The 141,555-nt window shown below is 34.5% G+C and overlaps 19 protein-coding genes and 1 non-coding gene across 24 annotated transcripts; 12 read left to right on the forward strand and 8 right to left on the reverse strand.

Annotated features, from left to right (window-relative positions):
• The first annotated feature begins 1,673 nt into the window (after positions 1-1,673).
• LOC108208340 (two-pore potassium channel 5) lies at positions 1,674-4,502 on the forward strand. 2 transcript variants are annotated; one of them, XR_010288814.1, is made up of 3 exons: positions 1,674-2,895; positions 3,345-3,410; positions 4,097-4,231. XR_010288814.1 is itself a non-coding variant. In XM_017378864.2 (2 exons), exons 1-2 carry the CDS (start codon positions 1,889-1,891, stop codon positions 4,242-4,244), a joined length of 1,155 nt encoding a protein of 384 aa, XP_017234353.1. In that variant the 5' UTR covers positions 1,683-1,888; the 3' UTR covers positions 4,245-4,502. The 2 variants fall into 2 exon arrangements, 1 of the variants encoding a protein (XP_017234353.1); XM_017378864.2 differs by lacking the exon at positions 3,345-3,410 and having other exon boundaries at positions 1,683-2,895; positions 4,097-4,502.
• A 2,354-nt stretch (positions 4,503-6,856) lies between these two features.
• LOC108205705 (uncharacterized) lies at positions 6,857-10,015 on the forward strand. The gene is made up of 3 exons (XM_017375731.2): positions 6,857-7,052; positions 7,306-7,675; positions 7,872-10,015. The coding sequence occupies exons 2-3, from the start codon at positions 7,329-7,331 to the stop codon at positions 9,790-9,792; spliced, it is 2,268 nt and encodes a 755-aa protein (XP_017231220.1). The 5' UTR covers positions 6,857-7,052; positions 7,306-7,328; the 3' UTR covers positions 9,793-10,015.
• An 11,627-nt stretch (positions 10,016-21,642) lies between these two features.
• Positions 21,643-23,999, reverse strand: LOC108208191 (UDP-glycosyltransferase 76B1). Its single transcript, XM_017378693.2, has 2 exons — positions 23,407-23,999; positions 21,643-22,608 (listed from the first exon to the last, which is right to left on the reverse strand). The coding sequence occupies exons 1-2, from the start codon at positions 23,882-23,884 to the stop codon at positions 21,731-21,733; spliced, it is 1,356 nt and encodes a 451-aa protein (XP_017234182.2). The 5' UTR covers positions 23,885-23,999; the 3' UTR covers positions 21,643-21,730.
• A 2,506-nt stretch (positions 24,000-26,505) lies between these two features.
• LOC135150162 (protein FAR1-RELATED SEQUENCE 5-like) lies at positions 26,506-28,701 on the forward strand. Its single transcript, XM_064086301.1, has 3 exons — positions 26,506-27,474; positions 27,565-27,829; positions 28,043-28,701. The coding sequence occupies exons 1-3, from the start codon at positions 26,540-26,542 to the stop codon at positions 28,613-28,615; spliced, it is 1,773 nt and encodes a 590-aa protein (XP_063942371.1). The 5' UTR covers positions 26,506-26,539; the 3' UTR covers positions 28,616-28,701.
• Positions 28,702-28,982: 281 nt separating this feature from the next.
• Positions 28,983-29,378, forward strand: LOC135150509 (uncharacterized). Its single transcript, XM_064086848.1, has one exon. It carries the CDS (start codon positions 28,983-28,985, stop codon positions 29,376-29,378), a length of 396 nt encoding a protein of 131 aa, XP_063942918.1.
• Positions 29,379-37,356: 7,978 nt separating this feature from the next.
• Positions 37,357-38,882, forward strand: LOC108207399 (UDP-glycosyltransferase 91A1). The gene is given in 4 exon segments (XM_064086302.1): positions 37,357-37,523; positions 37,525-37,912; positions 37,915-38,601; positions 38,604-38,882. Coding segments are annotated over 4 exon segments (1,389 nt in total). The 5' UTR covers positions 37,357-37,454; the 3' UTR covers positions 38,849-38,882.
• Positions 38,883-39,961: 1,079 nt separating this feature from the next.
• Positions 39,962-51,322, reverse strand: LOC108207018 (uncharacterized). The gene is made up of 3 exons (XM_017377482.2): positions 50,960-51,322; positions 40,848-42,438; positions 39,962-40,760 (listed from the first exon to the last, which is right to left on the reverse strand). Exons 1-3 carry the CDS (start codon positions 51,228-51,230, stop codon positions 40,574-40,576), a joined length of 2,049 nt encoding a protein of 682 aa, XP_017232971.1. The 5' UTR covers positions 51,231-51,322; the 3' UTR covers positions 39,962-40,573.
• Positions 51,323-56,907: 5,585 nt separating this feature from the next.
• On the forward strand, positions 56,908-59,794 carry LOC108208117 ((+)-neomenthol dehydrogenase). The gene is made up of 5 exons (XM_017378603.2): positions 56,908-57,049; positions 57,138-57,393; positions 57,635-57,709; positions 58,025-58,198; positions 59,143-59,794. The coding sequence occupies exons 1-5, from the start codon at positions 57,015-57,017 to the stop codon at positions 59,518-59,520; spliced, it is 918 nt and encodes a 305-aa protein (XP_017234092.1). The 5' UTR covers positions 56,908-57,014; the 3' UTR covers positions 59,521-59,794.
• A 594-nt stretch (positions 59,795-60,388) lies between these two features.
• Positions 60,389-68,438, reverse strand: LOC108207400 (pleiotropic drug resistance protein 3-like). The gene is made up of 24 exons (XM_064087186.1): positions 68,195-68,438; positions 67,939-68,062; positions 67,710-67,795; positions 67,527-67,611; positions 67,164-67,323; positions 67,008-67,084; positions 66,855-66,908; positions 66,670-66,760; positions 66,143-66,444; positions 65,738-66,016; positions 65,351-65,664; positions 65,112-65,272; positions 64,923-65,026; positions 64,698-64,851; positions 64,426-64,566; positions 64,233-64,303; positions 63,818-64,150; positions 63,242-63,532; positions 62,973-63,056; positions 62,485-62,618; positions 61,882-62,109; positions 61,357-61,528; positions 60,973-61,227; positions 60,389-60,709 (listed from the first exon to the last, which is right to left on the reverse strand). The coding sequence occupies exons 1-24, from the start codon at positions 68,419-68,421 to the stop codon at positions 60,443-60,445; spliced, it is 4,194 nt and encodes a 1,397-aa protein (XP_063943256.1). The 5' UTR covers positions 68,422-68,438; the 3' UTR covers positions 60,389-60,442.
• A 6,591-nt stretch (positions 68,439-75,029) lies between these two features.
• Positions 75,030-75,102, reverse strand: TRNAF-GAA (transfer RNA phenylalanine (anticodon GAA)). The gene has a single exon. It is a non-coding gene; the product is annotated as a tRNA-Phe (tRNA).
• Positions 75,103-75,193: 91 nt separating this feature from the next.
• LOC108206641 (autophagy-related protein 8i) lies at positions 75,194-78,042 on the forward strand. Its single transcript, XM_017377013.2, has 5 exons — positions 75,194-75,380; positions 75,490-75,545; positions 76,455-76,507; positions 77,515-77,633; positions 77,753-78,042. The coding sequence occupies exons 1-5, from the start codon at positions 75,338-75,340 to the stop codon at positions 77,854-77,856; spliced, it is 375 nt and encodes a 124-aa protein (XP_017232502.1). The 5' UTR covers positions 75,194-75,337; the 3' UTR covers positions 77,857-78,042.
• Positions 78,043-85,114: 7,072 nt separating this feature from the next.
• Positions 85,115-90,294, reverse strand: LOC108209324 (E3 ubiquitin-protein ligase HEL2). Its single transcript, XM_017380164.2, has 7 exons — positions 89,912-90,294; positions 89,199-89,501; positions 88,058-88,266; positions 87,885-87,933; positions 87,698-87,787; positions 87,473-87,535; positions 85,115-87,308 (listed from the first exon to the last, which is right to left on the reverse strand). Exons 1-7 carry the CDS (start codon positions 90,077-90,079, stop codon positions 85,494-85,496), a joined length of 2,697 nt encoding a protein of 898 aa, XP_017235653.2. The 5' UTR covers positions 90,080-90,294; the 3' UTR covers positions 85,115-85,493.
• A 10,737-nt stretch (positions 90,295-101,031) lies between these two features.
• Positions 101,032-103,366, reverse strand: LOC108208148 (DNA-directed RNA polymerase V subunit 7-like). 2 transcript variants are annotated; one of them, XM_064087187.1, is made up of 2 exons: positions 103,211-103,366; positions 101,032-101,741 (listed from the first exon to the last, which is right to left on the reverse strand). In XM_064087187.1, the coding sequence occupies exon 2, from the start codon at positions 101,727-101,729 to the stop codon at positions 101,202-101,204; it is 528 nt and encodes a 175-aa protein (XP_063943257.1). In that variant the 5' UTR covers positions 101,730-101,741; positions 103,211-103,366; the 3' UTR covers positions 101,032-101,201. The 2 variants fall into 2 exon arrangements, with proteins under 2 accessions (XP_063943257.1, XP_017234133.1); XM_017378644.2 differs by having other exon boundaries at positions 103,159-103,365.
• Positions 103,367-105,539: 2,173 nt separating this feature from the next.
• Positions 105,540-109,692, reverse strand: LOC108206620 (uncharacterized). 2 transcript variants are annotated; one of them, XM_064087188.1, is made up of 9 exons: positions 109,270-109,692; positions 108,626-108,659; positions 108,314-108,514; positions 107,240-107,320; positions 106,744-106,809; positions 106,530-106,624; positions 106,379-106,426; positions 106,194-106,301; positions 105,540-105,621 (listed from the first exon to the last, which is right to left on the reverse strand). In XM_064087188.1, the coding sequence occupies exons 1-9, from the start codon at positions 109,554-109,556 to the stop codon at positions 105,573-105,575; spliced, it is 969 nt and encodes a 322-aa protein (XP_063943258.1). In that variant the 5' UTR covers positions 109,557-109,692; the 3' UTR covers positions 105,540-105,572. The 2 variants fall into 2 exon arrangements, with proteins under 2 accessions (XP_063943258.1, XP_017232470.1); XM_017376981.2 differs by lacking the exon at positions 105,540-105,621 and adding an exon at positions 105,629-105,978 and having other exon boundaries at positions 109,270-109,691.
• A 4,352-nt stretch (positions 109,693-114,044) lies between these two features.
• On the forward strand, positions 114,045-118,354 carry LOC108209683 (shaggy-related protein kinase alpha). The gene is made up of 13 exons (XM_017380725.2): positions 114,045-114,358; positions 115,279-115,473; positions 115,572-115,664; positions 115,754-115,813; positions 115,931-116,203; positions 116,371-116,445; positions 116,680-116,736; positions 116,833-116,973; positions 117,065-117,115; positions 117,356-117,451; positions 117,531-117,614; positions 117,843-117,945; positions 118,034-118,354. The coding sequence occupies exons 2-13, from the start codon at positions 115,360-115,362 to the stop codon at positions 118,120-118,122; spliced, it is 1,236 nt and encodes a 411-aa protein (XP_017236214.1). The 5' UTR covers positions 114,045-114,358; positions 115,279-115,359; the 3' UTR covers positions 118,123-118,354.
• Positions 118,355-120,352: 1,998 nt separating this feature from the next.
• LOC108208113 (17.3 kDa class II heat shock protein-like) lies at positions 120,353-121,271 on the reverse strand. The gene has a single exon (XM_017378599.2). It carries the CDS (start codon positions 121,042-121,044, stop codon positions 120,583-120,585), a length of 462 nt encoding a protein of 153 aa, XP_017234088.1. The 5' UTR covers positions 121,045-121,271; the 3' UTR covers positions 120,353-120,582.
• A 4,573-nt stretch (positions 121,272-125,844) lies between these two features.
• Positions 125,845-129,523, forward strand: LOC108205793 (ADP-ribosylation factor). The gene is made up of 7 exons (XM_017375865.2): positions 125,845-125,990; positions 126,655-126,813; positions 127,754-127,824; positions 128,635-128,754; positions 128,923-129,041; positions 129,125-129,206; positions 129,315-129,523. The coding sequence occupies exons 2-7, from the start codon at positions 126,666-126,668 to the stop codon at positions 129,318-129,320; spliced, it is 546 nt and encodes a 181-aa protein (XP_017231354.1). The 5' UTR covers positions 125,845-125,990; positions 126,655-126,665; the 3' UTR covers positions 129,321-129,523.
• A 2,031-nt stretch (positions 129,524-131,554) lies between these two features.
• On the forward strand, positions 131,555-133,901 carry LOC108206875 (probable pectinesterase 53). Of its 2 annotated transcripts, none has more exons than XM_017377305.2 (5): positions 131,555-131,949; positions 132,134-132,326; positions 132,799-133,002; positions 133,082-133,317; positions 133,617-133,758. In XM_017377305.2, exons 1-5 carry the CDS (start codon positions 131,615-131,617, stop codon positions 133,675-133,677), a joined length of 1,029 nt encoding a protein of 342 aa, XP_017232794.1. In that variant the 5' UTR covers positions 131,555-131,614; the 3' UTR covers positions 133,678-133,758. The 2 variants fall into 2 exon arrangements, with proteins under 2 accessions (XP_017232794.1, XP_017232793.1); XM_017377304.2 differs by having other exon boundaries at positions 131,561-131,949; positions 133,628-133,901.
• Positions 133,902-134,218: 317 nt separating this feature from the next.
• On the forward strand, positions 134,219-135,561 carry LOC108206876 (uncharacterized). Its single transcript, XM_017377306.2, has one exon. It carries the CDS (start codon positions 134,470-134,472, stop codon positions 135,424-135,426), a length of 957 nt encoding a protein of 318 aa, XP_017232795.1. The 5' UTR covers positions 134,219-134,469; the 3' UTR covers positions 135,427-135,561.
• Positions 135,562-136,531: 970 nt separating this feature from the next.
• Positions 136,532-136,957, forward strand: LOC108208479 (17.3 kDa class II heat shock protein-like). Its single transcript, XM_017379013.2, has one exon. The coding sequence runs from the start codon at positions 136,532-136,534 to the stop codon at positions 136,955-136,957; it is 426 nt and encodes a 141-aa protein (XP_017234502.1).
• Positions 136,958-141,555: the final 4,598 nt, after the last annotated feature.

Here is a 141,555-nt window from a genome sequence, read left to right on the forward strand (position 1 = left end):
CACACCATAAAAAATTTGAATTTATATTAGGCTTTGACAAAGATACTGAGTATCCAAAATTTGTTTCCAATTTTTTTTTCAAATTTATGTTGACAATATATGATTGGTTACACTTATACTAATAAATAATGGAACTCTTTATATATACGCAAACCATCCGATTAAAATCCACACATAATCATTTGGAAAAAAAATAGAGGTAATTTTGACATCCCTCCCACTAGCATTTGACTTTAACATGTACACGATTGAGACTTTATTGGAAGCAATAATGGGTTTTCATTTTTGAACATTCCTGGATAACTTTGTTTTGTGACATATCAGTTGAGACTTGAGTCTGTGCTCAGTTATTTGGACTCATTGATATAACACATTTTTATTCAAGAAATATTTTTACGTAAATCATATTTCATCAGTTATTAATTAAAAAGTTAATAATAAGTGGTCAATTTGAAAAATATTTCTTTTTCATCTTTAATGAATAATTTTTTCCGGGAAAAATGTCACTTTCGAAAAAATTCTCTTCCTCCGGATTTTACTTTTTAGGGAACAAATGAACCTAGAGAAATATTTACAAAATTTAGAGGGGGTATTCATTTGAGATTTTATAGATTTATTCTTAATTGATGAATCTGTGGGTATTTAACTCGGATTTTAGAAAATGTATCAGAATTTTGGGGTATTCAATTAAAATTTCAAATTATGTTATAAAATCTGGTGTTATTCAATCAGGATTTTAAATTATATTTTAAAATCTAATGATATTCAATTGAGATTGTTTAAAATTTGATGGTATTCAAATACTGATGAATTTTTTTTGACTTCATAAAATTATGGATTTGTAAGATTGTTCAGTGTATTTTGAGTTTTTTGAAATTCCATCAAAATCTATGAGATTTTAAAGTATTGTGCATAAATACTAATAAATTTCATCAATTTTGGGACATTTTATCAAGAGTCTGTAAAAATCAAAATCGGATACAATTCATTAAAATTCATAACAAAAAATGATCAATTAAAATCTCAATTCATTATACCTTCATCAGGTTCTGAGCATTTGTTTGACTCCTAAAATTATATTCTGAAATATAAACAAATGCTAGAAAATGGCAATAATAATTTAAAAAATATGATTTCATAATTACTTAAAATAAGAAAGTGAATTAAAAATGAAAATTAAATAAATTAATAAATCATTTGGAAAAGAAGTAGTATCTCGCAACAAAAAATGCTATTTTCTATAGTTTCTGTGTTCAGCGTTTGGAAATGCTTTTTCCTATAGCTTCTGTCTTTATAATTAAAAGATAGGTCTATCTATGTTGTGCATATTTTTTATGTAAAGAAAATATATTCAGATTTCTGAATTTATTTTAAATATTCAATAGAGGGAATTATAATATAAATTTGATTCTAAACATTGTGTATGTTATAAAATTTTAACATAAAATAATAAATTATTAACATATTAATAAATTATGAATTAACTTGACGCAAGGATATTAATTTATCAAGAAACAACTTCAATAATACTTCAACAGTATCTGTATCAAACATTTGTAGTTTTTGGTGGCAAGTACAGGAAGCGCAAGGCAACCCCCATTCCCACTACGTAGTATCAAAAGGGCAGCCCCATTCCCCACTACATGTCTTCAAATATTTCAACTCAGTCTTCACCGTTCATCTGTCTCTCTTGACACAGATAACTCCTATATTTCCTCACTCAGACTGTGCTGAATAATTACATTCCACACCCCACCTTTCATCCTCAATCTTTACATCTCATCATCCATACCCCATACATACCACCTCTAAGCTACTAACATCTTTCACAAGTGGGCTCTCTCTCTCTCTCTCTCTCTCTCCCCCCCTCTCTCTCTCTCTCGTTAAAATGGAAGAACCATCATTTCTTAGTCCACAACAACTTAAACAAACTCTTCTTAACTACAATCAAGACTACACTCTTAACACTACTAATCACAATATTAATCAAGAAATTCAATACCCTCCTTCCCCTTGTTCTTCTGATGATGATTTCAACTCAAACCCCATCACAATTCCCCTGTTTTTTAATCCTTCCAAGACTCGAAAAACACTTCACCGCTGCAGGAGTTCCCCTGCAATGACTGTTATGCATGACACCAAGAAAAGTGTGGCAAAACCTGTGCCAAATTCAGGTTCTTTAGTTAGACAAGCTACCCTTTTGCTCATTGTGTATTTGATCTTGGGAATTTTGATTTATGCGTTTAATCGTGATCATTTTTCGGGTATCGAGACTAATCCCTTTATTGATGCTATATATTTCTGTATAGTTACTATGTGTACAATTGGTTATGGTGATATTGCACCTTCTTCTGCTGCTGCTAAGATATTTGCTTGTTTGTTTGTGCTTGTGGGGTTTGGTTTTATTGATATCTTGTTATCCGGGGTTGTGAATTATGTTCTTGATTTGCAAGAAAACATGATTTTAACGGGCATTGAAGAGAATTCAGTAGAGGGGTTTTCGGTTAAGAATTATATTTATGATAAGGCTAAAGGGAGGATGAGAATCAGGTTGAAGGTTGGTTTGGCTATCGGTGTGGTTTTCTTGTGTATTGGACTTGGGAGTGTGGTTTTGTACTATACGGAGGAGTTGAGTGTGATTGATTCCTTTTATTTGGCTGTGATGTCCGTTACTACTGTTGGGTATGGCGATAGAGCTTTTAAGACTCCACAAGGAAGGTTGTTTGCATCGTTTTGGCTTTTGTTTTCAACGTTGGCCGTGGCTAGGGCATTTTTGTATTTGGCAGAGGCAAGGATTGATAAGAGGCATAGGAGGATAGCAAAATGGGTGTTGCACAGGGAAATCACTGTCGAGGATTTGGTTGCTGCTGACCTCAATCACAATGGCTTCATAAGGTATTTTGCTATCTTTTAGCTTGTGCTCCATAGTGATTTCAAGGTTAAGGAAATAATATATACTTTTGTTGTAGTTAAACTCTTTTTTAGTATTGTTACAAATAGCTTTAAGTTACGATCTTCATGGGGTGTGTTTACTATGTGAATATGTCTCTTTAGCTTGCTTGTACGTTATCCAGTGATTTCGAGTAGATTAATTGATATTTCTTTGTTCAAGTTTCAATCTTTATTGAAATTGTTACAAACAACTTAGTAATGACTATTAACATTAGGTCCAGTGTATTTGGGCACCTTGAGTAGCATAAGAAGGGGTTGGAAAGAGCATATTATGGAATTCAGCATTAATTACATAACCAGGGTTAACGATAGTTATAAGTTGCGATGTTTGATGAACTTGGTCTCCAAAAAGGCTAGTACTTTAAGCATCAGTCTTTCGCTTTATGACGCAGGTAGGCAATGAGAGCTATCATATAACGGATAAGCTTCAAATGCAGATGTCATAATGTACTAGATGGGTAAATGACGGACTAGTAATTAGTTCTTTCTGTTTCTATGACGTGTTATTTCAAGTTTATCGACAAGCATGCGACTTTTGGATAACGCTATTTGAGGTGTTTCATGAATTCTGTTCCTCAGAGAGAAAAGAACCTTTTCTTTTTTTGCCCTTTCATATATGTGATTGTGTAGACGCACAATGGTAATGATATTATTTAACTTTAAAACCATAATTTGTTATTTTTTTATTGCTATGATGCTAATACTGATTTAATATTTATATTCTTTGGTTAGCACTTAGCTGTCTAGATATTCATATTTAATATAATGTGGAGTTGTTGGCATTTGCTCGGTCCTGTCTGCTGTATCGATGACCCTATATTACTTGTTCCTTTCTAATTATTGCAATTTGTATTTCTACAATACCCATGGTAGGTCAAGCCCGAGCATGCCACATATATACACACACTAGTCATATTTCTCTTCACATGTTCCTTGTTAAGCAAGCAACTAAAAGATTATCGTATAATATTTTTCATCAATATGATTCTCATGTCTCCTTTCTTTTTTTGTTTTTCTAAGTCTAACCTTGTTTAGATGTTTGCTATTTTTTGTAATGCCAAGTCTCCTTCGCCCCTGTTCTATTTCAAATTTCTTTTTCAGATTTTAAATGTTGAATTAAAGTTTTTGTTTCCCTTTGTTGCAGCAAATCAGAATATGTTGTATACAAACTTAAAGAGATGGGAAAGATTGGAGAGAAAGACATACTGCAGATATGCGATCAATTTAACAAGCTTGATCGCAAAAATTCTGGAAAGCTAACACTGCATGATCTGCTGGGGCGTAGATTGTAGCATTAGGGGATCAATTAGGGATGGAAGAACGCGTATCTGTAGAAGCAGAGAAGGAGTCTTATTCTGCAGGGGATGTACATACCTAGGACTATAGAAGGTTGCAAAAATTCTTAACACAAATCCATTAGTTAGATACTGAATATTTTGGAGTAGTATGGGGTATATATTAAATTGTTATGAAAGGAAATCCTTGTAACCCGTGTAACCAGATTTATCCCTATATCGGTGGGATTGAAATGTAATCTAAATTTACAAGAATGCAAGTGATTTAATAGTTAAACAACGACTCGGTTAAAAAGAAATTCACCAATTCAGTTAAATCGGTCTATAAATTTACAACATAAGTCATAAAAATTAAATCCGTAATCCAACCAATTTGTTATACTTCGATTTCAATTGGTATAATAAATACTTAACGATTTCAATCGGTTTAATAAATATTTAGATAGTTTGGTTAGTTAAGTGAATATCCATCAAGCTACTTCGGTCTCCACGTGTTTGTGTCGGATGGAAAATCGTTATAATGTCAATCGAAGATAGAAGCAGTTGTGTATACTGGATACAAATTTTTTTGTGTAAGGTGAAGATAAAAAAAATTAGCTATCATGTCCATATAAGTATATTGGATGCAAAATCTTTTTAATGCCAAGTGAAAATAATTAACGTTGAGTGAAGATAAAAGAATTAGCTGTCATGCAGATGTATCGGATTGTAAAATCCTTTTAATACCGAGTGGAAACAAAAGAATACCAACAGTGTGTTTAACGGACGCAAAACTCTTTTAATATCAAGCGAAAAGGTTGCAAAACTCTTTTGATATCAGGTGAAAATAAAAAAATTATCAGGTGCTCAGCATGGTACACACTCAATAATGTCCTATTGTCTTGTCCCAACCATATATTTTTTTTCCCTGATGTTCCTTCCAACTCTATCATGCATTGGGCCACCAATAGTAGGCATATTTATTAATTTTTCAATATATAAGCTTAGTTATTAAAAGGAGAGTATTAATTTGATTATTCTAGTATTTTACATTATTATATATCAAAATAAAAACTATTTTTGTTTATTTTCCCTACATTTGAATTAAAAAAATATATATGATTAGTAAAATATTGAACTTATTAGTGGACATAACTAAATTTACCGAAATTGAGTATGTAATCAGTATCTTATGGTACGAAATTCGCTTTTATCTTTTGTCCTGTTAATATTATCGTCGGAAGACATTTTCGACGACATCTGTTTTTTTAACTCATTTTATCAATTATCTAAATTAAAATTCAAATCCACATAGGAGATATCTGATCTTCTAATAATTCCAAGAAATACTTTTTGGATGATTGACTATGACAAAATTGACAGATCCAAATGTACTCCTATAAGTAAAAAGATTTCGAATATATATACAGGTTGTACTTGAAAGATTGTAAATTTATTGACAAGTCCCTTACAAATATATTAATTTCTAGTGACAATATATCATGTTCCTATATATATCATTCGCTAATACATGATCAATTAATAATTAGATCAAAATATATTCGACATCATCTCGTTTCCAATACTTACAGAAGTATCTCGGACGATGTCATAATCTTTTTGACATATAACATGTGTTGAACTACGTACTTCAACAAGTCTACGCATGGGATATGCAGCAATTTTGAATTTCGTACAATAGTAACCACAACTCCCTTCCAGGCCCGTAACAAGAAATAATATATTATATTAAAGAGAGTCCTTCACGTAAATTATTTTGAATGGGTAGATCAATCATTTGTTTTTGGGATCCGACATTAATTCTCTCATACCTACTAATTGATGTACTTGAGACTCATTTCGTCTAACTCCTAAAAAAACATTATATATACTGAATTAAAAGGGTCAGTCATCCTAAATTATCCTAAATTAGGAAATTTCACTTGTAGCATACCATGTCATAATGAATTGACGTAATTTTTCTATCGCGTATACATTCTCAGAATGATGGTATTTCTCAAAATGAAATTTTATTTCTCAACATCTTGAACCAATCATCTCTTGGATGGGATTGTTAAAGATTATCTCTTGGATTGGATGGGATTGTTAAGTGATATTTTAAATTTCTGCTTCTATGCAAATATTTATATACATATTCTTTATGTTATTGATTATATCGTTTAACGATTTCTTCTATTTTTTGATTTTTCTTTTCTTTTTAAATTATCTTTTTTTATTTTTGAACTAGTTCGCATGATTTATAATTTATTTTTTTCAATAAAAAATTCGTAATGTTTGACGAGTATTCGTGCCTATACAAGATAACATATATGGATTATTTAATACAACATTGAACATATACGATGATAATTAAATATCATTTATAATAATATTATATTCTCGATTTTGTGTCTAATCAAGAGATTATCTTCGATGAAATCTTTCAAGAATCAAACTTATCAAGTAATTTTGACCCTCTCCTAAATAAAAAAAAATATTATCTAAATTTTCGAGGAGATCTTGCATATTCTTTAAACTAATTATTTACTATTTTTGATGAATTTTTCGTTATTACATTGTTGTACGAGATGACACACTTTTTAAGTGAAGAAGAAAGAAAGAAACAAGCGTCGTCGTTTAGGTTGCTCCAACTGGAACCGGGTCGACCCACTTGGCTCTCTCGCTGTCTCGCAAAATCAAATACCCAATTTCACCGCTAACCCCTCCACACACACACAACTTATAATCAGGGTTTCACTCGCTCCCAAAATATTTAATCCACTTCACTAATAGCTCTATACATTCAACATCTCGATTCAATCTGAGGTCAGTACATCATTTTTTATATCTTTCTATTTCTTTACTCTTTTTTTCCCATAATTCATCATATTTTTTCTTAAAATTTGACCGTGTATGTAACATCCATGATACAGATCTCATCTTTTTATTGTTTAGAGTAAGCCCATTTTGTAATAGATTAATTCTGGTACTGTGAAGTTTTTTTTTGTTTAATTACTTGGATAATGCATTGTTAATTATTTCGGAGAAATTAGCTTTTTATTGTTGGTGTTTTTGCTAGGGTTTGATTGTAATGTGGATAGAATGAAGAAGGGAAAGCAAATTCTTATCTGTCAGTCTGGCGGGAAGCTTGTGACGGCGGATGATGGTTCCTTGTCCTACAAGGGTGGAGAGGCTCATGCTATTGGTGTCGATAATGAGATGCCTTTTGATGAATTGAAGTCTGAGATTGCGGATATGTGGAGATATGATCCTTGTTTTATTGTGATTAAGTATTTTCTCCCCAACAACAATAAGCACCTTATTACAGTCTCTAGTGACAAGGATGTAAAAAGAATGCTTGATTTTTATGAGGATTCCACAACAGTGGATGTTTATGTCTTCACTGCTGATGATATCATCGTTGAAGTGCCGGATGCGCCTGTCAGTAGGTATTTAACTTATCTTTTAACTAGTTATTTGCTGCTCAGTTTATGTAGAAAGTAGTCGTTGTGTTATGTGTATGACTAATGCCTATGTAGTTTACAAGTTCTTTATGCCGTTGCAAGTTAACTCTGATGGTACATGTGTTACTGTGAATTATCTAAAATGAAAAATGTCTGTGTGTGCTTAATTCCACTTTTGCAGATCCATCGTGACAACAATGCTCGAGCCTGTTACCCCTGTTGATCCTGGCAGCTCTGATGAATTTGTCATTCCTCTTGGTGAAGAAAACTGTATTGATCTCGAGCATCCTCCCAATCCGGAGCCTTTACTAATTGGTGATACTCAAACTGAGAAGCCGATGGAGCATGGGCAGTTTAAACACTTAAGATTATGGAAAAACTGTATCACTGGTATTGAACAACAATTTAATAGTGTTAATGATCTCCGCGATGCTTTACGCAAATACGCTATAGCACGTGGTTTTACATGCAAGTACAAGAACAATGATTGTAGACGGGTTAGTGCTAAGTGTAAAGCTGAGGGCTGTCCTTGGAGGGTTTTTGCTTCAAGATTGGGTACCACAAAGATGTTTATAATTCGGAAGTTTAATGAAACCCACACTTGTGGAGCTGGTACGAGCACAGGTGGTCGACCTCATGCCTCGAAGAAGTTGCTGGTAAGCATTATGAAGGACATCTTACGAGATTCTCCTACCAGCAAGCCATTGGAAATTGCTGAGGAGATCCAACAGGATTTTGGGATTGAACTGCAGTATTCACAGGCATGGCGTGGGATGGAAACTGCCAGGAAAGAGCTTCAGGGTACATTTAAAGATTCATACCATCATTTGCCTTGGTTCTGTGAGAAGATTGTAGAGACAAATCCTGGTAGTGTAGCCACTCTAATTACAAGAGAGGATATGAGCTTTCATCGTCTTTTTATTGCATTTAAAGCTTCATTGACTGGTTTCTGTAATGGTTGTCGCCCTCTCATCTTCCTTGATACCAAGACGGTGAAATCAAATTATAATTCTGAGCTTCTGACCGCTACGTCATTGGATGGAAATGATGGTATTTTTCCCGTCGCTTTCGCCATAGTAGATAAAGTAAATGCTGATAACTGGAATTGGTTTATAGAGCAAATTAACACTGCTCTTGCAGTGTCCCAACCAATAACGTTTGTTGCAGATAGAAAGATGGGGTTGAGTTGGTCTCTTTCCCATGTATTTAAAAATTCTTTCCAAGCTTATTGTCTGCATTATCTTACGGAAGATTTGAAGATGGAATTGAAAGGATCTCATAGTCAGGAAGTTATCCACATGGTTCTTGCGTGCTTCTTTGATGCTGCCTACGCAGCAACCGCTGATACATACAGGGTGTGTGTGGAAAATATCAAAAATATATCACCAGAGGCATATGAATGGATATTGAAAAGTGAGCCTAGATACTGGGCAAATGCACTTTTTGAAGGTTCGCGTTATAACAATCTCACGTGCAACATTACAAAATCGTTCTACGATTGGGTGTCCGACCTTCCCATCTTACCAATTACAGAGATTATTGATGGCATTCGACGTAGGATGATGGAGCTGATCTATACACGTCGGATAGATTCAGGTCAGTGGTTGGATAAACTAACTCCAACAATAGGAAATAAACTACGAGTAGAAATTGCAAAAGCACAAGAAGTTCACGTGGTAGAGTCTACTGTTGGGACATTTAAGGTTTCTGACGATCTTGGCGTAATTAGCATTTTGAACCTTGATCTCTGGGATTGTAGTTGTGGAATGTGGCAAGTCACTGGCATTCCATGCTTACATGCTGTTGCAGCAGTTGAATACAGTAATGGCGACATTTTTGATTATTGTTCCAAATACTTTACAACTGAAACTTTCCGGTTAATCTATATGGATTCTATAAATCCACTTCCAACAGCCAACATGCCCGTCCATAAAGATTCTTTCCCTGTAAAAGTACACCCGCCCGTGGTATCCCCTCCTCCACCAAGTATACCCAAGAGGAGAAGAATCCGTTCAAGAGGGGTTGTTAAGAGGCCACTACATTGTAGCAGGTGCAAAGGGATTGGACACAATAGAGCAACCTGTCCATTAATGCCAACCTAGTAGTATGCATTGTTTTCCTATCGTACTTGGGGCAAGTTGCCGAGAGCTACTGGTTAGGAATCATGGGGTGAATTTAGGTAAGAATTCAGGGTGAATATTGCTGGCAGATTTTACATCGTGTTTAATTACTGTTTAAAAAGTTTTCTCAATGTTTTTACTTTTTAGAGGAGGTTGATGTGCAGAACTTATGGAACAGGAACATGAAAACTGCTTCTGTTGTTTCTCCCTGGTCTTTAAAATTTTAGTTGTTTGAAATCTTGAAGTGCATTAAAGTACTGTTTGTAAAAATGTCCGAAACAGAGTTTGAAACAGTGACTGAAGAAGCGGTTAAAACAATAGTATCAAGTAAGATCATGTTACGTTTCTTTAAATCAAACTGCCAAGTGCCATCTAACTGAACAGGGAACTCATCTCCTCTGTAAGTACAATTTGAGTTGTAATGAGATGCTCTTGCAAGACGACGAGCTAACCCATTCATTTGTTTAACAAAATTAACTGAGCAATCGCCCATCTCAGCCAATAGCATTTCACACATTGTCAACTCAAAGTTTAGCAAAAGGATATTGGTCAATGCCAGGGAGCTGTTAGCGGTTAACTTGCATATACATTTTGGACCGTTAGAACTATAACAAAATTTTAATATGTCTAAAAAGCTAGACATGTTAAATAATATGTTATAATCCTAATCGTCGGTCCAAAATCTATGTGCCAGTTTACAACTTCCTGGCATGTGATTGTCTCGGACCCGTACCCTTAACAAAATTAAGTGTGCATTTACCTCTTTCGACCAATAGCATTTTACACATTATTAACCCGAAGTTTAAGAGTGTGCATTTACCACCCTCGACCAATAGCATTTTACACATTATTAATCCAAAGTTTAAGTGCGTACATGCAATCCATTTTAAGTAAACAGTCGCTCAATCAACCGATCGTGTTCAAACTCATAATTCGCCCGAAGCACGAATGTTTGAAATCCATTTTAAATGAGATTCCTCGTAGTTAGGGTGGTAAGATGATCCAGACGAAACATGACATTACTCTACTTAGATATCGGATCATTCTATATTTATTGTAATATCATTTTACTCGGATATAAGCTGATTTATGATATTTGACTTCTAGATTCACAACAAATATGCGCTAATATAGTTTTTTTTTCTTTCTAAAGAGGCAAGTTGTGATCTACAGGATATTATCCACTACCATTATGTATCATTTTTTTTAACTATAAAAATAATTATCATTTAATCTAAAATAAATATAATATTATAAAAATATAATAATCACATATTAAAACTTATATATATATATAATTTATTATGTATATATGATGATAATTAATGCATAATTACGGTGAATAAATAATATATTGCAAAAAATTTTTTTGACAAATATTATGCATTTGATTAAAAAGCTAGACTCAGCCGGGACAAAAAACCCCAAACTGACAATACAAGCTTGTTAATAAACAAATAACGAACTAAATAGATAGCCATTTTGTTTACAGATTAAACTAAAAAAAATTACAATTACTTCTGGAAAAGTCCAACCTACACTATCCTTGAAGTTAGTAGCATCATAGTTGACATTCACACAAATAATTTTAACGATAATCTAATATTAGAATTATTAGTTGTACCAACCGAAATGGAAGGGACAAATGCCCATATAATACGAACAGTCTTCCACTGAGCTTTTGTGATTTCCAACATCAACCCATCCTTGATGCGGGCTTTCCAGATCACCAATGAAATCATTCTTAAAGAGACGAAATGAGAAAACCGAAACCATTTCAAAAGGTGAACAATCAAACACCAAAAAACTGGGTACAATCCTCACAATTGAGGAATGATTCTTGACGAAAAATAAGAATCATGATGATTGGAACATATAAAAGAAGATAAAGATGATTATTTTATGAAACTTTAAACTAAAATAAAATATTCAATTTTATTTAAAGGTTAATAATTTTTTGACATTTTCTTTACTTACTAATATAATGGATTAAAAGTATACTATATATATGAGTTTGAATCGAATACGAATTATTAATCATATTCTATTCTGGTTCAGTTATGTTCACTCTTACACATCAATATCATATTCAAGAACTTTCATGCAAACGAAGAGAATAATATTTCGGATATTAACATTCCCTAGTAAAAGACATAAAGAAAAATATGGCCCTAAAGGCTATATTAATCGATAAGGATGAAAATGACGAAGAGTTAAATGAAGAATTTCAAAATCTTAAATAAAGTGAATAACTTTATTAACGAGACAACTCTATCATGTATCTCAAAATAAAGCTCAAAGGTATGGAAAGGCTTCATAGAATGAATAATCAACAAAGAGTATTTAACTATAATAGAAGGTCTAATTATTCCAAAAAATAAGAGGAATTTTTCTACTACGGGATATAATAAAGTTAAAGTCAATCAAAGTCCAATTGTCTACAATAATGCCAATAATAATAATATTTACACTCCTCCAAAATCTATGGAACAAACTCCGGAGGATGCACAAGTTGTGTATATTGAGTGTAAGCAACATGGTACTTTAAACGAGAATGTCCTAAACATTCTAAAGGCAAGATTCTCATAGCCTTATATGGTTGGGATCTAAGTGAAGATGAAGAGGCGGATTCACAAGCAAATGAAGAAGTGGTCAATCTATATTTAATGACGCTTGAAGATAAATCTTCATCAACAGAAATCTCCAGTTCAAATCAAGGGGTTGCTCTCCTTCACTTGTTCTACATAATACACATTTCCTCAACATCTCTAGCTTAAATATATTAGACATGTGTAACAATTATTTGATTGATTTATTAGTCGATATGAATAGACAAAAAAATGTTGTCACTCGACGATTCCTTTCGATGTGGTATGAAAAAGAAAGACCGATGATATATACAAAACTCAATTAAAAGAGTTTTCTCTAATAAAGGAATCAAACCTCCAAAAAGTGAAGGAAATTACAACTTTTTGTGACCAAAATAATTCCTTAAAAATTGAAATAACAAGAACAAAGATGTTATTACGAAGTTAGGAATCGAGAATATTCTTTTAATTCTAACAGACTGGAAAATTAATGGAATACGAGAAGCAACAACTAAAAGAAATTTAATTTAAGTTTCAAGTTGATTTATTAAATTTGGAAATTGAAACAGAGTCATTGACTCGAGAAAAGTCAACTTTGGAATTTTGGAATGATAATCTCGATATGGTTCATGCACGAAAGAAAGATAAAATATTTAAGTTAGAGACTCAAATGCTAAAGAATGAATATTCAAAGATCTTTGTTCAAGTCATAGATCATGAAACGATCCTTAACAACAAGAGTAAATATCTTGAGTAAAGAAAAAGAAGATCTTGAGAATATTATTTAAAGAATGAGATGTTATATAAGATGGTACATTCATAGATATCATATAAACGTGAAGGATTAGGACATGATAAAAATGCTTAACTTAAGAAGTTTGTACAAGGCAATAAACAAATTACTAATTTTGCACATGCCTCACATATATTTAAATGTTCATATTGCAATAAAGATGGACACATAGTTCAGTTGGGTCATGTTCAAGAGAGAACCATTAGAGAGAGAACCCATAGAACCCTTACCTTATTTCTAGTTTTAGTTAAAGTTCTGCAGCAGAACTTAAGTATTAGTTAGGGTTCTGCAGTAGAACTTCACATGTAAAAAATGTCAATATCTATGTATTGTATTTTAAAATTATTTTTGAACACACACAACGATGAAAAACATGAAAAAAAAAACATGTATTTAGATTTAGTACCTAAAAATCTATTTTAAAATTTAGGGTTCTGCAACAAAACCTTAGTGGTTCTCTGGTTCTATTTTAAGGACTGGTTCTCTCTTGAGCGCGACCCTAGTTGAATATTGTAAAATCAAGTATGTTGGAATTAAGGTGAATCATATATGGGTTCGTAAGAAACAAAACCATATCCAAAATTTGACTAATATGGACCATATACTGATGCTTTTAACACTAAAAACAACAAAAGAATAGTTACGATCAACATCACGTTACGTATCAAACTAAAATCACAAAGTATAACGCATAGGTCAACCATTTAAAAATCATTATATAGTCAACAATTCTATCCTCAAAATATCATGTATTATATAAATAATAAAAATAACATGTATCAAGGTGGAAACTCACAAAAATATAATCTCTCGGAAAACACAAGATATTATAACAACATGAACTATACTAGAATAATGAATCTAGAAATTAATATGTCTTCTCATGTTTATACCATACATAGTTTGTATCATGTCAAATGTTTTTGGCGATACATTAACTTAAGAACCTTCAAGACAAAAGAGTACCCGTAAACATAATGGATTTGTTTTGTAAGTGTGACTTGTTGCTAAACAAGACATGTGATATCTTGATAGTGATCATCGAAGACATATGATCGCTAATAAATCTATTTTGGATGACATTAAAAAGGAGACTGTTGAAAGTATCACGTTTGGAGATTGTAACAAGGATAATATCGACATTGGTATTTTTTTTGTTTTGCTAAATAAAATTATATTAAAGAAAAGGGGAGAACAAATCTAGGGGCATACCCCGCGACAATAACGGAGATGAATCCCCAAACAGCAAAGCCTACTAAAACCTTAGCAGGTTACAAATCAAGGCTAGCACTAGCACTAGATCTCTAAACAACCAACTATAGCTAATAGATAAAAGTTAGGAGTGACTGATCTGCTTTCAGCTTGGCCTGAAAAGCATTACAAGAGAAAAGTCTGCTTATGACATTTTCCTTAATCAAATGGATGAGCAAATTGACAGAGTTATATTTTCCGGGGTTATGCAGTCTAAAGTTCCTTTCGGACCATATGTGAAAGAAGGCCGCTGAAATAAACAGAGAAGCCACCTTGGTTCTGGTAGAATCAGCTTGAGATAAAAACCATCGGCCATTGCAGATATGTTGTGAAATTTGGTAGTAACTTGGATTTTTCTGAAGTCGTGTGAACACTTTCAGATTGAAGTTATTTGTGGTTCACCAAATAATTCAATCGGATAAAGTCAGAAATTCTGCAAGAAGAGAGAATGTGTATTGTTGTGTATTTCAAATGAACCATTTTCTTGAAATGATCAATGCAACATCAATATATAGATGTCAATAGATGTGTCTTTTTGATAATAAACACATCTTAATCCAAATAGATTTGTCTAATGGCAATAGAAACATCTTATCCCAATAGATGTGTCCAATGTCAATGGACAAATCTAATGCCAATAGACACTTCTTTTCCAATAGATGTGTCTAATGCCAATGAACATGCCTCATAAGCACTAATAATCATAATAAACTCGAACTAAGCATACACTCCGTACTCTCCTGACTTGTTCGATATAATATTATGATTACATTGATCAACTAGTTAATTCAATTACACTAAAATAACCAACAATCCTCCCCCATTTTAGTGTAATCCATAATCAACTAAACAAAATCACAACAAATAACAAAGTTATGCATAAATGAAATATCATGACGATTGAATTTCACATTAGTATATTACACATTTCAAATATTCGAATATCAAGGTATCACGATGGATTGAACCTCTACTATTCATAATGAATACATGAAGATAATATACACATAACTTTACATTCTCAAAGTTTCTTACTTGACACTATATTTTACTAGCCTTGTGTCCCAATCCTTCTTAAGCATATCAAAGCCAAGTCCAAACTTCTTGAAGCGGCTAAACTTCATGCTCAAATAGGTAGTTCTTTTATTCTCACACCTGCATATGCGATTTTTCAAAAGAACTATTAAGAAGATAGACTTCAACCTCCTCAACTTGCAGGTCTGAACACATAACTTGGGATGATGCTTTAATGTGTTCCAATCTCTAGATGTTAAGTTTCCACATTGAATTCAACACCTGATGTAATCTTAGGTGAGAATTGGGTTTCTCAACATGAGAGACTTTTAAATGGACTTTAATCCCATCCCCATAGCCGACTTGTGCACAAGATCTCTACTCAATCCTTTGGTAAGATGATCGGCTAAATTATGTTGAGTTCTTATAAACTCCACTGATATAACACCGTGATTGATAAGCTCACGAATCATACTATGTCTAACACCTATGTGTCTAGATGTTCCTTTGAACACTTGTCTATAAGCATTAGACAAGGCAGATTGGCTATCACACCTTATTGATATGGGTGATATAGGTTTTGGCCACAATGGAATTTCATATATCAGATTTCTTAGCCATTCAGCTTCTTTACCAGCAGCTGATAATGCCACAAATTCAGATTCCATTGTTGAGTCGGTAATGCAACTCTGTTTCTTTGATGACCAAGAGATAGCACCTCCCCTAAGGAGGAATACCCATCCACTTGTGGAAGAATGATCTTCCTCATTGGAAATCCAACTTGCATCTGAATGACCTTCAATAACCGAAGGAAATCCAGTATACGTCAAACCATAATCCATGGTTCCTTTCAAGTACTTGAATACTCGGCTTAAGGCTTGCCAATGATGAGAACTTGGTTTGCTAGTATACCTACTAAGCTTTCCAACAGCATAGGCAATATCTGGCCTAGTGCTTATCATGGCATACATAAGACTACCAATAGCCCTTGAGTACTCAAGTTGAGATACTGAAACACCTTTATTTGGTAGGAGTTTAATACTAGGATCAAGAGGAGTGCTAACTGGAGAACAATCCTTAAAATTAAATCTTTTCAAAATCTTCTCAATATAATGAGATTGAGAAATTGAAATACCATTATTCTCACGCTTGATCCTTATACCAAGAATCACTTCAGCCTCCCCCATGTCTTTCATATCAAAATTCGATGACAAGAACTTCTTGGTTTTATCCACTTGATTTTGGTCTGTACCAAAAATCAACATGTCATCCACATATAAACAAATTATAACTCCTTTACCAGAAGAATCAAATTTGCTATATACACACTTGTCTGCTTGGTTAATAACATAACCATTAGACAAGACCACTTTATCAAATTTATCGTGCCAATCCTTAGGTGCTTGCTTTAGACCATAAATTGATTTCTTCAATTTACACACCTTGTTCTCACAACCAGGCACAACAAACCCTTCAGGTTGTTTCATATAAATCTCTTCATCTAATTCACCATTCAAGAATGCAGTTTTTACATCCATTTGATGAATGACAAGGTTGTGTATAGCAGCAAGTGCTATTAACAACCTAATAGTTGAAGTCCTAGCAACAGGAGCATAAGTATCAAAATAATCAATCCCTTCCTTTTGTCTAAAGCCTTGGATTACCAATCTGGCTTTAAACTTATCTATCGAACCGTCCACCTTTATTTTCCTTTTGAAGATCCATCTATTCCCCAATGCTTTACAGCCAGGGGGCAAATCACTCAATTCCCATGTATTATTATTCATGATAGAATCCATTTCATCCTAGATAGCTTCCTTCCAAAATGCAACATCTCTCGATGTCATAGCTTCGGTAAAAGTTTTTGGATCCTCCTCAATAATAAAACAATATTGGTATTGATCTTTAATTTCATCTCTAGAACCCTCAACTAGATAAAGATGAAATTCATCTCCAAAAGACTTTGCTTTTCTAGCTCTAGTGCTTCTCCTTGGTTCAGACGGTTGATGAACATCTTCAGTAGAAATTGAGTTCCTACTAGAAGAAGATTGAAGCATGTCCCTCGGTCTAGGTACAGATGTAAATCTGTTTTCATCAAAGATAGCATCTCTTGACTCGATAATCGAGTTCACAGGCACATAGCCATTAGATTCTAACACATAGAATCTATATGCGATGGAATGCTCCGCATAACCAACAAAGATACAATCTATACCTCGTTCACCCAAGTTTCTTCTTTTGGGTTCAGTGAGTCTTACAACTGCTCTACATCCCCAAACTCTCAGAAAACTCAATTTTGGTGACTCTTTATACCAGAGTTCATAAGGAGTAATTTTATTCCTCTTACTAGGAATTCGATTCAATAAATAACAGGCTGTCAACATAGCCTCACCCCAAAAACCCTCACTCAAACCCGAGTAGGACAACAAGGAATTAACCATTTCTTTCAAAGTCCTATTTTTTCTTTCTGCCACACCATTTTGTTGTGGTGTATAAGGAGCCGTGGTTTGATGTATTATACCAGTAGATTGAAAATATACCGGATCATAATACTCACCTCCTCTATCAGTACGTAGATTTTTAATCAAGGTACCATGATGATGTAGCTCTACTTCTTCTTTATATATTTTAAAGAAGTCAAGAGCTTCATCTTTCGCATGCAACAAATATACATAACAATATCTAGAAGCATCATCAATAAAAGTAACTACATACTTTTTACTTCCTAATGATGGTGTAGAATGAAAATCACACAAATCACTGTGTATCAATTCTAATACATCAGACACCCTATTAGAAACTTTAAAGGGCTTTCTAGTTATCTTTGTTAACATGCATGTTTTACATTTTTCATTGTTTAAATCAACAGCAGGTATAAGGCTCATTTTAGACATATCCTTTATTCTTTTATAATGTACATGTCCTAGTCTAGCATGCCATAATTCTGATTTATGCAAATTTATGCTAGTACTAGTAGAAGCCATGCAAGAAGATTCATCATTAAATGGAGTATTTACATTCAACATAAACATGCCATTACATAAGTAACCAAAGCCAACGAAAGTGCCATGTTTTGACAAGATATACTTGTCACTTTCATAAACTTGCTTATATCCACAATTATTTAATACAACACCAGACAAGAGATTCTTTCGAATCCCAGGAACATACAACACATTATTTAAATATATACATTTTCCAGAAGTAAACACTAGCTTAACATTTCCTAGCCCTTTGATCGGTTCAGTTGCAACATTTCCCATCTTTAAGATAGATCCATCTTCAATTGGTTGAAATTCTGTGTACCAACGAAGATCTTTACATACATGACTTGTTGCTCCAGAATCAATCCACCAAGCAACATTATCATCCTGCACATAAAATGCATCAGATATCAATGATACATAATTCTGACCAGAATTACAATTTTTGATCAAAATCTGACCTTGTTGCTTTTCTGGATCCTTGGATCCACTTGGACCAGCATTAAGCCTTTCTTGCTTACTTTTACCAACCCGACAATCCTTCTTGAAATGTCCAGGTTTGCCACACTTCCAACATGCAATCTTAGGCCTCTTGTTGGAAAAGTTGTTGTTGTTTCCTTTGAATTTCCGTTTGTCACCCTTGTTGTTTTTAGGATTCTTATAACATCCACCATCTTCAACCATATTCACAGAAGAGTTGCCGACTTGGTTCTTGCCCTTAGGATTATTCTCATTTTCTTGAGTCCTCAAAGCCTCTTCAATTCGGAAGTGACTTCCAAGTTCAACCAATGTCATATCTTCTTTATTATGTTTCAAGGTGTGTTTAAAATCCTTCCATGATGGTGGCAGTTTGTCAATAACACCATAAACAGAGATAGATTCATCCATCTTCAAATTGTGTTGAACAAACTGTCCCAGAATCCTTAACAATTCATTGTATTGTTCCATCACCGGTCTAGAATCGACCATTTTATAGTTCATAAAATTACTGACAAGAAACTTCTTACTAGAAGCATCTTCTGCCATGTACTTGGATTCAAGAGAATCCCACAATTCTTTCGCTGACTCAACATTTTGATATACATCGAAGAGGGAATCAGACATACCGTTTAGGATGTGACCGCGACAGATGTAGTCATCGTTTTCCCATTTGCAGCGTTGCCTTGTTTGTTCAATAGTTTCATTCTCAATCTCTTCGGGCATGGGAGTACTTAGAACATACACAACCTTTAGCGTGGTCAACAAAAAATGCATCTTCTTTTGCCATCTTCGAAAATCTTGACCCTCAAACTTGTCCAATTTTGCAAACTTACTTGTCATGTCTTTTGCAGATTCTCCGTTCGTCATCTTCAGAATAAAATAACTTCAATCTTTGTTGTGAAATTTGGTAGTAACTTGGATTTTTCTGAAGTCGTGTGAACACTTTCAGATTGAAGTTATTTGTGGTTCACCAAATAATTCAATCGGATAAAGTCAGAAATTCTGCAAGAAGAGAGAATGTGTATTGTTGTGTATTTCAAATGAACCATTTTCTTGAAATGATCAATGCAACATCAATATATAGATGTCAATAGATGTGTCTTTTTGATAATAAACACATCTTAATCCAAATAGATTTGTCTAATGGCAATAGAAACATCTTATCCCAATAGATGTGTCCAATGTCAATGGACAAATCTAATGCCAATAGACACTTCTTTTCCAATAGATGTGTCTAATGCCAATGAACATGCCTCATAAGCACTAATAATCATAATAAACTCGAACTAAGCATACACTCCGTACTCTCCTGACTTGTTCGATATAATATTATGATTACATTGATCAACTAGTTAATTCAATTACACTAAAATAACCAACAAGATATCCTCCCAATTAGTACTGACAGAAGCAGGACAAGAATCTAGAATTTGTCTAGAATAGACGCAGTTACAAAACAGGTGGGCATGATTCTCGTCAAAGCTTTGGCATAGTAAGCATTGAGCAGTAGTACGCATATGAAACAATATCATCCTATCCTTGGTTAGCAAGCGCTCCTTGATAGTGAGCCAAGCATTAAAAGCGTATTTTGGGGGGTTGAAGTTGTGCCATACGAAAGAGAACCATGGAGGCTTTAATCTATGATTGTACAGATCCGCATATATTGAGGCAATTTTGACAGACCCAGTGTGCCCATTGTTCCAAGTGATACAATCACTCCCCGTAATGAGGATAGTGGAACATTCCTGTCTCAAATCTCTAACCCGAGGGTGATTACTATCACCCAAACACCATTGATTATTATCTTGAACACAACTGAGCCGAGTCATGCCATCAATCTCAAGGGCCGAGAGAATAGAATCATCATATTTGGACCTTACCGTAGAGTTGTGCAGCCAAGGGTCATGCCAAAATAAAAAAGCAGAGTTACAACCAGGGGAATACCTTATAAATTGCTTTGCCAAATCTCTGCTGTTAAGGATCCTCCGCCAAGACCAGGAACATTTATAAGGAGTTGATAGCGACCAGAACCCCTTCTTTTTTAAGTCATGCCTATATAGCCACTCGATCCACAACGATTCCTCCTTGTTAATAATTCTCCAAAGTTGAAAAAGAATTGCAGCGTTGCTCCAAACCTTAATGCTCTTAATCCCAATACCACCCTCCTCCTTCGGATAGCAGCAATCCGCCCAAGCCACTTTAAACACACACCTACTAATGAGGTTTCCAGCCCACAAGTACCGAGCCAGGATGCTCTGGATCGCTTTGATGGCATTATTAGGAAGAAAAACACAGCGAGCCCAGAAGCTTTGAATAGCAAAGAGAATGGAGTTGATAAGCTGGAGCCTACCAGCTTGTCCAATAAACTTAGAAGTCCATATACTGATACGCTTGCAAATTCTAGAAATCAGAGGTTGGCAATCTCTCAAGGTGAGGTTTCTTGAAACAAGAGGGACCGGTCTTGCCCCCTTGCGACTTCATAATGCCCGCGTCATTGGAATATCGATGCAAAATGTGCCTGTGAATGTACAGAGTGTAGCATCACATATTAACGGGTGAGCCAAGTACTTTGATTCAGCATCAAGAACTATGAATCTTCAGAATGATGCGATTTTTTTGCCTCAGATCCCAGGCATTTCAACATGTATCATTTAATTAAAATTCATATTGCTGCATTGTGTTTTTGCTTGGACAAAACTGACAAATCAACAATAAAGCACAGTACCAAAAAATGTCTGCATATTATTACACAATACAAAAAAGGTCTGCATATTATGATGATGGAGGGAGCTAGAAAAGCTTAAACAATTTTAGAATGACAAGATGAAACTAACTAAGCTTTCTAATGATCTGTATGATGATCCACCTTCCGTTAAACAAGTGTTTGCCTTTTCCTTCAAAGAAGATATTCTCATTTTCATCTCTATCCCTTCTTTGTCAACCATCACTCTCCTTATTGCCCTTGTTATCTCCTCTCTCTCGATCCCATTCTCCAATACTAATCCCACTTTCCAGACAGCCTCTATATACCTTGCATTTGTTTGCTGATCTCCAAAGGAAGGGGAACAAATCATGGGAACTCCTTCACAAATACTCTCCAACGTTGAATTCCATCCGCAATGACTCCAAAAACATGCTGTGGCAGGATGAGCCAACACCTCTTGTTGTGGAGCCCATTTTACAATATGAGCCCTTTCACTTACTGCCTCAAGAAGCTCATCAGGAAAGGGCTCTAACCACTCTGAGCCACGAATGGCTCCAGGTCTAACCACCCACAAGAATTTTTGCTTACTATTGGCCAAGCCCCAAGCCATTTCAAAGAATTCAGTCTTATCAATAGCTGCAAGGCTCCCAAAACTGACATACAAGACAGACAGTGGTGCTTGCATGTCCAACCAAGAAAGTGCAGTCTGGTCTTGTGCGATTAAGCTACTTGCTGAGGCTGTAAAGTATTTGTGAAATGGACCGATTGTGAAATTGGGGATGGGAAATTCTTGTTGAATATTAGGAAGCACAGATTGTTCAAGTTCTTCAAAGGAGTTCCAAATGAGTCCTGAAGCTGCCTTGGTTCCTGACATTAGTCCAGAGAGCATCACATCCAAAGCCTCTCCCTCGATCTTAAAGGTCAATGAAACATCTTTTACTTTGAGTGGTGGAGCCTCTAGAACTGGTGCTTCTGATTCAGAATCTGTAATCAAAATTGACAAACCAAAGTAGATCAGCCATGCACTTAAGTACCTTAATAGTTGTTAAGTACCATTATATTTGTTGATAGAATTCAAAATTAAATGAAAAAATCTTTTTTTATTACAGGTCTTTCATCCTCCTGTTTTTAATATGCTATACATAAATTTAAGACCCATAAAAATTATTAATCATATCTATTTTTCCCAACTACAACAACTTAACATGTCCAACTAATTGGGGCATAATAACTCAAATCATATTTGATCACTGCTCATCTCATGCATCTCCCCACATCTTTGATTTTATAGCAGTAGTTATCTTGAGATGACATACAACTGCATTGTGAGCCACCACAAAACTGATTATTGTTTTGCAGACTGCAGCCACCTAATTTTTACATCTGCGGATTTATATATCGTACTCATCCTGAGATGATATATCATGCATTGTAAGCCGCCCACAACAAGTTATTTTCTGCAGACAATCAACTTATACTTATCCTGTCATTTTAGGAGCTACTTTGCTATTTTTTTGTAGCATGCATTTGATTTATGAAAGAGAGATAGTTATACTCACATAAAATGTTATTTACAAGCAAAAAAAAAACATGCTTGAAATCAGATTTTTTTCTTATGTTTGTGTGGTTAGGGAAACCAAGTACCCAAAAATAATTGTCCAAGTAAAAGTTAAGATAATAATGAAAGTGAGAAAAATATATACTATATATGAAAATAAAAGGGATAATTCTTAGTTTCCAGAGAAAATTTAAACGTATATATTGCTAAGTAGTAATGCGCACCTTCCATGGAGAGGTATCCTTTTTGAAGCAGAAGTGGGAAGGCATGGAAAACATGAAATGAACTTAGACTACTCGTCCTCAAAACAATTCTGGGGAGCTTAAGTAAATCCGCGACAGCTTGAGTAAAGTACAAAGTAGCATCTGAAATCAAGCAGCGTATAGGATCCTCTGCAGAAGAATTTGATAACAGCCTTTTAACGCAGTCAAGAAAAGGATCAAACCAGACCTTGTTCATGAGGTTAAGTAGTAATATGATATCCTTGACATTTCCTAGCAAGCTAGTGCAACCAGCAAGACTTTCCTCGGAGAAGGACTGGAAAGTGAAGTGAGGGTAACTGGATTTGTTTGGAGAGTTGAAGGAAGTGTGTATGATCGTAATGTTGAAGCCCTTGGAGTGGAGGATGTTTGCAAGCTGAAGCATGGGGTTTATGTGGCCTTGGAAGGGCAATGGAAATAGTAATAACCGCCCTTTCTCCATCTTCCTATCTTCACAATTTCTTCTTCTCTCAATCGTTTCTATATCTTAACTTCTGTTGATAATGAAGATAAAGGTTGTCGCAATTTATAAGAGCACGTTTGGTGGACGACCTGTAGGAAAAATATTTTTTAAGTCGCACGCTTGCATGATGTTACTAGTTCTGACTTTTCTGTTCTGATACTTCTTGAGATGAGCTAAAGTCGAACTGGGTGTACCTAAGCTATCCAATCGCGCTCTATTAGTTCTTACTTAAAACTTATGTCCAAGTTATAATTGAAAAGAAGATCAAATCTGCATAGAACTAATGAGCAACTCATTTAAAGGTAAAAAGAATAGGCTCTGATTTACGCATAAAACTACCTCAATTCAAAAACGTTCAGAAACAAGGCATAGAGTTTAACATCAATATCGTACGTTGTATGCATTTAAATGCACAAGTTTATGAAACACACCTCGGGGATTCGTGGGCAAAATTTGTCCACAGGGGTTATGGAAAGTTGGTTAGATCTGTTATTAATTACACGTAGCAGCTATGGAGGAGCCCAACTCAGTGTCTTCACTGATTGAACATCACATGGCCAGTTGAGGAGCTAGTTGAATGCCTTGTTCAACTTGCTCACTGAAGCTTTCAAATGTTTGTAATGGAAATGCAATTCATGTCGATTTTTAAGGTCCAGTCCACCTCAAAATTACAGCAATGATCGAGAACTACTTCCCGTTCAAGCCACGAATTACTCCAGGTCGAACAATTCGTCATTTTTAGAAGTTGTCTGAGGGCATTTAGTCAGCAGAAGTTGCATGTATTTCTTTTGAAGCTAAGATTAGAGGCAAATGAATACACTTTCTGGGGATATCACAAGTTTCTCTTCATATGATACAAAACTGTATCTAAGAGCATCTCCAATGGGAGGTGCCAAGAGGGGTGCCAATGCCATGTGGCATGACATGGACCGGCACTCTCCTTGGCACCCCCATTGGAGATGTTGGAGTGCTATTGGGGTGCCAGGTGAGTTGGCTTTGAGGTGCCAAAAGTTGTCAACCCATAAAGTAGGGTGCCAACTTCATTTGTGGTCCCAATAATACATAAAATATAGATTTGTGGTCCCAATAATATATAAAATATTATTTTCTTATTAATAAAGTTGGCATTTTGGAGTGTCAACTATTGGAGGAGTGTGAATATAAAAAATAATATTTTGAGTGATGTGTCAAAATTAACCATTAGAGATGCTCTAAAGAAACTTATAAAATATGAGAGCTGAATTCAGTACCAGTTGAGTTTGTATAAATTTTGTACTTCTCATTGCCCAAAATGTAAAAACAAATGGGTTGTCGCTAATTATTTCTCTTCAACCAGAATTGGTTTCTTGGAGTCTCAAAATATTGGAGTCGTTGGAGTCCACAAGTGGACCGTTGGATATAGAAAACAATGGATTGCCGAGATTAAAACATGCAGGATATTTAATAATTAAAAACTGAAAATGTGGGATATACTCGATGATAAATGTCTATAATATTTTATAATTATATAAAAATTTATACAAATATATTATTTTATGAGTACATATGTAAATGCACAAACTATAATTCACACTTTATGAGGTTATAAAATAATATATATATATATATATATATATATAAATAGGAATAGGATCAAATAAAAACTTTTTTAAGTTACAAACTTACAAACTTTTTTGGGCCATCAGATTAGATTTGATCCTAGGGCTGGGGCTGACTTAAAATTTTATAATAGAGGGGTAACTTAGTCAATTTACGTTTAAACAGTTATAACCTATATAAACTAAAAAATTAACAGAAGCGTATTATTGTTTGTTGGAAATTTTTGCCGGCTAGAGAGAGAAGACGCATCGGAGAGAGACGACGGCGAGTTTCTGAGCTGGAGAGAGAACAACGCGGTTTTCGACTACAGATTTACGCATACTTGAAGGTAAATTACTGTTTTTTTTACATAAATTTGTTGTTTAGTTGTTTTCTTCAGCTCGAGATATACGATTTGATGTGTTTTACTTGTTTTATTGTTTTTTCTTTGACGCCTGTACTGTATTCGTCGGGATTAGGTTGTTTGGAGGTGTTTTGTGGTGTTCGATTGAATATTATAATAAAAAATTTGTTTTTTTAGGTGGAGATTTGGTTATTACTCTGTTCGATTGTTCTTCTTTTATGCGATTGTGCTATGGACTTGAATTCAGGTACGACATGATTTTCTTTGAGTTTAGTTTGTTGATTCTTTTTTTAATCTGAATGTTTGTTGTTTCGTTGAATGTATGATTAACTTTTCTTGAACGAGTTGTATATGAATCAATTATTATATGTAATTATAAAGTGTTTGTTGAATATTAGTATGAATTCTGTTGAACGATATGTATATGACTTAAATATGTTGAATTCTGGTTGTATTTATGTTGAACTTTGTTTACGTGCATCTGTTGAATATAATGACTTATAAGTGTACTTATAAGTATGAATTATAATTGTATTTAATTTGTTGACTGTAATTATAAGTGTTTGTTGAATATAAGTATCAATTTTGTATGATTACTCTTACTTGAGTACTTTTTGGGATTTGAACAAGATATTTATTGAATCTTTGTTTTCTTTATGTTGAACTTTGTTTATGTGTAACTGTTGAATATAATGTTTTGGGATTTTCAGTTTAGTTCTATAACTTTTTCAGGTTTTGGTGATAAAATTGCTCAAAACTTTGATGCTAATACATTGCCTATGGATGTTGTGGCTATAGAAGATGATGATTTGTCTTTGGGAGAAGTTGATGATTTGTCTTCGCGTAAATATGTATCTCCAGGTTCTACAACGTATTGGTTGCCTTGTATGGTTGATAGTAAACCTAATGTTGGAAAATCATTTAGGAGTATAGATGAGGCTGCGCATTTTTATGTTGATTATGGTCGTTCTTGTGGATTTGATATTAGGCGTGGTAGTGAGAAGCGATATCGAGATGGACGTATTCAATCGAAACGTTTTCACTGTTCACGAGAAGGCTTTTATTCTAAAAATGGTGAGAAGAATGATGATGGCTCATTTTGTTCAAAACAAAAGAGGAAAAGTATGTTTACTAGATGTGGATGTCCTGCTATGATTGTGGTGAAACATACGAAGGGTTCAATATATGAGATTACTTTGTTTATTGAACAACATAATCATAGGTTTGCTAGTGCTGATGGTAAGAAGTTTTTGAAGGCAAACCGGTCAATGACTGTTGCACATCAAAATTTTGCATTTGATTGTTCAAAAGTCAGAATAGGTCCTGCTCGTGCGTTTGGTTTAATGAAAGAGTTTGTTGGAGGGTATGACCAGATTGGGGCAACAGTTGTTGATTTTAAAAATTGGAATAGAGACTTGAAGAACATAATTGGGAATGCAGATGCACAAGTAATATTGAATAAATTTCAATCTTTGAAGGATTCTTCTAATGGCAGATTCTACTATGAACATGATGTGGATGAGTCTGGAAAATTGACAAAGTTATTTTGGGCAGATTGTGTTGGTCGTAGAAACTATGATGTGTTTGGTGATGTTATTTCAGTAGATGCCACATTTAGTACTAACAAGTAAGAAATTTATGTTATTTTCTAAAGTATTTTGTGTATAGCTTATTCTCTTTTTTCTTCAATTCTTAATAAACATATATTTGTTTTCAGGTATAACATGGTTTTTGTTCCAATCTGTGGTGTTGACAATCATAGAAAGTGTGTAACTTTTGGTGCTGGTCTACTTTCAAAAGAAGATATAGCTCATTACAAATGGATTTTTCAAGCTTTACTAAATTGTATGGGGCGACATCCATTATGCATATTGACTGATCAATGTGCTGCAATGAAACAAGCAATTGCTGATGTGTTTGATAAAGAAAAGACAAGGCATCGTCTTTGTATGTGGCACATCATGAAAAAATTTCCATCCAAGGTATCTTCTGTTGAACCTCCATAACATTTGTGTTGAATATATGTATTTGTGTTGAATATATGTTTTATTGGTGTTGAATACATGTCTTAGGGGTGTTGAATATATTGATTTGTGTTGAATATGTGTTTTAGTAGTGTTGAATATATCTATTTTTTATGTTGAGAAATTTGTATGCCTGATATTTGTTAGTTTTTTTTTAAAATGTATTTTTAGGTTGGTGTGGTATTGGCAATGGATGGTGGATTTTTATCAAAGCTTAAACCTTTTGTATGGGGTGAAAATTTGGATATATCTGAGTTTGAAGCTGGTTGGAAATCTTTGATGGATGAGTTTAAGATGACTGACAATGAGTGGTTGTGTGATATGTATATATGCCGACATTTATGGATTCCAGCATATTTCAAAGAAGATCCTTTATTAGGAATATTACGGACAACATCTTGGTCAGAAAGTGCAAATTCATTTTTTAGTCATTATCATCAACCTGGTGATACTCTATCTCAGTTTTATCTACGTTTTGAGACTGCAATGGATAAGCAACGTAATATCAATTCAGACTTGAATCATAAGTCTAATGTTGCGTTCCCAAGTACTGATACAGAACTATTTTTGGAGAAGGATGCTGCAGAGTTATACACACGTGAAATATTTTATAAATTCCAGAAACAAGTACGAGATGCTTGTTTCCATTTGGTAATAAAGGATATGAGTGGTGTTGAAGTAAAGAAGTTTGTTTTACATGATCTTAAAGCTGCTAAAGAATTTCAGGTATTTCTGAAGTACTAGTAGATTGCATTTGATTATTATTTAATGCCTTTTTTAGTGTAATTTATTTTTTATGTTTGCATGTATTGTATATTTCGTATACAATGTCTTAGGGGTGTTGAATATATGTTTTAGGGTTGTTGAATACATGTCGTAGGGGTGTTGTATATATTTATTTTTGTTGAATATATGTTTTAGTAGTGTTGAATATATTTTAGCTTGTGTTGAAATACAATTCAATTTGTGTTGAATATATGTTTTAGTAGTGTTGAATATATGTAATTTATTTTTCATGTTTGTATGTATTTTATATTTGATATTAAATCACTTATATTTGGTACAGGTTTTGCACATTTTGGAAAATCATAAACTTGAGTGTTCTTGTAGGATGTTTGAAAGAATTGGTTTACCATGCAGTCATTTGATTCTTGCATTAAAACAAGTTCCTGTGCACAAGCTGCCAAGGCATCTTGTTCTGAATAGATGGATGAAAAATGCTGAGAAAAATGCAACAAGATTTGTTTCAAGCACATCAAGTGATGATAAAGAGAAATTTAGTGTTATTGTGAATGATATTTGGTTTGATTTCAATTCGTGTATGGGGTTGGCTGGTGACAATAAAGAAGCACTTGATTTGATTCAAAGTTGTCTAAAAGATGTAAAACAGAAGTTACGTGGTTGGAAATTTGAAGGGAAGCTAGTTGTGGGAAACAAGAAAGATGTTGTTGAAAAGTTTATTGGATCAGAGATTCCAGTTAACATTGAAGTCAAGCCTCCAAATTAATGTCGGAACAAAGGGTGTGGAACAAAGAGAATTAAGAGTGCTGCTGAAAAATCAACTATACTTTCTGGTAAACTAAAGAGGATTTGCAGGTATTGCAAGACAGAAGTTTATCATGACTTTAGGAATTTTCCTATAAGAAAAATGCAAAATTTGGTTGAGAATTCTGCTGGGAAGAAGAAACAAAAACAAAGTACAGACAACAGTGAAAGTGGCATGGGTGACAATTTTGAACTCTAGTTTTTGTATAGTTGAATATTTGTTATTTTGAAGTTTTGTTTTGTTGAATTCTTATATAAATAATGTTGAACACATATACTTTCATTCTTGAATTTCTATATAAATAATGTTGAACACATATATTTTCATTCTTGAATTTGTATATAAATAATGTTGAACTAAAACAAATTAAAATAGAGAATAAAATGGATCCAATCTCTACATAATAAAAAATCTTAAGGGTTTGGTTGGGGGTATAGAAAGATGTCATTTTTTATTTCAATTTATAACCCTAATCACACACTTACGAGATATTGTTTGGGGTTTTATTTGGGATATAGAATAACTCATGAATTCAACCGTCTTTGTACCCATGTTCAACACAGATAAATGTTGAACATGGATTCATGGGCTGTTGAACTGGGGAAGAATAGTACATATAAAATACATTGATACTAAAGAAACAATTATATACAGATCAATTAGCATTCATGCAATTACATATCTGTTTCTTGGTGACCAAGGAATTATGTATTATGCAAAATGCACATAATAGCAAAATATTTACAAGCAAAACATTTAAAAGTCTGATCAAATTGTGCTTAGGCACGTCTTTGTCTTTTTGCAGGAGCTTTAGTATCCTTTTCCTTTTTTTCTTTAGCTTTCTGCTTCTCCAATTCAGCTTTTTTCACATGTTCTTCAAAAATCTGATACTCCACATGATGCTTCTGTTTGTTGCATTCATGCAATAGAATCTGGTGTGCATATCTTGTCCTCAGGACATCTAGCTGTTGGTCTTGGACTTTTCCCTCAACAGCGAGTCCACAATCCCAATTTTTTGAAACACCCTGGTAGTGCTCCATGTGTCTCATGACAAAAAGACCACAATCAATATGATTGTGCTCAGTTCTCCACTTCATTTCCAATCTAACAGGCACAAGAGAATCTATGTCCTTCGCCTTTGAATGATTTTTTAAAATCATGTATCTTACAAGGAAGTTTCTCTGTTAAAAAGCATACATTAATTGAGAGAATTCCATGTCAAATTCAAGTCAAAAAAGAATATGATCATTTTAATAAAGTAGTAATTACTTACAATATTTTGAGGTATTTGCTGGTACTTTGCATCGAAATCTGGCTGCAGAGCACTACTATCAATAACCTCAAAACTTGGTTTTTTAATGTTGAAACATAAGAGGTAGTGATGGTCGGAAACTGTCATGCTGAAGAAAATCTGTTGGAAAATATTAAAACAGTAAAATTAATAAAAATAGAGTATATAATGAATGCTGTGTCTAAAAATCAAAAACTCAAAACAGTAAAAACAATGATAAATGTTGAACATGGGTTAATGGGCTGTTGAACTAGTTGAATACAGTGATATTTAACAAAGAATTATATTAAAACATTTAAATTAATTAAAGTAGAGAATATTAAGGATCCAATCTCTACATAATGAAAAATCATAAGGGTTTGGTTGGGGGTATAGAAAGATGTCATTTTTTATTTCAATTTCTAACTCTTATCACATACTTACGAGATAGTGTTTCGGGTTTGATTTGGAGTATAGAAATAACTCATGTTCAACCCCTTTTGTAGCCATGTTCAACACTGTTAAATTTCTGATCAGTAGAAGATAAAAACAATAACTCAAAAGGGTTTGGTTGGGGGTATAGAAAGACCTCATTTGTTATTTTAATTTTCAACCTTAAGTCACATATTTATGAGATACGGTTTAGGGTTGGGTTGGGGTATAGAAATAACCAATGTTCAACCTCCTTTGCACCCATGTTCAACACAGAAAAATGTTGAACATGGGTTATTGGGCTGTTGAAGTAGTTGAATACAGTGATATTAAATACATAATTATATACAGATAATTAGTCATTCATGCAGCAACATTAAAATAAGTTAAAATTATAGTTATCATATATATAATATCACTGAATAATGAAGTAAATATTTTACCAAGTCAACATCGTTGAATTTGATGTGATCATAAGCAGCCAGAACATCATCAAAATCTCTTACAAACTTTTTGAAATGTTGCTCTTCCTCCTCTGAATTTGAATGTCTCAAAACATAGACCTACAAGTAATCATAAAATGTTATTCACATGGTATAATGATATATTTTACTTTTTAAATTCTATTGACAATTCACTTACAGTCACATGATGAGGAACAAATAGTCTCAGAGGTGATTGTTCTGCTTTATACATTTCATTCATATTCAGAATGTGGCAGAAAGCATCAACAACTTGTGCTGTCACCAACTGTTTCGGCTGGAAAGAAATGCAATTTGAATTGTCCAGAATTGCGTTTGCAGTGTCAAAGTAAAGGAAACTGTTGCAACACAAATATGATTAAATATTATCCATATACTCAACATAAAATGATACAATATTCAACAAAAATCTTAATTTGACTGGAGGTTAAAAGAAACTTACTATCCTTCTGGATCAATTGTCAGAAGCCAATCTTTCAACTTTTGCTCTTCTTTGTTAATCTTTGTGCTGATTCTTGTTAACCTTATCTTCCAGGGAGATTTCAACACTTCAGCTGCATGTATTATTCTTTTCCCCTTGTCCACATGTGCAGCTTCTTCTTCTGATTTTCGCTGTCTTTCAAGCTCTGCTTCCTTTTCAACTTGAGTCAATCCTAAAGAAAAACTAGGAAGGACTTCTCCAGAGCTTTGCACATTTGGTTGGGCAGTTGTTTTTATTGTCAGCTTCTGTGGAGGAGGAACAGTTGAAGATACTACATTCATCCTTCTTGATGTGTTGAATATAATCTTTACTTTCTTTCCATCCTATTGATCATTATAACATTCAGTTAATCACTATAGAAGTAACCCATGTTCAACCTCCTTTGGACACATGTTCAACACAGACGAATGTTGAACATGGGTTAATCGGCTGTTGAACTAAAACAAATTTAATATACTAAAACAGTAAAATTAATTAAAATAGAGAATAAAATGGATCCAATCTCTACATAACAAAAACTCTTAAGGGTTTGGTTGGGGGTATAGAAAGATGTCATTTTTTATTTCAATTTATAACCCTAATCACACACTTACGAGATAATGTTTGGGGTTGAGTTGGTTTATAGAAATAAACTATGTTCAACCTGGATTGAACCCAAGTTCAACACAGACAAAAGTTGAACATGGGTTATTGGGCAGTTGAACTAGTTGAATAAAGTGATATTAAACCCACGACTATATTATATTAAAAATTCCTAATAGTTTACCTTTTTAACAAGCTGTGCTGCTTTACGTGAACTGACGTCAAGAGCTTCTGGTGCTGCTTGTTCTTCAACTGCTTCTTCTTCATCAGCTCCGTGTTCAGCAACAGGCATCTCAGTATCACTGGTGCGTTCATCGTGAAGCCCAGATACAGCCTCCGTTGCTATCCCAACAACATTTACGTTGCTTGCCATTTCTTGGGCCCTGATTTTTTCTTGGTAATCCTTTTCAGCAGCATCAAGCATTCTGATCACCTCACTTCCCATTGATGACTGCACCGGAGAAACAGTGTTCTCAACTGGTTTTTCTTGCTCAATTTCTTTTGATGACTGAACCGGAGAAACAGTCTTTTCAACTGGTTTTTCTTGCTCAATTTCTTTTGATGACTGAACCGGAGAAACAGTCTTTTCAACAGGTCTTTCTTTCTCAATTTCTTTTTGCACTCCATCAGCTCCTTTTTCTGATTCAACTTCTCTTTCTTCCTCAACTTCCTGAATATTTCTTTCCTTTTCTACTTGTCTTTCTTCCTCAGCTTGTTTTTCTGCTTGAACTTCTCTTTCTTCAAAACCGGATTGCCCAATGGTTCAAAATTATATTGAGAAGCTCCCTCAGTTTCTTTTTCTTGCTGCCTTGATTGATTTTCAAATTGGTCAGCCTCACTACAGACAAAAACTTGGGCAGCTTCAACCCTCGTCAGAAACTCTTCATTATTATTTACAGTGTTGTAATCAATACAACTTTTCAAACATTTGTTGAATTGTCTGTTTGCAGCATCAAATTGCTTTCGACTTTCAACCAAGATAAAAGCCAAATTCTCTAATTCAACAATCATTTGTTCCTGTAAAAAACAATATCATATATTCAACAACATTGATATATATATTCAACAAAATATTGAAACTTAAAGAAATAACCTAACAAATTCAACAAATTTTAATTTTAGATTCAACAAAATATTTCAACTAAAAAAAAACAATCTAACATATTCAACAGAATTGATATACAGATTCAACATCATATTTCAACGAAAAGAAACAAACTAATATATTCAACAAAATATTGCAAGTCAAAAAAACAAAGTCATATATTTACTTACTCTCTTTCTTTCTTCATCAAGATTTCTATCAACTTCTTGTGTCTGTTCAGTGCTTTCATCTGCAGACCTGATTCTTCCTTTTCCAAATAAATTTTCAGAAGTTTCCTTCCTTTCTCTTGCTCTCAAATCTTTATCTGACCAAGCTGTGAATCTTGGTATGGTGCGGACAACTTCAGTTTCAATTTTAATCCACACTCTATCCACATAGAACAACTACATATAACATAAAAAAATATGTTATAATGACAATATATATTTTTGAACATGTTCAACACAATTCAAAAAGAAATTCAACATATTGAACATTGGAAACAAGAATTCAACAGATTTTAATATTAGATTCAACAAAATATTAGATTCAACAAAATATTAGATTCAACAAATTGCAATATTAGATTCAACAAAATATAGATAATATATACTTACAATGAGGAAAACCAGAGGTCCGCAAAAGTAGTTGTTGCTGGATCCTTTGCCCATTCCTTTTTACAATTTTTTAAACTCTGCAAAAGATAAGAACACCAATTGTAGACACTGCAGCGATTGATATCTCCTTTAAATCGAACGAGTCGCTGATCAACAAGCCCGTTCGACACTGTTTGAATGAGAGTGTTCCCCATTAAAACCAGAAAGTTTGTCTTAAAATGATCATCAGCAGTGCCTTTCTTAATCTCACTGACAAGATCACTTGTCCTAACATGACTTTTTCCAAACTGTGCTCTAAAAGGTTTCTCTTTTTCTGCCTGTGAATCTTCATCTGTCTCAAGTTCAACAGGAAGAGTGCCCTTTGGTAATCCTAGAACCAGATGTACATCTTCTTCAGTAATTGGAATTTCACCACATTCCAAATTTAGGACACATTTGTCCTCATCAAACGATTTGAGCAGTTGAAATCCCAGTCTATGTGGAAGCTCCTTAATTGAAAAATTAAGGAGCTCATGAAATCCTGTTGCTCTTATCCATTGTATTTGTTCTGCAGATAGTTGATTTAAAACTTCACAGAATTTTGAAGGTGAATTTCTTGTTCTTGTTCTGTTGGAGAAATCCCTTGCAGAACTTGCCTTTGGTATGTCTTCTTCGTCATCTTCATCATCTTCATCTTCATCTTCATCTTGCCTCTGCTTTCCCTTTTGCCTTTCTTTTGCCTTAGCTTTCCCTTTTTCCTTTCTTTTTTTTGCACCAGTACTTGACTCTGTTTTTCCCTTTTTTTTTAAAATCTTATCTCTCATTGTAGAAATGAGCTGATCTTCATCTGACGTCTCTAATAGCTCATCATCCGTCTGCAACGCCTCTGATTCTTCTTGATCAGTAGGTTGATATTCAGATGTATCAGATTTTTCCATATCATCATGAACTGATGATTTTTTCCCTGCAATTAAATAAGAAAATATTGTTCAAAGAAAATATAATGAAATATGAACAATACAGCTATTAAAAATTCATAACATTTAAATAATTCAATTATCAAACCTCTTTCCACCTGTAGTGCTAACCATTCATCAGAGTCATTCTGTAACTCAACAGATAAGTATGAGTTATCAAATTCCTCATCATTAGCAATGGCAGCTTCTGTAGGACATATCGATGTTTGATATGTACTGGTGGATACAGAGATCATCACTATACCAGTTAGTGATTTTGTAGGACATATCGATGTTGATAACTGAACATTCTGTGATTTCTCACTAGAAAAGATTTCAGTTAAACATTGTACAACATATCTTTCTTGTGATGATGTCCTTGTAGGATTTTGCAGAATTGCTAGTAAAGGATCTTCCTGAATAGGTGCATCTGACAAAATTTAATCACTTATATTCTTTATTAAATCATTGTTTTTGTTCTTCAAATTAAAGTATTTAACTATAGGTTCAACAGAATTCAACACAATATCAATAACAATATACAATGGGAACAACATTGCAAAAAGGTTTTCAAACATGTTCAACACAAATCATTATCAAATTCAACACAATATCTACTGGCAACAGCACTGCAACAAGGTTTTGAAACATGTTCAACACAAATCATTAACAAATTCAACACAATATCTACTGGCAACAGCACTGCAACAAGGTTTTCAAACATGTTCAACACAAATCATTAACAAATTCAACACAATATCTACTGGCAACAGCACTGCAACAAGGTTTTCAAACATGTTCAACACAAATTCAACACAATATCTACTGGCAACAGCACTGCAACAAGGTTTTCAAACATGTTCAACACAAATCATTCACAAATTCAACACAATATCTACTGGCAACAGCACTGCAACAAGGTTTTCAAACATGTTCAACACAAATCATTAACAAATTCAACACAATATCTACTGGCAACAGCACTGCAACAAGGTTTTCAAACATGTTCAACACAAATCATTAACAAATTCAACACAATATCTACTGGCAACAGCATTGCAACAAGCTTTTGAAACATGTTCAACACAAATCAATAACAAATTCAACACAATATCCACTGGGAACAGCATTGCAACAAGTTTTTCAAACATGTTCAACACAAATCATTAACAAATTCAACACAATATCTACTGGCAACAGCATTCCAACAAGGTTTTCAAACATGTTCAACATACTTTAAGTACAGATTCAACAAATAAAAATCGAAATATTCAATACTTCAAAACATTTTTTACTATTCAACACAGTTCAAAACGTATATTATCACATTCAACATTATATCAAACATTCAACACTTTTTAAACCGAATAACCTAAAATCAAAAAAATTAACCTAAAATCTCTAACTGGAAAAAAATGCACAAATATCTCAAACATTTAACCTAAATTTACTGAAACTATAAAATCAAAGCTTTTACGAAATAATGTAGAGATATTACCAGCGACGCTCTGTAATTCATCACTTTTCCTCTTTGGAGCCATTGTTAGTGATCAAGATCTTGAAAGTTGAACAACGACTTCGCTTGAGAATGTAGACTTGCAGTTGATTAAGATTTGTTGAAGATTTGCTGAAGATGATGATCGAAAATCGCTGTGTGTAGCAGTGAGTTTGTGTGTAATGCCGTTTGAGTGTTATGGCGGTTTCGTGCAGTTAAATATTTAGGAGATCGTGCGTTTTAATTAATGTGTCAGAAAACGAGCGGCTTGCAGTTATTTACAAAACTGCCACCGCGCCTTTTCAAAATCTTTTAATCTCAGCCGCTTGTTTTGTTTAGATCTGATGGTGTAAAAAAGTTTGTAAGTTTTTAACTAAAAAAGTTTGTACCGGAACCCTCCCCTATATAAATATATAATATTTAAATATCATGTATATATAATTTCTGATTCGGATATTTTCAAATATGAATATGCCTATATTTTCTGAAGTTTGCTTGAAACAAACCCTTATATTCACATAAATAACATCACTTACAATATTTGTCTTAAATATCATGCATATAACACTGCTCATTCTTCTGCCCCTCTATATATAGTTCGTGTTAATACATCAATCTTGCCAAGCAGAAAACAAAGCTTTCAGCTTTCACCTTACGATATGGCTTGTGTTGAGAAATTGCACATAGTAATGTTCCCTTGGTTAGCCTTTGGTCACATATTTCCTTACTTGAAAGTTGAAGCTAGCCAAGCTCATGGCTGCAAAGGGTCACAAGATCTCTTTTGTTTCCACTCCCAAAAATATCGATAGCCTCCCAAAAATCCCTCAGAATCTAGCTCCTTTCATAAATCTTGTCAAGATTCCACTGCCATTAGTACCCAACTTACCCGACAATGCAGAGTCCACAACTGAGGTTCCATTCCACAAGGTCAAGTACCTGAAACTCGCGTACGATCTTCTTCAAGAACCTATTACTCGTTTCTTGGAATCCAGCACAGCGGATTGGATACTCGCTGGTTATGTTTCTTACTGGCTGAGGCCTATTGCTTCGAGACTCCGCATTCGATGGTGTCACTACAATATTTACACTGCTTCCTTCATGGGATTTTTAGGCCTCCCTTGATCAAGGGCGATGGTTACCGCGTGAAGCCAGAAGATTTCACGGTTAAACCTAAGTGGGTTCACTTCGACACAAATGTCGCAATGTCTCTGTATCAGAGTCTAGCCCTGGCTCCTGGTTATGAAACTGATGAGGAGACGGGAAATGTGAGCGAGGCTTATCGTGTTGGGAGGGGTCTCGAATATTGTGATATGGTGGCAATAAGAAGCAGCGTCGAATTTGAAGGGGATTGGTTAAAATTACTACAGGACATGTACAAGAAACCCGTGATTCCAGTGGGCTTATTGCCTGATGTTGAAGACAGCAAAGAGGAGAGCAAAGAGGATGACAATGAAGATTGGAGTGAAATAAAAGATTGGCTCGACAAACAAGCAAAGGGAAGCGTACTATTTGTAGCTTTTGGGTCCGAGGCCAAATTGACTCAAGCTCAGACCACAGAGTTAGCGCTTGGTTTGGAGCTGACCGGGTTACCATTCTTTTGGGCTATGAAAAAACAAAGAGGCTTGTCTGATACAGAGCCAGTTGAGTTGCCACAAGGGTTTCAAGACCGAACACGAGGGCGTGGGATGATTTACACCACTTGGGTGCCTCAGACTAAGATATTAAATCACGAGTCGGTCAGTGCCTTGCTGAATTCATCAGGTTACAGCTCAGTAGTAGAGGCAATGCAGTTTGGAAACGCGCTTATTTTATTGCTAAGCACCTGGAGGAGAAGAAGCTGGGGTTTCAAATTCCGCGAGATGAGTCAGACGGAGGGTTTACTAGGGAATCAGTGGCGGAGTCAGTTAACTTGGTAATGCTCGATGAAGAAGGGAAGATCTATCGAGACAAAGTGAAGGACATGCAAGTTATCCTGTCTGACATGGATAAGCAAAACGGTTACGTCGATAACCTACTGAATTATCTACAGAACCACAAATTTATGAAAAACTAAGTCGCTCTGTGTCATGTTTTCCTCGTGGCTCAACCCAGGGACCCCTGTATTTCGTTGCTTGTCTTTTAATTCGGTTCACTTGTTTTTTCTTTGGTATGTACGACCTTGGACCCAGTGTGAGTTGTATGAGACTGAGGGGTTCGGCACGCATTTAATATCGTATCCTCGTATTGTTGCAATTTAAGAGTATTGGTGCAACCTCAGTTGGTAGATGCACACACATTTGTGGAGAGGGGCCAAATTGTCCGTTCAGTCACAAGAGTTCTATATTTAGTGAAGTATGCAATCACGGATAAAGTGTCTTGATGAATAGAGGCAATGTCTTTACGTAATTGAAAAACACTGAGGCAAGTTCGATCGACAAAAACGAACAGCCAAATCATCTGAGATTTGTTGTGCAATAGACAAATATGCAAACGAATATCAGTGGATATGGAATTAAGCAACCAGGAAACAACCATACTAACCATATTATTACAACGATTAGTACTCTCTGGTTTAGGTATAAGTGTCATTAATAAATTCTAATTTCATCTTAGCAGATAGTGCAATCGATATAGAACGATTTCACTGATGATAATTATGATCAGTTAACAGTTGAGTAACAAGGGTGTACCTGGATTATCAAAACTCTGTAGCTAATCTGGATTATGCACAAAATGAAGAATATAATATCAACATTCAGACCTCTCAAATTATTACATATAAATTTAGTTGGTCTGATACCCATGTAAAATGTTGGAAAATATTCTTATACTTTGATCATAGTTATGATTTTTCACGATATATGTGAACAAAATTTCTCAAAACTAAAATAAAAATAAACTTAACAAGAAATGACAAATGCCAGACTAAATCAATATCGTCTTCCTAAATATTTTTGGACTAAAACTTTGTCAACGACTTTGTTTAAAATCGAGTTTCACTAGGTCCAATAACTCAAAAAGCCCCGTATGAGTTTCCGTATGAGAAAAATCCTAAGATTAATTATTTTAGAGTATCCAGGAGTAAATGTATTTTTTTTGGTTATTCAATCAATAATAAAGCATACCGAGTAAAAAGCAGGTTCAATTTTCAAACACACACCACAAAAAACAGTATAAAGAAAAAGAATGAAAGCTAATGGCAAGTTCAATTTAGAAAGAAGTACCAAAGGTCTATTCTCCTGATAGTCAGTTTTTACCCTAACAAGGGACAGGGGTCTCGCAACTCGCAAGTAAAACAGTAAAATGCAATGCAAATCATAAAAAGGAAAATCACTTCATCATCAAATTCCATTGCTAGATGGCATGATCACCTGATGCCTACAGCATCGGAAACTAGTTCAGGTCTTCTTCGTAGGCAATCCCACCCGGTGTATGATACTGCAAAGGGAAAAGTGTTTTCCAATCTGCGCTATAAAAATATAAAAAAATGCTGTAGGTGAGAGAACCAGGATAAACTGATTGCGACAAGCGTCTTTTAATCACTTCCTTTTCATGCTTACATAAACCATATACTTTCTTCTTCAATGGCCTGTGATATTCATCCAGCGCAGGACTGATCAATAATACTCCACAGTATCCATGATAGTTTTTGCCATGAGTAATCTAATGGCCCAACTAACTTTTGAAATAAGTAAGACAACCCTGTATTACTAACATATTTCTATTATGACGAGCTTTAGTTTTCTATTTTGGAATTAACTGTGTTTCCTATTTTGAGAAATAAGGCACCAATTAATTACTAAATAGAAGTATCAGTACTCTTATCACTTGAACTTTCCGCTATGGTGACAACAAGCGGCTGCCATCCTGACTGACAAGGTATAATCCATCGCTTCACAGTTATCATCATATTCAAAATCTGAAGAACCTCCCCCAATACATAATTTTTTAAGCATTTACTTTTTAGTATTAAAGCTGCTTCATACCTGCCAACGATAATGATAGAATAGAATTACACAATATTGCATATTTACTTTTCTCAAGCCGTATAAGGCAAAAGATTGGAAACATACCTGCATTTAGAAACCGTTATAGCTGAAAGGCCAGCAGAGGATGTTAAGAATTGCTTAATTTCGTCCCATGTTGCATCAGAATACTTACTTGGATTACCGCCAAGAGGATTTAAGCAATTCCATACTTTTTCATTTCTACCGACATATAGTTCCACTACACCTATTCTTGTCTTCATAATCATTTCTTGGTCAAGTGCAAAACCCAAGGCCCTATCGACATCTGTATTCTGGAATTCTAGATTCCCATAACGAATACAGTCTTTAATATTTTCTGCGGTAGGGACTATCTTGTCTTTCTTTAAGGAATCCAAAGCAATTAAGATAACCCCTATAGCACCTTGAATAAATTCAGAAGAAAGTTGATAACATTGAACTCCATCGATACCAGTAGTTGGATTGATTTTTGAAAAGGACATTGCTGGAACTTCATGAACATGAGGATTCCGATCACTAAGCATATTACACGAAATTGGCTGACTTGTGTCAAAGTTACCTGCCCCATGAGGTGGTAAATGAGACATAGCTAAAAGCGGAGTCCCCAAAGATTTGGGTATCAAGTTGCCTCCACAGTTTATATCAGGAATGCTAGGATTTGAAGTATTGCTGTTATTTCCTGATATACTCAGTGTGCCTATATCAGGCACATTCTTAGGTGGCTGATAAGAAAATATAGAAGCATCAGGCTCTTGTACCCCGGGAGGGGAAGCATTGTTAGAAGAGTTTGGCATGGAAAATTTAGCAGGTGCAGCAAAACTGGTCTGCGGTCTTGTGCATTGACTGGATCGTTTTTGTATATTACTTGAATTGTCACAGTTTTCTGACTGCTCAGAATTACTGAATTTTACGTTAGCTGAAAAGTAATTGGTGGGGTTGGGAGGTTCGCTTTTTCTGAAAAATTCATGAGGAGCAGCATAAAAATCTTTTGCAGATGCACTTTTAATCTTTACCTTGTTTTTCGGAACCCAAACTGGCATGCTTGAAGTTCTCGTCGTCGGTTGATTCAGGCCTTTCGAAACAAACTTCGGATTACTATTAGCATCACTATTTACAGGCTTTGAATTCAGAGGTTGGACTTTCAGGAGAGAGCTGTGGACTACTCCCTGAAATGCTGCACTATCAGATTTAGATAGTTCACCGCTGCCAAGTGGAAGCCCACCTGAAAGAAAGCCTGACGTCAGTTGATTTGAGCCTTCACTACCGAACTTTGGTTTATTGTTAGTATCATCATTTTCAGGCTTTGATTTCACGGAATGGACTTTTGGCAGATGATTATGAACTGAGCCCTGTAATACTGCAGGGTTGGACCTATTGCTCAAACTTACAAAAAGAAATACATCACCGCTGCTTAGTGGAAGCCCACCTGAGAGAAGGCTTGTCCAGGGCCACAAAACTTTGGCTGCTGCAACTAGTGCAGCTGATGCCTGTTCGGGTTGTGCTAGAAGGATATTATATCTTCGCATACGTAACTGGTGCAGAGCATTGGAAAAATCCCGGTCTCCTGAAATTAGCAGATAATTTGCAGGGGATGGATTATCCACCGCCCAAAACAGCATATCAACCAAAATTCTTTTGTCGCTGGCATCTTTAATACCTGAACACAGACAAATATATCAGATGGATATAGACTAATAAATTGAAGCTAATATCATTCTGCAGATAATGTCATGTTGTCAATCATTAGTCGATCGAGAAAAAGGATTATTCGATGTAATAATATGAGCTGCAATCTTCGTCAAAATGGAAAGCAACCAAGATTTTCTTCTAATACATGATTACATCTCCTTATATAGAAGAAAACTAACCTTAATATTTGGTGAACAATGAGATTTTCTATAAGGAAACTTATAAATAACAGAAATTATTATTCGACTCTTATAATCAAATATTACTAATAATTTATTTCATATAATTAAACTTTATGATAAATTACAATCAACTTTGCTTCTATATAAGTAAGCACACTAGACACGCAAGGCGTGCGTCCCGGTACTTGGGGAGGGAGTGAGAGGATGGCAATTTTGTAACTAAATTATGTGAGAAAGAGGCTTTAGAAAAAAAAATGCAATTTAAAGTTACTAGACTAATTATGTTAATGTGAAATAATATATACTATTTTCTTGGAAAGTGTATATTACTAATGCATACTCTATTGTACTAAATGTATACTACAATGCTACTATACTGTTGGGTAACAGCAGGGATATGTATCCCTTCTTTTTAGTATATCAAAGAACAAGTCTGTAAATTAATAATTGACAACCTTATTTACATTTATGGATATTTTAACTTTCTTAGTTTGAAATATGACGGAGGATAAACTTCTATATCTAGACTATTTGATCTGATCAACTGAAACACTTAGTTTTGTAAATGATTTTCATATGTAATAGAATGTCATAACATCACATATACATTTAATATCTCTTATATATATATATATGAGTGTGTGTGTGTGTGTGTCCCCGCACCCAAATGCCCATAATTTTATAATAACATTAAATAAATACAAATTTATATTTATATTTTGTGCCCCTCATTAAATGGTCTAAGAGTTGAGATATGGCAAAACTTAAACACGGAAGGTGTGTGTTTGGTCACATAGAATAATAAATGCAAAAAGGGTGTTAAGTTAAAGGGAAAAAAACAATCGTTTGACAGAAAAACAATGCGAATCTGCAAGATAGACGTGTATTGCTGAGATTCATATCATATGACATCTCCGTAGAGAGTTGGTTTTTTAAGTAAGAAAACTGTTAGTTGTGGTTAGGTGCTACATATGCATAACAGAGTTAACCTATTAGATATTATACATATTCTTCATCATCACAAAACTTAAATAACAGTTAGTGCAAAGACTGAAGTTATCTGTGATAAAAAAAATTAAGAAGTTGTTCAAGATGACACATGAATCTGTGGTACTAACACAAGGGGAAAAGTACAAATAAAGTATCATAAATGGACATGTCCCTGGTTCATTTCTTTCTGAAAGAAAAAGCTGATGATGATGTGTCTATCAACATAGAGCATAATAATAATATAGGATAGTTACCACTTTTATAGATACTATGCTGATGAAGATTTTCTTTTTTCATTGGGACCCAAAATCTGCAGTATTCTTTACGAAAAGCATAATACAGCTAAGTTTAAGGTACCACTCACAGAGACTATAGTAATAAATCTGATGGTCAAAGCCGAAAAATGTATAGGATCTTTAGTTGATAAGTTATCAAAATAAATCTGGATTTTTCTTGTTGGGAACATTGATGCGCTTGATAAATGAATAGGAAATTTAATCACATAAGTTGAAAATAAATCAAATAGACACCTATTATTGAAGGAAAAATTTTCAAGTTGCTTAGTTTTGTGTTTAACTGGGTATTGTGGGACTGTGATGAATTACTTATGGATCACACAATTAACACACAGGCAAACACCGATTAAACGGAATTGCAATAAGGATACAATAACTCTTAAGTAGATATGAATGTTCGAAAGGCCCGCCTCTCCCTACAAAGAGAAAACAAAATTTAGACAAATTGCACCTCCAAACGAGTGCATTCTACCCAGAATCTAATCCCCTTTTTTAGCACCATGCGCATTGCTTTCAACAAGATTTGAGCATTGACCAAGGTTGGGTGGTCCACCAGCGTTACCGGCTCCCCTTTAACCTCAAATTTCATAACCAGTGTCTTCCGATTAATCAAGACAATCCCAAGGTTTCCAACTACTGTACACCCAAAATGATGTCGAAACTACCCAGCTACAACAGAAGTAAATCCTCCACTGCCTATAAACCCCCAACCAATTGCAAATGCACATTTCGACAAATACCTTCCTTCGAACTGACTCGTCATTCCCGCGGGATGCTCAAACCCCACCAAGGCAGTCACCTCTATCCTGGCCCTGGAGACAGTACCCGATAAAATGACATTATGGGTCGCACCGAGATCAATTATAAAAATCACCTCATGTATCCCCAACAAGCCCTTAAGTTTCATAGTTTTAGGACTAGAATACCAATGACTGACAAAGTTATGAAATACCTCTATAGTCACCTCAGTGGTCAGTGAAACTGGTGATTCACTGTCCTCACCATTTGTTTCCCCCTCATCCTCCACAATTAACATGACATTAAGCTCCTTATTACAACGTTGCCCAACTGCCCGCTTGGCATCGCAACGATAACAAAGTCTTATTGCCATCTTATCTTGCAATTCATTCTCAGTCAACCTCTTGATGTCACTGGCACCATCTAGGAGGGAAATTTAACAGAAGCTCGAGATTAGGTCGACCTAGTGGTCCAACTCTTGGATACTAGGGGGTTGGTAGATGAACCACTGGAATACGAGCTGATGGAGGCTGGTCCTTTACTGAATTGAAGTAACTGATAGTTTTAGTGACTGCCCAACTAGATTTCATAATGAATGTCACTCAGTATTTCTCTTCGATCTGCACTGCTTGTTCCACAGCATGTTCAAAAGGTTAAAAAAACGAACCTCAACCTTAATATCATCATTTAACCCCTTTATGAAATGGCCCAAGGGCATGTCTTCGAAGATTCGTTCAAAGGGAGCGCTATTTCTATGAAATTTCGACGATACTCTCTAATTGTTGATGTTTGAGTTGTGGCAAGCCATTGTTCATATAAAGATCCACCACTTATGGGGCGAAATTGGGGTAAGAGAAAAACCTTCAAATCAACCCAACGACGAATATGATGCAGTTTGTTTTCCAACTGAAACCACCAAAGTGCGTCACCTTCCATTGCCAACATTATAGCTTCCAACATTTCAGCCTCTATTAAACGATAGAACTCAAAATAATATTAAACGCGTAGTATCCATCCGTCAGGGTCAATGCCATCAAAGATGGGCATGACCAATTTTTTTGTACCACCTGTTGGTTTGACTACCACCTAAACCTCCGCCAGAACCCCCACCACCCAAATCATCCAGCGCCTCAAACCCTCACCCATATGAAGTCAACCCTCCAAACACTGAGTACCTCAAACCCTCACCCACTTAAAGTCAACCCTCCAAACACCGAGTAGGGATTCACTTAGTATTTCTCTTCAATCCGCACCGCTTGTTCCATAGCCCATTCAAAAGATTAAACAAACGAAACTCAACCTTTATATCATCATTTAACCCTTTAATGAAATGGCCCAAGGGCATTTCTTCAGAGATTCGTTCCAAGAGAGACGCTATTTTTATGAATTTCGACGATACTCCCTAATTGTCGATGTTTGAGTTGTGGAAAGCCATTGTTCATATAAGGATCCACACTTATAAGGCGAAACTTAGGTCAGTGAAAAACCTTCAAATCAGCCCAGCAGTGAGTAGCTATGTTGCACGGGGACGCCAACTAGGTGGAGTACCGCAGTTTGGGGACGTCCCGGGGACGGGGACGGCACGGGGACGGCTGGGGACGGCTTGGGGACGTCCCCAAAAAGTTGGGGACAGCAGCTTAAAATTGGGGACGTTTCCCGGAGTAAAATGATAAATATACCCGTCCCCAATTAAACATAACATAGAAAACCCCAACTCAGTAGCTTCTATTCAAGTTATATACATTATTCACACGTTCTTCATATATACATACAATCATAACTCTTCTCAAACTACTTTTTCACTCAACCAAATAAACAGAACTCATTAGTTTTCAATGGAATCACAACATGAAATTAGTGGTACTGGATATGGACATGCTGAAAGTGGAAGTGGATCTGACAATCAACCTCCTTTGTGAGTCTGAAATGGAGAATGAGTTGATCTCCGGTGATATTAATATTTGAGGATGTTGCATCTGTCCTATTTATATTAATTTTTTAATTTTTTATTAATATATTATGTGCCGTCCCCGTACCCTTTAATTTTAAAATTGACGTTTTATGTCCCCGTCCGCGTACCCGTATATGTTCCCGTACCCGTCTCCGTGCAACCTAGGTGAGTAGGATGCCGTTTGTTTTCACACTGAAACCACCAAAGTGTGTCACCTTCCATTGCCACCACTATGGCTTCCAACATTTCAGCCTCTGTTAGGAAATAGAACTTAAAATAACTCTCAACACATAGTATCCATCTGTCAGGATCTGTGCTATCAAAGATGAGTATGTACAATTTTTTGTACCGCCGGTTGGTTTGACCACCACCTAGACCTCCGCCAGAACCCCCACCACCAAACACACCACCCAATCCATCCAGTGCCTCAAACCCTCACCCACCTAAAGTCAACACTCCAAACGCCGAGTTGGGACTCACGAATGATGACTCGCCTCAATTGACAACCTTCCCCTTATTCCGCTGCTGATAAAAGAGTGGACTAAATCCCAGTAACTGTGGAGCGAATTTCCGTTTAGAACTTTATCTGCTCGTTCCTAATCGTGTTAATAAGGGATTCATGATAATCACCGGTCCAATTAACCCGGCCTTCAATGCAACCAGCTAAGGCGCCGGCCCCCATTTTTTTTGTGGTCACGGCTTAAACTTCCAACAAAACCTCCATGAGCGAGTGTTTCATGGTCTCGAGAGCTCTATCCATGGTTAAGGTGACCAGATCTTTCAAGCTATCCTCGATTGAAGCTAATTTCTCCACCAAGAGTTCAACGCGTTGTGCAACTATCAGGGGCCCCAATAGATTTAGGGCTGATACCAATTTGTGATGAATTATTTATGTATCACAAAATTAACAGACAAAGAAACACCAATTAAACGGAATTGCAATAAGGAAACGATAACTATTAAGTAGATACGAGACGTTCGAAAGGCCCACCTCTCCTAACAAAGATAAAACACAATTTACACATATAAACAAACAACTCTAACTCTCTTCTTCTCTTTTTACTAACTAATACAGCTCAGCATATGAAATTACTTAATTGCGCTGGACCTTCTTTGTATTTCCATCATTAGCCTCATGAGTAGCACTACCCACTTTAGCCTTTCCCCTCCTAGCAAAAGTCAGCAAAGGCTTTGACTAGAGATGGCAATTTGTACCGAATCGATGGATACCCGATCCGTACCAACCCAATTGAGTTTGACCGAACCCGAATATTTCGGGTTTGGGTTTGGGTTTAATTTTCAAACCCGAATTATTTTCGGGTCGGGTTCGGGTTTATGGCATACCGTTTCGAAACAGACCTGAAACCCCTTTCAAACCGAACCTGAACCCGACCCCGACCCGAAACCCGTGTATATATTTAAATTATTAATATTATTATTTAATATTTAATATATTAGTAATATGTATTATGTACATATGGACCTACTGTAATAAGCCTAAAACCTAATTACATGGGCCTCATTTTTCGATTCTCAGTCCTAACTCCTCAGATACAAACTGAGCTGCAGACGAGTGAGACACACCAACGGCGGACGGAGGTGTGGTTTTGATTTTTCTATATCTGTTTGATAGTTGTCAGTTTATATTTCGATTAGTTTATTTAGATTTAAGAATCAAGTATTTGTATATTAATTTGATTATCAAACTTGTTGTTGACTTGGTGTTTATTTATGCTTTTCTACGCATTCTGCGGGTCATCATCATGAATTATCAGTCGAGAACAGCAGATGAAAGTTCGGATTTCGGGTTAACCCGAACCCGAATAAAACCCGACGGGTTCGGGTTTGGATTACATAGTTTGGGTTTTTCGGGTTTGGGTTCAGGTTCGGGTTTATAATATAGAATCGGGTTCGGGTTTGGTTTTTATAAAACCCGTTTCGACCGACCCGTTTGCCATCCCTAGCTTTGACTAGATTGATTGCGTAACAGGGACATGCAATAATTCATATATGCCACCTAAACCAGATAGTGTGGCTGAAATGTTAAGCTCAACACATAATTAAAGAGAGGCATGTGGGCAGTTAGGTAGACTTAGGCACTAAATTTTGGATGGAACATATTGTTACACCATGTTAAAGTCTCGCATGTGTCATATTTCGGTCACTGGTTCTCAAGCATACATATGTGCTAAAAGAGCAGAGAAAAAAAACTGTATTTCAAATCTCACAACTGTAAGTTTATTGCTTCAAAAGAGATATGTCACAGGCCTAAAGGTAAAGATCCCATTTTTTTTGTTAAGGTCAAATCCTCAACCTACATATTTTCAATGCAAGTTTGTGTTCATCACTTCAATCCAGGTATTCAATACACACACACATACATATATGTAACATATTGTAGAGTGTAAGAAACAATTACTAATACATCAGATAAGTTAAAAAATGTTGCAATTCAATAAAAAATTTATGTCTTCTTTTTTGATCAATTAATCTTTCTATTTACAATTCAATATGAAGTCCTAGAATGACATGGATTATGTTGAAATTCCATGAACCAAATAAGCACTTAATCTTCTCTTGTACAATAATATAAAACCCATTGACTAGAATACATTAAGAACAACTAGCAATACAGCAAAATTTTCATTAGTCACCGGAGTAAACATTAATCTTAATTAGTCTATAAAAACTCATTTTAATTTTCGATTAAAGATTCACATCAATTTCAAATCCCTGTCCTCCCTTATAAGATATATAAGATATAATTACAAATGTGACAAATACATCATCTGACAGACACCGGCGATAACGTGACAAAATAAGAAGCATAAAAAGTCTAATTTGAACATAAAATGCACGGCCTTGTTAAAACTCTAATACACACAAACACATACACGGGGCTATTTTAAAATGAATCAAAATCCCAATTTGGCGTTAATAATATGTAAATGAGATGTTAAAATTTTTTTTGAAAATGTTCACCAATATAATTAGAATTATTTAGAAGTTTGATGGGTAATAGAGATAGTTACAAAAGTATGATATGCTAACCCCTTCGATTGCTAATGCAACTTGTGGTCTAGAAGTTTAATATATTAAAAGAGTAACATCAGAATTCGAAGTTTGATATGTAAATAAAAATAGTATGAGTAAAATATTTAAAAGGAGAAAAATATATTGTCATAAATACTTTTACATACTTAGAGCATCCCTAACCACATTCTCCATAATCATAGTTTAAAATGATATATAATAACGAATTATAACGATGATTCTCTAAATTATAACGAATAAAAAAGGTATTTTACTACAGTGTGATTCACTAAATCGGTTACCTATAATTCAAAGCTAATACTTTATTATTTTCAAAACAAAACAAATTCGTAAAGATCTTGCACATCTGTGAGCGAAGTCTGCATAACATATCATAGTCAATGAATTTGGTTAATTTGGTGAAGTAAAATACATATTTGTAAAAATTTAGACAACAGGCGAGACTAGTCGCGTTTGAGTGGTTCAATTTTGATTTTTCAAATATAGGAAACCATGTCACTTGTACACAATGTGTGAGTATGGTGAGATGCTCCTAGGATCTTGATTTAACACACTAATTATAACAATGGTTTAGATACAATATTTAGAGTAATGAGAAATTTGATATGCTAATAGATTTATGTGGAATTAGAAATTTAATATACGAATGGATTTATATTATAATTGAACGGAAAGGTGTTATAATTTGAATATAAGTGTGCTGTCTTCTAGTTTGAATATAAATGCTTTTTAGATTTAGGCCCATGGTTAAAAACCTAACCTTAATGACCGATTACCAAACTTTTATTATTTCGGTTTCAGATAATACGAATTTTTAACGGTAATCATCCCGCAACCCTAAGTTCATCAAATTAACCACAAGAAATCGCTTAATCACTCACACACTCCTTAAACATTAATAATAACCTAATCATAAATTATACACGCACAAACTTCCCTTAGATTGAGTTCCTTCATCCAAAGGTATAAATCACAAGGACAACAACAGCAGTAACATATCTAAGACGGCAAGACCGGCCTATCAGAATCCCTCGTCTTAGCAACCAGAAGTCGAGGGTTCAAGCCTTAACAATCATTCGCAAAATGAAACATACCGAAAAAGTAACATATCCAAAAAACAGTCGTAAACTTGTAATCCCAACATACAACCCCTCAATCCACATATACAATCCTCCCAAAGCCCATAACTCAACACATAAAATCAAATGAAGCTCTAAAAATCCACATAAACAAAAAACACAGAAACCCAAAGGCAAACAAGAAACAAGTGAAAGATACCTGCAGGAACATGATTAAGCGAAATGCCAGTACTACTCAAAGCATGCTGAACAGCGGGAGGAATGCGATTAGAATCCCCGTAAGCCGAGATCGAAACGGGGCCACAATAATTCATCTTAACCAACGCGGAACTAATGTTCTGAGCAATCGAATGCGAATCGAAACCCTTGGGCACGCTGCAATTCTCTATGTCCCACCACACCGAAGTTTTCGCCGTCACATAGGGCCCTTCCGCCCTCCCTTCCGCCGCCGTGTTCGCCGGCGACTCCATGATTATTAATCACCCCCGTTGTAGCCAGACTAAAATGGGAGAGTGTCTCTGTGTAGGGTTCTGTGTATGTGTTTGGGTTTGGCGGTTTAAATCGTGGGTTTTGTATTTAAAAACAACACATCACTTGACAATATTACACAAGTCAAACGCGGTCTATGGGTGTCAGTGTTGTCTTGTCCACAAACTAAGGGTGTACGCGGTTGGGCGGATTGGCGAAATTTATCGGCCCAATCCAATTAAGTCGGGTTTTTAAAATTTCAACCCAAACTGAACCGTATAAATTCGTAACCCAAACCAATTTGTATTACTTCGATTTGGATTTGTTTGACTGGGTTAATAAATATTATAATTGCGGGTGTCAAATAGGTTTTCAACATCCAATTTTTTACATTAAAAATTACTTTAACAATTTTGTCAAAAACATAAAATTGAATTCAGTCATAAAAATATGTAGTAACAAATAATGAACAAATATATTCTTGAATTTAATCTCATATTCTCATTCATGTTTGTTTGCTACTTAAACAGATAAATTTAAAGTCATAAATACATTTACATAACAAACAAACAATATTCATGTGTGTGTTCCTTGACAAACATAATAATGAATTTAATCTCATATTCTCATTCATAAATTTAATCTCATATATATTTAAATAGCAAACAAAAATTACTATATTAAATTTAAGAAGCACACAAATACAATAAAACTAAATAGACTAGGCTAATATGTGACGGGATTGATAAATTTAATATGTTCTCGTCTTTTTCAATCGGGTTGGGTTGGATCGGTTTATAAAACCCGAAACCCATATCCAACCCAACTAAATCGGGTTACTACATTTTCAATCCAATTACTAATCGGGTTAAAAAATTTCGGTTTGGATCGGACGAAATATAATCGGTTTGGATTGGGTTGGTCGGTTTCGCCAACCCGTGTACACCCCTACCACAAACCTTGCTTTGATTGTTTTGGAAAATTAATTATGGTTTAATTGATCGGATGTTAGGTTGGTGTTTATTTCAAATCTTTATAATTTTATAGTGAAATATATTAATTATTATAAATTTGTTATATTGTAATTTAGTTATTATTTCTATGTTAATTTTATTAAAAATATTACCAATTGCAAATTTATACATATATATATATATGATATATTATTATAAATATATTACTGGCCTATATTATAATTAATACTAATTTTTATCAAAAATTTTTTATTTAAGTTCCCTTATAATTATGAAATTAATATCTATTAAACTATTACTCCGTAGTTCTTTTCATACTTTTTTATTTGCATTTATCATGTTTGTCAGCACACAATTTTGATCGTTAATATTTTTAATTTCATATTATTGTTAAGCATAAAAACTAAAGTGTATTAAAATACATATAAATACGAATCTAACAATATCATTTATTGCTATATTCTGCTTTATAGATTATACCTAAATGAGTAATTTATCTAATGTCATGAACAATCCCGACATAAGAGTATTTGTTACTTATAATAGAGTCCACATTATAGTAAGTTTAGTATGTGATATAAATTAATAATAATATTTCTTAAGCAATAATAAGAGTTTAAAAAAATTAGAGGAGAGAAATTAAGGGGTGTCTCCGATCTATATTCAAAAAGATTTTCTTTTTCACCCTCTTGAAAAATGAGTGTATTTTATGTTTAAGAAATTCATTACGATCTTGTGATATTTAGTCGGGAGTATATATAATTTCTTAATATTTTGATATATTTAGTTAGTATTTCATATTATCTATGAAAATTTAGGAATATTCGATTGTGATTTTATGGAATACATCAAAATATGATGTATTTAATACTAATCGATTCTTTCATATTTTGTAAAACGTTGATTCGATGAATTTGCGTTTATATTAGAGTTGATGTATGCTAAAAACAGATTCTGCATTAAATATACGAGAATTTTAATAAATTCTATCAAACTCTATATAAAATTAAACTTAAATACAATCTTTTAAAATTCATAAACTATTATTGACTAATAAGTTCTTTTTTTAAATCTAGGTTAAATACATCCTCCCTCCCTCCTTCCCTCCCTCTCTCTCTCTCTCTCATACATCCTTAATACATATCTTCCCTCTTTCAAATACTTTCCTAATATTATTGAATAATTAGACATAATAATAATATACGGGGATATGAAAAATATATTACATGTTGGTGAAAAGTATATGATATAAAAGGTAAGGAGGTTTAAGTAATTTATTCGTTAAATAACATTTTTCATTCAATTTTACGTGTATGTGAAAAATATATCATTAAAAGATAAAAAGTCACGAGTCGTTTATTTGTTAACCGTCCCCTTCTAATAGATACCCTACGCCATTTATGGCCTACAACAACATCCAAAAAATGATTTCATAACCCCAAAATATGTTGCAATAACCCGAAAAAGACTATGACAACCTAAAATTTAAGTTGCTCTTTTCCATATTAGTGTAGACTTCTACTACAACATTATAGTCTCCTACTGCAATATTGTGTTTCTGTTACATATATCATCACTAACTAAAATCATACTAAGATAATTAAAATAAAATAATCTATGATCTTGTGATCTGGGATGATCGCGTGATAAAAATTGAAGACGACCAAAAACCATATATAAAGGCTAAATTCAAAATTAATAATTTTTTCTATTTTATGTCATTATAATCATTTGTTACATGTATCGATAATATGAATTTTTTTTCTCGATATTCAATAATATCAAGTAGTGTAAAATACTCTCGTCTATTTTTTTTTCTTTTCTGGAACATTTTCTATGTTATTTTGAATCTTCTATTATAAGAAATTCATGGTAGAAATTGACCACTTAATTATTGTCACGTAAACAATAAAAATATAATAGTTAAATTCCTTTACAAAAATACAGAGAATAATTTTCCTTTATTCTCAACTCATAAACCGAGATAATAAATTATATTTCTAAATTTTGATAATTGTAGTAACTTAGCCATTTCAATTTTAGTAAACATTTTTTACTTGGTGTAGATTGTCACGTGGGTCGTGGGTGGACTCTTAAGGGGGCTGTATTCGATTGGGATTTTAATGGATTGTTTTCGGTCTGTGGATTTTAATGGATTGTATGTGATTTTGATTTTGTGCATATTCTTGATAAAATATCGTAGAGTTGATAGGATTTAAGCACAATACTTCAAAAATTTTAAAAAAACTTCAAAGACATTGAAGAATGCCATAAAATCCATCATTTTATGAAATCGAAAAAAATCTACTAGTATTTGAATACCATCAGATTTTAATGGATTTTAAACAATCTAATTAAATACCATCGGATTTTAAAGTATGATTTAAAATCCTAATTGAATACCACCAGATTTTGTAGCATAATTTATAATCCCAGTCGAATACCTCAAGATTTTAATGGATTTCAAACAATCCCAATCGAATACCCTCAGATTTCATGAATGAAAAAACTGTTTTAAAATCCCAATCAAATACACCACTTTTAGTTTTCATCTGGGTAAATGATGTTTAATTTTGTTACCAACTTATGAATATAAAAAATCTTGAATGATAAACGCATCTAATTTGAATCGAAAATTAAACTTAATATAACTAATTTCATCATTTTTCTTATTAAATTTATTATTCCACCCTTGTGGTTATGGATCAATAATGACAAGTAAAATATAAGTCATATATATACAATCATTTGGTTATAAGCTCATTAGATTGATGATGAACTATTTCTTCTTTTTATAGCTTATCAATCACTCATATGTGGACATGGCATATAAACAAAATCTTAAGATATCTTCAAACTCTGAAAGTATCATATCACATTCTTTTTTTCATAGTCGTTGAACTTGTAACACGTGGAAGAAACATGTTGCATACCTCTTAAAGTTATATAATTTGATAAAGCAATTCAGTAATTCGAAGAATTTTCTACATTACATGTAAAATGAGAATAAATTCGAAGAAGTCAATGGTTTTGTCTCACTTCTATATATCCTCTTTGAGCAAGTGTACTCCATCCTCAGCGATATTTGAAAGAATATCAAATTTGAAAAATTTTACAAAACATGCCATACTCTATCCATCCATCTAGCTTGAAGAATAAACGAATTAAATCTAACATCTTGCTGATCAAATTATATATACGCGCGCGCACATACATATATGAATGATCGAGTAAAAATATGGGAGTATTGGAGTACTATTTTGAATTGGTACGAGACTTTGACGCAATTTTATATAGTAAAAAATGATTTTTGTTTTTTATTTGGTATTAGATTTCGAAGCAACTTGTATAGTTGACGATTCGATTTTTATTTTGATTAATTTGGATGTCGCTACAATTATTGTGGATTGAAGATTTGTTTGGATATTAAAGTTGTTTTGGTTACAGATTGCAAAATAAAGATTGTTCTTCTTTTCTTGATGTTGCGGATCTTGCGATTTTAAATTTTATGGTTTTGTTTTTTGTTTGACAAACTGTTGATTCGACATTGTGATATATAGTGGATAAAACACTTTTATATTTAAAAAAATTATGCATTTACAATATATTTTTTTTACATTATTGAGATGTATGTCATGTTTGTATCTATAAATATATAGCAGATTTAGTAGGCGGTTAATGGCATTTAAAATTCACACCCACACATCTTGTTAGGAGGACATTTGTGAAATTAATGTTGATAAGAGTGGGTTAGGAGATATAAGACTGGAGGTACTTGCATGCGGGCGTTTTTTAAGTCTTGGACTAAATTATGAAACTTTTTTCTGTTAAAATATGTCAAGTCAATGCATTCGCCAACTTCACCCACATATTTGCTGTACTATTATCATGAAATGTTCCACCCTACTGCATAACTACATAGGCCTGTTTAACGAACCGAGCTGTTCGCGAACAAGCTCGAGCTCGGCTCGTTAAGAGCTCGTTCGGCTCGGCTCGTTAAGTTAACGAGCTCGAGCTCGAACACAAAAAATTGTTCGTTAAGTAAACGAGCTCGAGCCGAGCTTTTAGTATGTTCGGCTCGAGCTCGGCTCGAGCTCGACTCGAGCTCGCTCGGCTCGAGCTCGGCTCGTTAAAGCTCGAAAAAATGTAATATTTTTAGGGTTTTTTTTATTATTTATATATGTTATTGAACTCAGAATTCAACATATAATTTATATATATATATTTTAGTGATGTAACCAAAATTTCGGAAAATAATAATTTTATATGGTTTGCTATTTTAACAGTCAAGTAGAAGGTTAACTAATACCGCTAACTAGTGTTTAATCCTAAATTAGTGTTTCAATTTTTTAAAAAATATTTATTACCGATCCAACCGTATGGATGTTAACATATATACATTTTAGTGATATAAACAAAGTTTCAAAAAAATTAAAATTATTTGGTTAGCTATTTTAAGAGTCAACTAGCGGTTTGTCTTTATTTTTTTTCTAGCTCGGCTCGACTCGACTCGACTCGGCTCGGCTTGTATTTGTTCGCGAACAAGCTCGTGTTCGGCTCGTTAGTTAACGAGCCGAGCTTGAACACAATTTTTGTTCGATAAAAAAGCTCGGCTCGGCTCGACTCGTCAGAAAAAAAAATTAAAGCTCGGCTCGGTTCGGTCAAAACTCGGCTCGGCTCGGTTCGTGAATAGCCCTATAACTACATGCACAATAAAAGAATCAAGCAAGCAGAGCAGCTTCTTGACTTTTTTCTCCTCATCTTCTTTCAACAGGATCTGTAAAAGACACCTCTTCTCATAAATCACCAAAAATGACAGTGTTAGCAGCCAATGCAACGTCGAGGAGGTCACCATTTTGCTTATTAAACACTAATTTTTCATATTTTATCGTATATGAGCATGTGACTTATGGAGGATCTGTGATTTTGATGCAGGTATGCAGTTGTTACAGGGGCAAACAAAGGGATTGGACTAGGAATATGCAAGCAACTAGCAGCTGTTCATGGTATTACTGTGATATTAACTGCTAGAAATGAACAAAGGGGTCTTGAAGCTGTTGAGAAACTCAAAGAATCTGCAGGTTTAAGTGATGACCAAATCTTCTTTCACCAGCTTGATGTTGCTGACCCGTCTAGTGCTTCTTCTCTAGCCGAATATTTGAAAACTAAATTTGGAAGGCTTGATATCTTGGTAATTATTTTTTTGAACTTCTAGTTCCAGGCGTTTATTTACCAAAACTTATGGCTTGTTTGTAGATCATAGTGTTCAGTCACCGGCTTATGTGAAATCAATATTACAGAGTACTATGTGAACGGGATCTCTCCTAAACACGAGCTACTTGTCATCTGTCGTTCCATCTTTATGATAGAATTTGGTGAATACTAAGATCTTGTTTCCATGTATCATGAAGAGAATTCTGAACATCTTACAGGTGAATAATGCAGCAATTGGGGGAATTATGATAGACGAAAAAGGCCTTTCAGCCCAATTGTCCAAGGATGATGATGTGAGTCCATTTTCATCTATGGATATAGAATTTCAGTTGCAACTGCAATGTAGTTAATTTCAGATTGTGACTTTATGATTCTGCTTATGTAACCTGACTAAAAAGAAGGTTGGATGAATTTATTTCATTTTTACTACTTTTTCGTCTAGTTGATCATATACAAGCAGTAAGCTTCGAACTACCAAATTGCTTTATAAATTTTTCACCTTCCTTACCCCCTAACCTACATTAAGTTACAAGCTGGTTGCACAAACATACAGCCATTGTTCCTATTATGCATAAATAATGGTCGTGTTTAACTGTTGGATTATTCAGACAGCAGGGATCAAATGGCATGAGATTGTCACGGATACAGATGAGTTAGCAGAAGAATGCATTCAAACAAATTACTATGGAGCAAAAAGAATGATAGAAGCACTGATTCCATTACTTCAGTTATCTGATTCACCGAAAATTGCAAACGTCTCTTCCTTCATGGGAAAATTACAGGTAGACAACATACCTGAATACTGACTAAAGGCAATTCAGCTTTATAACGAGTTCTTTTAATATGCAGAGTTATCTGATTAAAGTTTATGGGTCATATTCTACATAGAACCATTAGGCATAGAACCCTTAGAACTATTAACTTATTTCTAGTATTAGTTAAGGTTCTGCAGCAGAACTGTACATGAAAAAATGTCTTATTTATGTATTATATTTTGAAATTACTTTTGAACACACACAACGATGCAAAAAAGTATGTATTTAGATTTAGATCCTGGAAATCTATGTAAAAAATAGGGTTCTGCAGCAGAACCTTAGTGGTTCTATGGTTCTATTTTGAGCACTGGTTCTCTCTTGAGCGCGACCCTATATTATATTATATTATATGCTAATTATGGGATTGCTGATTTTCTGTATCTACTTGTTTTATATACTGTGTCTGTCTGTATTGACCAGCTCAATCCATATGACCCCTGACTTATTAAATCTACAATCAACTATGAAGATACCAAATACTGCCTTTTCAGTCCGAAAAATTTAGCTTCTTTCATCAGAGAAATGTTGAAGATTTCAGTTCTCCCTTGTGGTTATAGATCTCAACAATTGATATAAATCATAGTAACATGATTCATGTTAATGGAGGTGGCCACTTTTCTTAAAAAGACTTATAAGTTACTCTTAGACAAAATCAGCAAATTATATAACACTGATTAGTTTCAGAGCTCCCTTCAAACATTAATTATAGCATCGTTTCAGTATTTGTGGACTCTGTTTCCTATCGGGTGCAGGACAGCGTCTAAGAAGTTTTACAAGTTCTAATTTTTCAAATCAGTTTTTTTATGCTTATTTACACAATGGCACGGCCTGTGTGACTGTCACTGGTTTTCTCTAACTGTTTTCTTCATCTGTACTGTATATTTATCATTTACTATTGTTCTGGTTCTCAGAATTTACCGAATGAAAGGACTAGGGAAATACTAAGTGATGAGCAAAACCTTACAGAAGCGAAACTGGATGAGGTACTAAATGAGTACCTGGTAGATTTCAAGGGGCGTTCCCTACAAGAAAAAGGTTGGCCACACTACAGTTCAGCGTATACTGTCTCGAAAATGGCAATGAATGCATACACAAGAATTTTGGCCAAGAAATACCCATCTTTCTGCATCAATGCTGCTTGTCCTGGCTTTGTGAAAACAGACATAAATCTGAATACTGGTATATTAACCGTTGAAGAAGGCGCTAAACGTGTGGTAAAGCTAGTGTTGCTGCCTAATGGTGGACCTTCTGGCCTTTTCTTTGTTGAGGGTAACATATCATCTTTCTAGTGAAGGTTACTGCAATGATATTGCTGCAGACAAACTATCATGGAGCAATAATTGATGAATAATGAATCAAATCATCAGAGATATTAGCCTGCCTGCCTGCTTAATTACCCTAATAATGCAGCAATATTATTTGCCTGCCCGCTTAATTTTCTCAATAATTTTCTTTCGATGACACTGTGAAAGTGATGTATCTTGATTTTACGTGTATTTCTTTCAAAAATAGCATCATTTGTATTCAGTTCTGTAACTAATTCCACAGCTGTATTTTTCTTTCTTTTTGTCTATGATTACTAATTATGTCACGGCACCTGCTGTCAGAATGCAGCCAGGGCATCTGCCACCAGCAGCGACACTTGACTTTCCCTTGGACAAGCTAAGAGCTCTCCACTAACTACATTTATTAGTCTGTTTAACCAAGTTCTCCGCGGGTCTAAATTCATTCTAAGCAATTACGGGAGAAAAACATTAAGCCACTAAATTACTTCATTGAACTATACCTTATCATAGGCTTGGAGTACCACTACACCACACCCTATGTGAAGAGTGGGCGAACAAAATGCAGAACATATCAAAAATGTTGAATTCGAAGAAAGGGGGCGACATGGATGTGACCAAATCATTGATGCATATAATATCCAAAAATTGAGTGAAGACACGAACACAAACGCGGATACATATAAATGTACTTTCACTAATAAGTAAGTAAATAAGCACCCAGCATCCATGCAACTGCTAACATTGATGTGCTCTTGGTCACTTTTCACTTCATACTGCGTGATTTTATTGGCCACAATAGATATTTGAGTCATATGTGATATATACATTAGTTTCCTTATATTTGTGCAGTGAAGTAGATAGTGCAAAGGTATTTCCTGCTTCGAAATAATGTTTATATAACTTCACTAGTAAATACAATCTACATTTACCTCCTTTGGAAGTTCAGTTTTGCCATGGAATATGCAAATATAGATGCAAATAATAATGGAAATGCTATAAGAACTAATGCTACAACACCTGTATCAGCACTATGATAACCAAAATAACTTCCTAAGAAGGTATTGATGGCCTCTTTTTCTCCAAATGCTACTATTTCCCTATCAACGTCTCCATATTGTGACGTAAGAAGGCCTCGTAAGGACCAGGATCCTGGGCAAATCCAGTAGCACCAATTCCACCATTTTGGAATTTTCTGCAATATGAAATCAGCTTAGTTGCATAGTTCTTCTGTGTAGTGACTTGTGATTTTTACCTATATCTTAGTCTAAGTTCATGACTAAATTTCTTTGTGACAGTTCTTAAATGATAATGATATTAGCAAAATTCTGCGGATGAAGCTATGACTCCAGCTGAATAGTTGGTGCTGTGTTGTTCAATGTTGCCTTTTTAGACACTTCATTTAAATATAATACTGTAAAATACCAACTGCTGTTAACAGGAGTCAGAGTGGCTCACCGGTTCTGGTATGAGGAATCCTGAGAAGAGACTCATTATTGTGTTACTGAAGCTTGACATTACGAAGGCCACTTGAAGAGAACCACTTGTTGAAACGAGCAACATGCCAAGGTAAGTGTAGTAGAGCATGGTACAGAACATTGTGAAGAAATACCAAAGTACTTTGTATACAGACCAATAGAAACCGACTGCTGGATATGTGATTATTACAAATATGCCTACTTGAAGAAATACATAAGGAATTTCAATGATCACCTGCCACAAAAGGATAGAAAATATATATGGTCATATGAAATCATCTAAAGTTTAATAAGCATTAAAAAGAATAGGAGTTTAGAATTTAAAATAAATTTGGATCGTTGTTATTATATTTATGTTATATACCTGGGCAAAGGAATAGATCCAGGCAGAATACATTCCAGCAAACCTTTCTCTGTATACAACATTGCGCTCAGTAGCTATAATTGACAGAACTGATGTGCAGTTGTATGTTCCTAAAAATTGTAGGAAAAGGAACATCGATCCTAGTATGTTCAACAGATCCTGTTCACCGTTTCTTTAAACCAAAGAAGACAATCAGCATATCAAATGAAAAACATATAACTGACATACAGAGCTATAAATATCACCGTGAATAGAAGACTAAACACACACATACACTTTTGGTTTCCTATAAGATCAATATTTTGGTTCATATTTTTCTTTATAACCTAGATAAAGTAGAGCCTTCACATCTGTGTCAGCTGTTGTTAGCATGTACTCATCACCATAGGGGTCTCCAAATAATAATATATATAAAATTGTCCTGCGTTGGTAAAAACTGAAAGAAATGACCTAAAACCGCACCCTATTCACAAGGCACCTGCATAGGCAGGATATTGATAAATGGGGAAAAAAATATATGCTTACATGTCTTTTCCTTTTTGCCATAGGATTGCTGCTAATATCACAGATGCCATTGTGATAAAAGCTAACCGCACCAAATTGTATTTAGGACTCCTCCAATAGGACAAATTCTGTTTCCAGAGGCATGCTTTAAGCTGTTCCCATTGAGTTTGTGAAAAGCGTGTGCTAAATTGTAGTTCTGTTGAACCTTGTGCTGGGGAGCTCAACTCTTTGATCCGCTGTTTGGTTTGCCTGCATAAGAAATTTACCAGATTACATTACTCTTAAGTTAATTATGTACGATGTTTGAATCTTGTGCATGTTTAAAGCGTAGAAATGACTATATTACAAGCTTATTTTGATATATCTTAAAAAATTAAACTCATGAGCAGTAATATTAAAACTAAGATTTAGCATTAAAAGGAATCTGTTGTCCACTGAGATTTATGATGACTCGTGATACTGATAATTTAGATGATTGGAACGCAAATAGCAGAGCTGATATAAGTACATACATTACTCATCGAAGTTTGCAATATTTTTATCATTGACATTGGGTCTCATAGCTAATGTCATAGCAAATGTTGGAATGTCACTGCTATATTTATAGATTAGTATGATGCTTACCGACATAGATGAGAGTTCTCATAAGTTTGCACAAAGTTTAATCCAAGTTGTTCTTCAGAAGATGAACTCGTAATCTCTAGCATCCAAGTTGCAGGGTTGTAATTTTCCTGGATTTTCGGTAATCCATTAATGTTCTGCCAAAAAGGAGACAAAACAGTAGTTAGATATTTTACTTTGTGTATGACACAATCTGATGAATTTCAAGCACCATTAATAAGTTCTAATCAATTTTTAAGAAATTTAACTGCATATTAAGCTTATACTTTATATTTCTTGGGGAAAGTTGTGTACAGCATTCTGTAGAAATTGATCATAAACCTTTAGGTCCAAGATTTTGTATGATCATAAAGAGATTAAAGCTTACATATCTTGTTTGCTAGTTACTGACATGCATAACAACCCTAATCGCCATTCTAGTTTCTGAAATTATCATGAAAATCATTTTTTGCCTTGTTGCTAAAAGATGAAGATGTATAGTCATTGCTCACCTCAAAATATTCAATTAGTTTACTTGAATGCTGACCCAACTCTCCTGAATATATTATTTGTCCTCCTCTCTTCATTAGAATAAGCTGCAGGAACAAAAGACATTATATATTTCTCCTTGTTATTGAAACTGATCATGTTATTTGCTTCTGTTTACTTGGCAATCTATTATTAGTTGGTAAGTAGTATATAGCATATTGATGTGTAATAGAAAATTTTAGTGTGTCCAAGGTACAATCTATTACCACAGAAATTTTCAGTAGTCATATACCTCATCGAAAGCCTCAAATATGTCAATACTTGGTTGATGGATAGTGCAGACGACTGTTCTATTCGTATTTGCAATATTCTTAACTGCCCGCATAACTATTGCAGCTGCTCTGGCATCTAAACCAGAAGTCGGTTCATCCATGAATATTATAGATGGGTTGGAAACAAGCTCTACTGCTATTGTAAGCCGTTTTCTTTGTTCATTTGTTAAGCCACTCACACCAGGAACACCAACTAGTGCATCTTTAATATCTTCCAGTTCAATCATTTGAAGTACCTCAACAACAAATTCCTGTAAAGAATTTTTTTAAAGCAATTTAGAAATTAATCTTTGTAATAAGCAGCTACTTTTTTACTACATGCCATCTAGAAGTTTTACGGACATTTGATGAATTTGTGGTACAGTATGTTTCTGTCATAAATATACTAGAAATTACCTTAAGTAGAGTTAGTACAAGTGTTTAGAACCTTTGCTTTCAGGAATTCAATTTTCCTTGGTTGGTGAATCTAAATCTCTACGGTCATAGTGAAATATTGAATTAAGCTTGGTACTTTTATAAGTTGGATGACAACTTACAGCTTTGGTACTATCATCAATATGAGGTGGCAAACGTAGCCAAGCTGAGTACGTCAGTGATTCATTAACTGTAATCTGTGGAGAATGGATGTCTGTTTGCTCACAATAACCAGATATTCTAGCATAAGTATCCTGCACCTTGGGATATCCTCCAATTCTTATATCTCCTTCAATGATACCACTATTTTTACGTCCAGAAAGAACATCCAAAAGTGTTGTCTTTCCGGCTCCAGTAACACCCATCAGAGCTGTCAGCACTCCAGGCTGAAATGATCCTGTAATATCATGAAGAAGCTGTATCGTCTTTTGTTGATAACCTTTCTCTCTCATTTTCTGTCAGAATGATTGAGCACAGATTGGTTATCACAGGTCACCTAAATAAACTTAAGTTTACTTAATTTGAAGCGACTTCTACCTTTGGAGTATCAACAAAATATTGCACATTCTCAAATGTTATTGTCATTGGCTTGAACGGCAACACCATCCCTGTCGAATAACAAAATCAGTATTCTGCTGATTTGAGCTCATCATGATGTTCTCCACCACATCCTTCAAGTAACTATTTTCCTGATACAAGCATCTTAACTTAATAAAATTTATCTTCTTACCCATCTGTTTTATGTCTGCAGGAGCGTAGGAGGTAGCCACGTTGGGCAATTCAATCTCTTGAGATGCTTCGAGTGTGTTTTCTTTTGCTTGAAGTTTGGAGAGTCTTTTAAGTGAAATGACAGTCTGAGATCTTCTTGGAGCTGCAAAATTTTATCTTTATTAGATCAGGTTAGTAGAAAACACACATGACTTGAGCTGTTTTATATGTCTGGATTCGGTCTTTTTCCATTCACACATGTTTTCTTCATTCAAGTGGATTTAAGGAACTTACCCTTTGAAAATTTTAATGCACATGTGAATCCAATATTCAGAATGATCCAAAATCCCAATAATGCACCAATTGATATCCAATAAAAGCTTCCTCTATAGTCGAATCCATGATTTTTCAAAAATTGATGCCCTATTGTAGCATTTAGAGATAAGTCCTGTGGAGAGAATGATAAGTAAGTATTTACATAGATAATATAATCAGCGATTTATGGTTCTCAATTCTGACCTTTTGCCACCTTGGAGAAAGAAATTCGTTCACAGAAATTCCAATCTCTGCATATGTAAAAGGAGAAAGCCAGAATCCCCATTTTAACCAAGATGGCAAAGAGGCTGCAAAGAATGAGGTTATAAGCACTCTGCTAAACAAATTTTAGCAACCAGGAAGGATATCAGAAGGAATGATTGGTGGTCTTACGTTGTGGAATTATAAAGCCACAAAATAGAAACATCACTAATACGGTGAAGAGACCGCAGAAGGTTGCAACAGACTGATCAGTAAAGATCGAAGCTATCAGGCGAAATAATGATGTAGACACTTGATTCACAAAAGCAAGGAGTAGTAGCTGGTGAAAAAACCTATACACGTGTATGCATTAGTAATAAAGAGCAATAGATAAAGAAGACCTTTAGTTAAATATTTCTATTAAACTTCACCTTTCTGGTTCAGGACTGTAACCTATGACATAGTAGGTAAGCCCTGTCCAAAGAAATGCATCTAGAAATGAAAATGGGATCTTTAGAATGACGGCAGGAATGGAATAAGCCCATGCCGGGTAGAAGTTGAAATCTCTTTGCTTGTAGAAGATGGAAAGTCTGGAAACAGTCATGGACAACTCTGGTATTGCATTACTGTTGAATCTAATAAGTGAATAGAACAGAGACGCTAGGAAGTAATTGGCGTCGACAATACTAATGCTAGTCTGTGTACGTAGGAAGACCGTCATTGTTATAAGTGCAGAAACCACCAGCTGAAAAAACAATAGCATTTGGATGAACACAAGCCTTTGTAGTTTATTGTAATTGTCGCAAGAATGGTTGTACCTGTGCAGATTTAAATGCATGAACAAATGAGTTACGCTTCATGAGGACCCATTCTCTAGCCATGCATGCCTGGAATATTTCCCATTTCCTTGTGGAATTGGTGTGGAATGTCAAAGCAGCATCACGGATCACATCCTTTTCAATATTCTGAGAGAGATCTTCGTGCGATTTCTGTCCTAAACTGGATTCCTTAAATTTTCTAGCGAACTCTTTCACACTGACATAGATAGGTTGATTATTAGGGTGCCAATATTGTGCTTGATCCTTCTCAGATATAACCTGCAGAGAGGTGAATGTCCAAGTTGACATTGCAGTATAAGCACTATGGAAAAAGAATAATTAGTGTGACACGACCAATTTTAAGCATGCAAGCGAATTTCTCAATTGTAATAGTAAATAACACACTTCTTGCAGGAAGTCAGCAACGCCTTTCCTTGCTGGACATCTGAAACCACAGTTCTCGAAGAACTGTATAACATTATCACGAGGCCCATGGTATGCAGTCTGTCCTTCAGACATCAAGATAATGTCATCAAACAAATCAAATGTCTCTGGTGCTGGCTGAAGAAGTGAAATCAAAGTGGTTGATTCTGTTATGTGTGTCAACTGCTGGAGACATTTAACAATCTGAAAGGTGCTTGAACTATCTAAGCCATTGGAGATTTCATCCATGAAGAGAACCTTTGATGGGCCAATTATCATCTCCCCTGGTAAATGTAGTAATTATATGTAAACTTGTCATCAGAAAATGATTAATTGCTGGTTGTACTACATCTGTGAATGCTGATAAACTGTTATAGCTAGCACAATAAATAAGCTCAAGTTTCCAGAGATTTTTATGAAACAACCATCATATGTATTTACAGGGGCATCTATATTTTTTTAACATGCTTTTTGAACATGATTATGGATTCTCAGTCACCATAGTGCACCTGTTGTCAGCCTCTTCTTTTGTCCACCTGATATTCCTCTTCTCATTGCATTTCCTACAATCGTATCAGCGCAAATTTCCAGTCCAAGTATCTGTGAAAACTCATACAAATGTAACAGGGAAGTTTACTCTTGAGTGACATGTCGAAAGAAGGTCAGGGAACCATACTCCATTAAAGAGAACTACCTTTAGTATATAGTCCGTCTGCAGAGTCCTTTTTAATCCATTGATGGCAGTTTCCTGTTTCAGTTAATTACAGAGTAAGATAATTAACATTAGAGTGCTCGATACTACAATTACACGTGAACAACAAAGGAAATATGTGTGCTGGGGATTTACCTTCATGTAGGTGTCAATATCTGGATCAGGTATAATACCAACTTGTTTCTCTCTTCTGACGACTTCTGCCATAGTTTCTAGAATAGTTGCAAGAGTCAGCATCCGGATAATTTGTGTGTAGATTATGATAGTATACAACGTTCATAAGAAAGGTACCTGCTCTGCTTCCAATGCCCAGACATCTTGCTGCAAAATCAAGAGTTTCCCTGACTGTCATTTCAGAAATGTGCTGGTCATATTGGCTAACATAAGCTGCTGTCTTGTGAGGAATGAACTCATTCAACTTGTATCCATTGTAAGAGATCTCTCCGCTGACCTAGTATTTTTATATATTTCAACTTGCTCAGAAAGTACAATTAAATTATGTGTGTGTCACTTAGCATGACTTTAAAGTTTAAATGTCAATTAGTAGTAAAAAAAAAGTTTAAATGTCCTATGACAATTCTCTGTAAATGTTCTTAAACACTGGTTTTTGCGTTTCATCTCATAATATCTTGTATAATTAGGAGCTACAGATACCTCAAGATTCTTGTCGATTGTTCCAGAGAGTGCCAACAGTAGAGTGGTTTTTCCACAGCCCGGAGGCCCTAGTAATAGTGTCATCCTACCAAAAAGCATGTTACCCCGTGAGTACAATATGAACCTGCATATCGTGATAATCCTTTAACTCAGAAGTCTAGTAGAAACGTAACTTTAAGATACCTTGAGGGCCTGATAATTCCACTGACATCCTGCAGAATTTTAATCTTGGTTGTATGAGTTGTGTGCCCTTGAAATCTTGTGATACCCTGTCAGCATTGATACCGTATCTGTTGTTAGTGGTTTAGCCATTCAAAGAACAAGCTGTTTCTTGATCATTAACCAACAAAACAGCATAGGAAAAAGAATATTTGCTTTTAACTCCAAAAAAGGACAAAGGGACAGCACTTACAAATGTAATCCTTTTCAGTGTGTTCCACAGAGTAGGGAGGGGCTCTCCTTGAACTACATCACATTCTGCTTCTATGCATACATTCTTATACCTTACTTCCACAGTAGGAATCTCCAGACCCACTCTGCAGACAAAATAACACAATTTTATCATACAATGATTAATCTTCCGCGTTTGCATCTGATTAGCTGATGCCTAAGTACAGCAGGTTCCAATCGAGAGAAAAATAAGAAGTGAAGGTCATGTCAGAAAAGACCTGTCAATTCTCTGTCTCTGCTTCAATAACAACCGGTGATTATCTTCCTCAATTTTCTTCAAAAGTCTGTCGATAAATGCATGCCTTTCTAAAGCTCCAAGCTTAGAAACACGTTCAGTTGTATTTTGTTGTGCTTCTATCCTCTCAATAGCAGCCAACTCCAGTTCACCTTCATCATCATCTTCTCCAACAGTTCCGACTGTATCAGTAACATCCCTCCTCGACATTTCTACAATTTTTCAGCTTTCCAACGTCTGCAAAGACTTAACCAAGTACAATCAACAATGCCTTATTTGATAGACTACAAGTACATGAGTCTGCATGTATTTCTGCGCGCACACAAGTGCATATATATACAAAACCAAGGCGACTTTGGCCTAATTCAAAGTATAAACAAAGTTATCTAGCAGATCATTAAAAAAACATGCTATTTATTTTTATATGTTCGAAAATCAGAGGCTTCTATGTTCCCCCTTGCTGAACAAACAAACAAAAGAATTTGAACCGAGAAGTCCGCCAATAATGTACCCAATGTCATTGGACAAACAAGTAGTTTTTCGGGTTAGGTATCATATTAATCACTATCTAATTAGCAAAGTTTCAAATTTACCACTCACAAATTCAGTATCTCCCCTTTTTACCCAAAATTGTTGATTTTCGGTGATAAATTTGAGATTTTGTTAGTTTATGACAGACTTAAAAAATGGTTTGAATGTGTCCAATTTGAGACTACTATTTTATCGATGACAAATTTGAAATTTGCGGATTATACAGTGGTCAATTTGATACTTAATCCGTAATTTTTCAGTAATTTTTCATAATGTGCACGGTATCTGTTTGTAGTACATGAGTCGAATCATCGGCTAGCATCTGTCCAGCATATCAGAGACCAGCCAAGCATAGTTGGAAACAATGTCAGTAGATCGAAACCAAATGCTAGCAGACACAGATACTCTAGCTTAGCTAACATTGATGTGCGATGCGTGATTGTGAGCTGGTTTGGGATTAATGATAGCTCATATGGCTGGCTGTTGAGTGTGATGGAGAAAGGCTAAGCTCTTCTCAGTGTCGTGTAGCAAAGTGGCCGTTAGAACATAGGTTTCTGGATGTTTGTTGTAGTAGCTTCCGCTCGGGCTATCTATATTCTGTTTCGGTTGATTTTGTGATTCTTTGGAATTTCTCTGCCACTCTCTCGACAACATGACTGAAAATTCAACCATTTCAGGTCCGTCGAATATATATTCACATTCAATATTTGATGGAGTTTCCGACAAAGTAAGGATATGACAGAGTACATATATGCTATCACGCAGGGGCGGATCCAGACATTTTCATCTGCCCGGGCTAATCTTTCCCTCCTGTAACTGTAATTATAAGATGTTGATACCAAAATCTATGTCGCAGTAAAACAAAAATATTCTGTTTTAAGTCTTTAAGTTCAGTGTTTTAAATATTTTTTATTATTCAAAATCTGTCGATAGTTTTTTAAAATATATTTTAGCAATTTATTGTTCATACTTCAATTTAACCAAAAATCCGTGATAAATCTTGAATTATATGCCAACCAATTAATTCCGATTTCCAATTATAACATCTTTAACTTCAAAAAATTATAGTAGTATAGTTCATGAAAATTTTATTTTAAGTTTATTTCTAAGAAATTTGAAATTGATTTGAAAGCAATTTATTCCTTATTAATATCCATAATTAAATTAATATAATATAGTTTAGGAAATAAATATTCAAAAGTTATCCATGTTTTAAGAGGTGAAAACAGTTTCCTTATAATTATATATTTTATGAATATAATATTCTTAGTCTGCTGGATTTTGATTAAACAAGATTCAAAAACTTAAAAATTACACAAAATTAATATAAATTGCAGGAGGCTATTAAAGAACGAAGAACATTAACTATAATATCAACAAAAAATGAGAGCGAATTTAGACATATGTTAAAATTAAAAATAAAGTAAAGTATTATAATCACATAAATAATACTAAATATTGTTTTTTATTGTTACAGATATAAGCTACCCAAACCGAGATTGTGTTTTGTTAGCATATCAAAACTACCTAAGCTGTTTTCCCTTAAAACTTGCCCGGGCTAAATCTAAACTGAAACAGAAAAGCAATGGTAGAATTTTGCAAACGGCAAATATCGACCGGGCATGAGCCCACCGGAGCCCTAACGGCGCTCCGCCCCTGCTATCACGCCGGTGGTAATTCCCTCCAGAAACTCAGTGTAATCTTTATTCCATTTCCGGCTAAGTGGCATTGGTCTACTTGAAAATTTGCAAAAATACCTATATTCTTAAACCGATTTTCAGAAATACAGTCAGAATCGAATATAAGATTCCTTGAATATTAGGCTGCAACACTCGTAAAAAATAATTGTTTTGAATTGGGTTTTATATCAAACTGGCCACCCATTTCGTCAAAAAATCTCACTTGACCCACCCAAAAAATTTCGGACTCATTTAAGCCACTATAAACCAAATATATATCATTTTACCCACTTCATTATTCATTCCTTTTTACTTAATTATTTATAAAATATTAACCGTTTATTTTTTTACAACAAAACCACTTTGAGTACTTTCATAATAGTCTCTGATATTTATTAAAATAATTTGGGAATTTTTAAAGCAACATAGCCATGTAGTTAAAATATATATATAGTTATAGATATAGTTATATGATCATCCTAGCTATGTTGCTTTAAGAATTCCCAAATTATTTTGATAAATACTAGGGACTATTATCAAAGTACTCGAAATGGTTTTGTAGTAAAAGAACGAACGGTTGATTTTTTTATAAATGTTTAAGTAAAGAGTTATGAATAGTGATGATATATATTTTGTTTATAGTGGCTTACATGAGTCCGAAATTTTTTGGGTGGGTCAGTTGAGATTTTTTGACGAAATGGGTGGGCAGTTTGATATAAAACCCGTTTTGAATTACAAGAATTGTAATTAAGGTTGCATATATGATTTTACCGTATTTTTAAAAATGAAATTTGTAATTTAAATATTTTTGAAAAAAAGCCCTTCATGTGGTGGCTAGACCCGGCCATTCGGGCGGGTCGGGGCGGTTCGGGCCGGTTCAGACGGTTTTCGAATCGTCACAGGAGGAACCGTAACCGGCACGTCTAGGTTGACGGTCCGATCCGTGTCGGGCCGGGCTGAGGAAAGTGGAAACCGGAACCATCTTATACGGATTCTACGGGTTTGGAGGATTAAGCGGGTTGGCGGTTCAGCCGGTTCACGGTTCGGCGGTTCAGTTGCCGCGGTTTAACAGACAGAAGGCAGAGACACTGCCACAGTAGTCAATCAAGTGATCATTGTTTGTTTTTTGTTTTTTAGTGCAAGTGTTTGTTTTTTAATGCAACTGTGACTTTGCAATGGAATTTGATTTTGGAATTTAATTGTTTAGTTTAATTAATAATAAATTATTATAAACTAATAAATAAATGGTAAAAAGAGGGCGGTACCTCTTGTAAATTTTATAAATTAGAAAAAGATTTTACAAATAATGTGAGAGGACTCCTCTCTAAAAAATTTAACGGAACAAACCGCTTGTACAAAATAAATAAAAAAAATACATAACGAAAAATAATTTTCATTTATTCTTCTTGTTCATTTGCAGAATTGCCTTCTTCGGACGACGAAGTATCCATCAACATCCAAGGATCTTCTTCATCGTCCGAGTCATCTTCTTTAAGTCCTTGTTGTCTTTTGGCAGCTTGATCCCAATCCTTTTTACAAACGCAAATCTTTACCGCATCCGGCGCGAGACTTGATCTCTTCTCGTCTAAAACTCTTCTACCTGCACTAAAAGCCGACTCCGATGCAATTGTAGAGGCAGAGACTACTAATATGTCCCTTGCAATTTTAGCTAAAACTAGAAATTGTATCTCATGACATTTCCACCATGTTAATATTTCAAAATCTTCGTCTAATTCATAGTTATAAGAAAAAAATTCTCTAAGCATAGTAGTAGAAACTGAAGCTACAGGAGCAGACGTAGTAGAAATTCTAACCTTTTGTTTTTTTGTTATTATTCCTAACATTTTACTATTAAATCTACTTGAAGAACTTGTCTTTGGTGGTATAGCGGTTTCAGTTCTTGGAACATACAAGTCTATAAGACGATGCAATAAATTGAGACAATTAGTAACATATAAAACATGATCATATGAAACTCCTAACACCTTATAATAATGTTCTAACATGTTTTCTAAACCTTCTTGTCTAACAGCGGGATCAAGTAGGCATGCAATACCATAAATATATGGGAAATCTGTAAAATATTCAATCCATTTCATTTTCATATCATAAATAATGTCACTAAAATGTCGATCTTCTTCATATTCACGTAAAGTGGTAACAATACTAACACATTCAATTATAACTTGATGCACATTCGGTTCATAAACATATGAAAAAACTTTAGTAGCATGTGCATAGCAATCAAGAATATCACGTACAGTAATAGCCAATCGCCAATCCATTTCGGTAATTAAACCATCCTCGTATTGGTTGCTAGGGTCCGGACTTTGAGTAGAATCTTGAGAGGATAACGTACCCCGACCTTCTTCCATAATTAACAGAAAATATTAACAGAAAAGATTTACGCCTCGCCGGAATTTATGCCGAAAAAGCTTGAATATTTATGCCGGAAAAACTTGAGCAGTTGAATCTTGAGCTTGAATTTGGGAGCAATGGAGAATTAAGAGATAGAACATAGAAGTATAGAATGGAGGTGAAGATAGAACTGAGGTGGAGGTGGGTATTTATAAGCTTGGACAATGGACACCAACGGCTCCAAGCCTCCAACGGCTCTTCGTAGCAGGTTCACGTTGAGTGTGCAGTGTGCAGTGTGAGGTGCAGTGTGCAGGACGACTGGAGACTGGAGAAGTGGAGAGTGCATGACGAAAGCAGCCTGCAACCTACAAAAACTTGCAGGTGAACGTTGTAACGGGTCACGGGTTAGGCGGGCTGGCGGGTTACACGGGTTCGCGGGCTGGCGGGTTACACGGGTTCGCGGTTCACCGCGGGCTGCGCGGTTCGCGGTTTACCGCGGGCTGTCGCGGTTCGCGGTTTAACGCGGGCCTGCTCGGTTTTGGCGTGCCGGTTCGTGACGGTTCGCGAATCAAACATACGGGAATCGTAACCGGCTCGTCAGCAACTACAGTTCGTGCCGGTTCGAACCCGTCACGTTAAAATACGGGCCTAAATACGGTTCGGGCCAGTTCGGTCCGAGCCAAACCGTCCGAATGGCCGGCTCTAGTGGTGGCATATTTGGATTTTGGCATACTTGTAAATAAAAGCATATGTTAGGAAACGGTTACATTTACATGGAAAAATTGACATAGTAGTAAGACTATGTGATGTGATATATCCAGCTCGTTAGTTAAAATTGGTCCGCTAAATTAGACATATAGGATATAGGGTAAATTTTGTTGAACTTGTAAGAAATTGTAGTTCGATGATATTGGTTATATTGATTGGTTATATTTTAAAAAAGTATGTCATTAATATTTTAGACTGAAGTTCGACAAATATAACCAATATCAGATTATTGGTTACATTTATATAGAGAAAAAACACCATATGACACAAAAATCACGAATAATGTCCAAAATAACAGAGTTTCGATAAATGACCCCAAATACCGTTTATTAATGCCGGATAATTCAACGGGTTGATTTTTGGACAAAAACGCTAGATCGTATTGTTTAGGTCTCTAATATCCTACAAAAAACAATACGATTTGACATTTTAGGAACATAATGCAACACAATCTGATATCTAGGGTTTCAAAACTCACAATCGTATAACGTTAACAAGAAAAAGAGGATAAATGCTACACGATCTGGCATTTTGGATCGTAAAATATCATATCACGACCATCTTCTGCGGCACTGGTATTTGGGGTCATTTTGAAAATTATGATAATAATTTTGTATATTTTATTACATAGTAAATTTCAATATATTTTATATATTTATATATATATCAATTCCGAAAATGAGGTCGAAAATGACATTTGAAAACTGGAACTTGAAATCGGGATTTGTAATTGCATATATGGTTGCATATGGTTGTATTTAGTTGCATATGGTTGCATTCAGTTGATTCTATTGTAATCTAATGGCCCCGCCAGGGGCACACCATACATCTGTTGTTACTTACAGTAGTTGCATTTAGTTGCAACTGAGGTTGCAAAAGTTGCAACTGCAGTTGCAACCTCATTTGCAACTTTTGCAACCTCATTTACAACTATATATAGTTTTCAGTTGCATTTAGTTGCAACTGCAGTTGCATTTAGTTGCAACTGCAGTTGCAAAAGTTGCAACTGCAGTTGCAACTTCATTTGCAACTTTTGCAACCTCATTTGCAACTTTTGCAACTTACAGTTTTCAGTTGAACTAGTTGCAATTGCAGTTGCAACAGTTGCAACTTTCCATTTTTATTTGCAACTTTTGCAACCTCATTTGCAACTTTTACGGCTGCGCCGCCCAAGGTTGCAAATGAGGTTGCAAAAGTTGCAAATCGTATTTTTGAAAAAAAAAATTATGAAAAGGTATTTTTAAAAACAATGAAAAAGACGGTAGTATTTTTAAAAAAATAATTTTACAGATGGGTATTTTTAAAAAGATCCCAATACTTTATATATAATATAATATAAAATTTGTAATATATATTTTTGATTAATTTATATAATATAATATGTATTAATTTGTTTGTGTATTAGTTTTTCGAAAAATTTATTTGTCTTGTGAGAGATATAAAAATTGTACAGCAAATATTAGAGAAGGGGCAAAATGTGGTTGCGGTGAAGGTGGATCGAACACCTGACCTCCAGATCTTCAGTCTGGCGCTCTCCCAACTGTGCTATCCCCGCGATATTTTAATTTCCAGTTTTCTTTATACACAAACGATGCACATGTATACAACCTTCCCTATTAAAAAATATAGGTGAGTATTTAATACGCACACGCCTTGACCTTATCTCAATCAAACGCATATTTTTATTATTCGATCAAATTTCTGCTAGTCTCTCTCTCACGCACTCCATCTCTCTCTGTGTTTTTTTATAATCTTGATCACCCTTCTTTCTTTTACACAAATTCTATTCAATGGGCAAGAAGACCATAGCTTTCAAGGATGAATTTACATTCGGTTTGTCTCTTTTTACTTTCTTGATTACAAACCATTCTTTTTCTTTGCTTAATTTCAATAAAGTTTTTAACTTTTCTTATTTGCTGAAATTGGTGTGTGTAATTTACAGAGGAAAGATGTCAAGAATCACAGGACATCATTGCCAAGTATCCTAGTCGGATCCCTGTATGTTTTTTTCTTACTTAGCTGTAGTTAATTGTTTTTATTGTAAGCTATGCTAAATTTAGAATCTTTAACATGTATATTGATGGTAATTGGTATGTAAGAAGGAAATATACTCATCCAAGGGTTCACAAATTTACCTGTTTTTGATACAACTTACTGCCAGTATGTGATGAGTTGCATGCTTAAATCTTTCAAGTGGTGGATTTTGTCGAACAAACCGGGAATTGTGTAGCGGAAAAGGGGGGAGTGATTTTTGGCAGGATAATACTTGTGTGTAGTTGAGCACTTGTGTGTAGTTGAGCATTACCGAATGTGTTTGTATTAGATAAAAAAAAAAAAAAAAAAGCTTTGGAAAAGAATATAATTCCTTTTTTTAATCAGAGTATGTTATAGTTTTGAAAAAGATTATAATTCCTTTCTTTATGCAGAGTGTGTTATAGTTTAGCAGATATTGAGAGGATTTGATTTGAAACATGATCAGAAGGATATGCAGTTCTTGAATTTGAAACGTACAGTGCACACTTCCTGTGGATTGCTAAGGCATTGCGCGGGATTATTTTGTTAGGGGCGATAAGTTATATAAGAATGAGAAAAGGGGGAAACCTAATTTTGCGGAAGTAATATAAAAATATTTTTAAATGAAATATTAATCAATTATACAGTTTTGGCATTGAACTTGAAATATAAATTGCTAAAATTTGAAGTAGATGGTATTGTAAACGGCTAAGCTCAATAAATTAATTGACTGTTACTAGCAAATGTAAGCGAAATATGTGTTATATTTGTCTCTCTTTTTTTTCTCTGTGAATAGTATGTTGTATTCTAAAGTGTAATCAGAAATATAATGGACACCCTTGTTTCAGGCACTGTTATACTTATTAGTATTATTCTTCTCGTAATCTGATGCAGGTGGTCGCAGAAAGGTATTCAAAAACTGACCTTCCAGATATGGAGAAGAAAAAGTAAGTACCTGCTGTCAACCTAAATCGACCAAAATTTATGCTAACAAGGATGGTACTGGCCCTGAAGGCTGATCTTATTGATTGAATCAAATTGTTATTATTAAAAAAATTAGAATATATAGTATATACACATACATATATACTGTATATTAATGAAATTGAAACAGTTTTCCCTGGCTGCAGAGACTTTAAAAGTAGGACAAAGAAAATACGTGAGCACCTGAACATGTATTTTAGTTTTAAATTGACTAGATTATACTACTCTCTCATGGCATGTTATAGTAGCAACAACAATATGTGTGCCTAGCATGTTTTGCCTCTTAACACCTAAACACGGCAGACACACACGCACACACAAGAGGAAGTTATGATTGAATTTATCTATATAGTTTTGCAGACCGTAAACAGCTCTATGCTCTCACTAATTATTCTTTTTCTTTTTTACCAGTGCAACTAGCCTGCAGTCTTCTATAATAAGTGGCTGTTGCTATGTTTTTGTTCTTATCATGATCTTTCACTTGCTTTTGTCTTTCTTTTCATCCTCAATACTCTCTGTTGCAGATTTGTCAAATTGGTAATTTAAATTATTTATTTTTCAAGAAAAAAGAAACCATGTCTTGCTAGATTATAGTCTGATGTGACAGTGTCACTGGGGCTTATTATGACTTACCAACCGCTATGCCCTTAAATATTTTTTTTTTTTCCAAACTGCTAATTACAGAATAACATGAATCCTTAATAATATGGCAGATGAGGATAATTAAGCCTTTCGAGTTCCTTCATTGACGAGATTGAATTCTGTCTAGTCTAACTGTCGAAGTATTGTCCTGGCAAGGAAATTTAGTATTAAATTTTGCACTCAACTGTCGACCAGAAATTGTTTGATCAGTTAGTCATTCAAATACGAAGGAACATGATGTTCCACATATTGTATTTTTTTTCTAAAATGGTCATGTAGGTCTGCCTTCGCTACTTCTCGTTCAGTAATAAGATCCTTTTGTCAACAGATACCTAGTTCCTCGAGACATGTCTGTGGGACAATTCATTCACATCTTGGGAGGCAGACTTCGCCTTGACCCGGGAAAAGCTTTATTTGTTTTCGTAGAGAATACGTTACCTCAGACATGTAAGTTCATAATCTAATATAATTCTACTTGTTACCCTGGTTGGTATTGTCAGTTCGTTTTATCTGCTTCTTCCTTTACGATTATCTGATCAGTCTTTTATTTTGATTATCACATGCAGCTAGTTTGATGGAGACTGTTTATGATTCATACAAGGATGAAGATGGGTTCCTTTACATGTGCTATAGCAGTGAGAAGACATTTGGTTATGGATACATCCAATAATGAATGTTGATAGTTGTAAATACTACAATCTGCATCTAATCTTTAACATAATATATATGTTCTGTAATTGTGAACAAAAATATACACCTATATTTGGGTGATCTGTTTGTAGTAACAGATGAAGTAATGACTTTACTCATATATGTACGTAATAAAAAATTATGTGGCAACATGTCTTTTAGTTGATGCAGCTGGAACAGTCGAATGCTAGTAACATATTTGGCTCGATAACAATGTAGTCTTTGTGCATTGGAAAAAAGAAACCCGCCGATAATATGCTATGCTCTAACATTCGGGATTTAGAGACTCTGGTTTATATGAGCCTAGTGTAATCATATAAGGTAGATTCCTGCGCTGCATAAGATATCTTTGAGAATGAATTTGCCTCGACACATATATGTTACTTCTTATGAGAGTGTCAACTCTGCTTTGTGTTGGTGTCAGATCTGGACATTTACAAGTAACAATTCTATAGGTTATTTTCCTGAGAGATCATATATTTAGACCTAGTGGAGTATAAAAAGTTGATTACTATTCTTTCAACACACAATTGAAAATTCAAGGCTAAGATATTGGTCTTATTTTACTTCTCTGCTTTGCCAATTTAGTAATGAAAATCTACTTTCTTTGTTAAAAATGTTTAAATTCAGGAATTTTTGCATCGCATTTGATCCATCCTTAGTTCATTAGGGTGTTTTTTTTCTTTGCCAATTCTAAATTGTTAAATAGCCTAGAAAACAATAGGATTATATTTGTTTGTCAGAAAAATAATTTATTTTGTAATATTAAATATATTCTCAAAATTTTCAAAAATATTTTTCAAGAAAATTCTCGAAAAATATATTCTCAAAATGATATGTCTGCAAAAATATTTTTCAGAAAAATATTTCCCATCAATACAAGGGATATTAATGACCAATGTTCAATTGAAAAATATTTCCCCCTCCCAAAATAGAAATTACTAGCGTAGAAGCCCGTGCAAGGCACGGGCCAACATTTATATAAAATATATATTATTTATTTTAATTAATAATTTTGTTTGTTTTTATAATATAATTATGTTTTTATTAAATTTTTAAGTACAATTTTATTTTGAAACCAACTAATAATATCAATAATATCTAATTCGGGATAGTAAATATATTTTTAATTACTCAGACTAACACGAAATAATTTGTATATGAGAGATTTTTACAATCAGTGAAGTCTAGTGGGCTATTTAATCCAATTATAATGACATAGGTAGAATTTTTAGACGCAAATTATATATTTCAATTTATAATATAGGTAGATAGTTGAAATTGATTTAATATGTTCACAATTTACGATCACCCTTAGTAATACGATCGAATTCAAGCACATGAACATATAAATGTTTAACTATACGAGTCGATCAAAGTTCTGATACACATAATAGTTGTGATCTCCCTTTGTCTCTCTTTCTCCCCCTCTATCTCAATCTTCTCGTAACCGCTCTACACATATTTATATGTTGAACAGTACTATGATCATCAGTCGGTGATCATTAATCGGTCGAAGAACGATCATTTGCTACCTTATTACTATCTTATCATGAAAGTTTATAAATATTTTAATAAGTTGATCTATTTTTTATAAAATCATATGTGATTATTTAATTTAATAGTCAACTGTCTAAATATCGACTGATTTGAGTTGTAATTCGGTTGAGTACCAGCACTCGAACTCTTTTCCAATCTAAATTTATATTGTTTGGATGATAACTCAATTTTGAGTGCCACTCGAGTAAAACTCGATTTTTGTTTGTTTGTATAATATAATTGTGTTTGTATTAAACTTTTAAGTATATTTTTATTTTGAAACCAACTAATAACATCAATAATATCTAACTCAGGATAGTAAATATATTTTTATTTACTCAAACTAACACGATATAATTTATATACGATAGATTTTTACAATCAGTGAAGTCTAGTGGGCTATTCAATCCAATTAGAATGACACATGTAGAATTTTTGACGCAGATTATATATTTTAATCTATAAAACATATAAATAGTTGAAATTGATTTAATATGTTCACAAGTTACAATCACACGTAGGGATATGATCGAATTCAAGCACATACACATATAACAATTTAACTATACGAGTCAATCAAAGTTCAGATTCAGATTCATGTAATAGCTGTTATCTCCCTTTGTCTCTTTTTCTCTCCTCGTCTCTCTCGGTTTTTTCTTATTACCAGTCTACAAATATTTATATGTTGAACAATACTATGATCATCAGTCGGTCAAACAATCATTTGCTACCCTATTACTATCTTATCATGAAAGTTTATCAATATTTAACAAGCTGATTTATTTTTTATTAAATTATATGTGATTATTTTATTTGATAGTTATTTGTCTAAAACTCGACTAACTTGAGTTGTAATTCGGTTGATTACCTGCACTCGAACTCTTTTCCAAGCTAATTTTATATTGTTTGGATGATAACTCAATTTTAAGTGTCGCTCGAATAAAACTCAATACAAGCTTGGGCCAACTTGAATTAGATGTTAAGAAATTTAATAAATGGAAAAAGGTTTAAAACTGAAAATATTGAATATAGTGACATAATTATCCAAGACTAATTAAATTGGATAATCCAATTTTTTTCGAGTACTTCTATATTTGCCCGAGTACTCGTTACTCGATATAATCAATGAGTCAAATCATAATTTGATTTTTAAAACAGTGGTTACAGAATTTAATTAAGTTGTCACTTGAGTCCATCACATGTAAATAATTTTTATTTTTTAATAAAATGAGAATTACAAGATGTGATGACCTGGATTTTCAAAAATTATTTTATTATTTTTATTCCTGATTTTTTCAGAAAATTCGGAATAAAATTTAATATGTTACTCTAGTTTGACAATTTTTACGTATCAGTTCAAATTATTTTTCGGGACATTAGGTGTATCAAAATTTTATTGTTTGTTCAAATTAAATGTCATGTTAAATATGTGAATTACTTGTTATATGATTTAATTGTTTATTTGGATGTGATTTATGCCTGTGTGCATGTTTGTTACTAATTATTGTGTTGTTTTAGAAATATTTATAATTTTTTTAAAAAAATAGATTTTTGGGAAAATGAATTCTTGAAAATATGAAAGTGATTTTAAAAATTCTTTTAATTATTTGATAATGATAATAAATATTTTTACGAGATTTATAAAAATATCTCGATGATGTTTTGAAAATATTTTGTGGCAAGTTATACCGTAAATTGTTAAAAAGCGAGTTACAATTTCAAGCACCGCCTATGTATATACACAAACAACAGTTCCTCTCTGTATAGTCTCCCTCCCTCTCCTAAGTCTCTCTCATCTCTTTCAATTTCTACCGACTCTGTCTCTCACTCCAACAACAGTATTGCTCCGCTTTCCCCCGATAGTCGCCGCCGTCCGGTTTTACGAGCCACTGTTGAATCATCCCGCAGCAACGCCTTCGATTTCAATTGGTATACCCCAGTTCTGCTTTGTAAATCAGTTGTTTAACCGTTTATTTTTGTTTCAATTTGAATTATTCAATCGATTGCTATGTGTGTGTGAGCAGTTGATTTGTGTGGGTATAAACCGAGTTTATGTGTATGTATTAACAGGTTGTATAGTTGTGTTTATAAAAACAAATCAGTTGTGTGATGTATTTATATATATGTATGTGTGTGTGTGTATTTACATACATGGTAATCGAAATTACATTTGGGAGAATTGTGTTTATATGTATGTATAATTGATGTGTGTGTATAATCTGATTTATGTGACATCTGTGTTGCTATGTGTTAGTTGAGGCTAGTAGTAAAGTGGTTGATTAAGGGTATATTAAGAGTTAAGTAGTGGTTTAAAGATTTAGAACTATTCATACTTGAGTTGAAAGTTTTGGCCGTTGCTGGTCTGTCTTGCAGCAAAAATCTGGGTCAATTGAGTTGAGTTATGTGCTTAATATTCCTGTGATAATGTGCTACTTGGAGTCTAGATCAAGTACGAAAAAGAATTTCAAAGCTTCGTTAAACGAGCTAAAAGATATGTATGTTTTAGTACAAGGCGCGCTGAAAATTCTGGGCAGTCTTGTCCTGTTCCATGCCCTGTTTTGCTATCTTAAACTCAAGCTTTGCTTTTGAAATTTTTACTATAGTTAGATGTTAGTGTCTGGATTATGTCATTAAAATTTTATACAAATAGACCAGTTTTTCTATTTATTAAAATTCTTAGCGTGGGGCTGGTTCTGCAGGACAGATTCAGGTCCTGACTTGCAGGCCTTGTTTTACTCCCTTAAACATTGAATTTGCTTCTGAAATTTTTGTAGTAGATTTGAATAATGTTTAGGAATGTCTCATAAAATTTTTATATTAAAATGATAAATTTTCATTTTATTAAAAACACAGAGTGAGGACTATTTGAACTATTGTCTAGTTTTCTTTCTTTGTTAGTGCATATTCGGAGTTTATGTTTGATTGATTACATATAATTGATAAATGGATTCTTGTAGTGATGGTAGCTTGTTATTTGTTTAGCTTGATTTCATGTTCGAATATAGAGGGCTTCATGAGTTTTACTTGATATATATGGAAAGTTATTTAAAAGTAAAATTGAAAGATGTAGTGATTAAAGATGAGTTTGACTTTTAATAGTTATCATTAACTATATAAGTAAGAATGAATTGAGATTATACTTGCATAACTTGAATTATATGTTGATGCATATAAATTGTATAGATATGATTAGTGAATAAAGGATTTGGACGTTAGTTTGGAGTATAATATGACATTAAGTTGGGAATTGATAATTACCGAAGTATATTTGTTGAGTGACTGATCTTGTATCTTGCTCTGTGTTTTATTTGATGTTAAATTAGTAATTGCTGAGTATTGAGTTTGGATTGAGTTGTTGATTGCTACATAGTATAGAAAAACAGGTGGATAGTCTGATAAATAAAGGAGATGCTGCAGAATTTTTGTTAGAAATTATATATGATTTGCTTATTGAATGATATTTAATAGTTAATAGCAAATTAGTATAATTAAACCGAATTGTGTTTATGTGTTAAGTGATCACTGGTAACTTTTGGTAGCTAAAAGGTTATGTGTTTAACTGTGTGTTACGTGTTTAACTGACTCAAGGTGTATATACATTATATAATTATCTATTCATAAATATGCGAAGGGTAGATGATTACAGACTTTGGTAGTTATTCCGAATTAGTTAATATCGCCTGGCGACTGAAGTATCGTTTAACTCTCGTATAGAGTCGACTAAGACATGCTTGGCAAGTACACTCAAAAGTAGTCGTAGAGTTCAGGATAACCCGATAAGGCGAAGTTGCTCCAAGAGAAAGTCTATCAGAGTATAGTCAGTACGGAAGTTCGCAGTATTGAGGCAAGTATTTCTACCTCTCTCTTATATTGGAAAGATCAAGTATACAGTTCTTTTATTCAAAGAAAAGTGTTCATATCCATATCCCGTATTTTAGAATTTCTGTCAGTACTTTTACCTTTCTCTTGCAAATTAGAAGCAAGTGCACGTTCCTTTTACTTACTGCAAATGCATGACTGAGGTGCGATTTTGATTTGAAAGGTTGACTTACCAAATTGATGCATATGATTTCAAAATCTCTATAAATGGTTTTCATAACTCGGTTTAGTTCCTCTGTAAGGCTTATCTGTTATAAGTATACTTCTAATGGAATAAACCTTTTCTTGAAAATGTTAAAGCTGTAGTTTTGAAACCTATATTGGGTAGGTTTGCGTAAGAGGCCCAGACACCGGCCCAGCGTGAAAGGTGGCTCCTTCAGCCCGGAATACCGGATTTCGTAATATTTGTGTGGCCTAGCTTGAAAAAGACTAGGTTCCATGGACTATAGTGCGACTGATCATCGGCTATAGCATGGTGTCTTATTTAAAAACCCAATGAAACAATGAATAGTTTGAAAAAGAGATTATCTTATGTTGAAAAGATGATTGATTTCATTTTTAACTCTACAGCTTTAAGTTCATATATTGATGCAGAACTGTTTTATCATCGTGTACCATTTTACTCTTTTTATATCATACCCTGGTACTGAACTGTTGATTTACAACATCATTATTTAATCCAGAGTTTACTTTTACTTCAAACATTCCGATTCACTTAAGTTTGTATATCTTGTGGCTTTCACCTATCATATTCTTGCTGAGCATTATTGCTCATTCTTGCTATTCCTTCTAACCCTTTTCAGCTAGGAATAAAGATGATTCACTTAAGACTAGACAAGGATTGCAAGTGGTTAAGTTTCAAGCAAATGGTCAGGTAGAGTATGCAGGACGATGTCATTAAGACTAGATGCAGTTGGAGTTCTGCAATTCAATTCAGTTGGAAATTAGATTTGTTTATTTGGTTATCAGCTACTCTTCTTATCGAGGTTTAGCTGATAATGTAGTTTAATTTGTAATAAAGATTTAATAGTTTTAGTTTCTGATTTCAATACTGTAACCTGTATGCGATCCTGTTTTCAGGGGGTGAAATTGATTTTCAATTTGAATCATTTTTTAAAAAAAATATCCAGGTTCTGAAATACTTGATTTTATTTTCTTTCAAAAATACAGGTTTTAAATTATTTTTATTTACACGTGGCACCAAATCCAGACCCCCGGATTTGAGGGCTGTCACACAAGATCTTGATTTAAATTTATAATTAAAATGATAGTTTGATTAAATGTTCCAAAATCAGTTGGGATAAATATATTTTTTGTAAATTAACCAACTATTAGCATTTAATATTTTTTGTATGAATATATTAGTTAAAAAACTTTTGTGAATGAGGGGTAATAAATAAGTGAAAAGTGTAATTAACATAAATATTAATGTGCAAATACCTTAATCAATGATATTTAATATGTTGAATATAATAAATGAACCATATTGATATTCTTGTAATTATAGGTTAAGTAGGGGTATAATGGACATTTCACACCTAATTCTTTTGCTCTTTTTGCCCTTGGTTGCAATTTAATATATAGAAGTAGATTTTCTATAACTCATGACATTTTTCAAGAATATTTTCGGTAACACCGTAAAAACAAGAGTATATTTACCGAAAGAAAAATTCTTACAAACAGAGGAATATTTCATTTTTTTGTTGGAAGGTGCAAAACTAATATTCCCCAGGATCATCTACTTCATTCTCAAGCAGCTAAAGGGAGAAGAAAATATATTCAACAAGTACTGCATTATAGCATTCCCATCAACCAACACAAAGCAAGAAAGCACCGAGATATGGGTATATCAAATAGACCAGTCTAGTTTCAAATAACATACATACATCTCCCTTGGGTAAGCTGCCACTACAAACTTCACCCAAATTCACAGTACCCTGCAACTGCAGTGTATTCGACAAAAATCCAAAAACAAGTGGCCTGTTTGACCTTGTATATTATATCAATATTCTCAAAGGCGTGAACTAACTTAAAAAAGCTTGAACTTCTTTGAAACTTCAAAAAATGATTTAAAGGAAAGCTTGAATTCCCAAAAACAAAAAAGAGCTTCCCGTCTTGATCCCTTTTAGAAGGATAAACAGAACAGGCCAGTAACAATCAGAAAAGATGTGCCCTTCGGCTATGGTGTGTTGGTTTAGATTATCTCCTGGCATCTTTCGAAGTCTTGGCCAAAAGCTTGTTACCTCCACCGTTCCTCCATACACCACGTACAGGCAATCCTTCAAGGTTCTTATTACCATTGAAAGCTGCTTTTCCCGACTCTGACTCAGGTTCGGGATCTGTGTCAGAGCTCTTCGAATCTAAAAGGGATGCCATTGAGCCATCCCCTAATCGCACCCTATGGAACTTTGATGTTTTTTTCTTCTGCTTATTTTTACCATCTGCGGTTCCTGAATTTAGATTATATCTGTCATCAACAGAATGAGAACTATTCTCCACCTTCAGCATTGACCGATCACTTGTCCTCGCTACTGTTTGTGGTTCATTTATGATGACATTTGATTTTCCCCTTGCAGCTCGATAACCATCCTTCGATAATATCTCCACCTCGTCTTCTACAGGGGCCTTGTAGTTTGACTGCAGCTTTCGTACAGTGCTTATAACCTCGTCTGCCAACTTATCCTTTGAACTACTACTTGACGCACCAATAGACTTCCCTTTGCCTTTCTTGTCCCCATTACTTTGTTTTAAGCTCATGCCTCCATTTTCTCGTATATTATTATTGGTTGAAAAATTGGCATAGAAGGTATCAACAAGGTCTCTCTGCTTCTCTGCATCCGGACAGAGCTTGGCTAGCTCAAGAACAAGATGTGTTAGACCAAACTGATGCACATGCATTAAATATGTGCTAGCATCCATTAAACCTTGGCGAAATTCTCCAGATATTTCTTTGAAAGCAATGTATTTGTCTTGATCAAATGATAGACCTGCATGTATCCTCTCCACCAAAGACTTGTTGGCAGTTTGCACATCTTCAACATTTAAAACGGCCTGTAAATTCAAAGGTTGCTTCTTCATTGCAGAAACAGGAGGAAAGTCAGATTCAGAAGAACCAGCTTCAACCAGATTTGGAGCTGACGAGGAATGGATAATCCTGCTAGAGCCACTCCCACCTCTTGAAGAGCTTGAAGAACTGGAGGACGGCTCATTTAGTAAGGAAGGCTGGCCTTGTGCAAGACTTAAATAACTAGATGTTGCGGGCCCATTGTTTTTTGCAGGTTTACTTCCAACAGAATCAGATGAGGACCCAGGCATAACATTTGCAGAGGCTTTAGCGTATTGTTTACTGCTTGCTGATGTCAGAGGTCCGCGACCTGCTGCTGGCCATGCCTGACTTGAACTGAAGGTATCAATCTGTTTATTTGACACTGGTGCTGGCCATTCCTGAGTTGAAGTAAGGGCTCCAGTAGATTTATTGTTCCCTACTGCAGCTGGCCATTCCTGAGTTGAAGTAAGGGCTCCAGTAGATTTATTGTTACCTACTGCAGCTGGCCATGCCTGACTAGATGATGGTGTCCTCGCATTTTTATTTTTCTGCCGACGTAGATGATCCACCATGGAATTTTTCGGTAACCCTTCAGGATCATGGTTTGTCTTCTGTTGATTACTTTCAGGGGCCGTAACGAGGGGAGGAAAGGAAGATTCTTGTAGAGTTATCCTTGATCTTTGTGACAAGGCTTGAAGATATCGTGTAGGTGGTTCAGAGTCGGTTGTAGCTAATGAATCAAATGATTGAATAATTGAATCACTGGCATCTCCAATGTTAGTTACTTGTGCACTTCCTGATGATGCAGCAGGAAATATATCTGTATTAGCCGTGTCTAAACTTGCTTCAATGGCCATTGAGAGTTCAGCGTCTGAACGATCATGCTGAAATACCAGTCCTCGTCCTCGTCCTCTTCCACGACGATTATCCTGCTCATTGCTTCGCCTATACTGGAAGCTGACAGGTATCTGAAAGAGTACGGAAAAAAGTATATCATCTCCGAGTTTGATGATGCAGAATTGGAAATAACAAAAACAGGATTTGTTTACGGAATTGGCTCTAGAGTGAAAACAAGCGACGCGTGTGCCATTGGCATAGCACAAGGAAAAACTGAAGAAGGAAACATACAAACCTGCAGAGCAGCACTACGTTGAGAACGAGACATGTGCCCACCGTGTTCCATTGTGTTATGCCTCTGAATTCAGCAAGATGATATAAAATTTGAGTAAGTTGCAAAAGAAATAAAAACTGTAGTACACAGATTTACATAAACAGCTTTAAACATTTCACTGTTAGAGTCTGCAGAATACTGTGGCAGCAAATAATTCATAATGAATAACTGTGACTGATCGAGTACCTTCATTTCAGCTTCAGTCTGGAAGACAACGAACTTCTTAGCAAGGCAGGACTCATTTTCACATAGAAAATGGCGGTGGCGGAAGTGGCTCTGTGAAAAGTAAATAAAGTATATGCTCCATGACTAACATAGTTGTGGAATATAGACATTAAGAAGATATATCAGTAAAAAAATAATGATTCCTTGCCTCGAGGTCATCATAGTTCTTGTAGTACTCATATTGTCCAGGGTGCTGCCTGCCCACAATTAAGAAAACAATGAGAAAACAATATGTGCAGCATCTAGACATTATAGTCATGAACAATGATCACATTTTTTACATCGTTATAAACTGAAAAAAGGAAAAAACATTCATTTTACCTTTGACATATATGGCAGGTGTAATGTTCAGTCGACATGTGTGTATACAGCTCATTCTCCCCATAAAACGGGGTTCTGCAGAATTCACACATAGGGTGCCCCATAAACCCACCTCTCTCACTTTCAGTTCCATCCACCTCAGAATCTCCAGAATTAATGTGCTGATTCAATTGTGCTCTTGTGTACAACTTTTGTTCACATATAAATACCTGATACAATCAACAATTCCACACAGTTAACTCAACATGTTATGGCCTTCTAATTCAGAACACCTTTTACCACCCTTCATATGTTACTTTTTATAAATCACTTTAGCTTCATGCATTAATTGTTCCGTCTTAAGAACACTCTTAATTACTAATTGATGGTGCATGCGATACATCCTCACACTTTTTTTTCCTCTTGCATCTCCCCAATAAGTGACATGGTCTGCTAGGAACATTATACATAAGAATCAGACTCCTAGTTACCCGGCACTCCGGCAGACTGCTGTGTCTATGTACAGTTTGCCATGAAAAATTAGTACCCTCTAGATCAGATTAACTGCAATTTTCTAATATTCCCATGGCACCATAACTTATAATATCTAAAAAACAACATCGTTTTACAGCCTTAATCCAAATATCCAATTGACTATCGTCCCGTCCCCGAATTCATAACCACATAGATTTAAGTCGGGGATAAGTCAAAGTAGTCCTCGAAGCATTATTTGCAGATGAGAGAAGAAAATGTGGTGGGAATGACAGAAAAGAGATGAGAAAGGCTGTGAAATTAGGTTAAGAGAAGGTTACTGGGCCTTTTTTTAAAATGGAAAGAGTCCATGGCCGAGTCACTCGGTTTAGAAGGCCCCGCCCCCACTCTAAAGTGGCCGGGTCGTCTGTCACTCCGGTGTCGAAGACAGAGTCTACTGGCATATGTGTGTCGACACGCCACATGGCTAGTCGAACACATACTCAGCCGATTCGGTGCCGGGTCGGGCAAGTCGAACACACATACAGCATTTATTTTGTAGTGTTTGTGCTTCCAAGGTGATGAGAGATAGACATACATTGACTTATTCCGTACTTACTAAAAGCGTAGTCCTAGTAACTTGATATGTTAAAAGAAAAGAGGGTCATGAGTTCATTAACAAATATTTCACCTTTCTTCCTTCCAAGCACAAACTGCACATGACTAATCTATGCTGGTGAAACAAGTGACCCTTGAGCTGCCCAATATTCCGAAACTTCCTGCTTCTCCTCGATCCATCACCTTGCGGCTCTCCCATCTTGTCACACGCAGCACATGAAAGTTTACACATTGCTTTGATCATCCTGTAGTGATCCAAATCATCAAAGAATCCCTGCGTATCCTCATGGTACCAGTACTGACCCACCCTTCCCTCCTTCACTTCCGCCGGCAATACAGAGAAGTCACTTATCATCTTCGTGTAATCTCCTAAAGCCTAAAACACCAGCAAAACAACAAAACATAAGCTAAAAAAACAAATTAACTCTAACACCTATCAAGATAACACCCATATTCAAACATAACCAAATATTCGAAACAAATAACTTCAACATCTACTACAATCATGATACATATTCAAACAAATACCAATATTCCAAACACGATGAACACTCATCTAGTCTTTTCAAGTAAATCCCAAATGGCATATAACCTCTAGTTGATAAAATTATCTTTAACCATCAAAACCCCCAACCCCAATCAAGAAACAAATCAGTACCCAACACTCAAATTCCAATTTAAATCCAACAAGACAGCCCAATTAGATAACATCTAACCACTACCCAGAAAACAAAAGAATGAGCACAAAATCACATCTACAGAAGTAATCGGGAAAAAGAGACCGACCCTGGTGATAAAAACGACGTCGGATTGAGATTTGCAGATACAACAGCGACGATCATCGCAGATGAAACGGAGACGAACGACACAAGTAGAGCAAACATCTTTGTGACCACAAGGGCCGTAGGCAACCCATTCGAGGGTCTCTGCACACACCGCACAACTATCATCCATGGCTGATTAGATTGGTGGGTGTGTGTTAATATTAAAATAGAGATGATAGCTTAGATTTGCAGGGGAGGAGGCGTATAGGGTTCAAGAGGGAATAAGGAATGGGGACGGGTAGAATGCAGTCAGGCGGTGCTTTCTTCTTCGGGTAATCCTCTTTCTCGATTTTATTTTTTCGGCTTTCGTATTCTCCTCTTTTTATCCTTTTTTTTTTTGTGCTTGCTTCTTGCATTCTTCGATTTTTAATTATTACTGTAATTGATTTTGAGAATTGTCGATAATACCCTCTGACTATTTGACTTCTATTAGTAGTGTCAGTTCAAGTTCTTGCCCTCCATACCAATTTGGCACCGAAATTACCATTCCGTCCGTCAGTATCAGTTGATCCTATTTATTCCATGATTTTCCTTAAAACATGAAAAAATTATAATTAAAACCTATATTTCTCCGTTGTAAATATAAATAATTTTTCAATTATTAAAATTTGTATTCTTGAGTTCTTGAGGATTAAACATCTTTTTAATCAAGTAGTCGATGTCCACTTTAAGAGTTTGAGTAAATAAATCAAAATTTGAAACGAGCTCTTTTATTTCGGTCAAAAATTTTATGAGAGGGTTTGTCTTTTCAATTATTGTGTTCTACGTTGGCTTTGTGGATTTCATGTTTTTCGTTGAATTCGTATTTGTTTGTTCATGTAATCCGCTTATGTGTTTTGTATGATGTTGTTGAGTAATTTGTGCTGAGTTTTAAACAATGTGTAAAATTAGTTGTAATTATTGGTGTTTAATTTCCTGATTTTTTTTATTAATTTTGCAAGAATCGAGGTTTGGCTGTATCAAGTTACAGGGTCAACTTTTGAATAGACTTGGGCTGCGAGCAACCATTGTTCCTCCAAGTTACAGTAAGTAGCCGGTCAAAACCATGTTATATGTAAATAGACTTGAGCTGCGAGTAATCATTGTTCCACCAAGCTATAGTAAGTAGCCGGTCAAAACCATGATATATGTATTATGACTTAAAATTATTGTGCCATATGTCTTAGGTTACTCTCTTTCACCCTGTTTTAACGTAGAGCTCCCCTGTATGAAGATCGAACCTGAAGAGTTATATATGTTAGCGACGCTCTCAAAACATTAGTAAATACAATATTACATCTCAAACTCAGATGTTAAATTCCAACTTAGATAACAAAAATATCTTTAATGTCTTCATCATTTTAAAATTGAGATTTAATTTAATTTAATCTAGAAAGTTTTTTTAAGTTATTTCACAAAAAATAATATAAACTATAAAAGTTGCCCGATTAATAAAAAATTATATTATTTTAATATCTTTTCTCTAATCTAAATTTATTTCGTGAACCGACTGTTTCTCAAAAATTTATTTTTAAAAATGACTAGTTATATAAATAAACTATATATTTATTCGATTCGTAAATATTGTTATATTAAAATTCTTTATTATTAATAGATTTTATAAAGTTTTGCTTGGAATTCAACTTATTACTTTTTTTGTTTTTTCATGACAATTTATATACTTATTGAACTTAAGAAAACTGAAAAATATTAACAACACACATTTCCAAAATAATAAATATAAATTGTTTAAAAAAAAATACACATAGCGTGTTTTCCTCGTAGTTCTTAAACATATGAAATAGATTTGAAGTATCTAGCCAAAGGTTTGGTTAGATATTTTTTCTTTCTATTTCTTCTTATGTTATTTTTTACCTCATCTGTTAATTTGTTAAATTATATTGATGGTGAGATTTTAGTAACTACTATTAATTATCAACTATTAATAGAACGCTTTGTTGTTTACATGTTTCAGGATGAGGTGGACGTAGCATGACTCTAGAGCTCGGGACGTTTTATTTCAGACATTAACTTTTATTATCTAAATTTTCGGAGACATTTTCATGTCTTTCGGTTAAATAATAAGATTTTTGAATGAAAGAAACTCCTTGGAGTATTAGTGTATCTCGATATGGGTAAGTGCATTTCTGTCAAAAAAAAAACATTTTATAATTCACTTAATATTGTTGATTAGTGTAAATTTTGTTATATGTAATATTTTTAGTCTAATTTGACTTTTATATAAAGTATATCAAATGATGGTTTCATATAATCAGTTAAATATTTGATTACTCAATATATTATTATCTCGTTCATAAAATAAAATATCTCCTACAATATATGAATATTTTAATTTAAGTTAAAAATTAGTTTAATAAATCTATATAGACCAAGCAGTTTTCTTTTTGTATATTTTGTGTTTGATATGTAAAATGATTTTATCTACACCTTCCTCAATCTTACTTATATATAAAATACATAAATATGTTCTTATAGTATGTGTAAGAGATACAACACAAATATTTAATTGATGGATAGAATATTCTATTACTAATTATGGATTTTATTCTTGAGATATATCTAAAATTTTAAATTTTTGTTTCCCATGATTATATTAAAATGTTAAATAGTAATATTTTATATATTCACTACATCATAATGATTTATTTATATACTTTTCAGATATGAATGTTCAAAATTGTTTTATGAAATTTAATGATAATTACAAGTGTACATAGGGCTGTAAAAGTGCCGAGTTGATCGCTACAGTGCTTGTGTATCGTCTGTTAAAAAAAATTAATCTCAAACTCTTGCTCGAGGTTTAACTGAGCAAGAAAAAAATTGTTTTTATTAATGAAAAATTACATGAAAGGTTTGTGAACATGTCTCGTGAGCTTTTTTACGAGCTCGTACTAGCAAAAAAATTATTAATATGTATCACGTTTTTATGCTAAAAATTAATTATAAATAGTAATCGTGAAATCAGCTCACAAGCTTTTCCCACACCACATGTACAATTATCATAAGCATATATCGTTGAATCAGTTTTTGATGAGTACTAAATGAAATTTTAAATTAAATTTAGTCAATAGTGGGGCAAAGAAATCAAATCATCGGTGAATGACCTTTACGAATTTCCATGTACACTTTCTTTTGTAAATTTAGAAAGCGTTATTAACATCCAATTGATGGATGTCCCAACCTTTTACCATGACAATAACAATAACGTATGAACAGGGCCATTTTGTAACTAGAGAGAAAGTATTATAATAATCTTGACACATGAATGTATCCCTTTGCTACTAAATGAGCTTTAAACTTATTAATTGAACCATCAGCTAATTAAATACTTTATTTTGTAAACCCCTTTACAGTACCCCCACGATTTTCTCGCCCTCAAGTGACGAGACAACTGACCAAGTGTTGTTTATAATTTACGTATCATGAAGTTCCTTCTTCGTGACTTCAACCCAACGAAGGTCTATGACAGCTTGATTGTAAGTGAAAAGCTCTCGAATGATAGTTTGAGGGCTAACACCAGTAAAAATGGTAAAAAATGGTAGAGGGACTTGAATAAGGGATATAGTGATACTTGATGGCATCATTGGGACAACTAAATAAGATGGCATTGGCCTGCAAGATGGAGTTCCTATAATGATAAAATGCTTCATCTAGATGACTCACAAAAAAAATTGACTCATAAAGAACAGATGGTACCTAAAAATTAATCAACTACATTTAACTAAAGGTATTCTCATCATATTTTTAAAGGAACTAAAACAATAATAAAAATAATGATGAAGATCTACTTGCGTGCACAAACAACATATCATACATAAATAATTTGTAACACTAGCTAAATAATATAAAATCAGACCCAAGATATAGAGTTAAATGTTTCGTGCACAAAAAAATATATGGGTGGACGCTTTTGGACATTAGTTAAAATTTAATTAAAAAAAACGTGTTCTTAACACTTACAATTATCAATGAACAAGAAATTGCGACAAATATACCTTTTCAGCTCGAGCTTTATCTGCAACAATGATGAATGGATGTAAGGCGGCGGACGTAGAAATTACTTTCTCCTAACTAAATAGCGGAAAAGTAAAACATCAAAGTATTCAATTTGACAGGAATGAGAATAATATCGCATTTTACATACCAAAATTAAAAACATGTGCATGATTTAGATCTAAATAGAGAATTCACAATGCAATCAATTAAAATGGTACTAATTTTTAATTATAATTTTGATTCAAATTTAATGAAAAATATCTTATCATATAATTGACTATTGGGGCATGAAAAATAATTATAATATAATTTTTAAATATGGTTCTACTATAGAACCATTTCAAATGAATATGGTTCTATTGTAGACCCATTATATATATATATATATATATATATATATATATAGATATATATGATATCTATCGCTTAATACGTATATGATATCTGTCAGGAATATTTGTATTTATGTGCATCTACATTCATGCGATTACGTTTCATTTGATATTTTTTAAGATATGTGGACATCTATACATCTAACAGACGTGTCTTTATTCGCATCTAACAGACTCGCTATTATTAGCGTCGTATACGTTAATTTACCTGTTACATATGAATTTGATATAATATTATGCTCCTTCCAATAATTGTAATATTACAATTTTCAACATTGTGCACTTTAATTCACCTATTACATATTAATTTTATATAATACTATATGACTTTCGGTATTCGTAATATTTCAATTATCAATTCATAATTCAATCTCATCACCTTCAGGTGTCAAATTGTGTGTGGAGGGACGGTAAATATATACGAAGATGGCAATCAACAACATAAATAATCCAGAGAAAGTTCTTGTAAGGAAGGTTTTTATGGCTAAGCTGTTGACATGTTCCATTTGCAACAACATCTTCAAGGATCCTGTTAATATTTCAGAGTGCCTCCACATATGTAAGTGTGCATAAGGTTAAAAATAGGGCGGGTTCGGGGCGGGGACTTCATTTCCCAGCCCCGCCTCATATATATTTTTCCTGCCCCGTCCCCGCCCCATTCCCCACAGGGATTTATTTTTAACCCCATCCCCGCACACCGGGGATTTAATATAATATCGTCCGCCCCACCCCGCTGCTATAATATTACACTTTAAATAACTACTTTAAAATTTAGTAATTTTTTCTTCAAAATTTAATAACAATATACGAAACATGTATATTAAAAGCAAAAAAACTAAATATAATAGAAATCAAATAGACATGTTATACATTGTAAAATTATAATTTTGTGTATTACAAAATAATAATATTAAATATAATAAATATATTATATTAAATATAATTATTTATTTATATTAAATATATATGGGGTGGGGCGGGGAATCCTCACGGGGATTCAACAAATACCATACTTGATCCATATTTTGGCAGGGCAGAAAATCATTACTCATCACTACCCCATTCCCCATATTAGCGGGGCGGATCTGCCCCATTCGGGGCGGGTTGGGCGGTTCCCATTTTCCCCACCCCTTTTTAAATGTGTGCATATATTCCACAATGAATCACTGGCGCTAGCCTTATGCGATGGTTTTGACTGAATTGAAAAGAATATATATATAAAAAGTTGAGTCAGTTGATACTTTTTTTTAAGTCTTGACTGAAATCTGGAATAATAATTTCTCATAGATTACTAAATCAACTATGGATTTTGCATGTAAAAATTTACAATGTCCTGGTTTAGCGAAGTTAGCCTCCCTGATTCGGCCACCAGGATTATGCAGTTGTCTTAATTTCATCCAAGTTCATATCTTACTAAATTATATACTTCTCTCTTTGAAAATTAATGGCCAGAGTTCAGATAATATATGAACCTGTTAAGCCGTTCGTTTAACTCCCTGAGATCCTAGAAGAAGCGGTAGCTTAACAATTAGAGCTGCATTTCACTTGAGTGACAACTTAATAGCATTACCAAGTTCCATGGGGCTTTTTTATGAACTCGATTATGAGTTCATTAGCTTTATTTCTCCATTTGGAGTTAATATGTAAATATTTCTTGTTCCTTTTATAATATTTTATGATTGGACACTTGGTGTTCTCCTTGTTTTTGTGAATTTCATGAATTGCTGGTTCTCATCTGAGTTTGCTCGACAGTTTGCAACAGGTGCATACGCGAGAAGATAGAAGAGGAAAATTTGAACAGATGCCCTGTGTGCAGCTTATATCTTGGTTCTGTGCCACTGGATAAGCTAAGGTAAACTAATTTGCTTTCTTATTTTGTTCAGGATAAGTGGTGCATAGAATGAAGCAGTTGAAGGGGGTTTGTAATGTTTTATATGGTTTGTTGCTATGAAGACATATCATTTTATCTGTCTACACACACGCGCGTAAAGAATGAATACCAAAAAATGTTAATATTTTCAGGCCAGACCACAGCTGGAGCGCGATTAAAGCAGCAATTGCACCTTCTCTAGGACAGGCAGTGAAGGTTGATGATGAGATTTCTAGTGGAGAAGCAGAGCAATCTTCCCCGTCGCCTGCTAGAAGAAAGAAGAGGCGTCTCTCTTCTTTGTTGAACAAAGGAAGGGCATCAGGTCCATATACGTTTGAGAGAAGAAGAAAAGCAAATGGAAAAAAGAATATTTTCTTCTCAAGGATCAGATTCACCCATAGACGATCCATAAAAATCAACAGATGGACGCTCACAGGGTTCAAGATCAGACATGAATTTACGCAAATCTGATTCATTTAACAAGTAGGTCAGTCTCTAACTCTCTATTTAAGGGTGTTTGTGTCACTGCGTGTAGACTCACATTTTTCCCAATCTTTTTGTCAATTGTATGTGACAATTGTACTTCTAAGCAGACCTTAAGTTGATTTGCTTCATCTGCATAAGTTTTCTGCTGTGGAGTCGTCTAAGCAGCAAACCCGGAAAAAAAGTAGAGACAGAACTCAAAAAAACAAGCGGATGGACTTGGTGAGTAATTTGCTGAAACCTCCAAAAGAAGTAGAAAACATTAGAAACAATGCTAAAACTATTACAAAGGGGGAGATATCCAGCAAGGCTACCAGTATATCTAAATGTGAAGCCACGGGCTCAGGAAAGGACTTGAGAAGCTGTGATGTTCTGACGAGACCTATAAGGAAGAATAGTTATCAGACCAAACAAGCAGACAAACTACAAGGATCAAAATTTTCTGCACCGGCTGTTGAAGATACTGCAACCACTCAGCATATGAAAAGAGTAGCTCCAATTTGGCTTTCCTTAGTTTCTGCTGTTAACCAGTGAGCTTATACTTCTGCTAAGAGAAATTTGGTTAGTTCCATATTATAAGCATTGTTATTTGTAAATTTTGCCTATGGTTTATGGTTGTAGGGAAGGAGTAAGAGCACTGCCACAAATTCCTCACCGCTACTTGATGATTAAGTGAGTTACTTGTTTTATCGCTCTACCATATAATGCTTTCTCTATAATCAGCATTTGCCAGTTCAGTAAATATTCTTCACATTGTGTGTATTACGGGGACGCTACTGTACCAATTTCGTTCATTAAGAAGTACCTTTCGCAGAAACTGGGCCTTGATAGTAATGAAGAGGTAAGTTACATGATCTATAATCTATATGTAGATGGTAGATGCATATGAATGGGGGAATGCTGGCACAGACTGTTAGGTACTTACACCAGTAAAAATGTATATGTAGATGGCTTTAGAATGGTAGTTTGAGGGCTAACACCGGTAGAAATTAATCGACTACATTTAAGCAAGGTATACTCATCATTTTTTAGAGGAACTAAAACAATAATAAAAATAATGATGAAGATCTACTTGCGTGCAGAAACAACATATCATACACAAATAATTTGTAACACTAGCTAAATAATGTAAAATCAGACCCAAGACATAGAGTTAAATGTTTCGTACACCAAAAAATATATGGGTGGACACTTTTGGAAATTAGTTAAAATTTAATTTAAAAAAGCGTGTCTTAACACTTACAATTATCAATGAACAAGAAATTGCGACAAATATACCTTCTCAGCTCGAGCTTTATCTGCAACAATGGTGAATGGATGTAACGGTGGAGGACGTAGAAATTACTTTCTCCCAAGTAAATAGCGGAAAAATAAAACACCAAAGTATTCAATTTGACAGGAATGAGAAATATCGCATTTTCGATACCAAAATTAAAAACATGTGCGCGATTTAGATTATCTAAATCGAGAATTCACAATGTATTCAATTAAAATAGTACTAATTTTTAATTATAATTTTGATTCAAATTTAGTGAAAAATATTTTATCATATGATTGACTATTGGGGCATGAAAAATATTTATAATATAATTTTTATATATGGTTCTACTATAGAACCATTTCAGATGAATATGGTTCTATTGTAAAACCATTATGTGTGTGTGTGAGAAATCTATTGCTTAATACGTATATGATATCTGTCAGGAATATTTGTATTTATGTGCATCTACGACATTCATGCGATTAAGTTTCATTTGACAATTTTGAAGATATGTGGACATCTATACATCTAACAGACGTGTCTTTATTCGCATGTAACATACTCGCTATTATCAGTGTCACATACGTTAATTTACCTGTTACATGTGAATTTGATATAATATTATGCTCCTTCCAATAATTGTAATATTACAATTTTCAACATTGTGCACTTTCATTCACATATTACATATTAATTTCATATAATACTATATGACTTTCGGTAATCGTAATATTTCAATTTTCAATTCATAATTCAATCAAATCACCTTGTTCATTCAAAATCGCCCTCCTCGTCTCACCTTCTCTTTTCACGCACAGTCACACACCCCCATGAATTATACTCCCTCCGTCCCACAATACATGTCTCTTTTGGAAAAAAATTTTGTCCCACAATACATGTCTACTTTTAGTTTCCAATGCAAATATATTGCAAATATTTCAAAATTACCCTTCTTGAAAGTTGTATAACAATTAATGGAGGTTGAATAAGAGTCTACATTCATGCATTTATTAGGGGTAGAGGTGAAAAAATTTTATCTAATCAATGCTTTCTTAATATGCGTAATTTTTTCAAAAGAGACATGTATTGTGGGACGGAGGGAGTATCTCCCTCAGATCTGCAGAAAATAGATCACAGTAATGTAGAGTTTATTCTAATGTAATTTCTTGTACTTTACATGATTCATAAACACAATTTATTTCGTGGTATAAAGTGATAGTGGATACTTGGCAACAAAAAATAATAATCTAAGCTTCAATTATTTTAAATTGATATGCATCTGACCCATTATAGGTAAATGTAAAATAGTCTGTCACAGTCAGCTGTAAAATTGTGCAGAGGGACCGTAAATATATTCGAAGATGGCAATCAACAACTACAACAATGATCCGGAGAATGTTCTCGTCAGGAAGACTTTGATGGTTAAGCTGTTGACATGTTCCATCTGCAACAACATCTTCAAGGATCCTGTTAATATTTCAGAGTGCCTCCACATATGTTCCTTATGCTGAACAAAGGAAACTCGTCAGGTCCATATTCTTTTGAGAGAAGAAGAGGAGCAAATGGAAGAAGAATATTTTCTTCTCAAGGATCAGATTCACCCCTAGACAATCCACAAAAATCAACGGATGGACGATCACAGGGTTCAAGATCAGACATGAATTTATGCAAATCTGATTCATTTAATAAGCAGGTCAGTCTCTAACTCTCTATATGTCAAATGTATGTGACAATTGTACTTCTAAGCAGACCTTAAGTTGATTTGCTGATTGTGTTATTATCTTCATCTACATAAGTTTTCTGCTGTGGAGTCGTCTAAGCAGCAAATCCGGAGAAAAAGTAGAGACAAAACTCAAAAAAACAAGCGGATGGACTTGGTGAGTAATTTGCTGAAACCTCTAACAGAAGTAGAAAACAGTAGAAACAATGCTAAAACTGTTATAAAAGGGGAGATATCTGGCAAGGCTACCGATATATCAAAATGTGAAGCCACGAGCTCAGGAAAGGACTTTAGAAGCTGTGATATTCTGGCTAGACCTATAAGGAAGACTCGTTATCAGACCAAACTAGCAGACGAACTACAAGGATCAAAATTTCCTGCACCGGCTGTTGAAGATACTGCAACCACTCAGCATACGAGGAGAGTAGCTCCAGTTTGGCTTTCCTTAGTTTCTTCTGTTAACCAGTGAGCTTATACTTCTTCTAAGAGAATTTGGTTGGTTCCTTGTTACATACTTGTAACTTTTGCCTATGATTTATGGTCGTAGGGAAGGCGTAAGAGCACTACCACAAATCCCTCGCCGCTACTTGACGATTAAGTGAGTCATTAGTTTTTTCGCTTGAATCATATTATTAAGCTTGTGTTAGTTGCTCTACCATATCATGCTTTCTCTATAATCAGCATTTGCCAGTTCAGTAAATTTGTGTATCACAGGGACGCTACTGTACCAATTTCTTTCATCAAGAAGTACCTTTCGCAGAAACTGGGCCTTGATACTTATGAAGAGGTAACTTGAATTTTCTATATGGAAAACTTCTTCAATTATATATTCCACCTCACAACCTGTCGAGATAGCATTTTCTGATTGTTTTTTAAAAAAATGTGGTATAATAGGTTGAGATCACCATGCGCGGTTCGGCTCTTCCTTCCAGCTTGGAGCTACATGCAGTAGTTGATTTGTGGTCACAAACAATGTCAAGTTCAGGAAAACTTCCAGCAAAGGTGGGAGAGTCTGCGGAAAACTTTGTCATGGTACTTTCTTATGGTCGAAAGTATCTGCCGGTGTAACAGAAGGATTTGCATGCCAGGAAGATATAATGATAAGTTGATAACATATGACTTTCAACCATATTTCGAGACAGTTCCCAGTTCCCAGCAAGCCACCATGCATACAAGATAGGTACAGCAAATGTGCTAAAGATTACCCATAGGCATCAACATCTTGGCGTTTGACTATTTTATCAGTAGATGTTCATGGTACAGACTTTTCTTTTATGTATTAATTACTTCAAACTTGAACACCTAAAGCTTTAGGAAGATACAGTTACTCACCTTAGCAAACTTGATTATGAAAGCTTGAAACCATTAAACTCTAGAGCCATGCTCTAATTTTGAAATTTTGATAGTCACTTGAAACCAAATCTACTGAAGTTACCAAAAGTACCCCAACGCAAAATACAAATAAGAGTCTAGTAGTCTACTTGCACAGATGAACCCCGTTCATGTCAAACAGTCAAAGTACAAAAACTACTAAATAGGCCCCAGGAAATCGCCATCCAAGTTGGCAACTGCCTGGAATTCCTTTTCAGCCTCCATATACCTCACACCAATTACCATAACACGCAGCTTCACGCCTTTCTCAATCTTAGCTGCTTTTTCGCTCATGAAGATTGGATTCTCGCCAGGCACAAAACTGTAGCCCTGCATCTTCAGATGAGAGAGATAGATGTTCTCCACTGGTCCGCACCTAATAAATACACCATGCTTCAGAATCTTGTGCACTTCGCCTTCTAAAACCTCACCAGAAAAAGCTTTGTAGGTCAAGCACGTGAAGGTTACAGGAAAAAGCACATCCCCTGAGTGCTGTCTCACTCTTCCTTCTCCCACTTTGTCCAAAGAGGTTACTGCAAGAAAATAGCCAAGAGAACTTGCAGCTTTCTTGGCAGCAAACTCATCCATAAGGCGAACTATTATTGCCTTCTGTAATGCCAGTCCTTTGGCATCAAGATTATCAGCAGGAATTATGACATTCCATTGTAGCTGTGCCTTGAGAAACATTTTTGGTCACACCTTCACAATCATAAACAATAACAATATGATAGTTAACATACATAAGTGAAAAAAAGGCTTAACAAGTTGACAAGCAGTGATGAGAACTAGATCCTTTACTACCGATTTTTAGCTTAACAAGACGAATGACTGCAGAACACTGTCTAGACTAAACTGCAAGAAAATTATGTAGCGATTGTTCGCACAAGTGGTTGCCATGGATAGAAGTAAAATAACCCCGAAAAGACACAAATGGCAGTGTTCCTACTTCTTATGATATATATGATGTTAATAATCAAGTAAACAATCAAAAAGTTCCAAGAAAACCAATAATCAAACAAATAAATCATCATATGATCAACAAACAGCCATAAGAATTAGTAAAGGAATATTCAGACCTTGCAAAAATTTGTTATGAACTGTTTTTGCTTTTATAATGGCACGGGGGTAACTTAATTAGCTTGTTATATCCCATTCTGGATTGAATCCAATCAAGCATAATAAACAAAGTATGTTCTCTTTTATAAGTATTAGCTTGACTGGAATACGAACTCAGTTTATGGCTTTCAATTTCCTAATAGTTCTTTTAACCACTTTAAATGTGAGTTGCACAGCGATATGAATAACTACACATAACATGAGTAATTTTTGTTTGTAAGGAATATTTATAATTTGCACTTTTGTTTCAGGAGACCTGGATTATTTCCTTATATTGATCAATTTAAAGAACTACTATAACATATACCTACGTTTTAATCACATTTTTAGTTCATTTCCATGGGATTATAATACCTAGAGGAGGTATTAAAATCCCATAGAAATAAATCAAAACGATGGTGGTAATCTTGTTCAATGGAATAATAATCCTTTAATTACAAAAAAAAAAAAAAAAAGGGAGGGCCTAGCCTAGAAACTATAATTATTTAAAACAAGGGTGCATTCCTGGCCATTGACGGCCAAGGACTATTAATACAGCCATCAAGGCCACTGGATGGGATTAAAATAAAAATTCTCATCCCCCATACCAGCACAAATTTTCTACGCAGTCAAACGGGACGGGGCTAGAATTTTTAATTCCAACAGCTGGAAAACTCATAGCTATATAACAGCTCTCTGGCCATGGCCAGGGAGCGAGACCCTTAAAAGAAGCATGAATTTGACTCTCTGAAAAAGAGATGCTACATAAAAAGAAGTTCAACATTCTAAGCCAGATAAACAAACAAATCACCTCATATAATTCCATCTCATTCTAACAACTGTGGGGTTTAGCATTTAATTAAAAAACAAGTAAATGTCCTGTTTTACAAAACCCTGAGAGCAAAATTCAACTAATTTGTTACATGCAAAAACAAACAACATCAAGAAATAATTATCAAGGCTAAATGCTTTAAGAGTCACACGAAGAACAAACAAAATAAGAATTTTTAGGACTACATACGAGGGTTTAGACTAGTAAGAAGATAAAGAAGTAGTTAAAGAACACAGCTCACAACAATAATCGATGAGAGTGAACTCAGTGAAGTAATTCCAAATGGGTCTTGTCTTTGCTCGATCTTTCTCTGCAAAAGAAAAATCAAAAATGGTAAAGAGAAAACTAGGGAGAATCACGCAGTGTGGTGTGTGGGTGTACGTCTGTACTACCTACTACGAGGAAAGAACACATACAATGCGGAAACAATGAACTTTCACTGTGGACTGTTTGGTAATTGTCACCAATAATAAATACCGCATAATATAAATTATAATTTTTTTTCCTGAGAAGTCGTAAAAATTCAAGTTATTTTGACAATACAGGTTTATATACGTTATAAATTAATATATGTTTAAATAATTTTCGGGGTGAATCAAAGTCAAACTCGGGTGTCCTCTAAAAAATCAAAGTTATTTGTTTAATGAAAAATTGTAATTGATTTATAGATTTACACATATGAAAGTCACATAATTTTACTAATTAATCCAACAAAATTATCAGTTTAAACAAACCGTCGCTTCCAACCACAATATATAATCTGGTTATTTATGTCATCCTTTTTAGTCCTAACTCTTCACAGTCCCCTCTCAGATAAATCCTAGAAAAAGATCAGAAAATCATGTATTTAAAAAAAATCAGAAAGTTCCAAAAATATTTTATAGGATATTAGATTTGGCTATTCAAGCTCGGAAAACTAAGGTGTAAGCTTGACACATTTCTAATGCCTCCCCTTTATGCGCTGTAGTAATGATTCCTCTGGCATTACGACCTTTCCTACAATGATACTGTCCATAGATCAAATTATTTCGTGGATTAGATTTCACTCGACTGCTTACGGTTCGTTTGCGTGTGCTCGGGGTAGAAGTTTTGTATAAATGTATCGCCATGCTATTAAGTATTTTGATTTAAGTTCTTTTCTTTCTAAGAGGTGGAATAGAATAACCCGATTGAAGCGTAATGATCATACGTCTGTAATGCATTGTCTGTCCCATAATAAGTCCCATTCTTCAACCCTTTCCCGGAAGTCGATGACTATTCATAGCTATTACCTTAACACCAAAGAAGAGTTCGACCCAGTGCTTTATTTCTGTCTTAGTTGGTCCTCATTCGACATTAGAAGTATATTGATTTTTCCCCAATAACCGAATACTTTTGTCTGTAAATACTGCATATTTGATTTTAGATTTGTTTTTAATAAGAAGACATATGACAATCCTATAATTGAAATTTGGAACTTACTCAGAGATCAACGAACATGATGAAAGATGTACACGACAAATGACCGTGAAGATGACTTGGTTTTAGTTCTAGGATTTCCAATCAAGCAAGAAACAAAACCGTTGTGTAATCTCGTATTAGCTTGTTCAGATGATTTTGTAACGAATTCATTTCAATTATATGACTAATAACGTCATCCTTACAATCACATGGTTGAAAATAATCAGTTTTAAAAATCTTTCACTAGCAGAATTAAAAACATAATATAAATATATAGATATAAATTTAAATAAATAGAATGTCAGAATGATCAATAAGTAAACAAAACAACATTCGGTTCAGGTCCTCCTAAAATAGAATCTGAGGATGTAGCACATTTGTGTATGCAAAACTAGTCCGTAATCAAAAACGAATCAATTTAAACCAAGCAATTAATCCAAGCCCAGTGAAAAAATAAATTTCGCTAGCAGAATTGAAAACATAATATAAATATATAGATATAAATTTAAATAAATAGAATGTCAGAATAATCAATAAGTAAACATAACAACATTAGGTTCAGGTCCTCCTAAAATAGAATCCGAGGATGTAGCACATTTGTGTCCGCAAAACTAGTCCGTAATCAAAAACGAATTAATTTAAATCAAGCAATTAATCCAAAAGCCCAGTGGAAAAATAAATCAGATAAATCAGCAAAACTACCCCTGCGCGCACGTAGATGGTGGAGCAATACACTAGTAACACATTTAGACACTACCAAAGTGTTTTGCTATATAAATCCTTTAAAGGCTCTTTATTAAATCAATGTGAGACTCAAAGTTTAATCTCCAATTTTCCACTACCAAGGAAGCAACTTTGGATCATCATAACTCATCCCATTCCTTAGTCGTTTTGAGTGAATAAACATGCATTGGAAAGCTCTCTCACAGGAGAATATAATCCAAGCATAACCCGCCACGAACACGTAGCCGAGCCTCACTCAAATTTATGCTCAAAATGACAAACTTCCAACAACAAGTATGAGAGCCTGTAACTTGTTTGTTGCAGACATCACATATAGCATCATCATCAATAATTAACATCATACTCTTTTAGTACTAATAGGTGTTTCGGTTGGCTACAGTGCTTGATGCTTCAGTGTTGAACTCATTTCTGTCGTTGAGTCAGACATCTAGCAAGCCAGGAAAGAGGTACCAAGTCCGAGGACTCGGACTGAACATGAAGAACTACAGACAGTATAAGATATATAGCCTATTGTAAGGTTATAATATTTTGTAGTTTGCATAATTTAAGAAACAACATTTTGTAAACCAATTACTGATAAGTAAGGAAAATAATATCTAATCTGTTATTCAGCTTAATTACATATGTACTCTTATTTTTTTTTATTTTACAATGTTATCATGCTCAAATGGAACAACCCTGCTTGCGCTAAGCCACCTCCATAACTAATACATGATCTACTACTGCTTCCTTCGGTTCTGAAATTGTATGCTTCAATTCTTACTTAGTGTACAAGGATAACCTCTCTTTTGCGGAAGTGATGATGATAAAGTCTAAGGAGATGACCTGAAAAGTTAGAAGATGGATATATGATTAGATGCAGGGTTTCTACTTTCGAGTGTACTTAAAATTCTATGTCCCTCCTAAGGCTTGATTTCTAAAACTCTGATGGAGGGGCCATTATACTGATTGAGTTCAAATACACTGCCCCTTTGGTGCAATGTATACGTAGTATTTAGATATAAAAAGCTTGAACACAGGGATTTTTTTAATCATAGAACCTTAAAAATGCGCGTGGGAACATCCTTGATAAAATGAAGTCTTTTGCTTTTATAAGTAGGGAGTATAGAGCATAGCACGGAATGTGAAACAAAGCCAGACCAAAGTACCTGCAAGAAGCAGATATCTGTGAGATTATTTCGGATGCCTAAGAATTATTCGATAGGCAAAAATAGATAAATCTTACCAGGCAGGCGCCCATGGAGTATCAAGCTCAAGGAAAGGATAAGGCCACCTGTGAGAGGATGAGTACAATATAATTTTACAGATTTTGAGTGGAAGAATATAGTGATGTTATAATGGGCATCAGAGAGAGCCATAAGAGGGAATCTATTTACCATGTGACTACTCCACAAAAATGAATTATCCATTGAGAAATAATATAGGCACAGCTCCACAACACAAAATATGTGAAGCGAGACCAAGGAAATGGCTGAAACATTAACATGTATAGAATCGATAATAAGAGCAGAGAATGAGTTAAAAGGTAATGCTACGTATTAAGTGCTGTAGTGCAGGCTTTGTTATTAAGCATGGCAGTTGTATGCTTACATGGTTATTAAAGGCTGAATCAAGAACAAGGAAAACAACATTCGCAGAATGCAGGAGCCCTAGTAACTGCCACATAAAAAAAATGATAAGTAGAAGAAGGTAAAAAACTCAAAAAAAGTCTATATAGTTTGCTATTAATTCTTAAATGCAATATGCATCTGTGCAAACAACTAGAATTTCACCACACCTGCATCACTCATGATGCTTCTTATAAGTGAACATAATCACTTATTACTTTAAATCTTGTTTGTACTGAACTTGTACTAGGAGAAGTGTTCAACACTTCCGAAACAGGGAAAGGGGCAAGGGGGACTATAAAGTGAAATTTTGATAAGTTACAGAGCCTAATCAGTAAGACTGATGATTTGTGAGGGTGGCACCATAAAATGGGCAACCCCCAATCAGCTTTCAGCATTTTTGGATGATCTTCATTGGCACACATAAATCATGAAGCTTGAAGAGGATGTATTAACAGAGAAGTAACAGAAAAACTCACCATGGTAAGGCTATCATTCCCCCATGGAAGTAAAAGGAACCAGAATACCAAGTCTGTTAGCATGACAGCACCTCCACATGCCTGTAAATAGTAGAATTTAGCTTTAAAATAACCATTATCAAACAGCTAAAAGCCCCATGCAACTTGATATAGCTTTAATCAGAAATGAAATATGGAAGCTTTAAACCGACACATCTTTCTCCCTTGCTCAGGTATTTAAGCAGCCAGACTCAGTTAATATTTTGTCATTATTAATATAGTTACTGGACACTGGTGCTATTGTTGCTACTAATTAGGGTTTTAAAGGGTTAACAATCTGGCTGACAATGAGAAGAAAATATATTCAAGGCATGAACAGGCAGTGCACTGAAGTCGTCGTATTATTATTTAGAGCAAAACAAGACCATCAAGCTAACAAATATATTATGTTTACTCATTATAATAATTTATATGCCAGTAACCACTTCAAAAAAGGACCCAAGTAGAAAATTAAAATATATTGTCATGTTTCCTCAATGTATTATCAGGTAAGCTTGTCTTTTCTTGATAAGCACAGATAAGTGGATAAAGTTCTTTTTTATCGTTTGAGGGACATGAGGAGACTCCTAATCATATATTCTTCTTAGTTCACATATATAGAATTTGTGTTTGTCAGGTGGTGAAATTCCCTTGACCTCACTAGGAGTGGTTTATACATAAATTTGGCTACTTGCAGGTAGAGGTGAACGCACATGGTTAATATGGCCTATAAATTGTTCCCAGCAGCTCTTGTTTTTTCTTTTAGTAGGATTCAGTTGTTTTTTTTAAAGAAGTTTGTACAGTCAGGGATAATCTACTCACTCGGCAGAACTGTAATTTGGTGCAAGATGTGAATAGGTCAGGCCTAATGGAGGCACGAGTATGAGAACTTAAATATTTACAACTAACCATCTCAAAAGAATATTAGTTACGATCTGTCCTATATGTTAAATCTTTATCTTTGTAAAATCGTTAGGTCAAGTGAGGAATGAACGTTGTGTTTCTTAACAAAAATGAACTGAAAAAATTTCAAGACAATGGATTGCAGAGACTGACATGATATATTGATTGCATAAGATTTTCCAAAGCCCCTGCTTCTTGATGAATTGAATTTTCTCCCACAGCCTTAATATCTGTAGTAGATTCATGAGCACTGTCACTGTAATCTTTTGCAACTAACATCTCTCTCTCTGCATTATTAGCCAAAGGTTCCTTCGGGTAAGTCCAGCAACCACGCGCGGACACGATGACTCCAATCTACATGAAGAAAACATCAAATACTGAGGTCAAAAGAAAACTAATGCCAGTTTTTATGTATATCTCAAGTAAAGCCTGCTCAAAATGAGTTATTTCAGACGGCGGGCATACCGCAAAGTAGACCAGCACCAATGCAACAGTCCACCTGCATCAGTTCACAGGAGATCACACCAAATTTCTCGCTGACAAATCAACCTTTTTAGGTGGACAGTACTAGTTGGAAAAGATAGTAAAAAAAGAACACAAACTATCGGATATTAGTTTCTTTTATATAAACACACAAGAACTGATCCAGAGCTTTATATGTTATAAAGGATCAGTACAAATGGATCACTTGTGAGAACAAGCAATTAGTGTAAATATATAAGAAATATTCTTAAAATATAATATATCAGAAACTTACTAAAAAGGGAAACTTGCAGAATCTCAGAAAACTTACAGATATTAATTTAACTTAATTATTAAGTAATAAGTAAGGAGATGCAGACAGCAATAGTTTGTAAAGTTTCATTTATACAATATCAAACAAGATAAGCTATTAATCTGTATAATTATTAGTAGCAATAACAATACAGCGAATAATTAGTGAAGTTATATTTAGCTAGTTTTCAACAAGATAAGCTAAATACAGACCTATTATTAACCTAAACATGCTATTTTTAAACATTTCCATAACTAAACTATCCAATATTCAAATCCTAGAAAAGACTAAAACTTGAAGAACATGAAAGAGTTTAAGTTGAAGAAATTCATACTGTGTATAGTAAAAGCAGATAAAAGGACCAAAAGAGACCACAGTCTGACAGAGCAACAAAGCCATGAAACAGAAAGCTATAACTCTGTAAAGTAATAGCCACTTGGGGTGAAGATTTTTCCAACATGGTAGCCATAAATCGCAAGACTTGAGCTGCTGCTGCTTAACTTGTCTTCTACTTGTTTTGATGATGAGATTGAGTGAAATAATTGTTGGGATAAAGACAATTAGAGCACAAACAAGAACTTGCCATTGAAGCCAATAGTCTAAGCCTGTTGCTTCAGCCATTTCATTGGTTTCTTGATATTGTTTAAAGTTTGAGACTTTGAACTAGCCCACTAAATTGGAAACTGAGGAAATGGAAGAAGATAGTTTTGACAAGTTTTTGTGTGGGTGGAACTGGAAAAATAAACCAGAATTGTACAGGGAGTTAAAAGTTAAAACAAGTATACTTGGTCAAACAAGGGAACAAAAAGTAATACTCCCTCCGTTTCAAATTACATGTCCACTTTAAAAAAATTACACAGTTTAAGAAAAGTGGATTGTGAGAAAAAAGTGGTGTATTAAGTCATTAAATGAACCTAATATGTGGTATAGGGTTGATCTTGGAAATATAAATTAGTAATATGTGAAGGAGAGTTGATTTTGGAAATATAAATTTACATTGAAAGTTGAAGTGGACAAGTATTTTGAAACAATTTTTTTTTTCTAAAGTGGACATCTATTTTGAAACGGAGGGAGTATTCACTTGTTTATTTCTCATTTCTAGTAAATTTCTACATTTTCATATGCTAGCAGTATTCAATATTGAATATCCCTTCAAGTGAGAGAACTCTGTTGTTGTGACCACTTTAAATTAGCAAAAAAAATAAATATAAGAGTTCATTTTAAACAATTAATATGCCTTGTTTGCATTAATAGAGTGTATTAAACATCATAGCTTATATCAATTTCTCTTTTGCTAAAAAAAAGAAAAAATAAATTGTTAAATATCAAAAAGTAGTTTCAGGGTAAGAATATATACATTGTTGGCTTAATGACCAATTTTTCCTTTGTGCTACTTTTGGTTTGTACTTTGTAAAGTAATTGCTGTGCAGAGGATCCATATGATGATCATTATTTCAAATTGCAGCTATAGCTCAGTATAATGGCAGATCCAATTAAGAGCCCTTGCACATGATCAAGATGGAAGATTTTCTAGATGAAATAGTGCATCAAATTAAGGCATCAATAGGCCGACGAAAATGGCTGTTGTAATGCCTGGGATGGGACATGGTAGAACTCAGACAACACTTTGCCGATAAATGCTGGCGGTGTGGAATGTGTGGTGACAACTAAAGTTGATGCAGGAAGGATGGTTGCAACAAAAATACTACATTCTTATTGCTTATACAACGTCTGAAAGCTAAGGGTTCATGAGAATATGCACTTGGCTATGTGAGGGTGGTGTGCAGCATGCTTGCTCCTCATGGGCTATTCTTGATTTGATTTCACCATTTAGGATTTCTTTCTCTTCTTTCATACATATTCACATATTCACATGTCCCGGACTCTTGTAACAACTCTAACATGAAAAATTCTTAACCAAAAAATAATGAAATGAACGGGCATGAAATAAATAATCCCAAAATATCTACTTCAACTATAATTTCCTCTTATCTATCATTATAGTCAATCTTCTATGACTATATGTCGAACCAGTACGGATATAACAAATGTTACGATTATCATATTACAATAATACATTTATCTTAACATGCCCGTATAACACATTCATGCAATTTTTCATTCCTTTGAATTTGGATTTGTTAACTTTGTTCTAAAGTTTTGTAATGTGTATATTTATTCTTGGTCGGTGAGAGAGAGATACATTTTGATGCTAGATAACGTGCTAGTGATTAGCAAAGCTCGATTATTCAATATGTCTGCCCCAGTTTTAAGAAAAAACACATGGCTCCTGATTATGGTTCTCATACATAGTAATATTAAGCTGTAGAATTTCGAATTAAACGTGTATTCACCGATTTATATTGATTCAATATGTTTTAGTTATGAAAAGTAATATTATAAATTTATTACATTTTTATATATTTATTATTATAACATATTAACATATACTCCCTCCGTCCTTTTTAGGTGTCACATTTTTATTTTTGTTGGTCAAATTGACTACTTTTTGACCCAAGATTATAAGTCGCTTTTTCATTATTTTAAAAAACTGAAAATTACATTTTAAGGTAGATTAAAAGTTATTTCCGGTGACATATCTTTTTTATTGATAAAATATTAATAAATTTCAGTTAAACTTTGGTCGATTTGACCGGCACAAACCCAAGTGTGACAACTAAAAAGGGACGGAGGGAATAATATTTTCACTTGCATGGTTATCCATCTCCAAATGCAGGGGCCGTTTGCGTGAGTTTAAAATAAGTGTTAAGACTTATAAGTAATTAAAATGTTTAAAAAATAAGTAAAAATCATGAAACAAAAGTTAGACCTAACTTTTTATAATTGATTCTCCACTTTTTACACAAACAGTACTCCATATGCATACCAACCGCCAACTTTGTTGGTTACATCATGGAATCCAAAGTCGCTTGCTTGGGGCAATATCACGAGATTAGAATCAGAGGTCAAGAAATTGTATTTGTTTGAGATTTTAAAAAAAATATTTATGAAATTCAGATATATTTTGTAGAATTTTAATAAATGTCACAAGAATATTGAGGTATTTACTTAAAATTTTAAACGATATTATAAAATTTGATGGTATTCATCGGGATTTTTAATTATGTTTAAAAATATGATAGTGTTTAATTGAGATTATTTGAAATTTACTAAAATCTGATGATTGTACTTTTTATGATTTTTGTGACTTTGTTCGATATATTTTAAATTTTATAAAATCTCATCAAGTTCATGAAAATTTGAAACATTGATGATTACTCCCTCTGGTTTTTTTTGTATGGCGTTTTGATTTTTGGCACACACTTGTAAGTGCTTTGACCGGGTAGTTAATAATATTATTTTTTGAATTTTCTTTTTCTGAATAAAAATTGTGATTATATATTATTATTCAGAAAAAAATTAAAAAAAATAATATTTTTAACTATCCGATCAAAGCACTTAAAAGTGTGTGCCAAAAATCAAAGCGTCATATAAAAAACAGAGGTAGTGGATGTTAAAGACTTCAATGAACTCCGCAATCTTTTATCTAAAAGCAGCATAAAATTACTAGTAGGTTTTTCGAACATGTGACCCCATGTGACTTTTGACATGGCTCAAATGCCAACACCCTAGTAATACTGGTATCCATCATGACCAAAAGAATATTCTTATTCATACAATTATTACTACAAGCAAATAAAAAGAAAATTGGACAATAAATTATGATTAGACCAATTTTTAAGACTTTAATTACCGAGTAATGCTAGGTTCACAGAAAGTGATACAGAAACATGCACAGAATGACGTGTATTCCACTAATCTGTATTCTCTGTCATTTTTTATTGAGAGACGTGGATTCCACTATTACCGGTACTCTGCCAGTTGTGCTTGTTTTTAGCTTTGTACTTTGCTTTTTTTCTTTTCGTCTTCTTTAGTTTTTAGTCTTAAAGTCTACAACTATCTTTTTATACACATAAGTTATTTATTTAATCTTTTTCTCAACAACTTTTTTATATAAAAAAATATATTTGTATTATATTTTTTAATATATTTCTTTTTACTTTTATTATCCAATATATTAATTATATATATAATATTATCTTTGTAATTTGACATGTTTCTTCCTTTTATATTTTAAATTTTTTTAAGTATATATTTTGTTATTTATATTTTAACTTTAACAACAATTTCATGTACAGGAAATATTTTTGTACTATCATTATTTTTTTTAATTTTTAATTTTTAAACCTTAGTTTTTACCAAACCAAGTTTTATCATAAATATTGATAAGTTAATAATCTCATAGAAAACAATATTAGTATTTTTATATTTTAATAGTATAAATATATTTTATTTACTATAAATTTGTTATTCGGATTCATGTATGTATGAATAATAAAAAATTCTTAATATAAAATAAACGAATTTCATAATATATAATATTTCAAATACTTATTTTGTTATTCATATATTAATCTTAACAACAAATTTAAGTTAAAAAAAATATGTCTAAACTATATTCAATTAATGGTTTTGTACTTACATTATACTCGACTAGCAATTTTGTTATACATGCAGTTTTGAATATAAAATAAATAAATCCCGTACCAAAATATAGTAAATAAATTATCTAATATAAAGAAGAAAATTTTCAAATTATAAAGATAATAATATATATAATAAATATATTGGATAATAGAAATAAAAGGAAAGATATCAAACATATAATATAGATATATTTGTTCATATAAAAAGTTGTTAAAAAGGTGATTAAATTTATTTCAAAAAAAGATGATTAAATATATAATATATGTGTATAACAAAGATGTAGACGTTTAGAGTTTAAAACAAAAAGAAAACATAGCAGCGCAACACTAAAAGGAAAGGTGAACAGAGTAGTGGAAATCCAGGTCGACAAAGTAGTGGAAATCCACGTCATTCTGTGAATTTTTCTGTATCCGTTTCTGTGGATCTAGCATTATTCTTAATTACCCGATGGAATCTGATTGACTAGCACCATAAAAAAATTTAAAGCCAAAGTGTTGAATGGTCAAAAAAGAAGACACTGTATATAGGGAATATAATAGACTAAAGTAACACAAATAAATTATGTGTTCTTTTTTTTTTTTTTATCTTTGACTGCAATCAAACCCACTCCAAACAAAGCAAAATAAAGCAACAAATCCAAAGCAAAACTGTCCCCTTCTCTCTCCCCCCTCTCTCTCTCTCTTTCTCTCCCTCTCTCTCTCGGTTTGTGGTTGAAATCTAAATGACCCGTCAAGCTCGACAAGCACAATTTGAAGAAGACCAAGCTGTTTCTGGTGTTCACTAGACTTGTTTGGGCTTTCACTATTATGATCCAATGTTGGCAGCACCCTCCAAATCTTAGTAGCCACAAACCCATCATCTTTTAAGCTTTATTGGTAAATAATTAAATATTATCTTTTGGTTTTGTTGTATTTGTTTGTTTTGGTTTTAAAGATTGGATTTTTATGATGTTATTTGTGTGAATCTTGATAGTTAATAGTCCTTGTTGTTTTCATGTTTTTTAATTTTGTTATTTTTATGTGCGTATGTGTTGTTTCAGGGTTTTGTCATGATCTTTAGATCTGTATTTTAGTTGTAAAATGCTATAGTTTTGTGTAATCTCTTATAAAAAAATTTGTGCTGGTGGGTCTCAAGTCAAACTGTAAACTGAAGGTTAATTTTTAGTTTGAGGATTGTGTGTGTGTGTGTGTGTGTGTAGAGATAAGGCTGATTAAGAGGTGTTTCATGTGAAATTGTTCAAGTATATGTGTAAGCATAAGACTCTGTCTCGAGTATCACATATTGGAATTGACAATCAGTTCTTCTATGACACTTCTTACTTCTGTTGGCTGTGAAATATTTATGCTAACAAGGGGCATGAAGTATAAACTTTAATCTTAGTGACAAAGTTCATCATGAAAGTGATGAGTGTCTGCTTTAAAATCAGTACTTTTATCTTTGAGATATTTGTAAAGATCTCCTGTTGATATATGTTTTTGTAGTTTGTGGATGTAGAGGAAGAATTTTTTCCATGAATTAGTGAATAAGTTTCCCTTGTGTTAGAATGCTGAGACGATTTGTTGTTCATCATCATTCTTGTTGTGGATACCTGGTGTTAATGTTTTAATTTGATGACCACGTGAAATTGCTACTAAGTTAAAAGTTGAATGCCCTTCAATTAGTGCAATTAATTTCATGAAATCGGGTGTACGAGCTTTTTTTGATTACTACTCTAGATGATGAAGATTTGAAATATTATATAGTATTTATCTTCTTTTTGGATTGTTTAGATAACCCACCCCAATGCGTTTTGCAGGTAAATAGTTATTTTGCTTCTTCATTTAAGATAGGAATTGGGCAGCAGCCCACTTTTGCATCAATTTGAGCAGTTCAAGCAATGGCTTCAGTAAGTGTAGTTCCCACGTTAGGAACAAGAGAACCTAGCGAAAACAGTGCTGCTGTCGATAGGCTGCCTGATGAAATGAATGACATGAAAATTGGGGATGACAAGGTAAATGTTTGGCTATGTTTGTGTGTGTGAGCGCAGGAATTCCATATCCTTTGCTGCTCTTGAATTTTGTGCTTAAGTAACACATACCCTTATTCTAGGAAATGGAACCAGCTATAGTTGATGGTAATGGGACGGAGACTGGCCATATCATTGTGACAACCATTGGTGGTAGAAATGGCCAGCCAAAACAGGTATGTATTGACATTACATAATTTAAGGTGTTTTACCTAGTGTCAATATTTTTGATATTGTAATTTGAATTTTTTTACATATGATCCAGACAATTAGTTACATGGCAGAACGAGTTGTTGGGCAGGGATCATTTGGAGTAGTATTTCAGGTTTGTTTTAAATGTTGGCTTCAGTATCATTGTTTTGTATCTTTTAACGAGGATGCTTTTTTATTGTGAGAGGACAATCTTGATGGTATATTTAAGTTGTTAATATGGTTGTTTCAGGCGAAGTGTCTTGAGACCGGTGAAGCTGTTGCTATCAAAAAGGTTCTTCAAGATAAGAGGTACAAGAACAGGGAGTTGCAAACCATGCGTGTTCTTGATCACCCAAATGTCGTCTCTCTTAAGCATTGTTTCTTTTCAACAACTGAAAAGGAAGAGCTCTATCTTAATCTGGTACTCGAGTTTGTCCCAGAGACTGTTCATCGAGTGATTAGACACTACAACAAGATGAACCAAAGAATGCCTATGATTTATGTGAAACTGTATAGTTACCAGGTATGCCTTTACTGTAAAGTGTAAACAGAAAGTGGCTTAGTATACTGTTTGATAATGTTCATTTCATAGTTTTTATTATAAATATGTAGGTTGACATTTTTCTTTTGACAAGTAAGCTCTCATGCATATTTGTTGACATTCATTTTCAAATGTAATGTCTCATGCAGATTTTGAGAGCTCTGGCTTACATTCATGGGAGTATTGGAGTATGTCACCGAGATATTAAACCTCAAAATTTGCTGGTAAGGCTAATGGTATAGTTTTAAGAAAGCTATCTTCAGTCAAAATGGACTTATTATAGAGGATCATCAGCGATATTACCGCATGATATACTATCAAGCGGGAGCTTGTAGTGCACATAATCTTAACACAAGTTATACATGAAACATCATATAATTAGGATACTGAGCATCAATATTTCAGTTTATCATGGATTAAAGCTTGCAATAACTTTAGTGATGGAATTTACATCTCAGGTAAACCCGCACACTCATCAAGTGAAATTGTGCGACTTTGGAAGTGCAAAAGTTCTGGTCAGTGTTAATAAATTCAGTTAGGACACATCTATTTTTTTTACTGATACATCTATTTCTCAAAGTAATTATTAATTTTTGTGTCAAATTGTGCAGGTAAAAGGAGAGCCAAATATTTCTTACATCTGTTCTAGATACTATCGTGCACCGGAACTTATATTTGGTGCAACAGAGTACACTACAGCCATAGACATTTGGTCTGCTGGTTGTGTTTTGGCTGAACTGCTGCTTGGTCAGGTAGATACAAGTTCATCAGTAATGGAGTTTTTAATTGGACTGGGAACCTATTTATTTATTTTTGATCTGAACACTTCTTATGTGATTTTAGCCCCTCTTCCCTGGTGAGAGTGGAGTCGACCAGCTCGTCGAAATCATCAAGGTTAGTTGTCAACTAAACTTATTAGACCAGTCATGACTTGCTTTCCTTGCATATATTAAAGATTTAAAGATTTACATATGGGCTTATTTTGGTGTCTAGTCCTATAATCCTATATGCTAAACCATACTTAATAATGATGCTGTCTACACTGTATATTATTTACTTTCGTTTTTATCAACCCCAAGTAGGTAGGTTGGTTCATTTACAAGTATATGGATATGAATATATCTGTTAATGCAGGTTTTGGGTACCCCGACAAGGGAGGAAATTAAATGCATGAATCCTAATTACACAGAGTTCAAATTTCCACAGATAAAAGCTCATCCATGGCACAAGGTATGAATGATGCACTCTATCGACCGAATTCCTGATATTGAATTAGTTTTGAGATTGTTGTTCAATAATGTGTGTTCAGATATTTCACAAGCGCATGCCTCCAGAAGCCGTAGATCTTGTGTCGCGGCTACTACAGTATTCTCCAAATCTTAGAAGTACAGCTGTAAGTTAACACCATCCAAATTCTGCAGTTTGACTTCTTTACAGTACTTTATCCGTCTTTGGCTTTGCTGTTCACCCAATCTACTAGTGGTCAGCTGTTACCTGTCCTTGACCAACTTATTGAAATCTGGTCTCTCTTTGATCCTTTTAATGCCTTCAAATAGTTTGCATCATCTTCACAGGTAGACATCTTTGTGTTAACTTTGTATATTGTTTTACTACCATACAGTTAGATACTTTGATCCATCCCTTTTTTGATGAGCTCCGGGACCCAAACACACGCCTACCAAATGGACGGTTTCTTCCGCCGCTTTTCAACTTCAAATCTCATGGTAAGGTTTCATCATTACTGTTTAATTTCTCCGTAGTTGGTTCCATGTTAAAAATGAATGTCAACCGTTTGCGGCTATTATTTTTCAGAGCTAAAAAAGGTTCCAACTGAGGTCCTCGGAAAGCTGATTCCGGAGCATGCGAGAAAGCAGAGCGCAATCTCACTCTCCAATTCATGATGCATTCTCTAGTAACAATGGGAGCTACTTATATCTGTATCTATATGTTTATCTACTGTGGTTCTAAGCAGAACTATAAGTTTATGCTCAAATATGCCGTGAAGTGGGTTCTGACCTTGTGGGTACTGACCTTATGTCTAGTTCATGCAGATTTGCAAGTGTTATTCACATGCAAATATTAATTTTTGAACCAAAATATAATGTTTATTGTTTCAATATCTTGTTGTGATTACTGCTGGTTGGAGTTGTGTTTCGATATCTTTCGGTAGGATTGGCAATTTCGGTTTCTGCTGTGTGTGCCAATAGATGTATCAATTTTGCGTTGTAAGATTTTCAAATTTAAAAAAATGTATCTGTTTACGAAAAGAATAATACATCAATAAAGCAATTTTACTGGGCTGCAGAAATTTTCATCATTATTCTTTTTCATTAAGGTGCTATGGATTTCATTCAGAATTCATGTTTGGTAAAAATGAAAATTTTAAATTGAACATCTGTTTTTGAACATTCTAATCTATCATAAAATATTTTGGAAAATTCTCTACTTTACACTCGTGTAAAGTAAAATTCTCTACGATACACCTGTACACTTCTGTTAATAAAATGTTAACAAAATGTTAACAAAATGTTAAGTTTAAGTAAACAGGGTGATAACAAGTATAAAACTAAATATTTAATGAATATTTAAATTATAGTATTAGTTACATTTATATATCTTTATGCAAGCTTGTTCTTTTAATGAAATGGTACTCTTCCGGTTTCTTAATTGATTGATTGAATTTTGTTAATTGATTCTTCAAATCGATGTTTGTATGTGCGTGTTGGGGTTGTGTCTATGTGGTGCATGTGTGTTCTGAAGTCACGACGGTGATTGGCGGCGATGTAGCGTTATCTGGTCGGGATCGAAGCCACGAGAGAAGAGGGAGTGAGAGTATAGGGTGTAATGGGTCGTGTCGACGAAACTGGAGATCGGAGGCGACGGCGTTAGTATTACAAGAGGGAAGTAGGGGTTGGGTTATAGGTGGTATTGGGGATTCATGACAGATGGAATAGCGATGGAAGATGGTACGACGAGTTGAGGGAGAAAGGGTGGCCGACGGCTTAACCACAACACCGTCGTTATGAGATGGCCGATCGAAATCACAATAACGGTTGTTGCCCAGGAGAAGTAGAAAGGAAGCTTAAAGAAAGAGATTGATTGTTTTGAGGCGGCCGGATTTTTCGATGAATTGGGTAGCAATTTATTGCATTATAAATTTATCTGATAATTGGAATTCCGTCAAAATTAACGACCGACTAATGTTTAGCTTAACGGAAGGGTATCGTTGGGAAAGTTTTTATACCATGAGGGTATCATGCGTAGAAGTCAAAAATGTAGTTGTACCAACAGCAGAAGCCAATTACACGAATGTACCATAGAGAATTTCCCCAATATTTTCTAGTAAAAAGGTTACCCTTTCATTTCAAATTCTAAAAATTACTTAAAATTTACTAGCATAAGAGCATCTCCAAGAGACTCCTTAATTAGCTCTTAAATCAAAATATGAGGATGAGAAAAAATAGAGCTCCAAGAGTCTCTTAGTGGCTCTTAAAAACCTTAAAAGCCTCTTCTCTCTCCTCTAATTTAAGAGCTACTAGGTGGCTCTTAACTTAATAAAATAATCATTTCTTCCAAGTCTTACATTAGACTCTCACTACATGATAAATGTTTGGATTCAAAATATGAATACAATATAAGTTAAGAGCAAATATAAAGAGTATTGTTGGGGTGACACTCTTAATTTTGGATTAACTTACTAGAAGCTTAATATTTTATATATAGGAGTTAACTAAGAGACTCTTGGAGATGCTCTAAAAATTGGAGATTCTAATGTACTTGCAAAATATGAGATTTAATCAATTACTCAAATTCAAATGAACTCCGAATTTTCCAACTGGCCATGTCAAAATTTTGAACAGGCCATGTGAATGTGAATACAGTTTGTTTATTACTAGCAAATACTTTCGTCCAGCTAATTTGAGCTGTGGTTGATCCCAGTCCATTTGGTTATGGTTTCTAATGCCGAGTTCGCAAGCTTACAGATTTTATTACTTCTGAAAATTCTATTCAGGTGCAAGTAGATTCTTAACAGCAGATAGAAGTGTAGAACCGTTGAAACAGGGCTTTTGACAAATGTTGATTACCGTCCTACCTTAAACACGGACAATTTTGCAAATTTCAACTCCGTAATTCTGGAAAATGGCAAAAATTTACTGGGAAAAAGAAGAGATAGAGAACAGTTTAAAATAGGAAAATCACAAGCATAAGCGTTACTGAATTACATATAAAGCAACACCACTTGAAACATTATTACTTCAGAACTTGATAACAAACTCACACACACTATCCAGTTGCATCCAATAACTACTCCAAAACCAAGGAACATTCTAGATCAACAATCCGGAAGCAGGCAGCTGAATTCAAGCGATCTGGACCTGAATGGTCTTGGGCTTCTTGGGCTCGGGAGGCGGCAACTTGTCCACCGTAACCGTCAGCACACCGTCCTGGCAAACCGCCTTGATGGCCTCCAAATTGGCATTCTCAGGCAATATAAATTTCCTCATGAACTTGCCGACCCTCCTCTCCATTCTGACGTACTTGACACCTTCCTTTTCCTCTTCGCGCTTCCTCTCTCCGCTGACGACCAACACATTGTCTTCCTCCACCTGCACCTTGATTTCCCCGGACTTGAGACCAGGCATGTCCACCACAAACACGTAGGAATTGGGGTACTCTTTCACGTCTGCTGGAGTCGAAGCCATGGCTTTCGCATCACGAGCGTAAGTGCGTGCCTGGGTGGATTTGTTGTCTTGATTGTCTTCATCCAGAATGTGATGGAAGGCGTTGAGGATTGGATCGAATCCCATTAGTCTGATATCCATACTTTGATAAGCGCTTCAATTGAACAACTGACTCGTTTTTGTGTAGATTTGCTTTGTGTTTATTCTTGTAGATGGGAAAGAGGAACGTTTGTTGAGTTTATATATACCTGGAAATGAAATATGAAAGAAGGGTCTGGAAACAACCAGAATGTTGAGGAGAGGCTTCCCGGTTTTCGCTCTGCACACTGCTTCTACACTCTTCGCGAAGCCTCGCCCAATAACCAGAATAGTTCAGAATGGTAAATATAATTATTCTATGTTTTTTCCAAAAAATAAACTGAGAAATCAATCCAATAACAAAAAGTTATATAAATGAGTCTGAGCTAACATAAAACGGATCATGTCGCTAATTAATCTGTTTTTTAAAGAAACACGATCAAACGATTTGCTAAATATATACATGTATGGATTTCATCACAATCAGTTTGAGCTATCAATCATAATTGCAATTTTATATAAATTACAAGATCTAATTTTTGGGATATTGAATTACACCAAAACACATGAATAGGGAACGTAATTGTGGTAGATCTAATTTCCGAGATATTGAATTACACCAAAACATATGAAAACACACCAAGCTCTCACAAGGAGTAAATAAACAAAATTTAAATAAATAGGGAACGGAACTCACCCGGAAAAGATTTTATATAACAAACAATACAATTTCGAATGATAGAAATCCTTATCAAGAGAGGAGTATTATTGTGGAAAAAAAAAAGTAAAGTAAAGAAGAACCGTGGTTATAATATTTGTTATTATATATTTTTTTAATATTAAAATTTAGTTATGAAGATAATATAATATTAGTAATATATGTATTCATTTAGTCGAAACAATTATTTTTTCATAAATGATTAATAAAAATATTTAGATTATATTTTTTTGTGTTATTTATTATATTGAATAAAATTTTAATAGTTAAACTCGCAAAAAGACTAATTAAAAATCGGGTCAAAGCAATATATTTTGATTAAAATATTTAAATGAATTTTAATTCTAATATCCTTCATTGGTGAAAGCCAATAATCTCCTTTTCTCGTTTAGTTTTGCCCAACATACTAATGAGCGTAGAATCTGACAAAAATAACTATTTAAATGCGCATTCTGTCAATGCGTGCATGTGGTACGTTATCAGACATGCGTGTACGGTCTTGATTTGTGACAACACGCTTACTCAGAATGCATATATAAAACGATGATTAGTTTTATTCTGCTGGACTGATACACACGCATGTTTTATATGCGCATGTCTTATTCATATACGCACGAGAAATCTGATTGATACATGTGATGATAATAAAAGTTATGTTAATTTTTGGAACAATAACCAGGCAGACTGACATAGTAGGTAAAGTAACTGAACAATTATATGTATGTTTGTACAAGGAGATAAAAAAGATTTGTTCACTTGTACATATAACTCTTGTTGGACGAAAATCTAAGACTGAAAAGATAGGATGAAAAACTCAGATTAAATAGAGGTAGAAGGAGGCAGTGACATCATGTGCGAAAAAGAAACCAAGAAACATAGGTGTCAAAATATATATGTTCGGCATATATATGCATGTGGATGAATGATGATGCGGGTTTGATCTGATATAAAGGGCACTGTTACCGAAAAATGATAATCGAGACATAGTACATTACAAAATGTGTTAAAGTAGGCATTTTCTCATCCTTCATTGATTTTTTTGTGACTTCTTCCCTTGTAGTTTGAATTGTGTGTATGTGTCTTTTACTTTATTTATATATAACTTAAGATATTTGTTTTATACGGTTGGTGTGTTTTATTTCTTTTATATACTAAGAGCATTTGACTACTAAATATAACATAAAATATTGAACTCCTAACAAGTTAGTATATTATTAAGAGTGTAAACTACAACAATACTCTTTATACTCACTTTTAATATTATATTTTATTCTTACTTGAACTTTATTATGACAAATTTCAAATTCAAATGAGAGGGAATGGAACGTTTATTATAAAAAATAAGTTAAGAGTTATGTAATGACTCTTAAACAAGAGTACAGAAAAAAGACGCCTAGTATTTTTAGGAATCATTAAAATTTTTTTGGAACTCTATTTTTCTCATACTCCTTATTTCTGGACTGAGTTTATATAGGAGTCCCTTGAAGATGCTCTAAGCTACATTTCTAACTTATTATACCATTTTTAACATAACAATTGTTTTAGTTTTGTGTTTGACAACTTTTTAGTTGCTTTGTTGGGATTGCATGTCCTTTCGAGCTCTGTAGGAAGTTTGGAGGCTTATACCTTGGGAACTATGAAGAATTTGCTAGTTGGCTTTTTTGTAGTTAGACACTAGGTTCGTTGATCATCTTAAATTTTAGTTATTTACAAAGAGAAATGTCTTTATAAACTTCATGTTGAGGGTTGCTAATGTCATAAATATAAATAATGTTTGTCAAATATGATAATTGTACAACTTATCATGACACATCAAACTAAATAAACATATTATAATTGTTTTCATCTATACACGGTGAAAGACTTTGCATGTAAAGAGATTAATGACATCTTTTATTCTGTTTATGTGAAGCAAGTTGTGTCATTTCATTTGTACAATAAAAAATATATTGAAGCATACTTCCTCACCTTGCAATCTATCAAACATTCTATTAATTAGTTTATTACTTTAATAGTATTATAACATGTTATCAGCACGAGTCTTTGTTCAAACTTATTCAGCATATAAGGATGAAGAGCCTTGCAAAATTAGAGTTTGTTGTCTTGGATGTTTTTGGAAATACTTATTTGTATTGAGTACTTGATGCGAAATTACATTTTAATGTTATCGTCTTAAAAGCCACTATTGATCCTAAAATACCTGTTGTAGAACAAATGTCAAAGCAATTACATTCGTATGCATTACATCAATGAAGACCTAAAATCAAAATATCTCACTACGAAAAATCCACTCACACTTTGGATTAATCTCAAAGATAGATTTTATCACAATGAACTTGTTAACCTACCATCTGTAGGGTTGATAAATGATCCAGTGATACTGAATACCTCTCCATTCAAGTACCAGATTATACTTTTTTAGATTGTCCGAATTTGAGTCCGAGATCATTTTATTCAAATATAAACCAATCCGGGATATTTGGTGTCCGGATCTATACTGAATATGAGCCAGTATCGTCTTTTTAATTTTCTAACCGGGTAATTATGATACATCGAATATAAGGCAATATGATCCACCAACATTAACTATCATTTTTGTTTCAATTATTTAAATAATAATTATTTAGTCTGAATAAACATAATATTATAAAAATACAATAGTTATAAATTAAGACTTATATTTATATGTATGTATATATAATTTATTAAATATTGATGAAGATAATATGCATTATCACAGTTAATAATCATATTTAGTGAAATTTTAAAGTGCTACAATATGCGTTCTTCTTAAATGAAGAATTCAACTAATTTTCTTAAAATTTACAAGATGAAGAGCCTTTTTGATTGTAAGAAAGCTTATCAAACAAATCCTCAAAAGTTAAAAAATTAACGGTTTTTCAAGTATGTTCTCATGCGCACATGCTAGCTGCTAAGCCCTAAAATTCACAAGTTTGACTCATTTTGATTGGTTCTTGTTTGTTAATAATGGCGGAACTATGTACAACCACACCAATCAAAATGTCCCAAACCTATAAAATTTAGTGCTTAGCATGTGCCCATGGGCACACACTAACAAACCCAAAAACGAAAAACTATGATGATGAAATCGCTACATGCACCTATTATAAATTTCCCAAATTATCCTAATAGAGTATGCAAAACTCTTCCTTTTGTTACTTTATTTGAAAACCTGTAACTTGGACCAGAACACCTTTCTGTTCTTTTGTCATGTCCATCTTTCATCATGTTCGTTCGTTTTTAAGTAAACTCCAGGTTTAAATTGCAGACTTTACTACTTGTCCTTCCAAAAAAAAAATCTCTAATAATAATACTAACAATTTGATTTGTTTATTTCTATGATCAATATTGATAATCCTGTGCGAATATTATTAAGTATTGATGTCGTGGACTTTGCATAATGAATTAGACTTGTCGACATTTTTGATTTCTCGATAGACTAATATACGTTAACTACATTTCATGATTCATCATAATGACTTGTTGAAAACTCTACTTCACGACAAGTAAGATTTATTTTTGGACATCTTTACTCCATGATAGTTTATCTTCACTATCTTCACAATAGCTAAAGATTCACTTTAAACCTTTACAAATTAAACTTAGAAATCAAATATAAATGTTTCGGTCTTAACGTGGTTTACCATTCACTATGAGGATGGTAATGAGGAATGATCAGGAGACATTTGTTTAAGAAAAAAAAATCTAAAAACAACAGATGAAGTCAGTGTACTAGAAATGCAGGTTTTAAGAGTTTTGAAAGTAATAGATTGTAATGAAAGAACCGAAAGTCATCATGTTATTATCGAATGTGACTCGTTCATAATATTTAACGCTCTTCAAAAAAATTGAAACTACTAATTAGAGATTGAAAATTCTCTTGAATATTGTTAGACTAAAATAATAAAAAAAAGAATTATTAGTTGTTCGCCATGTTAAAAACACGATATGTTAACATGGTAGCTCAACTATTGGCTAGATTTTATCATTGAATAGCTTCAATTTATTTATGTTGTCTCCGTAAATGGGGTGGGAGATTCTTTTATCAGTAAGTTAAATTACTGTAATTAATAAAAATTCTCATTTTTTTCAAAAAAAATCATAAATAATTAGTATCGACAATTAAATTTTGAAAAGGAAAAACAAGTCGTGGGCTTTAATTGTCGTGGACGACGACACTTGAAAATTGAAATATATATCTCTCTCACCATACCCGATCGATCGATCCAGATCTCTCTCTCTCTCAAGCTCTCTCATTCGCTCCCTCCAGGTAATTCAACCCTCCATTTTCGATTTCTCATCCTCGCACCGTAAGATCATGTACAGACATACATATATTCATTCGATTATAATCATTGTTGGACTTGGGTAATTCATTTCGTTCAGATCCATATCTATCTCGGTTATATCATTTCAAATCGCGAGTGCTGTTTTTTATTTATAGATTTAATATCAGGTGGTTTCTTCTTATCGTTTGAATTATATCTCAAAATTAGCTGTGATTTCGTTTCGAATCTACATGTCTATTTTGTGGATCATTCTACATAGATATATGTTAATTCACTTTGTTAGATTTGGGTTTTTAGATATATATAATGATGTTACTAAGATCAAGGTGCTTTGATTTTTATATATTGCGATTTTTACGAACAATTTAGTAATTTATTTACAAGTTTGGTTTTGATGGGCTTTTCTACTGAATATCGAAATGTATTATGAATCAAAGTTATTATGTATGCGTGATGTTGTGATCGAGAGTTATAGTGTGTTTTAGATTGTGGAGAATTAATGATTAGGTTATGGTTTGTAATGCAATTATCTGTGTTTGTTTCTGTTTTGCATGTTTGGATAAATGATTAGTACATTTATGCTTTTGATGCTTGATTTAGTTTACTTTTTATTTTATGATTTGAGTGTTGGTTATTTTGAAATAGGATTTGCAAGGATGGGGCTTTCTTTCACCAAGCTGTTCAGTCGTCTGTTTGCTAAGAAAGAGATGCGCATACTCATGGTGGGTCTCGATGCAGCTGGTAAAACAACAATTCTCTATAAGCTCAAGCTAGGAGAGATTGTAACCACAATTCCCACCATCGGTAAGATCAATGACTCAGAATCGTTTGTTGATTATAAAAGCTTGTTCATGGGCTTGGTTCATATGCTAGAATAGAAGAGTTCAATAACTGCATGACATTTACTAGAATGCACCCTACTTGGCCTTCGTGAAAATTATTTATGTAATTTTAGAAATCGCATTATTATCATGGCTATGACCATTGTTATTAGTGAAGAGGCTACTGCCTACCTTTCAGAGGAAAATTTCACTTTAGGTAATCATTTATCATTGAGAAAGGAAAGTTTTTATTTCTCGAGGTATTCTGGATTGCATTCGTCATCACTGTCACTTGTTCAAGCAGAGCGTTAGGTGTGATACTAATGATCACACCTAGTTAGTTGAGTCGACACTCCAAATTTCTGGCTTATATATTTCAGAATACAAGGAAAATATATATTTCCCTTGTGCATTTCTGAAGTGCTGGCTTATTTGTTTGGGAGTGCCAACTCACTGAAGCCTTTTGGATATTTACCGTTAGTAGAGCATTTTAAAATACTGTTATGATGCCATATTCAAATTTGTTGAAACGTTACTGTTGCATCTGATCGTCAATTTTAGTTTATTATTCGTGATTTACCTTCTTAAACAATTAATCTACTATTTGCTGCATTTGACCTTGATGTCCTTTTATTGTGATTATTATGATATTCAAAATTTGGTATGATATGTATCCCAAATTTCCACATGAATTAAAACTTCCCATATACTTCAATATTCTCACAAACTACATCGCTTTCAATTCTTTATAATCATAATCTCCAATTTGATCTTCTCGACATGTGTTATCCTTCATTCCACCTCAATTTTGCCAAGGACATGAGGAAAACAACGCGTTTTTTGTTTCAGATATATCTAATCAGGAAGCAACTGTCTTGTTCTTGTTTTTTCTTGTTGATGGCTGATATATGTACATTTGTCAGGATTCAATGTGGAGACAGTGGAATACAAGAACATCAGCTTTACTGTTTGGGATGTTGGGGGTCAGGACAAGGTATGCATCCTCATTGTACTTAATTGCTAATATGTGATAGTAAGCATTGTTCACAGATCATCTTAATTATTAAATGGTTGTTTCTTAATCGCATATCATAAAATTGTATTGGTAGTGGGACACATATTTCATCTATTGTGTTGTAAATTTTTTTATCCCAGTTGTGTACATTTCTCTCCTTTTATAGTCTATATATAAAACTGAAGATGCTAGTTATTTTTTTTGTATACTTAAAAGATTACAGATTACTGCTATGTAATATCATATTTTTAAATTTGATTTTCTCTTCTGGGCGTAAATCATAAACCATCTCATTTAGTTCTCTTGTTTAGTTAATCTGTATCTTGTACTCCCAAGGTTATGCATCATTATACGGAAATGTTGGTAGAACATAATATTCTTTGTTGATGAGATAAAAATAATTTTCTTTTTCAAAGTCTGATTTTTTTTTTTTGGTCAGATCAAAGTCTTATATTTAATGTGAAAGAAAGTGCATTTTATGTCATTATTGGTTAGGATATATGATCACTAATGTGTTTTGGGTACTTATCTGTTTCTAAACTGTTTTCCTATTCATGTATCATTTGAATAATTTTTTTCTTTTAACATATTACAAGAATAGAGTTAAATCTTTAGTCTATTGTAGTTCTGATTAGATATATATACATACACACCCTTACTCCACTCCACTGAGGGGGGAACCCTTTACCTTTTATCTCTAGGAGTGGTATTGATCATTACATGATTCCATCATGGATTAGTGTAGTTGACGAAATGAGTTCATAACATCCTTGTATGCTGTTTCTGCAGATCCGTCCTCTCTGGAGACATTACTTTCAGAATACTCAGGGGCTCATCTTTGTTGTTGATAGTAATGATCGAGATCGTGTGGTTGAAGCAAGGGATGAACTGCACAGAATGCTGAATGAGGTACTAAGAAATCTATCTTTCCCTGCACAGCCCACAACTGCCTTGGTTATTGCACTTGCTGACCCCACTTGACATAGATAGATAGTCCAAATTTTTTCCTAAACAGAGTCATCTCATATAGAAATTCCGTTGGACATTTAATTTGACGAATTATGGTGTATATTGCAGGATGAGTTGAGAGATGCCGTGCTACTTGTTTTTGCAAACAAACAAGATCTCCCCAATGCAATGAATGCTGCTGAGATTACCGATAAACTCGGGCTTCACTCCCTCCGTCAGCGCCACTGGTAATTTTAAAGTCTTTGTTTTTCATTCCCCTGCATTTCCTAGTTACTCTCTCCTTAATAATAATTATAATTTGATGTTGTAGGTATATCCAAAGCACTTGTGCCACCTCGGGTGAAGGTTTGTATGAGGGGCTAGACTGGCTCTCAAACAACATTGCTAACAAGGTATGCACATCTTTGTATTAGGCACACTATAACTGTCAGTTGTTCACGTATAGTGAACTGCAAACAGAGCTGACATATTCCTTAATGTTTTTGTTATTTTACTTGCAGGCATAGTCACCCCACTCAAGTTTGCATAGTCCTGAAATTCAGCTTAGAAGTATCTTTACTGCTTTGTTCAGAGATTTGTACCATGTTAATGTTGATCTCTTTTTACATTCTGCCCGTGGTCTCTTTTCCGGATTTTGTGAATTTCTTACTGTAGCCTCAGATTATTTGATATTCTCATTTGCCTTGATATGAATTTGAATTACAATCAATCTTTTGTTAACTGTTGCTTTAGATTAATCCCTACACATAAATTGTCAGCACACAGTTGGAGCATGGGTGAGTTGTTTTTAAGTTCTCCCGACGTATTTAGTTAGTTTATTAACTCTGTCATAGATAGAGTATTGTTATTGATGAATACCTTTCTTTTCGTTATGTAGAAACAACCTTTAACCTAACAGATGGAAACGAAAAGACTCTGGTAGAATAGAATCACTATATCACATATTGATTGGTGATAGAGAACATATAACTTTCTTGGCATGCATGATGCCTATTGCCTCATACAATGAGGGGCTGACTTCCCGTTAAGTTATAAGTTTAGCATTTCATGCGTTTTTAGTACACAAATCTGAAAGTGTTCCCCATAGTTCAATGAATCTGAAAATGATTTGAAATCATTTCTTTGTGCATTTTTGTTTTCGCCAAATGGTTACAAAAACGTCACTGATACGCCAACGCACTTGCACACTACCTATTAGTGCTCGAGGGTACTGGACCAAACATGAAGATTTAAAAACAAAATTAAAAGATACAGAAATTCGAAATTGCATCTCCTCATTAATCCGAACACTGCACAACGCAATTCCTGCATTAGGTGCCACAAGTAATAGAGCTCCTATGAAATTCTCATCTTCCCCACATGGCATGTATGCCACTATATTATATGAATCTTTGACAAGCGTTTTTTCATGAAATTTTTAGTGCTATTTTAGAGCGGAAAGAGATTGTATTATTAAGTTTTTTAATGTGTATGTAGAGAGTCCATCAAGCTCATCCATAATTTAAACACCCATTGTAGATTTTTTTGCAGTCTGAAATATTTTGTCGTATAAATTATTTCTAACAATCACTTGTCAGAGACCGCCGTCTCGTGTATTGTACTATACTTAGACTATGGTGTTTACGCGGGGTGTGTGGGGTTAACGAAGATGACATGCTCTGCATGGTAGCTACACTCTCTGCCAATCCAATATGTGTATCTGTTGGGCGTATGCATTACAGCTAAGGCTCGCATTCTTTCTCTTTATGCCCATTGCACTACCAAAACTTGATTTGAGGCCGGGCACTCCTACTATACGTAGGCTCTCTGTACCACTTTCCTTTTGCCCCCTCTAAACGAACTGCTATCCATGATCCATATTAGTCTTCCAAATTTGCAAGCTGAATGTTTCAAGTGTGAAGTTCCAAATTGGTTCTACAAGGACCGCTTATTCAATCAGAGATTATGGAGAACATATTTCAAAATATATTCTTTTTCAAAACAGCTTATTTGCATAATATATTATATACAGAGTCTTCAATTAAATAGCAGACTTCATATAACATTTCCCGAAAAAACGTAAAATGAGAAAAAATCGTCAAAAGTACTCTAACACAATAATACTAATCTCGTGTTTGGTTGGGGTGAATGGAATGGAATAGAATGAGTAAAAATAAAAGAAAATAATAGAGTGTAAGAGGGAGGATTTTGAAAAAAAAATGAGTGAGTGCAAATTTTGTATGATAAAATTTGGGTGGAAAATAGGTATGATAAGGAATGAAGCATTCCCTCACAAAATGAAGCGTTTGAATTATAATCAAGCGTTATAGGAATGGAATGGTAGAAGGAATGAATTATTATACATTCAGCTAAAATATAGTTCAAATTTCCTTGTTTGGTCATAAGGATAATCGTTCTTATTAGGTCAGGATTTCCTCCATTTTCATTCACCCCAACCGAACACAGCATAAGAATAAGTCAGTCAGTGTAGTACTCTGATAGAAGGATGAGGAGGTTATCAATCCATCACAATCTGACCACATTTGGCTTTCCATATAATTCTGATTTGTGGAGAATATATTAATAGCTGGTTATTATTATTGTCAATTTTGTTATTTTTATGACCATTATTGTTATTATTCAATTGCCATTCGGTAGGTATAGTGGAGTAGGAATAGTATTTCCATAAACACAGACTCTGGACATTTCCTAACTATTTTTTATCCTAAATAATCTTTAAGAGCTACCACCTTATATACATTCAGTCTACAGACCTTATATATAGCAAGTGCACTTGTATAGAGTGTGTTATTCTTTCTCTATGGCTTCAATTACACAACATATTAGTGTCATTTTCTTCATAGTATCTTTACTCTGTCTTTGTTCTTCTAGCTCCCAGCAGGAACTTGAGTACGAAAAATGGATCTCATGGAACAAACAAAACTACCTGACGAAGAATAAGATTTCGGCTACACAATCCGTGAGGGGGATGAAAGTTGTCGATGTCAAGCTAAGAAATGCCGAGATGAATAAAGTCAGAGTAAGTGTCAGTCAATTCGGGACTGGCGATTTCCTGACCATTAGAGAAGCTATTGCCTCCGTTCAGTTGCATAACACTAAACGGATCATTCTTGATATCGGTCCAGGTGTTTATAGGTACATTAAAATGTGATAGGCTTTTGTTCAAATGAGAACCGGAACAATGTGAGGAATGGAGGTTCTGCAGAACAAACACCACTGGATTTACTATACAAATATTTAGAAATTATTGGAGATAATTTATTTTATCATCATGTGTAAAATGACATACTTCTTTAACTTGTTCCTACTTTTTTGGTAGGGAAAAGATCATTGTCCGGAAAACTCTGGATTTTATAACATTTTTTGGCAATGCAAGTGATCCACCAACTATCACTTGGAATGACACAGCTTCGACTACCAGTGGAAGAGATGGGAGGCCTTTGAAGACATTCCAGAGTGCCACTGTCGCGGTTGATGCTAATTATTTTGTTGCAGTCAATATCAAATTCGAGGTAATCAACTAATTCTGGATCCTCTTGATATGTAACTGGTATAATCAACTACTCTATGGTAAATCGAGTAGTTTTAGCATAGTTCAACTGCTCCATTACAGGAAATTCTATCTTTAGCAGCTAATCTTTCTGAAATTTTAAATTTTACAAACGCGACAAGACATACAAAGATTCCATTTGGCTCATGCTCTGAGAACTCTAGTAGGACACAAAATAGCACAGTGGCACATCTCTTTGTTATGGGATCAAAGTGTACCTTAGGCCTCACGGGCTGCCAAGCAAATGTTATGGCATTGCCTGACAGCAGCAAAATTCCGAGGAAAAATACAAATGCATAGACCTGGCTGATAGCCGCCAATGATGAAATTGTTGGCTTTTCTATTTTAAATAATGTATCATCTCGCGTCTGAAATCTGGAGAGTTAAATTTGTTATTCAACAAAATTGTTGAAAATGTGTGAAAATTTATGCAGAACACAGCACCGCACAAAATTGGATCACAGGGAGAACAAGCAGTGGCGCTGCGAATATCAGGAAGTAAAGCTGCATTTTATAACTGCAGTTTCTTTGGGAGTCAAGACACCCTCTATGATCACAAGGGTCTCCATTATTTCTATAATTGCTTCATTCAAGGCTCTGTTGATTTTATCTTTGGCTATGGAAGATCCCTTTATGAGGTATCCAATATATTTCCAAGTTTGAAATTATTTATAGACTTGCTAACTAATCTCTAAATTGGACTTGTACCATTTGCAGAAGTGTCATTTAAACTCGGTAGCAAACAAGGTGGCGTCTCTTACAGCGCAAAAGCGGAATATTGCAACAATGCAGAGCGGATTTTCATTCAAAGATTGCAGGATAACAGGGAGTGGACGAGTCTATTTGGGAAGAGCATGGGGTGATTATTCCAGGGTGGTCTTCTCTTACACGTTCATGGACAGTCTTGTTCTTCCTCAAGGGTGGAGTGATTGGGGTAAACTCAGCCGTGACGTGTAAGTATGCTCATTTCTGAATTAAAAGCAACCCAACTGAAATTCTACATCCCTCATCGTATATATAAACGGATTTTCTTGATATACACTAACAACCACTTTTTAGTTAGGTGACGGATTTTTATTAGTTCCATTCTTGTTGATAATGATGGGCCAGATCTCTATCAATAAAAATCTTTCACCTAAACAAAAAATAGTTGTTAGTGCACGTCCATAACACATCCTCGAAAAATCCTGTATAAAATGATAATCTATGAGCAAGATAGAGTGGGGATGAAATAGTGATAGCAGGAATGTAGTAAAAATGCAGGAACGTGTATTACGGGGAATATGAGTGCAGTGGACCAGGAGCCAACATGAGTGGAAGAGTGAGCTGGGCACGAATTCTCACTGCGGAAGAGGCTCAGCCATTCATTGGAACCTCTTTCATCGACGGGGATACTTGGCTCACTCCCCCTTGACGCCTGCACGCCATTTCATTTTCAACATCATTTAAGCTAAGCAATTTATTTTGTTTGGAATGCAAATTCTATTATTGTTGGATAAGTGACAATAATGTACAAGAAATTAAGGTTTATAATCGACCCAAGCATTGTTTACCATTGTCTGACATGTGCCGAAAGATAGTTCAAAATTACGAAAATTAGCGGATATTTTCCTGGTATTATGGTGGTTTCATCACTGTGGAGTATCCTGATCATAAAAGATACTCTATTCAAATCTGTGTATCACAAAACAAATATGAAAGAAATTACAAATATTTAAAATTTTATTTTCTTATTTTAATAATTTAGTCTTCCACGCATTATGATCTATTCCAATATTTTTCTATGAACGAGAGTAGGATCAGGATATTCCAGACAACACGATAGAAATTTACCAACTTCAAGATCCGTGAAAAAATAAAGGGGAGATATTCACAAAATTGTCATTTTAATTTTTTAAATTAATTTCTAACTCTATGTAACGCGTGGGTGTGGTAAAATAGTGGCAAGTCATTTTGTCTTTAGCACCAGAGGCTTACACGTATCACGGTTACTCCCCACCTGTCCCTCTATTCATGTCTGTATAACACACGTCGCCCTGTAAATAAAATGTACAAACACTTAACCCGAAGCAAATTACACAAACACAAAGATTGCGAAGACAGAAATGGGACAAGGAGAGGAAGTAAAGACCAGAGACGCCCCTAATGTCGAAATCCAAGAAAGAGGAGAGATCTTCTTCTTCTACAGACCTAAAATCGACAAACAAGAAGCCCATAGCGCTGACGATGTTCAGCGCATGTTCATCGTTCTGCGCCCCGAGTCGAGCGAAGCTTCTGATACCGAAGTGAAACAGGACCCGAAGAGCGGAAAAGAGTCCGCGTCTTCGGGTCAACAAGGCGGGCATGGCGAAGAACACGTGAACATCAAGGAGAGCCTCCTGTTCCGCTTGATCGTCATGGGAAAGAAGAGCCTTCCTGATCCGGGGAAGAAGAACTCTCGAAGGCCCTTCTGGGGCTTCGTGGAGCTCGTCACCAAGAAACTAGATGATATTAAAGACGCGCTCCGAGGCCAGGAGTATGATACTGCGACGAAAGGGCGTAGGAAGAATTCGGACGCGAGAGCGTTTGGAGAAGGGGTGTACAGGATATTGAAGCATGAGCTGGGGAATGGTAAGATGCACACGCATTTGATTTATAAGTTGGAGTTTCCGGGGGGAGACAAGAGGAATGAAGTGCAGGAGAGTTTGAATGTGAAGAGAGAAGGTTCGTTTTTGATTCAGATAAAGAATCCGGAGAGGAAAGGTGGGGCGGGAGGGGGGTTTGGAGGGTTGCAGAAGAAGAGGAAGGCGGTGTTTCCTGCGCATTTGCAAGGGGAGTTTGGGAGTTTAGGGTACCATGCGGCGGATCCGCCTGATTTCTTGAATTATGAAGGGTGTGAGTTGTTGTTGATCGCGGCTTCGGATGATATCGAGGAAGAGCTTGGGTTGGATCTTAAGACGGAAACTAGCAAGAGCTCTGAGGATGAGGAGGAGGAGGAGGAGTGTAAGTCGTGTTCTGATCTTGTGAAGACTTTCGGGGAAATCGCTTCTACTCGGCCTCTCTTTGAAGGCACTTGGGTTTGAAACACAATCTCTAGATATAGCCAGCCTTTTGGTGTTAATTATGTGTTTATGTGTTTGTGGCTGAAGTTAGCATGCAGGAATGCTGCTGATAGGTTGTGTTCTGTTTTCGTCTATGTTCACTCTCTTTTGTTCAGACTTCCATTAATCTAAAGTTTTAGATTTATTGTATTTACATTTTCTACATCATACTTCGTGAATATAACTCGTTTCGTTTGTGCCCTTGTTCATTCAGAATTAATCTGGGCCGACAAGGGTGTGGGCTCATTTCTATGTGGGTCAACAGTAACACATCTGGGCCTATATTAGAAAATAAATAACAGACAAATTTCAAATTTTTTGACAAACGAACAAAATCCAAGAAAAATTAGTTATTTATATAATATTATAATAAAAACTTGTAAATATAGATTTATTATAAATAAATTATAATGTAACAAAAAGTATAAATCATTCGACATGTTGGTTGGGTGCAAAGTTGAAACTAAAACCTTTATCCACCATTTTATCGGTGGATTAGGATCCAGACTTTCAGCTTTTATAGATTTCAATTTCTTATGGCCTGTTTGTTAACGAGAAGTAGCTTCTGCTTCTAGCTTCTGTTTTTTTTCTGTTTTTTTTGACCCATTTGTGTAAAGAAGTAGAAGCACTTTTAAAAAGCTGAGAATCTTAGCTTCTCTCTCACGACTTCCGCTTCTTTTCCAAACATTTTATTAACTTATTTACTTCTCATTTCTGCTCCACTTCTTTAGTTTAAGCAAGAAGTCACTTCTTTTAAATTTGCCCAAACGGCCCCTATATCTCCTAACACGAAATTTCTTATTAATTCTACGATTCAATTTTTATATTTAGTGTTTCCTGCCGCTATTCTGTGCTCTCTCCACAAATATATACGAGTCACATCGCGAAGAGTGTAGAAGCACAGCACGGTGAGGACAACCCAGAAGCTTCTCTCCAACAGTATCTCCAGAACCTTCTTCCGTATTCGCGTTCCACTTATATTCTTGTATATAAACTTAAGCCTACATTCCTGGTTGAATATCTTGAAGAATATTAATCAGTTGGTTGAATATCTTGTTCTATTGTTGTCCAAATTAATCGCATACCAATGAGTTTCAGGCTGACAGGACTCAATCCACTCTTCAACAATTTCTACCACATAATCAACAATAACGATGCAGAAGCCATGGTTTTAACTCCAGCTGACGTCAAAGAGAATCGGAATTCCTACGTGTTTGTCGTGGATATGCCTGGATTGAAGTCCGGTGAGATAAGCGTACAGGTAGAGGAAGATAATGTATTGGGAGTCAGCGGTGAGAGGAAGCCAGAAGAACAAGAGGAAGGTGTCAAGTACTTCATTAAGGAGCGGAGAGGTGGCAAGTTCATGAGGAAATTTGTGTTGCCTGAGAATGCGAATTTGGAGGCTATCAAGGCGGTCTGTCAGGACGGTGTTTTGACTGTTACGGTTGATAAGTTGCCGAGTGCTGAGAAGAAGCCTAAGATTGTTAAGGTCAAGCATTCTTCCAGACTATAAATTCTGTTTGGTTTCTGTAGCTCATGTCTCCTGCTTTGGTGCTTTGTTTCTTAGCACAATGTATCCTAATGTTGTAATTAACAATTTCAAATATTAGAAGAAATAAGAAATGATGAATTTTCAGGCCCCTGCCTCTTATACAATGAGATTTATTTTAAGATTATAACAGTTTACATAGTTCCTTACTTTTCAACCAAAAACCAATCTGAAAACTATATTGACAGTGTCCGTATCCACTCAATAATTGTCGTGCTGTGGCTCGTGATTTTATAGATCCTCCGGCCTCTGCGGAACTAAAAATGAGTTAGTAGCTGCGCTGTGCCTAATGATTCAATAGGCACTGTGCCTCATGATTCTATAGATCCTCCAGCCTCTATAGAACCAAAAATGAGTTAGTAGCGTCTAATCAATTTTCAAAATCGAGTAATTTGTGAGTGATTCACATAATACCAGTCAAGTATGATCAAATATTATGTTAATTTGAATTGTATAAATAATCATTTATTTTGATACATATAACATTATATACTATGATTGATGGTCTACTACGACATTACGGCCTTTCAAGTTTGATTATCTCAATGCGTATTCTTATGATTTCGATCCCTTCGACGTTTTAAGCCTAGTCTTTATAGAATTTTCAGTCGGAAGACTTCCTTCCCACTAGTTGATGATTCTTCTTCGCATCATCGCATCAACTTATCCCCACATCATCGCACCAACTTAGCCCCTGTCTGGAATAACAAAACGCCCATGACAATTTCTCTTATATCATGTCATGCCCCCTCTCATCAGCCAGCAGCGAGAAAAAAACTAGGATTTGATATCATGTCATGAACCATGATATTTACAGATTTTAATTAGAATATCCACGACCATCATTTGACGTCGCTGTCGAAGAATACTTACTACCATATCACAATGATTTACCTTCCCTTTTACTGGAAATACTGTGTTAGTTAACAAAATAGATAGTCAGAAATGAGTGACGAAATTTACAACCCGTCTCCCGTCTCATCTTCTCGACACCGCCCAACGGACCTTAGTCAATTCTCTAATTTATACGTTTAGCATAGACACATTGTTACAAATCTATATCTATCATAATACAAGGCATGAGAAGAAATAGAGAATTGCATATATGCGGCTGAAAGCATTACATGATCACTGTTTTTACAGAGAATATATGAAAAGCATAACTACACAGGGAGAGACACCTACTTTATTTAAATTTGTTCCCACATGTCTTTTCCTCCACGATGCTAACAATAACATGTCCCACGTACCCACAAGGTGGTGATAACTGCTACATTTGTAATAAACTGTTAGTCAACTGTGAGTCACTAACGTGCTGACTAACATCCCCCCCTCAAGGTAGGTGTTGGAGCACAAATGACAACACCTAGCTTGGAGAGTAACCAGACCAACTGTGAAGAAGATAAGGCTTTGGTAAATAGATCCGCAGGCTGATCAGAGGAGGCAATGTGATGAGTGGAAATAAGACCTTTGGACAGCTTTTCACGAACAAGATGACAATCGATTTCGATATGCTTGGTACGTTCATGAAAAACGAGATTGGATGCAATATAAAGAGCGGACTTGTTGTCACAGAACAGAGGAACTGGAGTAATATTAGTGAGGTGAAGTTCCGTCAGAAGAGAGACTAGCCAGGTTACCTCACAACAGACATCCACCATGCTGCGGTACTCAGCCTCAGCAGAAGACCGAGAGACCGTGTGTTGTTTCTTGCACTTCCAGGACACCAGAGAGCCTCCAAAGGTGACACAAAAACCAGATAAAGATTTGCGAGTTAATTGACAGCCACCCCAATCAGCATCACTGAATGCCACCAGGACAGGATTGACTTGAGACATATAAAACGGCCCCTGAGAAGGAGTAACAATCAAGTACTTAAGCAATTTTAGAGCAGCATGCCAATGTATGGAACGAGGAGAAGTCATAAACTGAGCTAACACATGGACAACATAGACAATGTCTGGTCTTGTAATTGTAACATAGATAAGACGGCCAATGAGGCGTCTATAGGCTGTAACATCAGCAAAGAATGGACTATCACTATCGGAGACAAGATTGTGATGTTGATCCATGGGGACCACAGCTGTTTTCCCTTTTAAAGCAGGAAACTCTCCAAGGATGGTAGTAACATATTTAGTCTGATGAACGAAAATACCTAGAGAAGTGCGTTCAACCTGGAGACCAAGAAAAAACTGTAATTGACCAAGCTCTTTAATCTTGAAATGAGAACTTTAAAAATCAGTAACTTGCTGTAAGACCACTGTATCATTGCCCATCATGATCATATCATCAACGTAGATAAGCAAATAGACCAAAGTCGAGCCTTTAGCAAAGACAAACAAGCTGGGGTCACCATGAGTTTGAATAAAGCCGAAAGCTAATAAAGCAAATGACAAAGCAATAAACCACTGTCGAGGAGCCTGTTTAAGGCCATATAGAGATTTAAGCAGACGACAAACAAGCTTTTGATTAGGATACTTAAGCAGAATATGATCAGGAATAGAATAACCTGGTGGACACGTCATATAAACCTCCTCATCCAAAGACCCATGTAGGAAGGCATTCGTAACATCGAGTTGCATAATGGGCCAGTTGTGCATAGCTGCAATAGCTAGTAAGAGGCGAAAAGATGTCATCTTAGCAACCGGGGCGAAGGTCTCGAAGTAATCCATATTTGCAGTCTGAGTATACCCTTTCGCCATCAGGCGAGCTTTGTAACGATCAACCAATCCATCAGGTCCATACTTAACCTTGTGCAACCAACGACACCCAACTGTTTTCTTTTGAGGAGGTAATTGGACTATGTCCCATGTAGCATTGGCTTCAAGGGCAGCAAGCTCAACATTCATAGCCTCGCACCATTCACTAATCTGAATAGCCTCCTTGAAGGTTTGTGGCTCATGAATGACAGATGAAGACGGAGATGATATATCAGACTCTCCAAGAGTAGTGGAAGTTCCAGAATCAGTAGAAATTGTGCAACTGTGAGCCAAATGGGAGGGCAAGCCCACATAATCCTGCAACTTAGCAGGTAACTTATGCTGTCTTTGAGGGCGTTGCGATAAGGGTGCAGAATTTGGTGAGGGTGATAAAGGTGTAGTTGGAGTGTGAGACACAGGAGGTGAAGGTGATTCAACATCATGAGCGACTGGAATTGAGAGAGGGTCATCATAAACATAGAGAGGTGAGGGAGGAAAGAGAGCCTGTGGAGTCGTAGAGTCTAGATTTTTGAAAGGAAAAATTGTTTCAATAAACTGAACATCCCGTGAAATAAAGACTTGTTTGGTTTCCAGATTCAGAATTTTATATCCTTTCGTTGAAAAAGGATAGCCAAACACACCTTTAATTGACCTTGCTGCAAATTTATCGCGAGGTTGAGGAACCGTGGTGGCATAACAGAGAGTGCCAAAAACTCGTAAATTCTCGTCAGAAGGAGGCTTGTTAAATAGAACTTCATAATGACACTTCCTTCCCAACACTGCAGTTGGTGTTCTATTAATCAAATACACGGCTGTGAGAAGACAATCACCCCAGAAAACTATCGGTAGAGCAGCATGAAAACGCAGAGCACGAGCACAATTTAATAAATGACGATGTTTGCGTTCGACCAATCCATTTTGTTGAGGTGTATACACACAGCTGGATTGATGAATGATGCCTTTGCTTGCCAGATACTGAGCTAAAGTATGATTCATAAACTCAGTCCCATTATCCGTGCGAATAGCTTTGATAGTAGGCCCAAATTGATTTTCAATAAGTGTAACAAAAGCTTGAAGTAAAGCAGGAACAGTAGATTTATCAGAGAGCAAATAAATCCAGGTGGCTCGAGATTTATGATCCACTATTGTTAAAAACATGTTACAATTGTCATGGGTTTTAAAATGATACCATGCAAAGAACAATTCCCTCTAAAACCTTAAGGTGTTAGAGGAGGCCCCTTTATGGATCTTATACTTATATTTCAACACTCCCCCTCACTCGAAATCCCATTATTTGGGTTGAAGAGTGGATCACGGGCGCCCATCTTTGGGGCATAAATTGCCTTCGTGTCCATTTTAAATTGTGAAAATATTGGGGGTGGCAGGGGCTCGAACCCGAGACCTCCCGCAAACCTTAGCTCTGATACCATGTTACAAATCTATATCTATCATAATATAAGGCAGAAGAAGAAATAGAGAATTGCATATATGCGGCTGAAAGCATTACATGATCACTGTTTTTCCAGAGAATATATGAAAAGCATAACTACACAGGGAGAGACACCTACTTTATTTAAATTTGTTCCCACATGTCTTTTCCTCCACGATGCTAACAATAACATGTCCCACGTACCCACAAGGTGGTGATAACTGCTACATTTGTAATAAACCGTTAATCAACTGTGAGTCACTAACGTGCTGACTAACACACATGCATGATCAAGTTGATATGTTTACTGCCCAAATGACTGGGAAGGCGGGAACTATTATGGAAATTTTCAATTACTCATTTACGTGCATTAATTACAGATCTCTAATAGTACAGACCTCCCTGAACGAAGACAATCTTATCATTTAAGATCC

The sequence above is a fragment of the Daucus carota genome, chromosome 2, assembly GCF_001625215.2.
Source record: "Daucus carota subsp. sativus chromosome 2, DH1 v3.0, whole genome shotgun sequence".
NCBI lineage: Eukaryota > Viridiplantae > Streptophyta > Magnoliopsida > Apiales > Apiaceae > Daucus > Daucus carota.

Excerpts from the sequence above, each read along its gene's own strand:
- LOC108208340 (XM_017378864.2), top strand. The coding sequence starts at position 1,889 with ATGGAAGAACCATCATTTCTTAGTCCACAACAACTTAAACAAACTCTT. Across the intron at positions 2,896-4,096 it reads AATCACAATGGCTTCATAAG|CAAATCAGAATATGTTGTAT; the intron begins GTATTTTGCTAT and ends CCTTTGTTGCAG.
- LOC108205705 (XM_017375731.2), top strand. The coding sequence starts at position 7,329 with ATGAAGAAGGGAAAGCAAATTCTTATCTGTCAGTCTGGCGGGAAGCTT. Across the intron at positions 7,676-7,871 it reads CCGGATGCGCCTGTCAGTAG|ATCCATCGTGACAACAATGC; the intron begins GTATTTAACTTA and ends CCACTTTTGCAG.
- LOC108208191 (XM_017378693.2), bottom strand. The coding sequence starts at position 23,884 with ATGGAGAAAGGGCGGTTATTACTATTTCCATTGCCCTTCCAAGGCCAC. Across the intron at positions 22,609-23,406 it reads AGGATACCTCTCCATGGAAG|ATTCTGAATCAGAAGCACCA; the intron begins GTGCGCATTACT and ends TTTTGATTACAG.
- LOC135150162 (XM_064086301.1), top strand. The coding sequence starts at position 26,540 with ATGTTTTGGGATTTTCAGTTTAGTTCTATAACTTTTTCAGGTTTTGGT. Across the intron at positions 27,475-27,564 it reads GCCACATTTAGTACTAACAA|GTATAACATGGTTTTTGTTC; the intron begins GTAAGAAATTTA and ends ATTTGTTTTCAG. Across the intron at positions 27,830-28,042 it reads TGAAAAAATTTCCATCCAAG|GTTGGTGTGGTATTGGCAAT; the intron begins GTATCTTCTGTT and ends ATGTATTTTTAG.
- LOC135150509 (XM_064086848.1), top strand. The coding sequence starts at position 28,983 with ATGTTTGAAAGAATTGGTTTACCATGCAGTCATTTGATTCTTGCATTA.
- LOC108207018 (XM_017377482.2), bottom strand. The coding sequence starts at position 51,230 with ATGGAGTCGCCGGCGAACACGGCGGCGGAAGGGAGGGCGGAAGGGCCC. Across the intron at positions 42,439-50,959 it reads GCTTAATCATGTTCCTGCAG|GTATTAAAGATGCCAGCGAC; the intron begins GTATCTTTCACT and ends GTCTGTGTTCAG. Across the intron at positions 40,761-40,847 it reads ATAACGGTTTCTAAATGCAG|GTATGAAGCAGCTTTAATAC; the intron begins GTATGTTTCCAA and ends TATCGTTGGCAG.
- LOC108208117 (XM_017378603.2), top strand. The coding sequence starts at position 57,015 with ATGACAGTGTTAGCAGCCAATGCAACGTCGAGGAG. Across the intron at positions 57,050-57,137 it reads GCCAATGCAACGTCGAGGAG|GTATGCAGTTGTTACAGGGG; the intron begins GTCACCATTTTG and ends ATTTTGATGCAG. Across the intron at positions 58,199-59,142 it reads CCTTCATGGGAAAATTACAG|AATTTACCGAATGAAAGGAC; the intron begins GTAGACAACATA and ends TCTGGTTCTCAG.
- LOC108207400 (XM_064087186.1), bottom strand. The coding sequence starts at position 68,421 with ATGTCGAGGAGGGATGTTACTGATACAGTCGGAACTGTTGGAGAAGAT. Across the intron at positions 67,612-67,709 it reads GGAATTATCAGGCCCTCAAG|GATGACACTATTACTAGGGC; the intron begins GTATCTTAAAGT and ends GCTTTTTGGTAG. Across the intron at positions 64,151-64,232 it reads ATTTTGTTGATACTCCAAAG|AAAATGAGAGAGAAAGGTTA; the intron begins GTAGAAGTCGCT and ends TCATTCTGACAG.
- LOC108206641 (XM_017377013.2), top strand. The coding sequence starts at position 75,338 with ATGGGCAAGAAGACCATAGCTTTCAAGGATGAATTTACATTCG. Across the intron at positions 75,546-76,454 it reads AGTATCCTAGTCGGATCCCT|GTGGTCGCAGAAAGGTATTC; the intron begins GTATGTTTTTTT and ends AATCTGATGCAG. Across the intron at positions 77,634-77,752 it reads GAATACGTTACCTCAGACAT|CTAGTTTGATGGAGACTGTT; the intron begins GTAAGTTCATAA and ends TATCACATGCAG.
- LOC108209324 (XM_017380164.2), bottom strand. The coding sequence starts at position 90,079 with ATGGATGATAGTTGTGCGGTGTGTGCAGAGACCCTCGAATGGGTTGCC. Across the intron at positions 88,267-89,198 it reads TGTGCTTGGAAGGAAGAAAG|GTATTTATATGTGAACAAAA; the intron begins GTGAAATATTTG and ends TGATTGTATCAG. Across the intron at positions 87,788-87,884 it reads AGAACTATGATGACCTCGAG|AGCCACTTCCGCCACCGCCA; the intron begins GCAAGGAATCAT and ends TACTTTTCACAG.
- LOC108208148 (XM_064087187.1), bottom strand. The coding sequence starts at position 101,729 with ATGTTTCTCAAGGCACAGCTACAATGGAATGTCATAATTCCTGCTGAT.
- LOC108206620 (XM_064087188.1), bottom strand. The coding sequence starts at position 109,556 with ATGGCTGAAGCAACAGGCTTAGACTATTGGCTTCAATGGCAAGTTCTT. Across the intron at positions 106,427-106,529 it reads TTTTGTGGAGTAGTCACATG|GTGGCCTTATCCTTTCCTTG; the intron begins GTAAATAGATTC and ends ATCCTCTCACAG. Across the intron at positions 105,622-106,193 it reads TTCCCACGCGCATTTTTAAG|TCCGAGTCCTCGGACTTGGT; the intron begins GTTCTATGATTA and ends CTTCATGTTCAG.
- LOC108209683 (XM_017380725.2), top strand. The coding sequence starts at position 115,360 with ATGGCTTCAGTAAGTGTAGTTCCCACGTTAGGAACAAGAGAACCTAGC. Across the intron at positions 117,116-117,355 it reads AGCTCGTCGAAATCATCAAG|GTTTTGGGTACCCCGACAAG; the intron begins GTTAGTTGTCAA and ends CTGTTAATGCAG. Across the intron at positions 117,946-118,033 it reads TTTCAACTTCAAATCTCATG|AGCTAAAAAAGGTTCCAACT; the intron begins GTAAGGTTTCAT and ends ATTATTTTTCAG.
- LOC108208113 (XM_017378599.2), bottom strand. The coding sequence starts at position 121,044 with ATGGATATCAGACTAATGGGATTCGATCCAATCCTCAACGCCTTCCAT.
- LOC108205793 (XM_017375865.2), top strand. The coding sequence starts at position 126,666 with ATGGGGCTTTCTTTCACCAAGCTGTTCAGTCGTCTGTTTGCTAAGAAA. Across the intron at positions 127,825-128,634 it reads ATGTTGGGGGTCAGGACAAG|ATCCGTCCTCTCTGGAGACA; the intron begins GTATGCATCCTC and ends CTGTTTCTGCAG. Across the intron at positions 128,755-128,922 it reads TGCACAGAATGCTGAATGAG|GATGAGTTGAGAGATGCCGT; the intron begins GTACTAAGAAAT and ends TGTATATTGCAG.
- LOC108206875 (XM_017377304.2), top strand. The coding sequence starts at position 131,615 with ATGGCTTCAATTACACAACATATTAGTGTCATTTTCTTCATAGTATCT. Across the intron at positions 132,327-132,798 it reads CAGTCAATATCAAATTCGAG|AACACAGCACCGCACAAAAT; the intron begins GTAATCAACTAA and ends AAATTTATGCAG. Across the intron at positions 133,003-133,081 it reads ATGGAAGATCCCTTTATGAG|AAGTGTCATTTAAACTCGGT; the intron begins GTATCCAATATA and ends TACCATTTGCAG.
- LOC108206876 (XM_017377306.2), top strand. The coding sequence starts at position 134,470 with ATGGGACAAGGAGAGGAAGTAAAGACCAGAGACGCCCCTAATGTCGAA.
- LOC108208479 (XM_017379013.2), top strand. The coding sequence starts at position 136,532 with ATGAGTTTCAGGCTGACAGGACTCAATCCACTCTTCAACAATTTCTAC.